Raw genomic sequence first — 144,179 nt, 5'->3', positions numbered from 1 at the left:
TATATATGTAGTTATGTCCCATTATATTATACCTTTTTAATTAATTCTTCACATTTTGCTAATTAATTGCCCAATTGGAAGCATATGGTCCATACTATACCTATATAAAAAATGGCCAATTGGGTTTGTTGAAAAGGAAATGGTGGTGACCACAATCGGGGAACTCCTTGCTTTTTTTTTTTCTCCATGGGGAAGCTAGCTCTTGTCTAATTTACACTTGTCTTATGAGCAACAAAGACATAGTGGTGACTAATCAATATAGAGTGTAGATATAAAATTATATTATATTCTTGGTCAAATAGAATTATAACTTTGCATAATTTTGCACCGGGGATAGTTATTATTGTTAAATTCATACACAACCAATTCTAGTCCAAATACTGAATCTCCTTTTGTTTTTGCTCAGTTGGTGCAATCTTGTCCCCATGTCATTATATATCCTTCAATTTTCCAATCATCACATGATATAAATTACACCACTGTCAACCAATAACAATGTATTATTCCCATAAGAAATGGTACACTTGCTAACCAATAACAACGCATTATTCGCATAAGAAATGGTACACTTGTCTAAACCTCACACAAGTTGGATCAACAAACAAAGGTTTTGTCCTCCAATTTCATGTAGAATCCCCTCCACAAACCTTTGAGGCAATCGAAATATGTTAAATTTCATTTTAAAATTATTTAATATTAAGTGAAATTGTTTAATAGATATATTAGAAGTTTTAAAAACAATCCGTGACCATAATTTTAAACTTGATATCAAAGTTTTAATAATTTTTTTTCTTTCATATATCAAATCATGACTACAATCAAGATCACATCAACTATATTTATTTGAAACTTTTCACAATATACAAGATAACGAAAAAATTATTGATAATGACCACAACAATAATATAAAATTTTATAATAGTATGTTTAAATAACTTCTAAAATTAATTTTGACCTCTCAAATTTATAATGAAAAATTGAATAAGGTTAAACAAATATTTGTTACTTTCACTTCAACTTATTTTTTAAATTAATTAATTTTGATACAATTGAAAACTAATCCAAACAGATACTAAATATATAAATTATACCGGAGTAATTGAAAGTCCCATTAAAGCTTAAAGCTATCTAATTGGATCCATCAAGTTTATATAATTGGATCATGAAATTGGAAGCATTAATTAATTGAACGATATGCAGTTGAAGGTCCCATCAGGCTTTAAAGGCCAGAATTTTGGGTTTAGGAAGAATTTGCATAGGGATTATGAAAAGGTACGGACAGACTCCAACGACTATTCTCTTTAGCTAAACGTAGTAGTATCTTCTTTGTGTTAATGATGAAAACGAGGTTCTGATCACATTGGACCAACCTATATATGCATATGCAATCCACCCCACCACTTTAATCTTATATTCCCCTGGGTTTTAAAATATAAGTCGTTTAAAATTGTTGTACAGTTAATAAGAAAAATAATTAATTTATTAAATTTTATACAAAATATCAGTGATTTTTTCAATATATAATTTTATTTCTAATCAAATAGTGATCCTATTCATTTACTTCTATTATATAGAATTTTCATTAATAATAATAAATTATTATACAAACTTGATGAATTAAGATTTTTTCATGTGTTACTTGTGGAAAAATAAGTAATTTTTGGAATTAATCAATTGCACGAATGCATGAATAAATACTAATAGTTTAGGGAAAAAGAGTTCAAGAGAATTGAAAAGACTATCGTATTAATGCATGAAACATTGATTGATGATAATTTTGAAGAAAAAAAATTTAATGTAATATTGATTTTATAAAACGATTTATATTTTAGAATAATTTTTTTCTCTGATGTATATTTTGAAATGGAGAGAGTATGATATAGTATTTTGTAAAAGACACTTGTCTTTAGGATATTGATTAAGAAATGAAAATGATAAAATATTCATTGTGCTAATTGTAGGTAGGAGAACATAAAAAAAAGATAAACAATATAATTTTATATATTTTAATAAAAATATTTTCTTAATTATTTAATCAATATCGTAAGTACCCTAATTATTATTTTTTTTATGAAATATTACATTGTTAGTTAGTTCATGTGACTCGAAATGACCACATATCTCTTGGCATAAATTCGAATTCAAGAAGGCGCTGGCTTCAATCATGGTAGTACTTGTTTTGAATTAAAGTTGAAAGATCAACGAAGGGATTCAAATTCTGTACTTGGTATGGCAGTGTGTGCATACAGAATCCTCACTTCTGAGTGAAAGAGTTGAACTGAAACTTTAATAAGGATTTTTTTGTTGCAGGCTTTAGTTAGCTGCTTACTAATGTTCATAGGATATAGAATTTTTCCGTCTCAAAAAAAGGACATAGAATTTTTCAATGAGTGAAAATTCACATTGACTTAGTGGTTATTATGATGATGATTTTTATATTTAATCATGATGACATCAATCATAAAGACATTGCAATGTTAGAGGCCACACTTTCCTTGAATGCCTTTGTGGTATCTAGCATAGCAGGGCAGAGTAATTGTATTTCTCTTTTCACGGTTCAAATTTAGATATAGTATTTATTAACAAACACCTGATAGATAATAAACATATTTTCAAATACATGTACAATATGAAATAAATAAATATTATATATATAACCTTTAAAAATGTTATAATGATAATAAAAATGTAAATTAAAATATACAAAATTAGTTGTTAATTTGATATTTTATTTTTATAAAACAATTGATGACCTTCATTTAATTGATAAAATGCACTTTTAATATTGAGCAGCAATTATTAAAAAATATTAATTTGATTTGATTTTGAAGTTCATTAAACATGTATTACAAAATGAAGACAACAGCCAACATGCATGTAAGGTATATGAAGAGTGAGTATGTAAGATATTGGGCAATTTGTTATAGATTAAAAATAATAATTCTAATGTAATACAATGCAGTGATTATTTCTAAAACTTTAAAAAATAAATTTATTAATGTTTTTTACAATTATAAAAAATTATTTAAAAAAACAATTAATTTTATAGAAGTTATTCAAAATAACGTTTGATTTTAATTAGATTTACATTCTCTTCAGCTTCTTATTATTTTGAAAACTTAAATAAACGTATGAAAAAAATAAAAAAGTGTTTTTTATTTTTTAAAAAGTTATTCTTTTACAAAAAAAAAATATTGTAACAAATGAAACATTATCTTGTTTGAAAAATGATTTTTTTTTCTTTCAATATGCATATAAATTGTAAGGAATGTGCTAGTTGTTTACCGAGCGGATTGTAAACTGAAGGCACTCAAAGGTGAATATTTGCTCTTTTCTAATCAGATTTTCTTAATATGCAAGAGTCGGGATTTGAGCAACTTACTCTAAGACAAACTATGTCAAATATGTATACTTTATATGAATTTAAAATATGGATTAAATTACTTTGTTAAAAACATGATATGATGTATTAGAATTGCGTGCATTGTAGTGAAAGTCTTTTTTGTCTATCTCATGCTTCATATACTAAGATTTCAATGGGACAAATTCTGGTGAATAATGAATAACAAGATGACAAAAAATACCTTAGTTTTATTATTTAATAACCCTAGACACACTAGTCATAATTAAGTGTCCAAAACCTGTTATGAATTAATCACATTATTAATAAATTTAAAAATCATTAAATTAATTATGATATTAACTCATTTTTAACAAAACAAAATATTATAATTAATTACCACCCACATAAATTCATAACAAAATTCTAACACTTATAACTTATTTATGAAACTTTAGCCTATTGCCCCTCAGACACGGGCCAATCACTTGTTGTTGAGAATGAAAACTCATCTGTATAAATGAAAATAACATTATAAAATCATGTCAAACGTCATATTTGATAAAAAAAAAAAGTTGATAAGTAAAAAATTACTATTAAACTAACTTATTGAATTAAAAGCATTTGGTAAATTTAGTTATTAAACTAATTGATATGTGGAAAATGATATAAAAATATGTATTTATATGATTTGTACTCAATATTTTAAATTTTAAAGACATTAATATATATTTTTTTATAATTGATTTTATATATTTTATTTAATTTTGAACTATTATCTTTTTTTTAAATATTATTTTGCAAATATAAATATAAACTATTAAATAAATTATAAATTAACTAAAATGAGTTCAAATAACACACATTTCTAACTTGCTTTGGACTAAACATGGGTTCTGAATCCAAAATTAGTGTATGTCCATCAAAATGAACAAGCATAATGTACAAAGAATATCTATTTGTATATCTATATAGATAGATATAATTTATTAATAATTAGACCAAACTGAAAAGTGTATTATCGATAAAGAATTTTTCAATTCAGAAAATCTATTGACTTGAAAAGCACACACAAATGAATGCACAATAAATTAACAAAAATAGCAAAATAATTGATGATGCATGTTCAACATCCTGCTTAATTATCTTAATGAAGTTCACCTCTAGAACTATTTATTAAAGGGAATTTTCAGTTTATAAGGCTTTAAAGCTCCTCTATTTTTTCTAAAAAAATTATAATTAAAGAAGAGTTAACCCTTTTAAAAATTAAATAATTATTGCATTAAAAGTATCGATTTCTCGTGAGATTCAGCCTCACATAAAGGTGGATTACTCTAGAACACAAAGCGGAAAGTTGCACCAAAACAAAGATTTTGCTCCCCTAATTATGCCCAAAATTCAATGAAATACTAGTTGACTAGGAAGAGCAATGTTTATGTCATGTGGGCATAAGTGCCAAAAATGTTGGCATTAAAAGAAACAAAAAGTACAAACATTATCCAATTATTTCACCATTGTGCCCAACCAATTAACCCATTTACAGCCCCACATATTTGACCACGGAAATATTCCTTGCTGTTTGTATAGTTTTCATTGCCCTCCACAACATTAACATTCAAAGGGACAAAGGATGATGAATGAGGCTAAAAGAGACAAGTACTAGTAGCATTGAAGCAACATGGGAAATCCAAAATGGCAGAGCTTCAATTTACGTATAGAAGAAACAAAACAAAACAAAAAAGATTTTCACAAAAGGAGAAAATGGATAGAGAACAAAAAAAAAAAAAAAGAGTGTTGGTATGTGAAGCTTTTAGGGGAGAAAAAAGTGAAAGGGGGGGAATGTTAAGATCAAATAAAAATAAAGGGCAACGCATTAAGGGGCACATTGAAATTGAATGCAATGCAGTGATTCAGTGAGTGGCTGAAGATTTTGTTACGGTAAAACGTATCTGTCAGGGACTCTCTTGTAATAACACAAACACAAAGACCTGAGTGAGAGGGACACAATCACAACACGCTTAGATGACACACTGGACCCACCTTACCCAGCCAGGGTCTGTTTCATACATTCTTCCTCATTTATTTTCCATATTTGAGGGTGACATTCAAATATTCAATAATGTTTGCATAATATATATTGAACAAAGGTTTTAATCTTAGTCCATTTAATATTCAGCCATATCTTTTTCTCAATGTATTGGATTATTGATTTTGCTTACTCCATCTCCTTTTCTATTTCCTTTTCCAAATTTTCAAGTCATTTTTCTTGTAGTTTTACCCTATTAGAAAATATTCTTAAACAATAATATTTTACTACTTGATTATTACATTAAACTAATAGTTCACATGGAAAGTAATCTTTACTAACTATAATATCATTACTTAATAATTATACTTAATAAAAGATACTAAAATAATGACGAACAATTGTTAAGGGACTAAAATGAATTTTCTAAAAAAATTATAAACTAAAAACATAATATATCAAAACATTTTCATGTGATTATTATGTGGGACTTTGATATGATAGTCCACGTAATTACTAATGTGATTATCACACCACCATTTAATAGTGATGCTTGATAGCAAAAGGCCAAAAATTATCAATGGAAGAAAATTATAGAAACTAAGATTAGTCATTTTTTTTAGAAACTACAAGTAAAATTTGAAGAAATAAAATTAGAGATAAAAAATTAAACCATATTTTAAAATAAATAATATCATATTATACAAAATATTATTTATTAAATAAAAACTATTATTATCCAACTCAGGGCCAATCTTAACATTTTAGGGGGCATGCTGGACAAAATAATAATATATATATATATATATATATATATATATATACCCTTTCTTCCTTCTCTATTTCTTTCGCTTATTCTGCTAGTCCTCTTCGTGTATGTGTGCTCTTTTGCAGAGGATATCCTATACTATAAATACGTGTACAAAACTAATAACAAGTTATAAAGTTAATAGTCATAAAATCAAATAAGTAATTGATTTTAATTCACTTAAATAAGATCTCAAATTTAAGTTTTATAGATAAAAAAATAAGGTTGAAAGAAGATAATTTCACTAAATAGGGGCAAATCCGGAAAAAAAATTAAGAGAAACCATATATATCCTAGATAATTTTATAATAAAAATCTAGATTAACTATTTATTTCTACCTTTTTTTAAAAAAACTACTTATTTGTAAGAAAAAAATCTAAAATATATTAAAATAAATTTCAACAAAGGTCTTGTATAACTTAATATTTCTTTTTATTTTAACATCTTATTGGTAAATTATTAGGTGGTCTAAGACTACCACACCATTTATGGTCCTGATCAATAATTATATAATACATAGATCACTTAATATTTTAAATGATTAAAATCTCTTAAATTAAGAAATAACACAATTAATTCTTATTAGGTAGTTACTTAGTATATCTTTAATTTAGTGAATATATTTAATTATCCATGTGTCACATGATTATTGATCGAAATCATAAATGACGTGGTGATCTTGAATCTCTTACTAATTTCTTTTCATAATCACATTTTTTATATTCACAAGGCTCAAACTCAAAATCTTATTTGACGCCACGATTATGACTGGACCAATAATTTATTAGTGTACAACTTAATATTTGACTTATTTTTCTACAATCAAAGTCTTCAAATAAAAACAATTAATTTAATATTATAATATATATATATATATATATATATATATATATATATATATATATATATATATAATAAAAATTCAAAAAACCAGCCCCCTCCCTATACTTCGGTCTACTCCTGCCACTAAAATGATCAGTTACATTTTTCAACAAATATTAATCATTGATACTAATGATGGATACTCTATATCAATAAGATGGTAAAAAAAAGTCATAAAAGAAAAAGGAGGATAATATAACATGTTAAGATTAATAACATGCATGTGCTGGCATGGCCTTTGGTTGTTAAATTGTATCTATCTCTCCTTCATATACGTGCTTAACCCAAACCAGCTAGCAGATATGAGAAATGAAGACACAAATGATTCTTTCCAGCATACTTGATAGTAACAATGACTCGTTATTATTGTCCATCACTATTAATGTTTCTTACTATATATTCTATGGATTTGGTTTGGTCACAATCTGATTCTGTGCATTATGGTTACTTGTCTCGTGTCTATTGATATTTGATAGTGTCTTTGTCCGTGCACGAACAATTCGTGTAGGTACACATAGGTGTGTAGTTTTAGCTAAGAAATGACAAAAAATACTCATAGTCTCATACAGTTAAACTCGGCAGTTGACAACCGTCCAAATTTAACTTATAATTATACTAATTTGATTTTAATCTAAAAACATGTATAATTGTAAAATGCCACGTGTTATAATTTTTTAATGAATTACTATAATATTTTTAGAATACAGAAAATTTTGAAAATTAACTATTAATCCAATCATAAATTCACATGTTTGTAGTATATTATGAATCACAACGTGTTTTAGATGTAATATCACATGCACAAATCAGTAACACTAGGGAAAAAAATAGATGAAGTGTCGCAAGATTGCCAGTATAAATAAAGTGACCTCCGGCTATAAATTAATAGAGAAACCTTTAGGTGTGAGACATTCCTAAAAGTCATTTTAATCAACTAATAATTTATTATTTAATTAACAAAAAATTATTTTATTAATATAAAGATGTTTAAAAAATAATTTTATTTCACTAATTTATAGGATTTTTTTTCCCGATATATATACCTGATGTAATATTTGACTATTTGTGCTTACAGTTTTTTTTTATCCTCAATATTCTACTAAAATTCTTCATTAACTCTCTCCTTTAATTAATATTCAATATTTATTCAATAAAAATATTTACAATTACATAAAATATATTTTTTCTATAAAATAAAAACCATATAAACCTATATGTTTATGTTATGTTACGTTTACTTGTACTTTAATTGTATTTTTATTGAATACCTTTAATTCAATAAATTAACTTAATTTCCCATTAAGCTAAAAATTATTTATTTATTTATTATTTATTTTTATGCTAAATATAATAGTTACACTTCAACCAACATTAGTTAGTTCTGGAGAAGCTGAGCTCAAATACCATAAGCAATATCTTGGATTCAAGTTAGATTTCTTAATGAAAATTAATCATTTGATAAAATCAATTAATATCAAATGATTATATAATAACAAGTTTGCATCTAAAATAAAAATATCTTTGATTTTTTTTAACAGAATCAAAATAATTAATGCTGCATTAAACATTTTTTATTTGCTCACAGTAAATATCAATTTTTAGCGAATTTCTTTTTGGCCATTTTCTGTTTTTTATTTTATTTTAAGCAATTTTCTCAAGATCAATTGTAAGATTTATTTAGATAAGACGATAAAACACTTTACCAATTTTCTTGTTAGACCATCAATGATCAATCTATGTAGTCTCCTTTTCAAAACATTGATGTAAAGAGTGTAACCCTAACCCTCTCATAACGTGAGATATAGTTCTATTTAAAGGTGAAAACATACATTTTAATATATAATGTGTATATCATATAATTTAATGAGAGTTTGACAGTTGTAGTTATTAATGCAAACAAAATTCATCAAATGAAGTGTACTTTACACGTACGTATTGATGATAATGAAAAAAATATATATACTACCAAGCATGCATCAAAATCAACACTATTCCAATTTTCTGTTTCCACTCGTGTGGCAGGTGGACATTAAAGGCAATGTAAGCAGAAATATATTCAGCATTATTATAACTGTGTATCTATATATCTTCTCCTTTTCAATATTTATTGTAATAAAGAAATTAAGAATGAAAAAGAAAGGCTCACTTTGCATGCATGGCATGATCACGAAGACAATATTATTCATCTATCTATCTAGGTATCACCCCAGAGAGAGGAATATTTCATTAATGGACAAGCTAGCCGGATGAACAGTTTTATACTTTTATTGATCGATGTTTCTAATCAGAACTCTGTCATGCTTACAACCTAATATGTCATCAGACACTTCTTCTTCATAGAACTGTAACATCATTGTCCCCTACTCTTTCCTTGCTAGGAACTCGTGACCAAGATAGATATATAATGAAGGATTTCATCAATGTAGTAGTAAATGCTATAATATTGATATGTCCTATGTAACTTCATACATTACATTTTTAATAGTGTCATATTCCTCGTGCAGAGGATTGATCATGTCTATAGTAATTAAAAACTGTGTCTTGCACCAAACTGAGATCAGTCATATATATAATCAGAGATCAGTAGTGAAGACCCTGTCAGAGGATTAAATTTACATATATGTGTGGTATTTTGTTTTCGGGATATGATTCACTTATTTGTTATATTAGGGCTGTAGAGTGAAATTTTGACCCTTTATAGATAAATTTTATATTTAAATCATAATTAATAACTTATCAAATTTAACTATATTTTTTTAACTTTCTAAGTAATAAGTTATCCTTACTTCATTTTTATATATAAGATTGAATTATCTAATTTATTAAGATTAAAAAATATTAATTTAATTGATAATAATAAATTTATCTTAAATTTATAATATTTTTTAAAATTATCCTTGTTATTAAAATTTTATTCTTTTCTAATAATTTGTCAATACATTCTCTTTATTTTTTAGTGAGAGATATTTCTAGTATAAAAATAATTAATATAATGAATATTATAGATTGAGTTTTAGAAAAAAGAATAAATATCATTTTAAATTTGAGTCTTATAAATAAGAATGGAAGAAGTATTATTTAAGGTTTTACAATTGATTAATTTCAACATCTACTTTATATATGATAGTATATTCAATTACTATTTTGAGGAGTGGTTTGCCCATTTTAGCCTAAATAAAAAGAACTACAAATTTTACTTAGAAAGAAATGTGTTTGAACTTTAGTGAAATTAATTTTGGGGGGATTAAATACTCATTTTAGTTTCTAGAAGTATGATGTGCTAACATATTGATTTTTAAAAGATTAAAAATTTAAATTTAATTTTTGAATGTGAAAAGTGCAATAATTGTCTTCCTTGTTAACTTTCTTCCATTATCGCTAACATGCATGTCTATATGAAATCTCAGGTAATGACGTGGTAATCGATATATTGTCATTCATGTACATGCTTGTCACATATTATTTATGTGACCAATGTGTGTCTAAAGATTGATTTTTTAATTTAATCTTTGAACTTAATAATTTGTTGTCATTTTAGTCTCTAATTAAATTTAATCATTTACAAACATTTTGCTCCTTGAACTCAACAACGTACTATTATTTTGGTTCCTAAAAGCACTTTCAAATTTTCTATTAAGTCTCATGTTTCATATAAATTATTGGCATAGACATTATAATATTCTCACTTCTATTTTTATTCCTCATTTTTTCATTTTCATTTTACCAATTATGTCATTTAAATTATACTATATAAATATGAAACTAATTTATAAGCGATTACATAACAATAGTTAGCGATTAAATCCAAGACATTGCTAACAAGATCCTATAAGGTTCCACACTAGACCTTCTACCAAAATCACATATTAATATTATCTTATATGCCATTAATATGTGTAGAATGTTAGATTAATTAATGAATCTATTTTATGGAATAACATTAATCACAAAAAGACAATTAAAAAAACTTGAGAATCACAAAAAGAGAGAAAATGAAATTGTTAGATCTATTTTCTTATGTACCCTTTTCATTGGGGAAAATGTAATACATCTTGTCTCTATTTTTTTTTTCAATCTTTGCATTTTTTAGATCATTGTTCACAGGTTGGGTATTAGAGGACATGACTCTCAGGTGACACATGAAACACGTGTCAATTATTCATTCTTTTGATCACGTTTGGAGTGTAGAGAATGAAAAAATTTAAAGATGAAGGAGGTGTGAGTGAGAAAGGTGACATAGGATCCATGTGATGTGATCGATTAAAACATTAATTATCGATGATCAAAGTGAAAAAGGGTCAAGCATATCACAAAAATATAAACAATGAATGTTATTTTCACGAATTACGCACTACCCCAAGGTATATAGAGACATCATAGGATTTTAAATGTAATGGTTACTTGAGAGTGTTGAAGAAACTCTTTGAAATTTTTTAATTGAATAAAATGTAACTGCTTATAGATACTAGTCGTTATACAATGTTTATTAAGAGAAAAAATAGTTTTCAAAGATGTTTTGTGTTATTTTTCTATTAGAATTGATGTTTCACTTGAATAAATAATAAACTTTGCATGCAAATGATGGATGTGAAAATCAAGATGAACTACAAAGTATGAAAGAAGTAAAAAATATAAGGGATATGAAATGTAGGAGTGTTATGGGTCAACCCATGACCCAACCCAATGGGTTGGGTTTTAAATGTCCGGATTGAACACGACCCAACCCAATTAAACATTAATTTTTAGTTCACATAGTTTATTAAATTATTAAATTAAACCACCCATGACATTTTTTTCTTTTTTAAGTTGTTGTTTTTATCTTTGTTTTTTTTTATGTTTTCTCATGCTAATATGATATTTTGTTTTTATATAGAATAAAAATATTTTACTAGTATTAAAATCATTAATTCTTTAGTCAAATATTGTCAAAATTTGATATTTTTAGTGCATTTAGACATTATATACTTTCAAAATTTAAGGAAAAAATAAATTATATCCTAAAAAAATTTAAATTTTACAAAGTATATTTTTTTAAAATATTGAGACACAATTAAACGAACCCGATCAAACACGTTCATGATCGGATTGAGTTGGATTGGATATGTAAAAAAAATTCACAAACCCAACCCGAAATTTTTTTATTGGGTTTGATGAAGGGTTTAGTCAAATTTGACCCAACTTAATCCATGAACACCCTTAATGGAATGGAAGTAAGCAAATATGGTGATGATTTACTAATAATTTACATACAACATACACATTGTGAGACTTAATTAAAAACTAAAAAATACTTCTGGAGACCAAAATGATCATTTGTGATTAAGTTCAAGAACCAAAATGTTAATAAGTGATTAAACTAAAAAATTAAAGTAACAACTAATTATTAAAATCAAATGATAAATTGAAAAGTCAATTGTCATGTTATCATCATTATCATTAGAAATGTCACATAAGGACGCATGTTAAAAATAAGAGAGAAGAGTTAACAACAAAATTAATATGTTAAGCTTTTTACACGGATAAAAACTAAATTGAAAATTTTGATTTTTGAGAAATTAATTTATCCGTACCTCAAATTTTCATGAGGAGCAAAATGGATATTTACTCATAATTTTGGCAATAACCAATCGGGTACTAAATAAACACGTTTTGTGTCGCCACTATTTTTGTTTTTGTCTGAGTTGGCATCAATAACAGAAGGAAGCAGGGAAGCAGAGTACCACAAGTCTGAGTGAGTGAATAATGTCCTACATCCAGCCTGGGACCCACCTCTTCACATTAACCATTCCTCTTTCATTCTTCACTTTCTCATTTGCAAAAGACAAATATATCTTCTTTACTTAGCCCACATCACACATTTTTCACCTATCTCACTTTTTCCTTTCTTTTCCTTTTTAGTTTCAAATAGAAAAACAGGGTCCGAAGAAAGAAATATATATTAAATTTTTTATTTTTGGCAGAATATATTAAACTTATTTATTAATTATACACAAAATGTTTATTAAATTTTTGAATTATTCAAATAAATTTTATAATATTGGACAATTATCTTCCAGCAAACATCCTAAAGAGGTGCGGTGATTTGTTTTCTTTATGTGATTTAAGGAAATACAAACAAACTAGAAGAGAAACGCTTTCTCACTTTAACTCAGAAAAGGGTTCAAACCAAAGATGCTTTAGCCTTGTCCTGAACTGTTTGATTTTATTTACTCGGCCATAAAGTAGTTCGACTCATCTATAATGTTTTTTTTTTTTCCTTTTCAGAACTTGGAAGGAGAAAAAAAGGATCCATTTTTTACCAATCAGCTATGTAAGTATTCACAATTGCGAGCAAAACACCAAATATTATTATGTTGTATTGCCATTTATTGATTATTATATAATTATATAAATAGAATATTAAATCAATTATGATTTCAATTACTCTACTTATATAATCAACATGCTTTTTCCTCTCTTTTTTTTTTCTTTTGCCTTTATCAAAATTTCCCGTTTCTTTATATCTTTTAGTTTTTATTTACCTTTATTATATTAAAAGATACAAACCATAATGAGGAAAGCGTAGAGGCATTTAACATACTCCAAAGCCCCTTTGGAATGCCCATGCTACATACTTATAATTACTGGTGACGAGAGGTTAAAGAACTCTCAGTTTTTTTTTTTCTTTTAAAAAATGCATACTCAAGACCGGGGTTTAAAATATATAATTTTTCCCTTCTATTGACTATTGTGGTCATTTTGTTGATAAAGCCCAATTCTCATTTTATTTCGTTTGGGATTGGATGTAAAAGATTCAAATAAAGGCACTATTTCACAAAACATAAATATGATTAATGATAACATAAAAAAAAAAAATCTAAATTGTACTCGATGGCATAATCGCCCAAGCATTAGATTATGGTTAAATTCGTTTTTTTATAATTTATTTATTTTATAGTCTTCTAATTTTTAAAGTCAATTCAATTTAGTGTTTTTGTCTAAATTACATTGACGGTAACAGGAAATATATATTTTGTAACAGTTTAAAAATAATTAATGACAATTTTAAACTGCTACAAAGTGTAACTTTTTAATACGGTTGACTAAATTTAGATGATAAAATCAAAATGAATCAGATTTTAAAAATTAAAAAATTAAATTAAATTTAAAAAAAATTAGAGAACCAAATCAAACCTAAAACAAAAACCTTATATTTTGAAATGTTATAAAAAAAGTTAGCACCGATTTTTTAGAATTGATTTTATTAGATTTTAAGTATCTAAAAATAGTAAATTTTGTAGAGAAGAAAACCTTTGTTATACATATATTATTATGTAATAAATATGCAATTTATAATGAAAACTTCCCATTTTCAAAGGCTTAAAATCAGTTTTGAGTATCTCTACTAATAAATTTTTTAACTAAACAAATTAATTTAAAAAAAAAATATTCTAAAATTCGTCAAACTTATTCCCATAAAATTTAATTTGTACAAATATTTTTCTTTTAACAATCAAGATAACATATAACATTTTTTTACCAACATATGCAAAAGTAAAAAAATAAATATATATGCAAGTATTGTTAATTTAAATGCTTATAAAAGTTACACTGCAACTTAATAAATACTAGCTGGAAACAGAAACTATGTGGCTCAACTGTCAATTTCTTTTATTTTCTAGTTTTAAATTAAAAATTAAAAATAATTAAAAGATGTAAATAACTATCACATTGAATGATTTTATTTTTTCTGATAACGGTATTTTGGGAATTATTTTTTTTTTCTAATAAGCGTTTGATTTAAATGTATTTTTAAAAATAATCAAAGGGCAAAATGGTTTAAATAAATGTTTACATCAAATATAAATAATTTTTTTATTAATAATTGTAGATTACGTTACTACTTTGTTTCTCATCTCAAAAGAGATAGATGCATTTATTTACTTGACTTTTCTTAAGTTTTTGTCATTTTAAAATAAAAAAACAGAGTTACTTTTTTTAGAGGAAAAAACAGAGTCACTTTTATTATAATAAATTTTTTGATTTTTTTATTATATCATTAATTTTATTGTACCCTATGAATTTAATTATAATGATTTTGACAAAAGTTTTTTACACTATTACTTACCTCTATATTGTCATATCTACCAAATTTATTATCAATAAATCACTTGTTGAGTGAAATTAAATTCTCATATTTGAGCTTTATTGATAAAAAAAATGTTTAAAAAATCACTATATATAAGATTATTAGACGAGTTTCTTAATAAATATTAATCATATTGATGAATATTTTACATGATTGACAAAAAAGCATATACTAAATTTGTTTATTGGCTACTTTAAAAATCAATATTTTAAAAAATATCTGATTAGTCGAGAATGGAAAAATATATAAAAAAATATTTTTAACTCGTTTGTTTTTGTTTTTGTTAAATTATAAGCATTCTTGTGGGAAAAAAAGGAAATTACTAAATGCACTAGTATTTGTAAACAAAGCATGAAGGTCCAAACTTGTAATTTATGAAGAAAGTGTGGTAGGGAATAGTACTTGATAGGGAGGAATGGCATCGAGCAACAAGAGCCGTGGATGAAATCCCGACAAAGATCGACGGTGCTAAAATCTCTCCATGTTCTTTTAATAGAACTCCCTCTCACACATTCATTCAATAAAATCAAAACCTCTTCAATTTCATCTTTCTTCACCCGAAAATGGAAAAGGAGCGACCCGCATCATGGAGACCCGACCCGTTTCACGCACGGCCGCCGCCGCGCGACCCCATGGAGTTCCTGTCCCGGTCATGGAGCGCCTCCGCCCTCGAAGTTTCCAAGGCACTGTCGTCTCAACAGCTTCCACCTTCATCCAACAACAACGTTGTTTGTTATGTTAATAATTCTAATGCGTCTATAATACTCGAAGACATAGCTGGTGAAGTGGAAGAGTCTGCTGCAACTGTTTCTGGCAACCCTTTCTCCTTCGCTTCCTCTGAAACCTCTCAGATGATCATGGACCGCATCATGTCCCACTCCGTATGTTCCCTTACCCTCTCTTCTTCTCTTCCATTACTCACTTATTTTGTTATCTTCTGTATTTTGTTTATATACAAATAAATTAAGGGCAATCAAATTTAGTGACGGAAATTGTTCTTTTCTCACTAATTTTGGAATTACATGTTTTTTTTTTTAAAGAAATAGTTATAGAATTTTTTGTTATTAATTTTAGTTGGCCAAACTTAGTGACAAAGATATTTTTTCTTCACTAATTCTAAAACTACAAAAACTTTAATGACAAATATTTTTAAAATTACCTATAAATTATTTTTTTACCTAGTTTAAAAAAATGTTTTATTTTTTTCTTTTAGATTCATGAACTTATAAACTTTATTTTATAAACTCTTGTTGAACTTATTTATTTGTAAAATTTTCTTAAATCAACCATATTCATATATTGTGAATGAGATTAATTTGTGATCCGATATATTAGAAGATATTCATATCTTAGTAATGACAAAAAATAAACTTAATTTTAATGGAAACCCTTTCCTCTGATCTATATAAGTCCATTTTAGCTTTAAAGAAAAATTAAGACATAAGCTTAATTTGCATCACAATCAAGAAGCCTTCATTTTTGTTTGTGTGTGTTATGGACTTATGTTATGGTCAGAAACTGAAGCGAAATGGGTGGTTTTACTTTTGAGTTTGGTCAGCAGGAGGTATCACCACGCACCTCAGGAAGACTCTCTCACAGCAGTGGTCCTCTTAATGGCTCCCTAACAGATAGCCCTCCGGTTTCTCCTTCTGAAATTGACGATTTCAAGGTACTAGCTATGTCTCTCTCTATAAACCGACAACCATGTTGTTGCATGGGTTTTATTTTTATTTTTTAATAATAGAGTTAAACTTTTTTTTGGTTGGGTACAAAGCACGAACACTGGTATCACTGCACACTTGGAACCAACCATGATGCAGTTTCAGTTTCAGCTTTCTCTGTTACCAACAAAACAAATAACAAACTTGGATGACACCCGGAGAGACTCCCCCAGCTTTTTTCTCTTTTCAGTTTTCAATACAAACAAATAAACAAATACTTGTTTTATTTTGCTACTACCCATTAAAAAATCACTAAATTACAATAAAAGAGGCTAAAATTAGCCCTCCAAAAATACCATATTTTCTTTTCAGGCCCTCATGTCTGGGGTATTTCAATTATTTCTGTTCAGTTAAGAGTAACAAAAGCTTCACTTGTTTGTTTCCATTACAATTTTGGTTACAAGGTTATCCACAACCTGTTATTATTTCTGGTCCCCCCTATTTGTCAAATTTGTTAACAAATAACAACACCAATCAAAACCATTCTTCTGATTCCTGAATATGCCTTAAAAAAATTTCCCTCTTGGGTTGCATTAATTGCTCATGGACCCCCTATGAAGGAAATTGGGAAAAGGGGTTGAACATAACCATAGCCATATGCCAAAATATTAATAAAAGATAAGTACTAGTACAGTTTTTTGGCACTGCCACATCAAGGTTGCTACTTACAGAACCGCAGAGCCTAAACGATCTTGGCATCTAAATTAAAAAAATTGTTTGTATCATTAATTTAGTTCTAAAATTTACCTATTTTTATTAATGTTTTAGTGATTTGTAAATAGACACAGAATTTTCACTTACACTACAAGATCGATATCCATTGTGGAACACAAAGTTTATGTTGCAATACAAATTGTTGGTTACTTATTTCTGTTGTTGTCGCTAAGAATGGCCCACCACATGCAATTTTCTGTGCAGTATAACCGTTCCAACAACAACCACAACACTGTCAACATGATTACCGGCTTGAATGGTCAATACTGGGGTGCCGGCGGCGCAGCTGCGGCCGCCGCCGCCGGAGGTGGCAAGACGGTGGGGAGGTGGCTGAAGGATAGGAAGGAAAAGAAGAAGGAGGAAACCAGGGCCCACAATGCTCAGCTTCACGCGGCGGTTTCCGTTGCCGGTGTTGCCGCCGCGGTGGCCGCCATCGCCGCCGCCACGGCCGCCTCGTCGGGCTCCAGGAAGGACGCGCAGATGGCGAAGACCGACATGGCGGTGGCGTCGGCGGCGACGCTGGTGGCGGCCCAGTGTGTGGAGGCTGCCGAGGCCATGGGAGCCGAGCGCGACCACCTGGCCTCGGTGGTAAGCTCCGCCGTGAACGTGAGGTCTGCCGGCGACATCACGACGTTGACGGCAGCTGCCGCCACAGGTATGTGCATGACAACTGAAACAAATGACATTTACTTTGATCAGTTGAATATGAAAATTTTGATATTATATCATCTATATTTATTTTGAATTTAACTTGAATGTACATAAATTTAAAGGGGCTTGGTTTAAAAAAATAAAATTTAAAGGGTCTATTTACGTGTAGGAGATTATTGATTTTATAATATTTTTTAATAAGGATAATAATTATTTAATATATATATATATATATATATATATATATATATATATATATATATATATGTGGTAATTTTTAATTAGTTATATTATATTGGATTAAACAATTTATTTTAATAAGGAATCTTGATCTTGATAAAAACTAAACTGTCGATACTGAGAACACATACCTAAGAATGCATTGAAATACTAATATTAATTGTTAATTTTCTCATTAATCACTTGAATGACTTATTTACTTACTTCACAATTAATCAAATTTAGAAGAACTAAATTCAAGTTCTTTAAATTGTTAGTCTATCAAAATTAAAGCCAATTAATTTTCTCCCTATTGTTCTTTTTTATTCCTTGTTTTATACTAGCATTTTGGTAATATATCCTGAAATAGAACAACTTTTTATTATTTTATTCTGATGTACATGCAATATTTTCAGGTAGCATTAGTTATTGTTTGTGAAAATGCATCAGTTTGTCTCTACGTGGGATTCTTTTTGTGGGTTTTTGGTGCTTTTACTGAGTATGTTGCTTGTGACTTGAATTTGCAGCTTTACGTGGGGCTGCCACGTTGAAAGCAAGGGTGCTTAAGGAGGTTTGGAACATAGCAGCTGTGATTCCCGTGGAGAAGAATTTGGGTGCTGGCGGTGGCAGCAATGCTAATGGTAATAGAAATGGTAGCAATGATAGTTCTAATAGTAGCTTCAGTGGTGAAATTGTACCAGAAGAAAATTTCTTGGGGATTTGTAGCAGAGAATTGCTAGCCAGAGGTTGTGAACTTCTCAAGCGCACTCGCACCGGTATACTTCCTGAAATTTACATTTCTAGCGTTTCTGAATCACAATATTTGTTACAATTTGTTTTAGTTTTGTTCTCTGCTAACATAATTTGGCATGGTTTGTGTTTTGTGTCTGCGGAGTAAAAGACATTAGTATAGGAAATGATTTGATCTAGTTTCTTTGTTGGTTTTGATTTTTCTTTTTTTTGTGTTTCTTCCAAATGTTGTGTATATGATGATGATGATTAGGAAATGATTTGATTTGAGAATTGCCTGCACTTGCAGGTGAACTGCATTGGAAAATTGTATCCGTTTACATAAACAGGATGAATCAGGTGACTTTTTCTTTTCTTAGTTCCAAATTATGATAGTATAATGTTAATATACTTTTGGTTCTAGACTAGAGTGTAGATAACAATTATTTGGTCATCAATTAAGAGTTTTGATGATGAGTATGAACCTGGCTATGGAAAAAGTAATAAAGTGAGGGCGCGCGTAGTATGTATGATGTGATGTCAAAGGGATCAGAACAAGTTGTTTTAGTTTTCCAAGAAATTGTAAATTGTAATATAACCCTTTGGAGTCTCTTTTTGTGCTCAGGTTATGGTGAAGATGAAGAGCAGGCACGTTGCTGGGACCATCACAAAAAAGAAAAAGAGTGAGTGAGTTTTTGATTTAATTTTACTTTTTTTATTTTTTTGTCCCCAAATAATTTAACTGATTTGGAGGTGGGTCTTGTTCCATTTGGGGATTTGTGAAAGTCATGGTCTTTAATTTTAAAGTTGGCAAAAAGAATCAAAAGGGTTCTTCTTTAAGTTTAATTCAAAACCCCCTTTATTTTGGCACAGATGTGGTGCTTGGAGTGATCAAAGATATGCCTGCTTGGCCTGGACGCCACTTGCTTGAAGGTGGTGAGAACCGTCGCTACTTTGGTTTGAAAACAGTGATGCGTGGTGTTGTGGAATTTGAGTGCAGAAATCAAAGAGAGTATGATGTATGGACTCAAGGTGTGTCAAGGCTTCTATCTATTGCTGCCGAGAGGAGCAACAGAAACCGAATATAGTGAAAAATTATTGAGGAGATGGTAGTAGTTAAGTATGATATGATATAATTAATCAATGAACATGGTAGTAGATCTTTTGATACATGGTGGGGTGGGGTTTTAATCCAAATGTAAAAAAGGGTAAATTAAATTGAAGTTCTTCTAGTTGTGCCATATGGGGGTTTTCTTTTCTTTCTTTTTAATCTTGGGGGACACACATGGATATTTTTATGTATTTTTTGGAATGTGAAAGTAAAGTCATTTGAGCCAAAGTGAGTGAAAAATCATGTGAACCTTGGTGTTGTTCTTTCTTTTGCTGATTTGGAAAGGAAAAGTAGTATGTGTGTTGGACCGGGGCAGTCAAAAGAGAAAAAAGAATGAGTGAAGTGTAGTATTGAAGATAAAGACAAAGAAAGGGTAGTGATCTATGTGCTTTTGTTTATACATGTTGATTTAGGCTTTCCCTGATTGGATCCCAAGAAGTAGTTTAAGGTTTATGAGCTAGAGCCATCATTGTTTTGGATTATATTCTTTCACTTTGCGTATTTTGTTTGTTTAAAGTAAAGTGCTGAACAAATATATAATATGCCTCGGCAAATATAGCCGAGAGCGACGTAACATGTAAATAATTAGTAACTTTAAGATGTGGCAAATTAAAAATTTAAAAGGTCTTTCATAAAGTTATAGTTACCTTACCTAGTCTGTAAATGAAGGCAGGGAAAACAAATACTTGTTTGCCTCATTGCAAATCATGACCATAAATCAAGAAGCCAAATGGAGGATTACCGGAATTTTTTTTGAATGAGACTCAAAGACCAAGTTGCATTACGAGCTTTCTATATTGTCCAACAAGTAACTAAGTTGCACCATCCAAGTTGTAGAAATCATGAGAACCACAAACTCTACTTGGAGTTAGTGGTATTACAGCCATAACATTACATGTCTATCCTAGTCAGAGTTAAACTACACTAACTCTAAAGTAAACATTAGTCTAATTAACGAACTCAGCCATAACCAATTTCCCAATAAAAACACTTATGGATGATTATTTGGACAATATTCATGAAATAAGAGAAAATTGTCAATAAAAACACATATTATTCGAAATAAGCTATTTTTTAAATTGTTTTATCGCCCGTCTGTTTAACTCTTAATCAACTCGGGTGCTTCAATTTTTGGACAGTCATGAATTTTCTGCTCAGCCCTACCCATTACAACCTAACCACTCTTACTCTTACATTACTCCTCACTGCCAACTCAGTTGTTACTTGCATAGTGGATAATAACCTTCCATTATTTCTCTTGGTCCTCTCTCCATTCTCATATACTCTGTAGGTATTTTAGGGATCCTATCAACATTTTTCTCCTCAAGACACACATTGTCCTCAAGTTGGATGCCAGGAAACTGGTAGTCATGGGTAGAAAATATCTCTAGAGAAACTGATCCTTAACCTCCAAAGTTTTTTCTACTTTATCTATTGTTTTCTAATGCATTTATTGTCGCATGTTCTTTTTATGTTGATTAAATTTTCAAACTTCGAGAGTGATATAACCCTTGAACATGTTCCTTGTTGGAAGATAAATTGCTAAACTTTCATGCATGATGAATATTGATGAATATTGATAAAATTGATTTTAAAATAATATGATTTATGTTTGAAAGCTTTTATTATAAAATTAAGTTAAAAATACAATTCAATATAATTTTTTTATCTAAAGCAAAAAATTACTTAAAGTTGATTTAACTTGGAATCAATTTTAAACTCATATTTTTTTTAATTCTTCTCATACTAAAATCAGACACTTGAAATTTTATCTAAAATCAATTGTAGATTTTGGAGCGTGAAATCAAACATGTACTCCATATGTTAGAGTGTTATCAAATAGTGGTTATTAACTTATGGTAATGCCATAAGTAGTTTATGACGACAATGGCAAGAAATAGATAGGTTTTTGGGTTATCTATTGACCCTTTTTTTTTATTATTTAAAAAAAACATTTAGACCCTTTGGTCCAACGTTCTTTTCCTCATTCCTAGAAGACGAATGCCACATGTCTCCGCAATGGGAAATTCATTTTATGCCATTAGATTAATATATTTAAAAGTTAATGGCTGAAAGTTTTTTTATATTAAGAAAATATAGTTAAGCTGATCCAGAAAATACATAAATTATTAAAGATTTCTTAATATTGTGTTTGATTTCTATCTATTTTCTCTTTTTTTCTTCTAAACTTTCCCAAATTGTCCCTTACATTGGGTTTATGTAAATGAATTTTTGAAGTGTGGGTGGAGAACAAAATGAGGATGCCTGATTGGTGAAGAAAATTTTGTGTAGATATGCATGGTTTCTACACACAATAACTTTTGATGTGATTATTGATTATACATTAATGTCTTTTTATTTTTCTTTTATTTTGTCAAAAAAATAATAAATTAATGAATAAATAAGAATATAATAATATTTTAAACACATTACTATTTTATTTTTACTTTATTTTCCTCATACCAAACAATACACCATTTAGGCATTTAAGACAGTATTATAAGGTCCGTTTGTTAAAGGAGATAAAAATAGTAAAGGTGTAAATGAAAAGGAGATTTTTTAATTAAAAGATATACATCCCAAACAGCATATATCTGAGCATGTTCTTCGTGGTCACCCTTCTCCTCACCGCCGCCATCATCCACTACTCCGCCAAACGGAGGATGGCCTTCGTAAAGAAAGAAAAATGTGGAAAAAGTTAACTTTTAAATGTATTAATCTAATGGCTATAAGGGAGACCGGCACCATAGCAATAGGGTTCTGACTTCCGGATGTCACCGTGCGAAGCATTCACGCTCCGACGAGTGGCGTTTTCCGGTGACCCATAAATACAAGGTTCTTTTTCTCGTTTTTTTTTTCCCGCTATTGATAACATTGTATGTTACTGTGTTTCAGTTAAGCATAGTTGGAGATCGGGAATTGATTTATTCCTATTCTTTGCAAAGGCTCTGTCTTTTTTTTTTTTTTAACTTGTTATTATTATTTCGGAAAGCGGTTATGAAATTAATCTTACATCATAAATTCATTATATTTTTTATGCGAATTGAGCTTGGATGCAGTATTAACTGAACTTTAGGAAATATCAGTTCAGAAATCTTGCATTATATTTTTGTTTTTCATTTAGACTCAGCTGCAACAAACGCCACTTGTTCCCCAAGTTATGGATTTGTGATCAGATATACTTGTTTCAGCATTATAGAGTTTTTCAATATTCATTTTTCTGCATATATTGTTTCCTTGGTATAGTTTAAATCATATTTTCTTTTTGGTATTGGTTGTAAAGTTTGATACTTTTAAATCTCTTTTCTTGTAATTAGTGGTGTGTCCAATTTTTATGCAATTTCTCCCCATTAATGTGATGGAGTGAAGCATTAGAAATGGACCTTGTAGCTTGTAGCAGTAACGATGATAAATAAGAACAGATGAACTCAACATCAACAGTTGATAATGCTAAGACCAATATATTTGGTATGACACCTTGATACGTTGATTCCCTAATCCATGCTAAGAAAGTTAACCCTTATTTCTTTGGCAAAGTAGATGAATTTATAATTTATACTATGCACTGCATATTTATCTGTACTTTCTAATTTTATGCAGTAAAAATAATTAGTCTAAATAAATCTCCCATGATCCTATCAGAACTCTCCCAGCTCTTATAGTTCCATCTACTTTTGGAATAGTGATGACTAAACTCTCAACAGATGATATCATTTGTTGACGGTGATGCTGTCAATAAAAAAAATATTGTTGACAGTGATGCATTATTGTTGATTTGCTGAATATAAGTAGTAGCAGTGAAGCACCATTTTTATTTGGTGCCTGAACTATGCCATTTATGATACCCTTTTTTTTATAGTTTTGTTTAGTCTGTTTTTAACAATTCATGAATTGAATCAATGTGATCATAATTTCTCATTACAAATAGACCAGACATGAGACAACTAATCATATAAGCTTAACTTGTTGCTGTTCTGTCTACTGTACTGTTTGATGTCCTTCTTTAACTATGCAGATTTGATACTTCAGAGGTTTCTGTTGAACATGTTTATTGATGTTCAACTGTTGTTGCTTTTACTCTTCTTAGTGCTAGCAAACTTATAATGTAAATTTCTTCTTAAACAGGTTTATCTTTAGACTCTTCAAGTCTCATAGTTGAACAGTTCAATCCAGAAAAGTACTGAAAATATTTTAGGCCATTTTCTTGGAGGTTTATATTGTTATCTAAGAAGATGCATGTTTGCCATTTTATCTATGGGTCCTGTGCCAAGTCATATTGCTTTCATCATGGATGGGAATCGAAGGTATGCAAAGAAGAGAAACATGGAAGAAGGTGATGGCCATAAGGCTGGATTTACTGCTCTCATGTCCATACTTAGATACTGTTATGAATTGGGAGTGAAGTATGTAACTGTCTAGGCATTCAGCATTGCTAACTTCAAAAGGAGGCCTAAAGAGGTTCAGTCCTTGATGGAATTGATGCGAGAAAAGATTGAGGAGTTGCTTAAACAAGAAAGCCTTATTAATGAATATGGTGTTAGATTACATTTCATTGGAGACATGCAACTATTGACTGAGCCTGTCCGGGTTGCTTTGGAAAAAGCAATGAGAGTTACTGCCCACAACAACCAGAGAGTTCTTTTGATTTGTGTAGCCTATACTTCTCGTCATGAGATTGTGCATGCTGTTCAAGAATTCTGTAAGGAAAAAACGGAATGAAGTTCAAGTGTCAAAAGAAGCAAAGCTTACAAATGATGCATTTGCAAGAATTGATCTGGGCCTGAAAGGAAACGGTTTTGATTTGCTTTTCCAAGATTCATGTAAAGACTATCTAAATGCAACCAAAGCTTGTAGTAGTGTACCTAACAGAGTGGAAGGTGCCGGAGAGAAAGATGGCATGTTGGAGCATACTGTTGAAAAACATAGCGGTAACAATAGTGAAGCTGAAATCACATCATGCAATGAGATGGTTGAAATGACTGAAGAGGGTGAGGTTCCTTTTGTAAAACTGGTTGATATTGAGAAGAACATGTACATGGCAGTGGCACCTGACCCAGACATCTTGATCCGAACTTCTGGAGAGGCTCAGACTCAGCAATTTTCTTCTATGGCAGACTAGTACCTGTCCTTTGTTTGCACCATCTGCACTTTGGCCTGAAATAGGTCTATGACACTTGGTCTGGGCAGTATTGAACTTTGAGAGACATCATTTTTATTTGGAAAGAAAAAGAAACAGTTTTAAATGTATCCTTATTTGACCAAAATTCAGAGTGTAGTTCCCAGTTTCCTTTACCTTTTTTGAAAGAATAGTTTTTGCTTTTATTGTTTTTTATTTGTTGAAAATGTAAGAGTTTAAGTAGCAGAAAGGGATAAGAAAAAGAAAATTTTCGAGTGATATGTGATGTGCAATAATGTCTCATAAAATACAATGCACCGGAACTTATTTATACGGTAATAAATCATGACTTTTTAAAATATTTTATAAAGATTCTTACACGTTTTATAATTAATAAGTGGTTAACGTTCATGCAAATGAAGTAAATGTCAACTAAAATGCGTGGTTAAAAATTTGTCATTTTGGATTTTTTTTAGGCAAGGCATTTTGGATATAGTCTATAGCAAGAAAATGAAAAATGAAGTTTTAGTGGGACTACTTGGAATCCAACATTATGTAAGAGTGTACAGATAATTAAGAACTTTTTTTAAGCTTAATTAAGAACTTAATACGATAGCAAGTTATGGAAAAAATATCAATAAGATTAAATGGTCCTAGATATTTAATTGTATTAAAAAAAATTAATAATGCATCATTGACAAAACTTATTAACTAACTTTAAAATAAATTACTTTAAATTTGTAATAAGTAATTGTTATAGATAAACACTAAAAGAATAATAATTTATTGCTGAAGAAAATATACGTTTATCATTATAGATATTTTTAAAAAAAGTTAATCACTGAAATAGTAGCAAATATACGTTAAGTGACTTATGACTTATGGTTTATAAAACAAAATTTAAAATAGAAAAACATAAATATGTATTAATATAATAATACATAAATTTATATATAATAATAATAACAATAATAAATCATCTCTTAGAATATATATATATAATCTTAACTATAACTTGAAATAAATTATTGTGAATTCTTTTAAATTTAATTAAATATCTAAAAAACTGTTTTTTAATTATTATTGTTTATAAACATATTATATAAAGTTTGGTAAGAAAATCATATTATGAAGTAATCATCAATTATATAATAAAATAGACTTGGACTCAAACATTAATATGATATTTAATGCTATTAATGCTATTAATGCTTTATTTATATATTTTAAAAATTATTATTTAAGAAAAGTAATTATTCTAACATTTAACGAGTGTATATATATATATATATATATATACTTAAAAAATGAATTTATAAAATATCAATTGAAATATAAAAATGTAAGTGTATTTTTTTTTCTTTAGCTTCAAACATCTGTTTGGGCCTTTGCTCCACTAAAAGTCAACAGTAAATATGTGCTATATATCCATAAGATCTTTGCTTTTTTGAAAAAGATATTCATAGCATCTTAAACCAAACCAAAATATCCAAAATCTAAAGGGTGACAAGGCTATATAAAAGCCACAAGTTTGTCATCTAATTCTGCAGCATAAAGTAGCAAAGTCTTGCAGGCCACAATGCAAAACTTTGCAGAATCTCATCAACTTTCAGTTATGTGTTCTTCTTATTCATCTAATGTTGATGTCTTTGACACTGGCAAGTACACCGCCAAGCTGCTAAGGGTTGAATCTGAATCAGAATCATATACACACAACAACAATTGTATACTTTTGGTTCCCTCTAACTTAATTTTTTTTACAGTTAAGATTTTGCATTTTTTGGTTACACAAATTAAGCTCAGTTCACTGTGTAACTTTTGTTCTGTTTAAATTCTATGTTCAGTTCCACCACCACCAAAGTCTCTCTTGATTGCCACTCCTCTTGAAGGTGGAGATTTCCCTCTTCTGCTGTTTCTGCATGGCTATCTTCTTTACAATTCATTTTACTCCCAGCTAATACAACATGTTGCTTCTCATGGTTTCATTGTCATTGCCCCTCAGGTCAGTGCCCATTTTACACCTTAATTAATGTAATAGCTGTTTGGTTCAGCATGTAGCAATTCTGAGAAAATCACTCTCGCAAGCAGATTAGTGTTATTTCAATAAGTTGTTTTAATTACTTTTTCTTTTCTTTCCCCTTGGCTTGGCCATTGATTGATAAGTGTTTTTCTTTTGTTAATTGTCAAAAGCATTAGAAATAGGCAAAATACAGATTCGCAAGGAAGTGAATAATGTTTTACTGTATTTTTCTACTGTTATTTTACACTAAAAGGATTGAAGTGAATAATGTTTTGTGAAGTTAGACTCTTACACTTTCAATTTTCAAGGACTTGAATGGGGGTTTAATCGAATTGAGTGTATGCATTTCAGTAAGTTCATCCCTGGCTTGGTCTCTTGTGATACCTTATCTTTTGAATTCCCTACTGGACAAAAGATTTTGGATTGTTACTTCTTAAAAAAACATGATGATAGTGAGTAGGTTGGTTTATCTTGTCATTACTTAATTAATGGAGCATAAACGCAGGCCTAAGAGAGATTAATCCCTTTTATCAGTACCATCATCAATTATTTGTTTACCGCATGAGTATAATTTAAGTTTCTTTTTCTTTTAGACACAAGGATGAATATCCAAAGCATCATAACAGCACTATAGCCCTGGAACTTTGAACACATAATTATGGGAAATCATTAGAAAGTAGGCCTGATTGTGATGTTGAGGAAGATTCATTGCTAAGATCTTGGTCTTTGCAAATAAATTGGTTTTTTCTTTCCCTTGATCCTTTCATACGTTACACAACTTTCTTCACAGAGATTAAATATATGTGGCTAACCCTTTTTGGTGCAACTAACCCTTATGTATAGACTAATTTGAACACAGTTTTTTCACATGCTCAAAAGCATATCAACCATCGTCAAAACTAAAAACCCAAGACCAATAAAATTTAAGTGGCACAAGCAGGAGATGACTTACCGTATTTTGTCATATATTGTTTTTGCAATATTAATCACAGCTGATAATGATCCAAAAATATTACAATTAAACATAATAGTAATAGCACATATATTAGGCCATTGTCTAACATATAGTTCTGTTGATCTTTTGCATTGAACAGATTAGGTCGTTTCCATTAGCTAGCTTAGTTCTCTGTTGACACTCAATTTTACTTTCTTCACTGACGGACAAGCCCTTATTTTCTTGTTCTTCTTCATTTGCTTCACTTATATTTCTAAGGTCAATTCACAGCACTTGAATTTGGCCTAGTTAAATTGGCATTCACTGTTATCTAATAGATTTTATATATTTGCACAATGTAATTGTGTTCTTGCTCAATACCAAAAATGTTGAACACCTTAAATATGCACAATAAGCCAGTGCGTACCTTTGAATTACATGGTTCCTTGTTCAGAATTCCATTTAATGCGTACACAGAAATGATGAGTTCTCTCACAATTCTAATATTTTATTCCCACTACTGTTTTTTATAGTGTATAATGATGACTATAAGATTTGAACAAAGGACCTCATGTAAATTACTCAAATTCTATTACCTGAAACAATAAATTGAAAAGGAGCCTTTGATCCTTTCCGTGTAAGCATTATGTGGAATTTCAAATCTAGAGGACATACTTCAAAGGCACATTTTTTTTTTTTTCTGAATCTGAAACACACTAAAATGTTGTCCTCATGTGAGTTCTTGTTCAAAACCAAACTAAATGTAGAAAGCATACAATCTAAACAAGTGAATACCTTTAATGGACATGTCTCTGGATTCAGAATTACACGCCAAATGTGTACCTGATAAGGGTTACTATTGTTTCAAGAAAACTCATCTAGAGGGAATACTCTCACAATTGTGAGTGGATTGGAGGACTCAAATTCACTTTACTTGGTTAATTGTTAACCCAACCTACTTATTACAGATTGCTTAACAGCCCCTACGCTGTAAAACAAAATCAATTCCAATCAATGGCACCTTGATAAACAAAATTTTAACAATGTAATATGGAATTTATTGTATCAAGAAACATTGAGCTTTGGTATGGCATGCTATTGATTTGATTGTTGCTATATAATTACTTGTTGTCTTCCTTTTGGTAAAATACAAGGCCAAATTAAATCTTGTTTGCACTTGACAGTTGTACACAGTGGCTGGACCTGATACAAGTGATGAGATTCATTCTGCAGCTGCAATAACAAACTGGCTCTCTGAAGGACTCTGCAAGTTTCTTCCACCAAATGTAAGACCAAATTTGAGCAAGTTAGCACTTGCTGGCCATAGTCGCGGAGGAAAAACAGCGTTTGCTCTTGCTCTAAGAAAACTAAACATCACAACTAATCTCAAGTTTTCAGCCTTAATAGGAGTGGATCCAGTTGATGGAATGGACAAAGGAAAGCAAACCCCCCCACCTGTTCTCACCTATGTTCCTAACTCATTTGATTTTGATATGGCAGTGATGGTCATAGGTTCAGGTCTAGGTGAAGTGAAAAGGAATCCTTTGTTTCCTCCTTGTGCACCTAAGGGTGTCAACCATGAAAACTTCTTCAATGAGTGTAAGAAACCTGCTTGGTATTTTGTGGCAAAGGATTATGGCCACTCTGACATGCTAGATGATGACACCAAGGGAATTAGGGGGAAAGCTACCAACTGTCTATGCAAAAATGGAGAGTCAAGGAAACCTATGAGAAGGTTTGTTGGAGGAGTCATTGTTGCATTCTTGAAAGCTTACTTGCATGATGATAATGAGGACTTGTTGACCATAAGAGACAGGCATGTGAGTCTACCAGTGGAGATCAAATTTGATTCTTTTCTGTGAAAATCAGAGAAGATGGTGGGGAGCATATATTTCTGTTATTATCATGACACATATGACTGAACTTTTCAGTTACACATACACATGCATTAGATTAAAGTTACAGGTGAAGTGCATCATGTGCAAGATATTAATAAAGTGTCCCTTTTTTGTTGTTGCATGTAGGCTATTTCTGGAAGACATTAAAACCATTGACCATAGATGATTGTACTTGAAGTAATATCGCAACTCTTTTACTTTAAATAAAAGTTTGAAGAGGTGCCAGAGGTCATCAGCATAGTAAATGAATACTTTTTTTAAAATCTTTTCTGCTGCATAGAGCTATATAATCTTTTGTGAATGCACACACAAAAGATCATTCAGCAAAAAAAACTTGAAAAACAAGACATTCAATCTAAACAGATCCCCTTTTTCGTTGCAGCATTAGTCAATCTAATTGGTTGATTTTAACCCAACAACAGTCATATTAAATTGTCCTTGTTTCTCTCAATTTTCAATTATGATAATTTTAAGTTATTGTCTCTATATTGAAAACTCAAAATGGATTAAAAATCTTAATTTGTATCCAGGAACAACAATTATTCAATATTCCGAATTTGTGTAGTATTTTGCAACATCATGCTTGACATGTCAAATCATAATAAATTATTATACTTTTAAATTTAGTATCTATTAACATTGATATTATATTATATTATATTCTTTAATATGATAATAAATTACAGTTCACATGCTAATGCATTATATAAATTGCTTAGTTTATTATTAACAAACTTCTCACTGCTTAATTATATTTATTTTAAATATGGTGTTATTTATTAAATCTAGAATTAAATAAAATAAAATAAATATTGCTTGAAATTTTATGTCTAGTCAAATTTGTAATTAAGTACATGAATTCTCTATAATAAAGTGATAAATAAAATATTAATTTTACAAAAAAATATTTATTTATCGTCTTATGATGATTTTATTATTTAGATTAACAAAATAGTATATTTGAGGGAAAAATGAAATGAAATAAATAAAAGCAATCAAAATACAAGGGTGAGGTCAGGTCTAACAGTTTACTAACGAATGGAGTGAAGGGTTTGAGCTTTCGGGGAGAAAACAAATACTATTAAATTTCTTTTAGTAATATTAAATTTGCCACTTAGGAGAAGAGAACTGTGCATGATATTGATTCGTGATACTAAATTTGCCACATCTAGAAATGCTACGTGTTAATTTGTTAGCCGATTATTATAAGAAAATTCTAGGCCAATTCATCTAACAAGTTGGCACTTGGCAGAACCAATAATTAACCCTTTTATAGGCAACCATATATGTCTATATACAATAAAATAATAAAAAATTAAAATATGTGTACACGATCTATTCGTATAAGAGCACCTATTCTCCATAATTATTTAAATGAGTTATTTAATTATCATAATTTTATGAGGTCTTATAATTTTACATAGATTTAAATATTTTACATAAAATTCATTCAAATACTAAAGATATTAAAGTGAGTGATTAACTTAATTCTATAATGATTAAAAAATATTCTGACATAAATTTGTTAAATAATGGTGTTATATAAGCAACGCATGCCATATGTTTCAGTTAGAAAAAAAGTTAAACAATGTTGCTTAAAATTAAAAAATTCATCTAAGCACTCCGACTACAAATGCTGAATTTTAATCATGATTCAAGTAGTTGTGTTGTGAGAGGAGTTATAAGTTTTTTTTTTATGATGTTATTAATACAAGGAGTTATAAGTCATTGATGTCACCAGTTTTAAAAAAAAAATAAAGAAGTTTATTATCTTTCTTATTTTTAATTTTAGTTTTAACTTTTGTATTACTTTTAGTTTCTGACTTTCTTTCATTTTTATGTTTAGTCTCATTTAAAAAATAAAATAAAAAAATTCAAAAACTAAAAATAAAAGTCATAAAAAATTAATGATAAAATAAAAGTTTACGCTTTACACACAAAGAAAACAAAAGGCTGCTCTAAACCTACCTTTTCTGTCTGCTATCCAAGTTCTAACATTCTTTTATTCAAGAATAATAAAACATGTACATCTTTATATACTGAGTATATAAAGATTATACTGAATATTTCATTAATATCTATAATTTATATTATTGCATCATTATCAGTCTGCTATATTTACATTTCCGTCAATTTTTCTCAAAAATAACATTAGGCTTTCCGTTCATAATGTTTCCCTTCATATGACACCTTCACTAGTCCCTCATTTTCATCAGAATTATGAACAACTGAAAAGGGCAAACGAAATCAGATGGACACAATGATTACAGAATAAACCAGATAAGAAATATTCTAAAATTGTATAGAAACTTCTCTCTAATAAATATCTACCTCTCTGTGGATGATATTTTCCTTTACCATAAGCACGAGCTAGATTTCTCTTATCCTAAACTTAAAAAGTTTTATAATGATACATCATTTTTTTTTCCTTTATCTTCTTTTCACGCTATTTTTTTTCCACCACATTATTTATTATGTTAATACTTTTTTTAATTTTTTCTATCTTTTTCTTTCTTCTTTCCCATGCACCAAAATACCTTGTATGTTTTAAACTTATTAATACGTAGTTGACAAAAACAGAAAAAAAAACATTATTTATAATAACATTCTTTTATGATAAAAATGATAAACAGGGTTGTAAAATAACATTTTTGAAAAGAAAAGTTATCAAGTTACACCTCATTTTTACGGGCAGGAGTGTATTTTTTTTTATCATGACATATTTGAAATTTCTTATATGACACCTGAATTTTTTTCAGATCAGATTAATCTATTTTAAGGTAAAATAGTATTTCAAGTTACAATTCTATGTTGAAAGTGAGAAATCAAACTCTAAATCTTATTAAAGAGAGTTAAGTATTAAATCTCTCGTGTCAACAAATTATTTTTAGTGGTACAAGTGTATTAATTTGGTAAGGTGTTGGAAGAGTTTATAAGTGGTCTTTGAGACTTTGACTAGCTTATAAGCTAGTTGATCAAATATGAAAGGTGAAAAAAAGAAAAGAAAGAAAAACAAGGGGGTGAAGAGGGAGAAGATAATATCGTATATGTTAATAACATCTCTTTCTGAGATAGAGAAACATATCTGATTGCTCTTGGTTTCCTATTCCTTCCAACAGTGATGTGAGCTTTAAAAGGAAAGGACTGGGAAAAAGGGAAAGAATAAAAAGCAACAGGAACTACTTACATTGATTAAACAACGAACTTTCTTGTGTTCCAAATCCATATATAATTAAGATCACAAACACTTGCACTCATTACTCACCACAACACACACCATATATAGCTCTCTTTCTTTCTCTTGTATATACCCTTGTATCTGACCTTCCTTTGAGTACGTTTCACTTACAAAATAGCTTCATTTTTAGATAACTAAATAGTTGGCACCAATCAAGGGTTGTTTTGTTTGTTTATTCCAAATATGAATCCTAACAATGATGGTCCTATGATTCTTGTGAAGGAAGAGTTTCCCGAAGGTGTGGCTATTGCTCCACAACCATTGGAGGGGCTTCATGAGATTGGTCCTCCACCATTCCTCACAAAGACTTATGACATCGTCGATGATGTTTCCACTGATGAGATAGTTTCGTGGAGCAGAGGAAACAACAGCTTCGTTGTGTGGGATCCTCAGGCTTTTTCCATCACTCTTCTCCCCAGATACTTCAAGCACAACAACTTCTCCAGCTTTGTCAGACAACTCAACACCTATGTATGTATATTGATCTTTGCATGTTTATAGTATGTACATAATATGCTTATAAAAAATATGGTATATACATATAGTATGATCCACATGACATCATCATATTGTTATTAATTGCTCCTCTCTCTCATGTAGTAGTTTTAATTCTTAAGAATGGCCAACAAGAATGATATGTATATACACAACAGTTTTTTTTAGAACCTGTGTTGTTTCCATCAATGAAAATAGTATAATATTAACTTCATTCATGTTACAATGATGAATCAGTGCTGTTTTAATTAAACTCTGAGTTGCCTGCATTGTAATTTGTAAAATTGTAGAATATTGCATTTACAAGTACCTGCTATTAATATTGTTTTCAACATTGGGGTTGTGAACTGCTATTGAAAACCATGATTGTATATATGAATGTGTTAGTAATAATTTGTCAATCTTCATTTCCAGATTGCTTATATGTGATAGTTTGTAATTAAATTTGATTTGTTTTCGGTATACTTTTATTTCCTGACCTCCGATCCTGTTCTTCTTCTCGTTTGGTTTGTTAATTTAATGTCTTGAAAAGGGACCATAGCTTCGATCATTTGTTTAATCTAATTGACCTCACATAGTTAGGATAAGACATTTGTTGATTCTGTAATGCCTTGAAAAGGGAGAGGTACAAATTAAGATTGTAGAGTGTGTGTAAAAGTTTTATATGAAATTGATGTGTAACTTTTATATTTATTATCTTCTTTGAATGAAGGGGTTCTTAAGATATGCCTCTCTCAATTCTTTTTTGCCATAGTGATGATAAGATGTTATGGATTTGAAAAGAAGGAATAACTTGGTGTTGTACTTGTAGGGGTTTAGAAAGGTAGATCCGGATAAGTGGGAGTTTGCTAATGAAGGGTTTCTTAGAGGACAGAAGCATCTATTGAAGAACATAAGGAGAAAGAAGACATTAACTAATCAACAACAAGCTCTTCCAATAGACCATTGTGTTGAAGTGGGGAGGTTTGGATCATTAGATGGTGAAGTTGATGCATTGAGACGTGACAAGCAAGTTCTCATGGTGGAGCTAGTGAAGCTCAGACAACAACAGCAGAACACAAGAAACAACCTTCAATCAATGGAAAATAGGCTTAAAAGGACTCAGAAGCAGCAGCAACAAATGATGAAGTTCTTGACAAGGGCAATGCAGAACCCCAACTTCTTGCAACAATTGGTTCAACAAAGGGAATGGAGAAAGGATCTTGAGGAGGCAGCTACTTTTTCCAACAAGAGAATAAGAAGTGATGTTGAAGAATGCTCAAGTTTTGTTAAACTTGAACATGAGGAGGAGCACAATAATGACATAATATCATCAGAGCTTGAGGTTTCTGACATGGACCTTATTATTATGAACACTGAGGAGGAGGAAGAGAAATTATTAGGAGCTGAAATTGAAAGCATTAATGAGGAAGTACTCTGGGAAGAGCTTTTGAATGAGGGTACTGAAGGAGATGTACTAATAGGATTGGAAGAAGATGATGAAGATATAGTTGTGTTGGCTGAGGAACTTGGTTATTTGGCCTCAACTCCCAAATAAGGCATATTTATAATTTCTCCTGTTAGTTTTGTTTTAAGCTCCGTTTGTTTGCAGATAAATAAAGCAAAAAAAAGAGAAAAGAAATAAACTGTAAAATGAAATGAGACTCTACTTTTACATTCTATTTTAATTCAAAATTTTCATCTTATTTCACTTTCTTTTCATTTTTTTTTTCACTCGATCAAACAGTACCTTAATGAGCTAGCTAACAATTTGATTAATTTTTTTAGATAATATTAAAAATAACTTTAATATGAATTTCATTAGAGATTTTTAAATTAATTTAATACATTTGGAATTTTTTACTGGCTGTGCACATTATCTGAAATTTTTAATTACAGATTACTATAATTTTTTATTAGTTACAGTGTGTGTTTTATGTTGTTAGGATGATAAATGTGAAGGGTGGGAAGTAAAAGTTTGGTATTTATGACTGGGTGGCTAAATTTTAAAAAGAAAAGTCAGTGATAGAACTCTGATCCTTTCTTGTTTGCTAGATATTTATATAGTCATATAAATATTGTGTAACCTTGAAGAATGCATTATGTTGAGTAATATTTTGTGTATAGGATTTTGTGCTCTACACATATCAATGTATATCTTATTTTACTGATAAAAAAAAACTATAATTTCAAATACTGTATATGGAAAAAACGAAGGAAAACATTTTGAGATCCTGTAAATCTCGAGACTTCACAATCAACCAAGAAAATAAAGTTTGAACTTTTTAAGTATACCTGAAAATTTAATAATTATTCTTAGAAGATATTTTACTGTTTAGTCCTATATGATTTAAGCAGAAATATTTTTGTATTAAAATAAAAATAATCATTAAAAATATTAAATATTGAATAAAATATAACATGTACTATTAGTTTGTTAATTTTAATTTCTTGACCGGTGCTCAAAGAAAAATCCATTAAAATAATTAATATATATTTATTTGACTTTTATATTCTAGATGGAGTATCTGGCTTAATTTTAATCATTTGGTCTTGAGATTTTTTTTTTTTTTGAATTGCAATAAGAAGAGAAACTAAAAAATTATAGGGAAATAAATTTGAATTATATCAGCTCTTACGGCTCAAGAATAAATTTGGTCTTGAGATATGATGGCAGACTTAAGTCTACAGTTACAAACACATCCAGAAGTAGCTAGCAACAAAATGACTTTTACATGTTATATAAAATAAAAACTTAAATATGTTATTCATTTCTCATAAATATTTAATTTTTATATTTTTTTAATAAATTTTTGTTTTACATTGAGTCTTTAATAAAATAATAATTTTATTTTTTATTTTTGATATTTTTTTAGTCTCTGATAAATTAATAATTTTTTATTTATTCTTTAATAAAAAAATCATTTATTAATAGAAATTGAAACAAAATTTACTAATTTATATAAAAAAAAATTGTTAATTTATCATGCATTAAAACAAAATATCAAAGACTAAAAATAAAATTATTATTGTATTAAGAGTTTCTAAAAATATATTTAAATCATAAAATAATAATTATTCTTGAAATCCCAGTTTTATCCTTCCAAAATCCAAACTATTGTTCTTTTACCTTCTACCATGTCCCTCTATCCTTCGTGGCTTCGTCTCTTTCTATCACTCTAGGAGTTTCCGGCGAAATTAGGAAGTAAAAAAAAAAAAAAAAGACCATTAATCAGCATGACATTAACTTTAACGAGAGCCAATCATAAATGCTTTGTTAGAATTTTCAAAGTGGCACTTATTCCTTTAATTAATACCTTTTTTTGAGGTAAACTTTAGTATATATATAACATCTTGATAGGCTACTTACTCATTGGGATACTATCAATCTTCTATAGAATTAGACTGTTGATGAATTTCCATTTGTTTCATAGTTTGGTAGAACAAATTTTATATTTTCAACCGATAGTATGATTGAGTTCATATTAAAATATGTTACACAAAAAAAGAAATATTCTTATGGTTTTCAAAGGGGTACAAAGTATATACAAAAAGCAAGAAAAAGTGAAAAATTAGCTAGCATATGCATCCCTTTATCATCATGTATTAACTGGGGACAAATGCATGCATGCATGTGCAATACCTTAACTAGCAGAAGTTTTGATTATGTGATAGGGTTGCACATGCTGTGCATGCATGAATCTGTATATCTTGAAGAATTCTCTTTCATGAGCATTTCTCCCCCTTAGCATTTAATTTTTCAATGGAACATTATTGATTGTGTTGTATGGACAATGGAGTCAACAGATCTCACAACACCCAATCAACAAACAAACCAAAGCGCGCCACATCATTCTCTCTTCCACATTTCCTAGTTAATTCGAATCCTGCTATCCAATTTTAAAAAACACTATTTATTTTTTATTTTTTTTAAAAGCTTATTGCATCTTTTTCTATTAACGGTTCTTTTCCTAGGGAGAACAGAATGGAAATATTTGATCATGGAGAGTGCCATATATTCACTATAAAATTGTAATATTAACTCATTTGCAATATATGAGAGAATTTGCTAATAATAAAAGCAAAACCTAAATTAAACGTGTGAATTCAAGGAGGTTGAATGGTGGTTTACGATCAAAATGTTAGGTAAAATTAATTAAAAATTAATAATTGATAGTTAAAAAATTAATTAACTTATTAAATTATAAGTGTTCAGTCAAATTATTTTTTAAAATAATTAAAAACTATAAAATGACGAAAAAATAATAAAATCATGATTTATTTAAAAAAATAACAAAAAATGAATAAATATATCAAAAATAAAAGTTAAAGAAAATATAAAAAAATTAAAAACTAGTATTTTAAAAAAATGTTAAAAGCTACTATTGAATAATCAAATAAACTTTTTAGTTAGTAAAAAAATTAGAAACTAATTAAAATATTTTGTCAAACATAATTAGTCTATGAAAATATAGTATTTATAGATTAGAATAATTCGAAAAAATTTAAATACATGAAAGAATAACATAAAATACATGTAGTCTAAACAAAAAATAAAATAAACAAATACTCACATTTTGTCTCCTAATTCCATTTCAACACCCTAGTGATATATCATTGAACTATGTTAGTATCACATGTATTGTTACATCAATTGTTATGGCAGCTACCAATATTGTTGTCTTAGTTATCAATCTAATGGAAGGAATGATCAACTAATAAAAAGACAAAAAATAACAAAAATTTAAAATATAGGAGCATTGTGCAAAAAAAATAGGGTAAAATTTATAAGTTTGAGAAAGAATGTGAGGAAAATGTATAATTAAGTCTTTTCATTTTCATGGTCTCTTATATTTATTATAGACTATAATTTGGTTTCTTATTTATTAAAAGTTACAAAATGATCTCTTAAGTAACACAAGTCTTTTTTTTACACGATTTTGAATTATTTTTTTTCTTAATTTAAGATGTGAAACTTATCTTATTATATTTATTTACATAAAAACTATGAAACAAAATTAGTGTTCAAATAAAAAATGGACATGAATGAAATACATGAAAACTATGTCACACAAACAATCAGAAAATTGTTCATGATACTTAATTTTTGCATAATTTTCATGATGTTTATGTTCATTTTTGGTCTAAATATTAGTTGAGTTTCATGATTTTTATATAGGAAAATATAATGAAATAAATTAATAAAAAATTCAAAATTATGCCCTAAAACAAACCCAATTTTCTTAAAATATTTTAGAGAATATAAAAAAAAAATTCAGTCAATTTTATTAGTTAAACAAACCTAATTTTCTTTAAATAACCATAGATATCATTCATTTCTAATATTCCTAGGAATAACATTCTTGAAAATCCTACAAGATTCGTGAAATAAATGCTCCCAAAAAATTAACTAATAGTTTTTAATTTATATTTTTTTTCAATTACATTTTTTAATCACAAAACTCTAGAAAATAATCATTTTGTTACTAATTTGATTATCATGGTGGTTATAAATTCAATATATAATTTAAAAAAATTAGAAAAATAATGAACCAACACAATTAATGATAAAGTTTTCATAATTAAAGTGACATATTGAACGATTAACATGTTTAAGCAGACTAATTAATAGTAGAAATTATTATTCGATAACGTGTAATCTTGACTTACAAATACTACTCCTAGTTTCATTTTTTTTTACTAGGAGATAAAATAAAGTTTAAAAAGAAGATAGATAGCCTAACCTTCTGCTTAGTCCTTATCACCACAAGCCATGAAGTCAACCTCATTCATTAAAATTTAAAAAATAATATCTTGCAATACTTATTCAAGCATAACCTACACAATATCTTGTAAGGGGTGATTCATGCAAGGCCAGTAAGGGGTATAAATAGGTTGAAACTATGTTTTGCTTTTTTTTTTTTTGTATTTGGCACTGCTTGTGCTTTTTATTTTATATAATTTGATTGCTTATAAAAAACCTACACAATATCAGTAATAGTGCTTGATTATGTTTGGTATGTGATTTTAGTTATTTTTTAATATTTTTTTTATCATCCGAAAAACTTGTAATTTATTTTATACACTTAAAATTTATTTTTAATTTAACTATCACCATTAGTCACCGTAAAGAAAAACACTATCACCGTTTATGGTTGGAATTATAACATAATGAAATATAAAACTAAATATTATATATGCAAATAAAAGTAAACTACATTCCATTATTTTTAAATAATACTACATGGACCCGTCTTTAAATATAACACTTTTTAAACTAATTTACACAATATAATAAAGTTAGTTAATTTAGTTAATACCAATAAAAATTTTAATAATTTGTATTATTTTTTCAGTTATTCTTAAAATCATGGATACTCATAATCTTACTCTTTCCACTTAATTAGTTAATATGTGTTAATTATATTATCCAATTCTCATCATAGAGAGGGAGAGAGAATTATTTTTTTTTAATTTTTATTATTTATTGTAAAGAGAATTAGTGAATAATAATTAATGCAAAAGTAACATAAAAAAATTGTCTAAAAAAATCTAATAAACAGAAGACAATTAATTTTTTTTAAAAAAATTAGTCTTCTATTTGGGAATGGAGGTAGTATATTTTCTTAATTAATTCCTCTATATTTTTAATATGATTTTTGTATACAAATTATATATATAAACTCCTACGGTATTATATGGAGGATAACAAATGACTGAAGCAAGAAGACATAAATAATATTGAATGTGGGGGTAAAAAATATAGATAATTCAAGTATTTAAAATGCAAGAACTAAATTTACATCAAGTATATATTTCGGGCTGTGTTTGTTTCTGACGAAAAAAATAATTCACCGCAGACAAAATTAAGGGTCGCTTGTTTTGGTACGAATGATTTAGAAGAGAGTTAATTTTTCAAGTTATGGACCCGCAAAGTAAATTTTGACTTCACAAAAATCATCTTAAAGTAAAAATCAATTTTCTTTGATTATCAGGTTATATTTATGAAAAAAATCAATTTTTTTAAAGCAAATAATCTACATTTTTGTCTCCATTTAAAACTCGACTCCCTGTCTTATTTATAACAAACAATTTTTTAATATTGTTTCTATTTTATTTTTCATCTATTCTACTTAAAATAAATAATATAACATATCATTTTATTTATATTTTATTTCTCATTTTTAAATTATCTATTTTTTTTAAATGTCAAACACAAACACAGCTCAAGAACTAAATTGGATATGTATAAAAAAAAAATATAGTAATCTTTTGTCTCTTAGCCTGACATACTAATATTTGATACAAAACATTGAATAAACAAGTAGTTTGTTTGGGAAGGAAACAAAAACCTTGGTTTTGAAGTCATTGCTCCTTCCTCCTCTAGTGGTGTCTGTGCTGCATCAACTCCCCTCATTTTCAAAACCCACCTCACTTTTCATCTCCCAATCCAACCCTTTTCGTATTCCACCGTGATTCCGCAATGCCGTTTCCCTGAAACCGCCACACACAAAAAAAAGAAACATTTTTTTTGATTCAGTACAAGTCAATGGGTTCGGCGCTGTCAACGCCGGACACGGCGGAGCATCTCGTCGGAAGCTTCGTCGGCGACGTGTCCATCCCTCTCTCCTCTGACTTCTGGCAGAAGCTTCTCGAGCTTCCTTTCGATGCCGAATTGCCCTCCCAGCGCCTTCACCAAGCTTGCCAGTTATTGGGTTTGTGATGATACACTTTCATTCTCTCATCATTCTTTTTGTTTTGTTTAAGAGAAAGCTTCACTGAGGAACTATAAAAGTGAAATTTTTATGATATTAGAATTTTATCCTTATCTCTAACACCCCTTCGAGCCGAGGAATTGATACTACTAGCGTGAATTTTGCTAGACTGGACATTAATAATAACCGCTACGATAGACTCTCATTCCATTTTAAAATTTGGATTTGAGCCTAACTCAATCCCAAAAGTTAGCTCCATGAGGCGAGGTTGGTCTCCTACTTCTGTACAATATTTTGGCCGTATCACTAGTTAGTGTGGAATCACTAACATATGAATTAATAAGTAATTTGAGTTCTACGTGTGTTCCCCTGAAGTACTTACTAATTAATTACCTTTTTGTTTTTCAATTTTTGGTATTTCAACACGAAAACCTTGAATACAAGTTTGTATGCTAGTTATGGTATTGAGAAGGCTAAAGTTGGTTCCCTCATTCAAAATCTTGCTATTTTAATGTGCTTGTTTGTGAATAGGTGTTGTTTTGTTTGCTAATTATTATTGGTTTTCATTTTGCAGTGCAAAACAACCGTAATACGAGGCATCTTGCCAAGATTTTGTTCCATCTAGCATGCTACTTGCAGGAGTCCATTTCTACTTCTGGTGTGCTGCAGCTGGTTTATGAAAAGGCTGTTAATGCAGTTTACTTGACTTCAGTGTTCCTAAAACACTTGATTGAAAGTGCTCAAGATGGTGATGTCGAGTTATACCTGTCTCTCCATGATAGTGAATCAATACCAAAAAATATTTTGAGAGGTATGTAGTAGCATAGCACTCGTAAGAGTTTAGCATGTTGTCTTTGCTCTTGGTCTGTACCTTAGGATGCTCTTTTATTATTTATTTATTTGAGTTTAATTTGATGCACTGTCTGTAATTTTTATACTGTCAAAACTAATTAGAAATTATGACTTTTAAAGTAGTTATTATAAAATTAGACAAGGTTATTAAACATGGCAACTACTAATTGGATGATAGTGTAAAAGTCCTTTGCACTATCGACACATTTAAATTAAATTCTTTATTTATTTGGTTTCATGGGAGGTTGGTAAATTTTCAGATATCCACCCCTGAATCTTTCTCTTCTAGTTATCAAAATTTATCCAGATGCTCTATTCTAATGCAGATCAGACCATTGAAAATCTTGTCATGCGGAATGTGCTCAACTTTATTGCATCTGTAGATGTGAGGTATATCATGGATAACAAACTGGTTAATTGTCGTGGTTATTGTCTGCAAGCTTTTTTTGCCCTGATGATATATGTTGTTTTATTATAGCCCCAACACATATTTCCTACATCTGGAGCTGCTTAATTTTATGATTATTGCAATCTCAACTCAGCTTCTTTGTGGGCCATCTCCTGGACCGAATGATGTGAACCCATTTCTTGATGCAGCGATGGCTCAGGTAAGAAGTTGAAACTTAAACATCGAACTTCGGTTATTTAGTTGAGCTGTACTCCAGCGAGCAAATTTCAAGTTAGTTCATTGTAATCTTTTGCAGGATAGCCATCTGGTTACTTCAGTTGTGTGCAACCTGCTTCTAAATTACATTACCCGTCCTCGTGTTCCATTTAATAGAGCATCTTATTCCATCTTTTATGATCGAAGTCAGAATAGTGTGCTAAAGAGAGTCGGTTCTGCAGCTGGTATGGTGACAAACTATAGTATTCTATTTATGAACTTTTGGGGTCAAACATACTTTGTCATTTATAAAGTATTGTGATAAGTGTCTTATTGTTCAAAATTAGAGACTTACTGATGGTTACATCTTTTGGTGTTTCCTTTTCTCCATTCAGCAAATATTGTGTTATTGCCATTCAGTTATTTGATCAGTTCAAGCAGTGAAGGTTCAAGAAATCCAATAGCAGATAGCAGTCTTCAAGTGCTTCTTGTTCTCATTCATTATCATAAATGTCTTGTGAGTGAGGGCTACTCTGTCCTAAAGAATCAAGTATCTGCCTCTTCAGATTCTTCACCAAAAGATAATACATATTTTTCTGACAACCCTTACTGCAGGGCCTTAGAGCGTGCAATTGATTGTGAATGTAATATATCTTTTATCTTTTATATCCGTGTTCTTTTAACTGATTGGAAATGCCAACAGTTTTTTAATCAATGCTTTAAATGCAGTGGATTGTGTAGATAAAGAGGGTAATGCACACAGTGACCAGCATGTAAAATTGCCTTTTGCACCGTTGTTTGATACCCTTGGCATGTGAGTATCAGGCTACCTGTATGTGTGGTTGACAATTGACTTACTGGATCTGTAGCAAACTTACTTTTGGTTATAGTTGAGTTATGCTATTCAAAATAGAATATACATGTTTTGCATATTATCATGATAAGATGGTAACTTCTGTTTTTAAAAAAATGAGATGATCAGAATATGTATCAATAATCAGTTGTAGGTGAATGAGTGAATCTTATAATGTCCGAGTGTTTGTTTCTTATATTTTTCTGTTCACCCACTTGATAAGTGTCCTTCCTCTTTCTCTCTCTTCCCACCGCATGTATATCAAGCAAGAATTCTTGGACTTGTTTCCATGTTCGACTTTTATATACATATGAAGTTATGGGTATTCATGTGGTATCCTAATTTTGAATTTTTATTTTTTTTAAATAACAAGTGTCTCTGTGTGTGTGTGTAGAAATGCACACTTCATTGGATTTATATGATAGTATTTTAAACATTATATTTTTCCCCCTCTCTAGGTGCTTAGCTGATGAGACAGCTGTCCTACTTCTTTACTCATTTTTGCAAGGGAATTCCACCTTTCTGGAGTATGTCTTAGTCCGGACTGATTTGGATACATTGGTATGAGGAAATTAACTTAAATTCCTCCCAAGGAAAAAATGGAATGAATTAATTTATTATAAATGTGTATGGGTTAAAGATGCATGTATAAATTTTAGGGGAATTCCTTGACTATGATTTAATATATGTAACTGGTTGATTTGAAAATCAGACTACTCATTCTTATATCTTAATCATACAGGTCTTACTAGTGCATCTACAATGACTGAGGATTGTATCATGTTTTGATCCTTGTTTATTTTGTGAAATTAACAGTTAATGCCAATTCTAGAAGCATTATATGATGCTCGAAGGATGACAGCTTATCAAATTTACATGTTGTTAATTATACTTCTCATACTTAGTCAAGATACTTCTTTCAATGCAGGAATTCATAAGCTGGTAACACTTTTTTTTGGCATTAGACAGTCTTAAACTGTAATGATTGTGCTAAATACTAATCTAGTATATGTATGGACAGATATTGCCAACTGTTCCATGGTACAAAGAACGTCTCCTCTATCAGTCTTCTCTTGGTTCCCTCATGGTCATCATTCTTATCAGAACTATACAGTATAATTTGTCTAAACTTCGGGTATGAATCTTAATGCAAGTGGGATCATCAATTTAACTACTCCATATATTTAAGCTGCCATTTTCTGTTGACTGACTATTTGATAAGAAGTTTCATATCATTAGTACATTGGCTAATTAAGATGGCCATTATGAGAGATGTATTTTTTTTTTTTGAAAGGCACATTTTGAGAGATGTGTTGACTGTTCTTATGAGTGCATTAAAGGAATATATAAATTGATTGATGCTGTGGGTTGTATTTTTTCAATGTTTATTATTTTTTATGCAAATTATTTTGTCCCATTCGCAGTTTGATGGTACTTGAACTCAAGAAGCTCAAAATTGGATTGGCTTCTGCTAGGACTTTAAGGAAGGGGGAGTTACGATAGTTAGAATAATAGTTAGTTATATTGAGTTATTGGCATAAATAAATAGTAGGACTCAAAGGGAGGGAATTCATTCTAATCTGTATCATTTGTAAATTGAGCATTAGCTCTTTGTGAAAGGAGAAATCCTGTGTGAAAGAGAAACCCTTTAAGGAGAGTTATCTCTCCTATTCCTTTTTCCTTTGCAATCAAGAAATACAATCTTTCTCTTCTATTTCTAATCTGGGTTCCTAACAGCTTCTGATTCTAAACTGCACATGCTTTTTGTCCTTACTCTGATCCTCTCATAAACAATTGCTTGCCTTAAAAATTTAATCTATATTTCAGAAGGTTATGGATTGATATGTTCCTGAGCAGCACATGCATATATTTCAATTCATTTTACATTTTGATTGTTGAACTTGATAGCATAATTTCCAGTATTGTGTTTGTAAGCTTCAAGTTTGTATTAATTACTTAATGTTTCCATTGATATGTTTATATGGTGTGCTAAAATAGGATATTATGTTGAATTGTGATAGGATGTATATCTTCATACAACATGTCTGGCAACATTGGCAAACATGGCACCTCATGTCCACCGTTTGAGTGCATATGCATCTCAGAGACTAGTCAGCCTCTTTGACATGCTATCACGAAAGTATGTTGCCAGTCTTTCTGGGCTTTCATAAAAAAACTATATTCATTATTCACCAAAAAAAAAAAACTATACATTTCATATTTACATCTTGAAATGAGTGATTTCTTGTATAATGTTGATTCTAATGTTGATTATGGTTAGGTATAACAAATTAGCTGATCTCAGAGATGGTAAGCTCAATATTGCAGAAAACAACTCAATTGAAAGAAGTAGCCTTGTAGAAGATATGGTTTGTGATAAGGGTTTTGCGCTTGTGTGATTCTATTGATTACAGACTTCTGACTATTCCTTTTTCTAAATGTATATTCTTTTGATACAGTCAGCAGAGTTGCAGATATATACTGACTTCTTGAGGCTTGTACTAGAAATTATAAATGCAATTCTGACTTATGTACTGCCTCAAAATCCTGAGGTACAATTTAATGTTCCTCTTGATTAATTGAAAATTAAAATATGCGCACCTATTTTTATGCGGTTCCCAACAGTCAAAAACTACATTTGCATTCTGATCTTTTACATCAAACGTCTTGCTTGTGACTGAGACAGGTGGTGTATGCAATAATGCACAAGCAGGAAGTCTTTCAGCCTTTCAAGAATCACCCCCGTTTCGATGAGCTTGTTGAAAACATCTACACTGTATGTTTCATGTATTTCATTCTAATCATATTACAATATACATTTGCCCTTTAAAATCTTGCAACTTTAAATAGCACATTTCATGGTGTCTATGATACACTTGTGAACCTTGTCTTTATAGAAAACATTATGTTTCGAGTGTGTTCAAGCAATGTGGTCTATTTGGTATTTTGCAGGTGTTAGATTTTTTTAATAGTCGCATGGATGCCCAAAGAATGAATGGTGATTGGTCTGTCAATTTAGTGCTCCAAGTGATAATTATGAACTGTCGGTCTTGGCATGCTGATGGGATGAAGGTAAAATGAAAATTTGTGTTATTCGTGCTTTACACCCAATAGGTAATAACATTAGGAGGATTACCTGTCTCACTTCTACAAGACTATATCTTGTTTGGCAGATGTTTACTCAACTTCATTTCACATATGAACAAGAGAGTCACCCAGAGGAGTTTTTTATCCCATATGTCTGGCAGCTAGTACTATCCAGATGGTATGGTTCTAGAGATTCTTATTTATTCACTTACTTCGTGGCTATTTGTAACTGTTTTTCACTTGTAGTATGAACTTTGTTGTTCTTAATGCATGTGGTTTCCACTTCTAAACTGAATGAGATTGTTACTGAGGTAGATACACTCACGGGAGTTTATTAATTTTATCAACTAATATCTATCTTATTACTTTTTTTTTTGTTGATTTCCTTTTAATATGGTTTTCTCATTCTGTGCATGTTACTAATTCGAAAGTTCTTTCATCTTCAGTGGATTTGAATTCAATGCAGGAGCTATACATTTGTTTCCTGCTGATCTACCTACCAAAGTATGTATCTGAACCTCCATTATATATCACACGTCCCTTGTACTCAACTTATACAACTTCCTTCTTAGTTTTTTGTTTTTCAATCCTTCCTTGTAGACATGTTTGTTGTTGATGCCGCTTATATTACTGTTACTATGATGGAATGGATAAAGGACTACTACGTTAGGATTTTTTTTTCCTTATAAAAGAGCTAGTAGGATCTTAATTTAAGTTCAACCATTCTTGATTATTCATTTATTATCATATAAGTCAGTATTATCAAAGGAAATCTTTTCTTGCTACATCAAACAGTTTTTATCACAACTTGACCTTCTACCTAAGTAGTGGCTTTTGGAAGTCTTCTTGAGCAGCAGCATCCCATTCCTTAGAGTTTGAAAGGAAATTGAGATGCTGTAGTCTCTTGATCAAGCTTTCTTGGCCATTTCAAGTGATACGCAGAACGTTTCATTTGTGTAATGCCATAATGTCACATTGATCTTTTAACTCCTAAGCAACTTAATTCTTACTTGTCAGTTTAGCCAAATTGCACCAGCCATTCTTTTTGACTTATAAAGAAAACAAGTAATTAAAGGATGGAAGAAATGGTTGTGTTAATGGTATGATTTGCTTTAGTTTCTTTTGCATTAGGTGTGACATACTTCTACATTAACTTGGATCATTGACTTCAAATTACAAAATTCATTGTGTCGCAGAAACTTGACAATGGGGTGGTGAGAAATACATTCCAAAATGATGACTTTGACTAGCCTGAGTATCAGCTTGATCCGTTGCTGTGTGATTGCAGAACGCGGCTGTCAAGTACTCCAGTTCTGTTGGTGAATATATTTGTACAGATGAAATAGTGGCAAAATATAATGTTTTCATTCTTTTATGTCCATAAATTTTGAGTGTTATGGTTCATTCCTGAAGATGAAAAATGAGTTGAGATATCCATGTAATGAATAAATGATGATGCTGCATGTCACCCATGTTATGTCATAGTTTCACATGCGTGCCATCACTTGCGCCTCTCATTAATTGCTGTTCATTACTACCCGTCAAATTTATGGTTTTGTGGTTGCTTTATAATAAAGGCAAATCTTCATGGTGGATCAAGATTGACTTTATAGAAAATAATACATATATTGGTGATACAATTCCAATGATGATATATTTATCTGTTATATTTTTTTGTTGTTGAAATATTTATCTGTTATGTATTTAAAATAATTAAATATACCAATGATTCAAGGACCATGATTTACTCATATCAGAATAAATATATGAGAAGAAATTAAATTATATTAGTGTGACTTTGATAATTATTATATTATTTTATAACTTTCAACTAGCTAATATTTTCTTAAAATTTATTGTTGGATTAAAAGTTTTTTTTTATATGTAAAATTTTATATTAATTCAAAATTATTTCTCTTTTATATAAATTAAAATCAACATAATATAAATATATTAAAATAATGATCATTTGATAATTTTTTTATTTTTGTTTAATTTTGACAAAATTTGATACATAATCTTAATAATATGTAGATATAATTTAATAGTTGAATTAATAAAAATTATATTTTATATCAAGTTATAAAAATGGTATAATATATATTACATATCACATGAGAATGATCATCTTATATGAAAATAAAAATATTAATATCAACCGTTAGATTAAAATAAAAAGTCAAGATTAATATATATATATATATGATTAATTTAATTATTAGATTTTAAGAAAATAAATAATGAAATGTTGATGCCAGCTTTGAGCATTTCTATGTGCCACATGTTTATATGCAAATTTGATATGCTTTTAAGACTATCTAAACCAACAAGGTAAGTTGGCAGAATCGTAGCTTTGTGATACATGGGAACTTTTGCCACACCTTTACAGTTCTGTTGATGCAATGGTAATGTACCAAAATAGTGTATAACAATGTGTTCAAAAAAGAAATCTTATAATACATCAAAAGCTGTTGCAAAGTAGCTGATATCAAAATGAAATCATACACTCTTGAGGCAGTGCCAATGGCTGCAAACGATGAAGGAAGCGTGGCGGTGGAAAAGATCCGGATCCTTTATTTCACATATCCAGATTCATGTTTGACCCTATATTTAAAAAAAAAGGACTAACTTGTAATTTCTTACAAATTCAGTTACATTACAAAAAATTAAAATTAATTAATAAGCTACGGTAACTCCTTAGTCCTTAGCCACCCTGAACCACCTAGGCGCAAGAATCATTATTGTGTAGGCGCATACTTAACAATCACTCTTACACACAACTAATAAAAAATTGACAAGAAATAAAATATAAAGAAGAAATATTTATTCCTTTCTAGAGATTCTCACCCTAGGACTTAAGTCCCAGATTCCTTCCGCCTTGTATGGAGATGGAGAGGCCCTCAAAGAGGTGGGATGTTTCTTTGGAAGACCCTTCATGGGAGGCTGTTAACTAATGTGGAGCGCAGTTAAGTGGTGCCTTTCCATTTCTGATAACTGTTCTAAGTGTAATAATGCTCCTGAAACTATTATGCATGCATGCGCTGAGGGACTATGACGAGGCAACAACTTTTGGGTCTGACCATATTCACCAGGGTGATGTTTGATATGGACTCCCTAACAGCAGTGAATATCATTATATTTTCTGTTCTGTCCCTTTCGTATCTTTTGCAAGCATGGGGAAACTACTAAAGATGCATATCCATCTACCCATCTTTTTCATTGTAAATTGGTCAGGAGTTCAAAAGTATCCTGTATGTCATTCAGAACCAATTCCCAGTAGGCACTATGTCTTTCTTTCCTTGTCTCTATCTACTCCCTGCTTGATAACAAATCAAATCAATAACATTTGATGTTATACCCAGAAAATGTTACCATGTATTAGTTTCTTTGTATATCTACAAACTATTAATTAAGACATATTATAATGGAACTTACATAGTAAAATTTGCTAGAAAATAGGTGCCAACTCTCAATTAATTCCGTCACATCATCAACAGTCACACCAAGTTCCTCGAATAGCTTACTAAGAAGTTCATTATAAGCTAAATCAGGAAAAAGTGGCATCAATATCTGGATTCAATAACATAAGCACCTTCTCTGCTTCTTGGTAATACTGACATAGATTCTGAGTTCAATTTTCCAGAAAATGATAAATGAAAAAATGTGTATGCCATTAAGAAGCACTTTAGTCCTTTTCTTTCTTTTCTTTTTTTAATTAGAATTCTCTTAAACAAAGACCATGAATAAGAAGGAAAGAGGATAAAAAAGACAATCGGCAGGAACTTATGATCAACACCAAGCTGCCAAAGATGTATCTGCAAATAGATGTAAAAAATCAAATTCCACTCAATTAATGACTTAAAACTTCTGACCATGCACAACAACAATAGCATCATACCATTATGGTAAGGTCAGCTACATAGATTACAAGATGCTACTGGGCTTGATAAAAACTTCGTACCCCATTGCCCAGAGGCTCTTCACTATGCGAAGGTATGGGGGAAGGATGTTATACGCAGCCTTACCCTTGCATATGCAAAGAGGCTGTTTCCGGATTCGAACCCATGACCAACAAGTCACCAAGGCACAACTTTACCGCTGCACCAGGGCTCGCATGACCAACAAGTCACCAAGCTACTGGGCTTGATAAAAAAACCAAATTCTTAGGGATATTATTAACCATGAGATCCCTGTTAATAATTTCCTCCAATGTCTTTTTTTGCTATTCCTTTACTCTTTTTTGGTAGGGTGAAAAATCATGACTCACCATGCACATCAAAGAAAAAATCTTTTTCTTCAGCACCACCATGAAAACGCTTGAAGGAGCAGTGAATAATAAAGCAGCACCAACAGCAACTTCTCTAGCTATTGCCTGCAATTGAATATAAATGAAGGTTGAAATATAAAGTAGTCTTTTATATTCACGTTAACTGGAATATACATATACATAAAATGCAAATGTATAACATGTACAACAAACAGATTCTTGAACCTATTATAATATGTAACAAACAAATGAGTTCTCGTTCCAATTCCGAAAGGGTCAATGAAGAATTTAATCTTCAAAGCTTAACAAAACAATCAACTGGCTAGCAAAGATCCATACACCTAACCCAACATTTTGAGTGAACAGCACCACATTCAGGCCTGACCCATAACTAAAGCCAATTGACAATAATTATAATAATAAAGGGAAATTATGATGCCAGCCAATATAAGCCACATTCATTATTATTCAAAAAAATTGAAAGGCCACTACCATAGGTATAAAATGAGCTTTAGGTTCAAATTCAGGTTCAGAAAAATAATCTTGATAACAAAGCAATTTCAGATTTTCCTTAGAAAACATGTGAAATTTATAAATAACATTCATATATACTTAAAGCTCCAAATCAGCAATAAATATTACCTGGAGTTGAAATTGAAGATAGTGGGCAAAAAAGGGGGAGCAGGAGAAAATGGATGAGACTCTGGGCAAGGTGCCTAGTGCTGGCTGATGCAGATTCTGGTGTTTGCAAAACTGCAAGAAGGGATTCCATTCAGTTAACTTTTACAAATCAGAATCAGTGAATGCAAGGAGATGTATATTGCAAAGGGGGAAGGTCTAGCAATAGTAAAAAAAGTATACATCAAAGAATCTTTTTCCTTTGCCATGTTACCCAAAAGTTGTTCTTTCAATGAATTTAGCAAAAGAGCAGAGTTATTATGTATTTGAAAAGGAAAATAGAATTGGGATTTGAGATAATAGAATACAGAGCATTATCTAGTCCAACATATGTGACCCAAACGTAACAAGCATTCGAGAACCATAAAAGTTAATTAAATTGAAACTAAAACTTCTGACCTTGTTTTCTGCACATCTAGTGATCATTTCTCAAAAAAGCTTCTCAGCTTCATCATTCTAACTTTGTTTCTCCAGAGATGAATGAATAACTGACTCAAAATTTATGGAAGGGAGGCGATAATTGACTTCCATTTATTTTAATAGCATGGCCCTTCTTTATTCTCACAATCCACCTTTACAAAGCTCATTGATTATATATGTTTTGACATCTGGATGGTAACCTCTAATGGAAAGATACAGGGAAATCTTCTGTGCAGTCTTTGGCCTCCCCCCTTTGTGCAACCCATTAATAAGTATATTGTATGTTCGCAAATTTGGACTAATACCTTGATCAACAATTTGGACTAATAATGCAATTGCCTTGTCAAGTTGCTGCCCATTGAATAAAGCATCTAACAAGATATTGTAGGTTACAATATCTGGAACCAAATTCTTGAAACACATATGATTAAAAAGATTAATGGCTTCATCCAATCTTCTATTCTTGCAACAACCACTAATCAAGATGTTGTAACTCCAAACATTAGGTGCAAAACTTCTTTCAAAGATGAGGTGTTTAAAAAATGCAATTGCCTTTTCAACACACTCAATTCTACATAGAGACTCTAACAAGATATTGTAAGTGGTTACATCTGGAGGTGGTTGACAACAGTAATGCATTTCATCAACAAGCTTCCATGCATCCAAGATTCCTCCAGATTTGCATAAACCGTCAACTACAGAATTGTAAGTTATAATGTTTGGAACTAAATTCTTAAGAAACATATCTTCAAGTAAATTCATAGCTTCACCCACTCTTTCAAACTTGCAATAACCTTTAATCAAGATGTTATAGCTCCAAACATCAGGCACCAAACCCCTTTCAATCATCCCATGAAATAAATTTCTTGCCTCGTCCACTTTATCAATTAAACAATATCCATGCATCAAAATAGTGTAAGTAATAGTGTCAGGTTGTTCACCTCTTTCAACCATCATATGAAATAATTTTCTTGCCTCACCCACTTTATTGTTTAAACAATATCCATTCATCAAAATATTGTAATTAATGATGTCATGCTGTTCACCTCTTTCAATCATCACATTAAATAATTCTCTTGCCTCATCCACTTTATTGTTTAAACAAAACCCATTCAGCAATGATGTAACTTCTTTCCGTTGGCCTGCACGACACAAACCATAAATTAATGAACTATAAGTGAAAATGTCAGGGAAAATTCCCTGAACAATCATTTTAGAACACAAAACACGTGCCTCATTTATATTTCCATCTTTGCACAAACCATGGACAACTGTATTGTACATTATAAGATTGGGCTTAACCAACTGTCTCTCCTCCATTTTTTGAAGCAGTTGAACGGCAGCTCTTGGTTTTCCTATCTTACTCTTACACAGCCCATTGATTAAGGTTCCATACAGAACATCGTCAAACCGAATCCTTCGTGCAACCATTTCATCATATATGTATAGTGCATCCAGCATTTTATCATTAACACAGAACCCCTTCATCAGCGTAGTAAAAGTCACAACATTTGGTCGACAACCCCACTTAAGAATCTTACCCATTACAGAGAAAGCAAAATCCATCTGACCCATGTGGCAGAAACAGTTGATCAAGATGTTAAAAGTAACTGTAAACGGCACAACACCCTTATATTCCATTAGGGTATAAAGATCAATAGCTGTGGCATAGTATCTCATCTTCGCAATCGTTCCCAAGATTTTGGTGAATTCTACAATCGATGGCAGGGGATGCATATCGACCATGCGGTGAAACAAAGCCACAGCATCATCAATACTGTCAAATTTGCAGGTGCTTTGTGACGGCAATGGCTGCGAATGAAGATGTATCCTCCTCACGTATGGCATAAGAAGGCGAGGAAGTTTCAGGAATTGCATACCTTGTCGTATACCATATGTGCTCTACTCCTAACACAACACAATACGCTCACTCAATATGTCTCTGTCCTTCCTTGTGTCCTTCCACTAGGTTTATGAACAACAAAGCAGTAGAATTACAAGGGAGAATGAAAGCCGCTCCTTTTTTCATAAATTCTTTCTTTTCTGCATTAAAACACTAAAAAATTGAAGTTAACACTTAACACAAGCAATGGGTATTTTGCCAAATTTTTTTTAAAAAAGATAATAAGTACGATAAAACGAAAGAATATAGAGGTATAAAGAACGAGAAACATTTTGACGAACAGATAGAGTGCAGAATTGATAGGTAGGGAAGTTAGTAACGTAGAGGGGATTGTATGTTGGTGAAAAACATGGACAGGCACATATATATTGATTAAACATTGTTATTTGAATAAAGAGGGAGTGTGTTTGATTATATACCATAGCTACGAATTGAAGCAAGTTGAGCGAACATAAAAAAAGAAGAAGAAGTATGCAGAGGTGATAAGAGAGATGGTGGAAACATAGTTGGAAGGCTGACCTTAAAGAGAATGAATGAGCGGCGCGTGACTTGTTTGTTTGCTGAAACAGTGGGGTGGGAAGAACACAGCATCATTTCCCGTTAGGTATTCTTCTTTTTAAATTTTCCTTCCACCATTACTTCAAATTTAATTTAATATATGTCTCTCTTTCTATTAGTTTTTATATCTCGGGTTATTGTAATATCTCAAGATAAAACCATTATGAAAATTTGAGATCATTTTTGTTAGCAATCCAATCCACTCATGACTGTTGTATTTGTTTTATATATTTTAAAATATTTTTTCTTTTATTTTAAAAACAGTTAATTTGAATCTCATGAATATATTAGCAACTTAAACGTGTTATATTATCATGCTCATTAATTAATATAATCAAATTTAATTAAGGAATTAAATACATACTTTTTATGTGTTTGATGAGTAATTAAAGGATATATAAAACATTCAAAAAAATATATAAAATAAGTTTTTTCTTAAGAATATTTTAAAATCTACAATTATATGTGATAATAAATAAGCACTAAAAAATGTCATAATTATCTTTTTACTTTACAAGAAGTAAATAGCATAATTAATATTAATAATTTTTTATTAAAAAAGTATAGACATATTAAATTAATTAACGAAACAAAATACCACGGCTTAATAGAAATACGGATACATTAGCACGACAGCGCATATGATTCCTCTAGTTATAATCAAGTCAATTGAAAAAAAGCAATAAAAAAACTAATGAAATTTTATTTTTCAATATGTTTAATTATTCATACTTTAAAAAAATTGTATTGCAAATTATTTTTAAAGTTTGATGGTTATGTAAATTCTGAAATGAATTTAAAACACTTAAATTTCATTACGCTTTCATTTTGAGATTTAAGTTATTTTAATAATTTATTATCCATAATTTTTTTTAAAAAAACTTATATTGCATTAAGTGAGATTCCTATTTAGAATGTCATGTGAATAAAAAATAATCCTTTTTCTTAGTATAAATGATATAAATAAAATTGAAATATATCATTATTAAAACAAAAATAAATTAAGATAAATGAATATCTAAATACTTTTATTCAAAGTTTTAAGCAAAAGATAGGAGGTTGTCACACTAAAGGTTATTAACCAAATTCTTCAACAAATATTAGTCTTCCACAAAATTGGTGGAAACTTTGTCTTTATAATATGGCAAAAAAAAAATGAACCCATCTTATGCTAATATTTTTTTACATAAAATTTAGGCATTATTAATAAATATATAAAAATTAAATTAAATAAATACTATTCAAAAAAATATTAGAACTTATAAAAAAATACATGTTCAATTAAGTAGAAAAATAGTAAAATCTACATATACATGGAATTGCGTTGGTTAACTGATTTTCAATGTCATTCTAAAAAATCTAACATGAATCAAATACGTACTATTCAACCTGGATTATCCATAGTCATCTTGATACATTTGTTAATGTGATTTTATTTATGTTTGCTTTCAAATTGAAGAATTGATTCGGAGTAGAATTTATTATAATTTTATGTAATTCTAAATAATTTGTGCCAGATGAAAAAAATATTTTGAGTTTTAATATTAACTTATTTTTAAAATAAAACCATTCAAACATAAATGTGAACATCTCATTAAAATCATTTTAATTTGAAATGAATTTTAAAAACAGTCAGCGAAACATACCCTAGCAAATGGAATTTCAACATGAACGGTCATGTGTAAATGAACACAAGAATATGTACGATGCTACACGTCTAGTAGATTGCTAGATGGGGATCAGTAATGCATGCCTATGTATGCAGCCAAGCCATGCATATATGTTCCCCTCTTCTTCTTCTTGTTGCTCATGTCTCATTGCTTTCCTTCAATACAGGAAGAAAACACTCACTATCCTGTCCACAAAATGCATGGTGTATTGTTGGGGTGACAGTATTCAATTTGCAAAGCTCTTCAAGTTTGTTTTCGTTTCAGTAAATTTTTTTTCCAATTGGGTCACTAAATGTACCAAAGAGATCGTGAAGTCTCCTGATATTCCAAAGTAACATATATACTAAAGGAAAAGTGAGAAAAACACCTCAGCTCCAATTTTCAAAGAGTTGCTGTATATAATAGTGGTCACTTCTGGTCTCCTTTCATCCATCCAAACTATATCAATTAAACTTCTTCACTTCCCTGCCCATAATATTGTTTGCACTAGTTCGATCATACTCCTTGGTTATCATGAACCACTACTAGTTGAAGCTGTCAGCGTGATCAAACTTTTCTCTTTTATGAGGAAAAGATCAGATCATGTGGTAACTTTCACCTAGTTGTTGGCTGCATGAAAAAAAATAAATCTTAATCCTTTTTATTAAACTCTAGTGGTGTTAATTTATGTATTTTTTTGTATTTTTTTATATGTATCAAGATATTTTCAGTTGACAGTTAAAAACAAATTCCTTTCACAATATAAAGACAAACATTGTGGGCTTTACCTCTCCCACAATAAAGCATTTTTTTTACACGTGATCAAGAACCCAATCTTGATTAATATGCTTAAGAGACCCATATGTCTACTATGTATATCAGATTTTGTTGATGTTTAAGTTTAGTTTTTAATCACTGGGATTTTCTTTGCTTGTTGTATAATCCCTAAAAGTTGGTATAGCTAATTAATGAGTAATTCTTATCTCCTTTGTTTTCTTTAAATCTAAGTTTGCATAGCTATCTAGATGTTCATCATATTTGTTTTCCCTTGATTAATTTTTAGTATAAAACATGGATGTATGTACTATTTTTATGCTTGCTTTTTTCTTCTGGTTAATGTTAAAGTGGATAGGACTAAGGCACAATATTGTTAAGGATTCTGACACTCAATGTATTTAATTCATTCTTGATTTCTAGATCCATTGTGCTTCATATTTGAGCCTAATCTTAATTAAGCATTGGAATTTCCATACATATTTTCTTAATTTATTGAGTATGGGTTCTTTACTAATGTTCTTTTCTATTTTTTTGTTGGTGATGTAGAATGAGAAAAAGTCTTAACTGCAAGCAGTTTTACTCAATCATGGCCACTCAATCAAAGCTACTCCAATAATCTCTTAAGCATCATGGGATATTCCAGAGGAGTATTGCTCACCAAATGAGATTTCAATAACGCAAGAGAAAATTGAACCTACATTCATGAAAAGATGAGAGTTAATTTTGGATTCTTAATCACTGTCTCTACTTGCATTGATACTTTTTTTCTTTCTTTTTTTTTTATACTCATAATATTAGTACAAAGTATCCACATATAGTGAGTTTTTATTTATTTATTTAGAGTTTATGACGATGGTATTGGTTAGTATTTTCCAGGTAAGATATTCCCAATGAATCTCCTTAGCTATACACTATTTGAATTTCATCTTTGGATTCAATTCTGTTTTCTTTCCTCTTTGCAAAAAGGTTAATTTGCTGCCTATTATTTTTTTTACTGCAATTTTGTTGCCTATTATATAAACGCCAAAGAGAGACAACATTTTTGGGGTGATAAAGAGAGAGCTTGAAGTTCAGTCATTTTCCCCCATGTTTACTCTTGGTCTTTTATTAATGAGAGGATAAGGTCGGGTATTCTTATACATAAAAAAGATAAAGCAAAAATTTATTCTTTGGCTTAGTTGACTTGTGATATATGTATAAAAAAAGTTGACTTGTGATGTTTATTTATTAATATTTAATTAGCATTGAGCATTATACAACACTACTAAGGTTTTTTTTTTTTTTTGGTTTATCACTGGAAAAAGAAAAGAACACCTAAAGCATATGCAAAAAATAAAAGAGAACTGCGATGGATTGTGAGTCACGAGTGCATGTTGAGTGGCACCAGTTTTTGCAACCATTATATTTATGTATTAAAGATATGCTCAAATGGGACAAAGTAACTATCTCATTAATGAAGCCATATTAAATTCTCCGTATCTCAAATGCTTTTCCTGTATTGCAGGTAAATATTTTTCCCAAGAGGTTCCAGGATTTGGAAATTTGTAGGTGATATATATAATATAAGATTATCATGCTCTTTGAAAGCTTGATCATCTTAACTTTTCACATACTTTTTTTTTTAATATTTTGTATAATGTATAGATATGCATGTGTATAAAATTTAGATCCTTCGTAATATACCCAAATTATTTTGCAAGTATTTTTTTTCCCTTATTGGCATCCATAAAGAAAAATTCCCAAACTCAAGGCCCAAATAATAAGGCATTCTCCAAAGGGTTCCCTAGATAACGGGAAAAATTGTCATCCCTCCCTCCAAGTGAAAGTAATAAGGGACAAAATTTCATACTTTACTTGTGTTTCGCTACATGTACTAGATGGATCTATATTGAAAACTTATGTAAATTGTTTTGCTAATTGCTATATAAATGTCCAAAGGATTTTTTAATCAGAGTACTTAATTAGCATTAGATCTTGAAAATTTATTATCTTTAAAAAAAAATATGGACTATTCTTGGATGACTTCTTGACCGTCATTTGGTAAACAATCTTGTCTTTATTAATGTCATATTGTTATCAATAAGCATTTGACTCTTTATTTCATTTTTTTTTATAAAAAAGAACAGCAGAGGTAAAATATATTAAATAAAGGGTACAGGGAATATCCAACTAACATATACATCCTTTTTACAAGGTATGTAGACAATTCATCAAATGAGAAAGAAAAACAACCCTTCATTCTTGGCATTTAACCATGCCCTAGATATGAATTTTATTAGGTCCAACGTCTTCTGCATTTTACTACTGTTAGTTTTGTATGATTATAAAGTCCATACTCACCAGGCATTTTTCAGTGTTTTCCTTGTAGATGTTTGCATATTTGATCTTTCCTCTTTCTTTGTCCATTTTGGTTCCCATGGGTTTTTCTTTGGAATTTAGTCTCTCGTTTTTGTATTGAAAAATCAAATGTGGCAATTCAACACGAAAATCATGAATTTAAAAAAATAAAAGACCAAATGTGCAATTTAATCTTTTATGTTTTATTTTGCCTAGGCACTTTAGTTTGGAACATCTTAATTCTATTTATATTCTGGGCCTTTTTTAATACTCTTTGGAATTAATAAGCTATACTTCAGAAATGTAAGACAATTTGAACTTTCTATTTTCATTGTCTTATTTACTGATATTTATGCAACAAAAAGTAAAATTAAAATTAAAATGGAAAAATAAAACACTTTTACTATTTTCTATACATTTTTAAAATAAGTAAAAAAAAAAAACTTATAAGACTACCATAAAATACCAAGGTATCTATCTATAAGTTGCTTAAACAAAATGCGTGAATTGTTATAAATATTTAAAACATGTCTTCTTCAATTCTTATAGATAAAAAAAGACTAATCAGACTATCATTTAAGTAATAAAAACATATTTAAGCCGACTACAAATGATAACATCACCTAATATTTTGCAAGACTAATCAGACTATCATACATCCTTGCACATGGGGATTGGAAATTTTCTACTATTTCAATTCAACATCAACAATGGCCTTCAGGCAAAAATTTCTACAATTAAGATTGATCCGTAAACTTTGTTTCCGATGCCTAATTTAATCTTAAATTCAATCATTTTTGTGATGACTTGACCACAAAGAGTTAGCAACACTAAACCCGTGATGTGCCTCTCATGTCCCTCCAGCCAAAATACTTGCAGGAATCCTGAACTAAGCCTTTAGAACTATAATCATGGATCTACTATGGGAAATATTGCTGCAATGCTTAGGAGTCACTATTGTACATTTGAAGCCATGATTGTGTTTGCTGAATGTACCATTTGATGATGCCTATGCCAAGCCACTACTACACAATCTAACAATAAAACATAACTCTCTTCACATTTTCTTTCAAGGCTGGCAATGGCTTGACTCCACCTGCTCTTGTTGCCCTGGAGCCACCACCTGAGGAGCCATTCTCCTGCTGCAGGTCTGGCTCCATATAGAAACGTGCTCGAAAAGCTGCTAAATGTGCGTAATACGCTGGAGGAACTGCACATGAATGAAGTCCATTAAGATTTATATTTTGCAAAACAAGCTGAAACCCCAATCATGACAATATGATATAAAGATATAAATATAAAATATAGAATACTACATTAAAATATTTTCCCTTTGTCCCCTTTGAGTTCAATTTCTATAACAAAAGAATTTGATACTGTCAACTAATTAGAAATCATCCTAGATATGACTTGTGAATATTATTACATAAATCAACAATCATACATGACAAATTAAAAACCTTTACATTGTTAATGTATTCTAATTGAATTCTTTTCATTTTAACGAATTCTAATAATTTGCTTAGTAATAACTACAGATGTTCCCTTAGTATTCATGCCTCTGCTTCATCTAGGCTAAAGTATAATCATTAATCATGCTGTAAAACCATTCTAGTTTCTTTTACTAGTGGCAAGGGTAAAAAATAAATACCACACATTAATCAAATGGGCTTACCAACAGATACAGAGCGTGTACACCTGGCATATGTATAACAGAGATTGTTTGTCAAAGACTGAATTCCATCTGCTGTGAAGTTGTTTTCATCCCACAGAACATGATAATGAGCTGGACGACTCGTACCCTGCATGATAATAGAAACAAAAACCACAATTGAATCATAAAGGTTTAGATTTATATGCTCATAAAAAACAAACAAGTCCATATAATAGGACATACTTATAAGCCAAGCATTAGACCCAAACTTCAGAGGAATAATAATACAGATCGACGTTTATCTTTTCTTAGGCCAACAAAGAGAGATTAAAGGTTCGGTACTTCTAACAAATCTCTTTTAATCATCATATATCATGATTTGAGAAACCAAAACAACAGGATTAAAAAAAATTAAGATCCCTCTATACTAATCCCTCCCTAGTGATTTTCAAATCTAAGTTATTCTAAACTACACCTAGCTTTGAGAGCAATCCCTGAAAAATGAACCTATAACAAGACCAGGTGGATGACAAAAAGTTTCTCCATAACATCCAACATACAAATAAGAAAAACCAATACATAATCTCTCAAAAACCCTTTAAATATCTGACAGGTACCATCTTTGCTAAAATGTCTTGTTTCATGACCAATCATCGTTAATCATAAAGATCAGTATAGAAAAGAGAAAAAATAAAACTATCTTCTACCTGGATGCCAGCATGACTACAGAGATAAAAATCAAATTCTGTTGGATGACAGATTTTGGAATCAACTACAGTCCCTGAAAACAGATGAAAATTATTTAAAAAGTTAGTCCAATTAGACAATCAGTTTTAAACAAAAAAAATGACACATTTATTTGTGTACACGAGCAATTCAGGAACACTCATTGTACCAGGCAATATATTTCCACTCTTATCTGTACTGTTCCTGTCCCTGTGGTTATTTGCAAACAACCGAGTATGGTGTCTTTTTTGTACAACTATGAAAGTTACTGGAGGTTGATAGTTTGGTTCTAAAGAAGCGCATGCCTGCAAATATATATTCTTGTGGGCACGTGTTATAAAATGACCTATTAGAACATTTGATGGAAGAAAGTAATCAATTCTGACCTTCCGAATTGCATCCAACTCATAAAGTAGAACTTGGTAAAATTGCCCTTCACTTACACCATCCCTGTTCAAATTTCTCGTTAACACAAACTAGAATGTTTCGGAAATTAGCAGATATTGATTTGAACAAAATACATCCCCACATATCTGGATAAATTTATACTATATGTCTAGCAAGTAGCAACCTCCCAAAAAATACAAAACAAAATGGCTTAAATGCTTTCCAATCCTTGTGATTTGACAGGCTACAATATGACACCATCCCTCAGATAGACATGAAATAGTGCTTTACCTATAATGACTGTTGAAACTAAGCTTAACAAACAACTTTCAGATGTAGGAGTAAAGTAAATTTTTCCGACATTTATTCTAAAAGCACAGACACAGTGTAGCATATTCCATGATAGAATCTATCAAAAAGCTTTAGAAAGAACAATTTTATTCTAGACCTTTATTTTTAATCGGCATGTTGCCACTGGCCACTCAAAACAGAAGTTCAAACCACATATTTTTCTTATGCAAGTTACAACATGCTTTGACCTTGCATCATAATTACACATACATACCTATAAAATATAATCCTTAGAGGCTTCTGACCGGTTGCCTTTCTAAAGGAAATCAACAAATCTCTGCAAAAAAGGACAAAAAACAATATTTAGATACAGGAGGAAAATGAAAATTATATTGTGAAAATCCCATCATCTCACAACCAAAAACAACATTAAGAATTAGAAAATAGGAGTTCATATTTCTTGTATTACCGGATCATACCACCACTGACTAAGCCGCGAACAGGGTCGTGCCACATTTTGTACAAATCTTGTATGAGTTCCTGTCTATGAGCTTGAGCACACACTAAACCAGCATATTTTGTCAGTTCAGGCCAGTCTTGAGATGCTACTACCTACGTATTGAGCGATAGATATCAGCTCAAGAACCACTGCAAAATTAAAAAATCAAGACAAATGGATCATAAGCGTACAGCTGCTATTGAAGGGCTGGAGTCTTCTCCATTTTCAGGATGGGTAACATCCGCTCCAAATATTATAGTTGGTATGTCACTAACCAATGGTATTCTACAGCTTACAGCATCAACCAGAACGGTGTTTCTACCTCCCATCTGCATCAAGAAGAGGTCAAATCATCATTAATTAGTTGTTGGAAACATACCAAAGAAGTCAAATAATTCCAACAATATCCATAGAGCAGAGATGACTACATTGGCCAACATGACAGTGTACTTTAGTAACAGGATAAACTACCAGGAATTTGTCATCATTTTTGTAGGTCAAAACACTCCCGGTTATTCTAAAAGCTTAAGCTACTATTGAAGTACAAATATATATATATATATTTTATTACTTGTCATATCTGCATCAACTACTGAGATGTGGAACCCATTACTAGGTCCACAAGGTTGGGAGTTTAATCCAACCAATACAAAAGGTAGGAAAGACTTGACTTGCCAACAACTTATAACCAGTACACATGATTTTTATGCACAAAAATGTATCCATGCAATAATGGTGAAGAAAACCAAAAAGGATGGAGAATTGTCAGTCAATTGGAAGAAATTGATAAAAAAAAAAATTGGAAGAAATTGATAGTAGATTTAAAGGAAATAGCTATTTCATGTCACTGAGATTTGTGAGAAAACAAACCTTGACATTGATTTTCAAAGACACATTAGCCAAATACTGCTTAGTGATCTTAAAGACATGCTTAGTCAAACAACATTGAGAAATTAAACCAAGGTCCGTTTCACAAATACGCTTGAGATCACCTGAAAACAAAATATAATTATATGAAATTATGAATATTTAGAATTTAAACTCAGAACATAGCTTATATGTCCCGACAATTGAAGAAAATAACAATCACCAATTTATATATCATGTACTTTTATTATAATTGAAGGGGGCATACCATAGAGAGAACCATTGTTGTCAGGCAATATTGCTAACAAAAGCTCCAATTCCTTTCCTTTTGTTTTGTTTGTTGACACATGGTAAACATACTTCAAAGCTTTCTCCACATGTTCTGATTTGGCATTGTAGATGGGGATAACAGGCTCTGGATTAAATTCCTACAACAAAAAAAACAATATGAATTTTCATTTGTCCACACTTCAAACACTAAAAAACAGAATAGGTGGAAATCTACCATGCCAGATACTTGGCACATTTGGACTAATTCATTACAAAAAGTGCGAGCAACACTGTCTTGTACGCTTCGTGAAAAATTTATGCATGCCCACTGGCTGACAGTCATCCCATTTATCATTTTCTGTATCATTCAAGTATTAGCCGACAAAGTGACCAGTATTAATAACTATTGCATGAAAACTCCGCACTAAACAGGAATAGCACATACCTAGGAATTTCATAATTTAAATTAAATTGGACCAAAGAGTTGAGAAAAATTAATATTGTTAAAAATCACTATTAAAAATATCAGCATTTCCCTTTATTTTTTCAAAAACAAGGAAAAATAGTTGCATTTCACAACTATTTGAAAACAGATCATTGTAATATCAATGTACAATACCTTGTTCATCATATTCCACTGGCCAACTTGGGGTAAACAATTCTTTTCTTTCCCACTTTCGTTATATTTAAGCTGCAGACAAGTACTACGTATCAATGTATAGAGACAGAAAAAGTAATCATACTTTAAGTATCTTAAATCCTTTGGTTGAGAAGCATATTACCCATGGGGCAGGGAGAATTCGTGCTTCTACAGAAGCTAGCTTTTCACTTATTTTAATTCCAAATTCCTTTGCATAAGGATCTTGGTCATAAGCATTTTGCTGAATGGTCTGCATGAAGCACAATTGAAATGTTCATTTGATGGCCCAACTTTATTGTTTAACTTCCAGAATATCATGGATATATATTGTTTGTTTGTGAAGACATAAATGATTTAGTAGGTTTTACTATTTAAGAGATCTTCCCCACATGCTTCGAAGTTTGAAACATGATTTGCAAGTTCCAATTTCTACATAGTTTGAATCATTTTATAGTCATATAAGTTTTACACTATTCTGACTTTCAAGGTGTAAGTGATGTTAGATTTCATCTTAAAACCAATTGGCACTAGGTAAAGTTGTCCAATAGATATATAAGCTGCATCCCGAGAATCAAGGCAAGCGATGTGGAACTTCCTAACAAGTGACACACATAAGGGCTAGTACATAAATTTGCAAATTAATTTTGGAAGGAATACTGAAAAATTAACAACATAAAGGTCCTGCAATTCATAATGGCTCTGCAACCAAATATAAGCAAATAGCATGGGTACAATTTTTCCATCTTTTTTATTAATTATGAGGGCAACAATGAATGCAAGCTTATTTTACATTCAGAAAAGCAAATAGTCATAAATTTAGTGTTGCAGAGAGAACTTTTAACTGTAAAGCTGTTTCGAATAAATATTAATCAGTTAAAAACCAGCAAAATACCTGCAAAATGTCATTTTCTCGATCGCGAGGTCTTTGACAAGTAACTTTCAAGAGAGCAGTGATTTGCTTCTCATTCAACCTTTTTGTATATCGTTGTCCCTCAACAATTTTGCAGGCCTGAGGAACCAAAAGCATGTAAGAAAAATCAAATAATTACAAGAAAGAAAAGCACCTATGTCAATTACCAGGAATTTTCCGTACCTCCATAGGTAAATAATTTGCTTTCTTTTGATTTCCTACTTGAAGGCAAGGAAGGTGAGAATATTTAATTGTGAAACCATACATCTCTTGGAAGTATTCAACTACGGACTTCATAGTTGAATTCTCATCAACGGGAAACCTAAAGAGATACCATCCTTGTCATCAAGAAAACTTGTGGAAAATAATTGGAATTTCTTTGAACTTAGTGTAGAACAAGAGTTACTATATATATTAAGATTAAAATATTATAAAATCAGAATTATTACTTACACAAGTTCTCTGGTTGGTTGAGAAGTCAAACCAGAAACTCGATACTTTCTTCTAACACTCCCTCTGTGGGTTACTTCAACTTTAACACCTCTAAGGACTTTCTTAATCTGTTAGTCATCTTAAAGTAGCTCTGTAAGTTTTACTGTATTAAGACCATACAAAAATTGAACTTAGCAAGCTTTGTTAATATAAGTACTTTAATGCGATCAGCGTCGGACAATTGCCTCGACAGGATATCTTTTCCTAATAGCTGGTCAACATATTCCACAACTGGAAGAGGTTCAATGAACGCAGCAGAAGCCATATCTATGAAATGCAAGAAGAGTAAAAAGAGAAATTAAAGTTAAAAACTGTACTCCTATCAGCAAATGATATCTATGGTGAGTAATATACCAATATTGAGGGAAAGACCCATCTGAGTAGGCCTTATGCTTTGGTAAAATCCACACCATGATTCCAAACCCTCTCCAAGCCGTTGTGGTGTTCTAATATCAGGTGAAAAGAAGGACCTCCCAATTGGGCAAAACCTTTAGAAAATGAAGCTGTAAGAAGAAAATAAAACTTCAAGTTTCACATTTTCTTTCAATTATTTTGCAAAACTACCTCTTAGATGATAGCTCTCTTAATACAATGTCAAGAATTTGGAGTGTCTCTTGTGGAGCATCAGCACATTTACCAGCCAGAAACTGGCCCAAGTGATGCAAATTTGCCCTGGCAACAAACTTGATCACCACTCTATATTCTCTTTCCCTTCTGAAAATGGTGCAAGTGTCAGTTGGAAATTGAGCTTAATTAAAATGCTTATAGATACACACACACACACACACACATACATACAGTCCATCATGTTTATGTTTTGAAGCCAAATAGAAGTATGGAATTACTATGCAATACTAAATCTTACTTGGAGCCATTAACTCCATCCTCATCATCCACAACCTTTATCTTAAACTCTCTCCATGAAAAGGGAAGTGGCCCTGCAGTGTACAGACTTTTTCTGCCATCATATGCTGGAAGCCTCATCCCAAGGTCAGACTCTTTATACAGCCTCACAAGTTCTGCTATAATGGACCTGTTCACTGCTTTGGAAGACACTTCAGGGGTAATACTGACCTACAAAACACGGCAAAGGCAACAAACAATAAGAACAAAACTTCAGGCCAAAATTTTAAGGAGTCATAAATGTTACTACTAGGAAAAAAGGACAGCAAAAACAGATCCTTCTGCAATTGAACAGCACATAAAAGAACTTAAAAACTTCCTTAAAGGGCTACAGTAGTTGTGTGAGTCACTCACAATAAGTCACATAACCACAACTTAATTTTTCCTTGCACAAGGCTACAGTAGTGTGATAAAGACCAAGCAAGCAAAACGAGCCTTACATCATACTGGTTCAAGTCCTTGTCTGGTAACTCTGCAAAGAAGTGGTTAGCCTTCACAATGCACTTTGTTCCAACTTGTCCATAGCCAGGTCTAGGAGCAAAGCTCAACGACTTGCTTGAAGTAGGGTAACTCATCTCTTTTTCACCACACATGGTGCTTCCATTTTCAACACCACTAGTCACAATAGGTCTCATCAAAACATCTCCTTGATCACATTTTCTTCCTCCACCTCGGCTCCTTCTTCTCCCCTTGTTCCTTGCATGAGGTGAAGTTTGGTTGTGGGGTAGTTCCTGTTGTGACAGTGGTGGCGGTGGTGAACCTTTGCCATTTTGAACAGCTCTAGGAACCTTCTTAGCTCCATTCATGGGGTTCTGCAAATGGGGTTTGATCACAATGTGCTGTTCTGAGCCCTCCCTCATCTGTCTCACTGGCATGTTCACCTTTTGTGATGAGTGCTGGCCAATGAATACACACAGAAGAATAAGCACACTTTGTCAAAGAGAGGACCAGTTTTTGACGTTTAGTTTTTGCTTATAACAGCAAAACAGTGCCAATTGCTTCAGCCAGGAACAAACAAACCAAGATGGAAATCTAATGAGTAGTAATTGCTGTAAAGTAAGAACCCAAAAAGTAAGACTTAATTGTTATGGGTTGTGTTCTCAATGGACTAATGCATAAAGTAACATATTGGTAATGGTATGATGTGAAAACTATATGGTACAGGCATTGTTAAAGGATACAAACATTATTACTATTCCTATGCAAAACTTAAGAATCCAACAAGACACCCTTGTTTCAGCAAGCAAACCCAAAAATGGTGAGGTGGTAGTGGTAGAGCCATAGGGCAAAAGTAAGACAAAAAAAAGGGGAAAAAAAAAATTTGACAACATTTTCCTCCGCCCTTTTGCTTCACACGAAATATCACAAACACAAAAGTAGCAAAAAAAAAAAAAAAACATTAGTATTGTGCGGTGAACAGACTAATTACTGTGTAAGGAAAAGAAAAACTGTTAATAAAATGCAATTAGTCATATAAATTAAAATCCCAGAAAATGGAAATACCCAAAAGACAAAACCAACTCCTTAGGCCTGTCTCCTCCCTACCAAAACCTGAAAATCTCACCTAAAAAACCAACAAATACAACACAATTGAATATAAAAAATAAAAATAAAAACATTAAAATAAAAAAATTGACTGTGAAGCCAAGCCAGGTGTGAAGCAAACCTGTGAGTACTGCCTTAGAGAAGAGAATAAAACAACCAGAAGAAAACAAAACTCAAGAACATTTCATCCTAAGTGAAGGGGAATAAACATTGAAAAGGGTAGAGAATCACTGTCTAGAAGATTTGTAGACAGAGAAGAAAAAGAAAACATAAAAAATAAATGCAATGCAAAGGCTACATAGCAAAAATGCTGCTTTCTCTAATAAACAAAGTCAAAAACAGAAAATGAAAACCCACCGACCGACCAAACCATGAGAATGGAAAATGAAGAAAAGAACAAAACTTGAACTAACTAACTAACTCACTCACTCACTCGCCCTCTTTCTCTTGGTTAACAAACAAGTGAGGAGAAGTGAAAGACTTGGGTTTTGGAGGATTCAGAATTTGGAAAGAGGAAGAAGAGAAGAGAAGATAAAGGGGAGAAGAAGATGATGATGAGGGTGGTGGTGAGGAGATGAATCTTATAGACGCATGCAAAATAGCTTTTGGTGTTTTTCTTTATCACGTGTAAAACAGCTTGTTTTTGTTTTCTCTCTCTCTTACATTACACACCCCTATGTTCTAGTTGTAGCAGCAGCTTGGAGAGAGAGAGTAATAAAAAAAATGGTGAAAGTTGGAGAGAGAGAGAAGGGTAATGAATGAGTCCAAAAGAGGTACGGAGGGTTATAAAAGCAATCAAACAAGGAAGAAGAATAATTCGAACTTGCAGTCCTCTCTCTTGCAGGCTTCTGCTATGTTATGTGTTTTATGCTCCCTCTCTTACAACAAGACTATGCTTCTTCTTTTTATGCTAACAAGTGTTGTTAGGAATTTAGGATGAAATAAAACAATAAAAAGTTTTTATTAAAAGTGTAATAACTCATTTTATGATATTCAATGCAACTCTAATAATAAAAAAATTATATTTATCAATACTTAGTAGGATCCTATATTTTATGAGAAACATTGTTCGGATAAAACTATTGTGAAAAGTAAAATTTATTTTCTACAATTTTGTTGGAAACATAACTAATACTCTTTTTTTTCATATATATATAATCTAATTCATCAAATTTAAAATAAATAGTTAATTTAATTATTTAATAACAATAAATTTATCCTAAATTTATAATTTTTCTATTATTATTTCTTTCATTAATATTTTTTTCTTTTCTAATTGTTTATTAATATATTATATTTATTTATTTAGTAACCAGTGTTTATAATTTTAAAATAATTAATATGAGAAATATTATAAATTGAGTCGGGTAAAAAGGAATTGTTAATTTGTTATGATTTTAAACTTGAGTCTACATAATAAATTAATTAATCTTGGATATATTTTTTATATGGGTAATTAATAATCTCACATTTCGTTAATATTTAATCCAAGTAAAGAAGGTATGAAATATTATTCTCATGGGATAAAAATTTCCTTTGTGAGTAAAGATATATGTATACTTTCTTCCTACTCATTATTATACTCACTTATTAATGATTTATTCATTTATGTTCTCTTATTTTTGTCATTTTAAAAAATTTTGTCGATTTTTATTTACAGTAAATTTCATGAATTTTAAAAGAATAGCAGGAGGGATTTTGTTATAGGAGTATGAGATATATATCATCTTTTGTTGCCATTTTGAGTATAATTTGTTTGATATTTGTTTGATCTTATACTAAGTTATCTGTTTTATGAAAAAATAACATCTTTAACCTAATGATAAGAGTATTTTAATAATTATAATATATATTCTGAGGAAAAATAACTTAATCAAACATATATATTATCTTTTGATTTTTTTAAAATTAAATATATATCTTAATTATTTCCAGAAATATAAAAGATATTTTCAATTAATTTTATAACTAACCAAACATATTTTTTATTAAATATCCAAGAATAACATTCTCTTATTTTATTTTCACAAATAATATTTCTCAAACTAAAAAATTATCCGTAAAACAAATTTCCCATAAAGGAAATTAACTCCTTATGTTAGATCAATTCCTATTAATTTTCTAAAAGTATAAAACTTGATGTGTGTTTGAATGCAAATGAGATCGATTCATGACCTTACAATCATAGTATCACCGTGAAAAAAAGTATAAAAAAAAACTATTCGTTGTTGTAGTTTTTGAATGGAGTGGAATACAATTTTTTTAACATGTCGCCACCCAAAACCTGTCAGATACATATTTATAGGTATTGTTTATGTTATTTTCTGATCAAAACTAAAATTTTATCTCAATAATATATTTACATAATTCTTTACTATGCAAATTATTGAATTAAAACTCCAAATTCATATAAAAAATAAATCGGACAATGCTTAAGAAATTGGATTTAAATTAGAAGTGTAGAACATTGAACAATTTCATAATAATTGGTTGAAGCGGTGGGTGATTTTCTCTCTCTTGCTCTCACAATTTTCTTAGTGAAAATTTCCCTCCTCCCAATAATCTTTACTTTGTGAAGTGTTCACTGCCCATAATCCATTTACTTACGGTTTGCTTGGGTAAGTCTCGGAACGATCGATTCAATGGTTTTGGGCATTTGGGGGATGCCACTTTCCAAGTGTTACGTATTTGGAGGGGTGCATTGTGGCTTTGGCTAATGCTAATCATTGGATTATGGGTGTGAGTGGGATATGATGATATCATGCATATGGACTTGGACCATAGTGGGGTTGTGGTTTTGATCAAGGTTCACTCGATTGTAATTTGGAAAACTGGTTCTAGTTCATCATGCCTATCATTTGTCACTTCATTGCCCTCTTGGCTTGAAGGGCTCATAAGAAGCGCACATGGCATTGTGGCGGTGGATGATATAGTTTTTTAGTTTCAGCAAACATAGGACTTGCATGTGCTCATTCAATAGTTCCTCCACATGGATTTCCAATATCCCCATATTCACCTTGAGCTACTACACCATATACCTCCTTCCTCATTTCCACTTTCGATCAGCAAAAACACAATGTTTTACCATATTTACTAACTAGTACTCAACCTTGGTTGGCCTTCCAAACTCACATTTTGTCTAATAAGCACCCAAATTGGGTGAGCTAGCAAGACATATATGCTTTGTTAAATGAAAATAGCTTTTCTTTTTAAAAAACTAAGAAATATGTTTTTTTTTTGTAGTGAATGTTATTTTTATAGCTTCAAACTTATTTTAGCTTGTACATTTTAGATTTATGGGTGAGTTAAAGTGAATAATAAAGAATATCATAATGGAAGGATCAATATATGCATCATATTTGCATTGTGCAACACAGAGAGATAGGATTTGGCATGGTATGCAAAGATTCTGAAGGAAGAACCATCCAGTGTGCCTCTGAGCTGAGACTCTAGAATTTTGTCATGGAAACGGATTGCATTCAGCTGGCTCAAGCGTGGAAAGCTCTTAGGAAAGCTACAATGATATTCTTGTGGAATGTAAATCCATGTGCAGGGAAGTACATAACTTGGATCTTTTATTTGTTAAGAGGCATGGTAACCTGGTTGCAGATGCCTTAGCCAAGTTAGCTTTTGTTTTCCCTAACAGCTTATGGTTGGAGAACCCCATCAGGTGGCTTGTCTCATTCGATCTGGCTGATGTAAATATCTTCTTTATTAGCAATTGAATGGTTTTCTACCTCTTCAAAATATATATATATATATATGATCTACTAAGAATAGGATCAAAGTTGTTAATTTTGAAATAGGGTTAACAATTAACCCAAATCAAGTTGAACATAGTTTACTATTTGTTTTGATAAATGATTCTTTGAACTTATTCATGGATTAAATAAGAGAAATTTGAGTTAAAAACTAAACTCGTTACATACATAAATTGAACTTGAATCATATATAATTCAACCGGATTGGTTGATGGACATATTAATGAATGTACACATTCTCTCTCTTAGAGAGATAATGAAGTTTTATGTATTTAAACTCATCATTATTTTTTAATTGGTTCCATATAATTTTTAATTTAAAAATAAGTGAGTTAATAAGTTAAATTAAGTTGTTTGTGAATTTAAATTAAATTTGAGCTAAGAAAAAAAATTATATCAAATATTAAATTTAACTTCATTAATTCTCATCAAGGCGAATCGAATATTATTTTATTCAACTCGACTCATTTTTAGTCTTATTTTGAAGGGGAAAAAATAGTAAACTAAATGTCTAAATTTTGAAATAAAAACTCAAATTACATATTAAATATTATAAAAAGATAAAAATTGCATTTTAGCGGAAGTCATATAAGCTTAACAAAGGCAAATGACTAATTGACATTTTATGGGTCAAATATTGTTTGTCTCGGCTGCAGCTGCACAATATAATCATTTGAAAGTGAGATATTCTAATTATTTAATTATAAGCTTTTTTTTCAGTGAGAATGATAAGTAAGGTATTTGGCTTCTGGTAAGATCTCGAAGTATTTTCATAAATTTTAGTTCTTAAAGACGACTATATGATTATTTCTCGATTCAAGATTTAATTATATTTAAATTTAATTATAAAATATAATTTGATTAATAAGAAAATAAAACAAGAATCAATAATTTACAGTACCAAAATTAGGCACCATATGTCCTTTTATGAGAGTTTCAGAATTTATGTGGACACGGCCTTCACCGAATATAGTCATATACACTTTCTTTGAAATATGCAGCATCTCTGCTGGTAAATTATTTATAAAGAAAAAAACTGTGGATTTGATTATTTCTCAATTAGTCATCCCCGCTCATCTTGAAATCACCAATTAATTTACTTATCTTTACCTTTTTTTTAATGATAATTATTTTTACCTTATGCCACTAAATTTTTGTTATCATCAAATGTTTGAAAACCCGAAAGAGAGTGGAAGAAAAAGGCAAATAAATAAATAAATATTTATTTTAGAGAAATCGATTGTCGAATATATTTTTTTTCACGGTCATGAGCAATTAAGTTCACAAGATCAAGCTTAAGTACACCAGATTGTATCTTCGACCAGTGTGACTTGGGTTCTTGAGGCCACTAAACATAAGTGAGGGACCACTCATTACAATTTACAATCCCATAACTCCAATATGCATGGTTCTTCAGAGGAAAAAAAAAGCAAAAGAAAGAAAGTAAGAACCGATATAATAATAGATATTAACTACAAGATTTTGAAAAGTGTTTGTGAGGACCATAATTGTCCTATAACCCAACATAATGAATGATGTCATAATGGTCTTTTTAGATGGTTTCGGTTGCATGCTCATCAAATGATTCCCCAATACATTTAATTCACCAAATCATTACTTTCCACAGAAGGGGAGCCAGAGAGAGAAGTTTGATTTTCTTAGCAGGCATGGCCTTGTTTTGTTCTGGCATAGAGATATCTGGTTATATATTATTAATTTGCCCATTTTTCATGTCACATTAAAATTGTAGTTGATTAAGTCATTAGGGATAAATATGAAGATGATGGGTGATTTGCCAGGCTTGTTGGTTACTTGGACCTTGTTTTTGTAAATCATGAAACAAAATAATGTATGTGAGTTTTTTGTATGGTGAGTACGTGAACAAAATAATGTAGGTGAATATTTTTTTTTATGAGCAAATATACGTGAGTATGAGTGTTTATAATGCATAAATACTTTAAAATTAATGATATAGTCATATCATATCCATTAATATGGTATAATAGAATTAATAAATATTCTTATTTTTTAAATAGATAATTATGAATTTGATGTTTAACTCTTGTATATAATCATATGCAATAATATGATGATATCCATGTCAAATATCGATACACATACTGTATACATGATGTGTTCGTATTATTAGTGGTCCGTGCAACATGGATGGGTTTGGACAAAACTGGGGCATGTATGAGAGCGATGATACTTGGCATAGTGGTGGGAATTCCCAAGCAATGCAAAGCAAAGTGCTTTGTGGTGGGCTCCTACTCCTACTACACTTCCCAATCCCCAATCCCAATGTATAAAAATTGTACTACATTTTGTACTGTTCCATTCCATTATATGATTTCACCCATTTAACTGTTGGGTTCTTTTAGGGTTCTGTGCCCCATAAAAGGATATACTAGTGGGCACTATGCTATGTGTGTATTGTGTACACTTACCATGACCCACTCACTCAGCCCTTAAACTTTCATATAAATATATGGACCTAACCTATGAGTTTCTATACATTTTTCGCCTCATGCCATTGGCAAACACATCGCTTGCTTCTTATGGCAAAACCACAACCTATACTCCTCATTTACTTCCCCTAGGGTGACAGCAAGTGATAATAATTCTTAAACTACGTTTAGTATGAAAGTTCAGTGCAGGTTTAAAGGCATCATTTGGTATGCCAAAAGGTATCTTCAAAGCAAGCTTAAAGGGATTGTTTAGATGGAAATATTTTAATATAACTTTATTCAATGATGCCCACACTCATATCCATATGATCTATTTTTGAAAAAACAAATCTAGTATTTAATAATGTGTGATCCTGTCCCAGCAATGAATACAAGTATATATATATATATATATTACACCCACACAAAGTGTCATTCACCAAAACAAGTGTGAAATTATCCTAAAAAACAGCAGCCAGATTAGTTCAACATAGAATTGTGATGATCTTATTTTATTGAAGGGGACATGAGAGGGAATTTCACTACACTCAAATGGTAAAAAATGAAAACAAATAATAACAACTCTTTAGATCAAAATCAAATTTAAATAATAGATAGTTACAGATTAAAACTCAATTATAAATCTCTTCCATGAGATCATCAGTGTTGTTACCTACCATTGTTGCTATCATGCATCATCGGCAATGGGGTTGGCAACGGTGGCTGATTTTTAGTTTTGATAAATAAATAAAAAATTATTATGGTTTATTCTCATTTTTCGTAATAACCACTTAACTACAAATACAAGTCATGTTATATTTTATTAAGTTTTCAAATCATTTTATTTCAAGAAACAAAGGACGTTTTAACATGTATATATGTATATATATATATATATATCCAATTTGTTTATTGGGTTTGGTTTTAATATATTATTAATATAAATATTTTCATACTGTCAATTAATTAAAAATACTTTATATATTTTAAATATAATTATTATAAATGATAATATTTTAATTATATAATTAAACTTAAAATAATTTTTTATTTATAACTTTCATGACAGGTTAAACCTGACACATGACCTCATTCGCCTATTTTCCACGTTGGGTATCTGAGGACTTACGGTACTTTGTTTTGTCTTCATTATTGAAGACTAACAACTGCGACTTAATGGAAACTGCATGATGCACCTTTAGCATTTCTACTATAATTTCTCAAAGACAAATACCAACAAATTTATAAACTGCTAATCCTTTTTCTAAGACGGTTACATGCATTTTCTCGCTAAATTATAAATTATGAACCAAAAAGTTATAAACTATTTTTAGCCGGGTTAAGATTTTCTTCATTCCTTTCATTACTATAGTTTTGAAAAATTAAATTAAATAAAAATGTGTCACACATAATAGAAAGTATCATTTTCTTTTTTAAAAACATGATAATAGAAGAAATAGAGAAAAAATATGAAAAAGATTTTTCTTCATGGTTTCATAGTCACATTCTCCCATTTCAAATATCATGACTATAATTATAGATCATATGCATATTGTATTCTCTATTAAAGTCAATCTTAATCGAATAAAATAAAATAATTATAACGAATTTTTTTTCTTGAATATTTAAAATAACTATATGTCTAAGATTTAAACTCGAAATAAAATATCTATTTAAGTTATAACACCCTCACATGATAAGTACATTCATCTTCTATAAACCCATTCTAGGTGGTGGCATGTGGCCTGCTGTAACCAGTTAACTACTGTTTTTAGCATCTAATGCTATATGTCGCATTACATCATTTACATGCCCACAACTCTACGAGTACATTTTCTAAGTCTCGTTTTTATACATTTTCTACACTCAATGGACGTTGTTATCCCTAGTTAGAGTAGTCTTTGTCACCTGAATCTTCCATCACGTACGTTTGAGGTTTCTAAATTACACAAAAATGTCCAATAAATATGCGTTGGATAAATTATTATTTGTAATTTTAGAAGTTGATGCTAGTAAGAAAACACATTAGTATTTGAAGAATTTTTTAAAATTATTTTCACCATTATTTTATCGAATTAAATAGTACATAGAGCTAAACAAACACAATTAGAATTATACCCTCACCACTATGCTGTGTCTGCAAATTAAAATTGATAAAATGAGTATTTTAGTACTCATCTACTTCATATTCCACTTACTCATAGACACATATAAAGTGAGAATCAAGTTACTCAAAAGAGTAACTCTTAACTCTTCATAGAGTTATTCCACTCAATAACTTGTGGTATATTTTAAATTTCAATGATCCTTCCATTGAATATTTTGATATTATCTTAACATACTTTCACCAAATTTTAGATAAGTTGAATATTTGTTAGGCATCATAGATGTATTAACCTTAATCATGTTTTATGTTCAATTTTTTTTTTTTATTCTGATCAATTTTGTTTTATAACACGTTCAGAAAATGAGAAGTGTATTAATCTGGTCGAGTGGAATAGAAGTGTATTAATCTGGTCGAGTGGAATAGAAGAATCATTTTAATGTCCTGCGATATTAACTTTCGTTTTCATGAGGGGTTATGGTTAAAGGAATAATATAATACTAATGCTTATGAAATTCTCCCCATGATGAAGCATGCTTGCCATCATAGTGATACTCCTATCTCCTAAATAACCACATATGCACATCATTTATGTTCTTCCATGTTAGTAGTTAATTAAGATCTTCTTTATTCTAAAATTATTACATTACTATAAAAGAAGCTAATTATTTTAATGTCTTTCAGTTTGTGTTGTGTCGGGAAATTAAATGCACGCGTCGATAGCGTTCCATGATGGGTCTTTGATACAGTATTTGTTTTGCTTCTTACCTTCTCCCCACCTCTATTGACTATAATTGCGTTAATAATTATTGTACAACATTTTGTGGCCTTATGCAGTTTAATTTTGGTTTGTAATTGAACCTTGATGCCATTGCCACGTTATTACTATTAACAATGTGAAATGTGACCTACGCAAAAATAGTCATCACGGAAGAGTTGGGTTAATGATTTCTTAATGAAACTTGAAAAATGATACTTTTACAAATTTCCCAAACATTTCGGTTCTTCTATATGCTGTATTGGACGACATTTGAGTTCGTTTCATCGTACATTTAGGCATGTATTTTTCGAAATTGAGGAATTTTAAAAAAAATCATATTAATTTCGGGGTGAGTGAGATGTTTATTTTATTTTGTGTGAAGATAAACTATTTTTTTTTTTTAAAAATGAGAGACTAAAAAAAAGTAAATTTGGAGAAAAAAACAAAAATAACCTAAATTTGTAAGTTAAAAACATATTTAAGTTAAATTTTATTTATATAAATACATTTGTAATACGTTTTCAAATACACTATTAATCTTTGTCAACATCCTTATCTAAGAAATGAGTAATGATTAAATATAAAATAATAACATGAAAGAAAATTAAGAAAATAAAAATGGAGTCAAATCATAAGTTCAGAAAGAAAATTTAGGACTATGTTCAACTTTTTTACTGCTTCTTGCAATTATGTTGAGTACAACATAAATTACAATAACATACAGTCTAAGCCTTGATATATCAACTTTGTCATTAGCAATTAACTGTGACTTTTTTTTTTCTTTCTTTTTGTCTATAAACTTTTCACCTTGAGTCAATTCAAAATAATCATATTAATTTATACTTTGTTTAGAAAAAGAAAATTGTAGAGAAATAGTATATGGAATAATATAAAAGTTATATTTGGCCAAATTCATATCCTTTTCCTTATTAAAAATAAGCTTTATTTTTCTAAGAGCTTTATATATATATATATATATATATATATAAAAGATGTATTTGGCCAAATTTCTACTTTTATATATATAGAATGTAAATTTTCTGCATTTGCCTTCCAAATTTGAGCCAACTACAGACTTTGCAGCTTAGATACCAGCCATCATCCATTCAAACAACAAAATGGCCAGGAATCTCAAAACTAACAAATATTTTCACTCAAAATGCACATTTAGTTTATCCCAAAATATACTATATTACCAAATTCCAGGATTAAGTAACACATAGGTAACTTAACTAATAGTTTTGAGTTTGAGCTTTAAATATACTACTTCATTAAATATTCAGTAAAATTTTGTTACTCATAATGTTTTTATTTGGCTTAAGCAGTGTTATATCCTGTAGAGGATACCTGTGATCCTATACCAAAAAAATCGAACATGCTATAACTTTTTTTTTTCTTTCTATTATCTAGGTTACTTGATTTATTATTTATGTGGTTATCATCTACTAATCCCCGAGCCCAAGCCCCACCTATTCACTTTTTTTTCTAGAAAAAAAAGGACATAAAGTGAGTACTGAGTAAAATATATAAATTTGTCTTTTAGGTGTTTTATTTGAACCCCCACAACTGTCCTAAAGTCCACGGGCCTATTAATCTTTTTGCATGGGCCATACAATCCATGTTCCGTACAGTAATTTGGGCTACTGAGTACTGAGTGCCCCCAGACCGAAATACAGAGTTTACTGCAATCGTTGCCAAACACAGACAAAAAAATAAAAGAAGAAAAGGAATTATAGCCAATGTGGGTGCTGCATATAACAAATTATAAACAGTACACTAAAAACAATTGAATCTTCAAACAAAAGAATTGATGAGAGCATGCATATATTAAGAATAAAAGAATGAGAACATCACAAAGTGAATTTCCCATATATGTTGTTAATAACGTTACTTTAAATTTACTAGTTTGGTCACAAAACAATCATGAAGATGAGGTTTATGATTTAATAAAAGTAAAAAAATAAATATTGTGACATCATTTTCATTGAAAGTGCACCAAACTTTTGCAATTGCTTTTGTTTCCACTTTATTGTGCCTTAATTGGAGCTGACAAAAGGCTTGAGGTGGTCATGGGCCTATGAGCTGCAAAGCTGGGGCTGCTGGTTTCCATGTGTGTCTACGAGAAAAGATAGATTTTAAATCCAATATGATTCCTTTTGGTTTTTTATGCCTGGAACTGTGCTTTTCACATATGCAAGCCCAACATTATACGCTGAATCAAGACTTTCATGTATTTTTTTTTTAAAAATTTGATGTAGAATTTTCTATATTCATGGTTCCTGTGATATGATTATATTCAAAGTGTATTATCATGGGATTTCTTAGTTTATCTTGCAAGAACCCAAAGTGAAAATAAGCGATTACTTTAGGGACAATTACATGTATCGACAATGAAATAAACAATGGGTACTAGATCCCCAAATCAGCCGGCATTATAGGGGACAAATTATTGTTAACTTTAAAGAATAATAATAAGTGGAAATCATACACCATTTTATACACTTCATTAGCACATTATTTTTTTTTATATGTACTTTCTTTATCATATCAATATTATCTATTATATTTATATTTCTCTCGTTCTCCAAAGTGTTAAATAGATGTCATGATCGTCTATGAATATTTTTATAATTTGATTTAGAGGTATAAATATTAAATAAGATATTCAACTCTCATAAAGTAAGTAATTCAATTTAGAGTATAAAGTAAGTTTTTTTTAAATCAACAAATAAAATTTTCATTAAAATAGAAGTTATGAGTACAAGGGGTACGCACCCTTACAACATATACAAACTCCTATCCTCTACCCCAACAAAGAAACGACACAGTTCTCCAATGCCATGCTATATGTGTAGCAATGGGATTTGACCAAAAGGATATCTTCATTTGAAATTTATTAAATGAGAGTCTTAAATAAGAGTGAATGTTAAATAAGAGTAAGTTGTAAGAATTTTTATTACTTGATGAAGTTGTAAAATTTTTTATAACTTTGACCTTTTTATTTATTTTTTATTTTTGTAATATTGAAGTAGTAAGAACTTCAATAATTTCAAAGTCACATTTTAGTTTTTTTTAATTATTTATATAAAGTCATAAAATTTTTAATGATTTCAAAGTTGTGCTAAATTGTTTTTTTAATTATTTATTTAATTTTAATGACTTCAAAGTCATGTTGATTTTTAAAAAAATTTAAATTAGTTTTCAACTCTAAAGTAGGTTTAATTTATACTTTTGTATATTATTTTATTTAATATTTTCTATATTTTTGTTATTAGTGTTAAGGATTATTATTTGTTTTGTAAATTAGAAAAAATGATATAAACAAAAGACTTAAATTTAAACAAAAAAGTACACATATAGATTTATTTAAGAAAAAATATTAATAGTGGGATAATGCCTGGAGTTCACCTTGAATATGTATTTGTTGTTGTTGTTGGCGATTAATATTGTTTTTACTTTTTAATAATTTTATATTTATGTTTAATTTGTATTGTTCAGCTTATACTAATGTATTATGTTGCTCTCATGTTAACTGTTACTTTTGTTACTAAATTATTTTTTATTGTTAGTATTCAAATATTTTTATCAAATAAAATTATTTAATAATATTGTATAAAATTATTAATTTACTTAATGATAAATGTAAAAATTAATTAAAAAATATTAAAAAAGACTTTAATATTATTTGATAAATTTCATTAATGTTAAGTTAATATTATTTGTTAATTTTAGTAAAAAAATATAAAAATATTGAAACAAAAACTATTTAAAAAATAGAGAAACCGTATAAATTAAAAAAAACTTGTTCAAAAATAATTTTAAAATAAAAACATTATGAAAACTTTGAAGTCGCGAAAGATTTATGACTTTATATAAAATAATTTTAAAAAAATAAAAGCTGAACCGTTGGAGTTTTTATGACTTCACCTATTAAAATAAATAAATAAATAAAAGATCGAAGACATAAAAATTCCAATAACTTATTCTTATTTAAGAATTAATTAAAAAAAATACTTCTATTTGATAATTTCCATTTCCAAATGAATTTATCCATTTGGTCAAAACCCTGTGTAGCAATGGGCAACATACAACCATCAACAAAAGTATGCACCCAAAGATTATAAAGTAAGTAATCTTAGTCGTCAATTAAAAAATCAATGAGTTATATTATATGTACATAACATAGCAAATCATACGTATGTTCTAATATTCATTGTATTCATCAACGACTAATATTACTTACTTAACTTTTACTTATTTTATAAGAGCCAAATCCCAATGTTGAGTACTGCTAGGCAGCTAGAAGAAGTTGCACAAATAATGAGGTGACCAAAGACCAATAACTTAAATGGGATGATCAATCTCTGTGTAAATGCGTTTTTCTTCTTGTATATGAAATGTTGCGTTTTTTGCTTTTGGCTTTCTAGTGATTTTGTGGAGAAGAGCCTCCTGATTTTGTCATTCTCTTCAAAGTTCAAAATCATTTCGAACTTAACAAACAATGATGAGATTTGGGATATGCAATATGCAAGGAAAAAAGTGTTCTGTAATGAGCAATAAGGTTCTCATGTGGTCATGACAAAAGCAAAAGGTTCTAGGGTGGTCTGATCTACGAAAAAAGTTTGCATTTTGCAAGTACTGCGATTGATGAGTTCATTGATTGGTGTATACTTACACCAACTAAGAAAAATAAGGGATAAAGTATATTTTTAATTTTTATATTTTTGTTAAATCTTATTTTTAGTTCTTATAATTTTATATTGTGTAATTTAGTCTTGAATTTTATATTAAAAAAACTTTTTTTTCTTTCCTCAACATATGTAGTAAAAAAATTACAGAAATTGGGATGTAAACCAAGGGACTAAAAACACTTTTTACTCCCTATAATTTGTTATTGTGTAATTTAGTCCTGAATTTTATAAAAAAAAACATTTTTTTTTGTCATTCTTAACAATATGTAGTAAAAAAAATACAGAAATTGGGATGTAAACCAAGGGACCAAAAACACTTTTCTGTTCAACATAAGCAAACACACCAGAATGAGTTGCCATTTTATGTTACAGTTGGTAAAGTTTTTAATTTTAATAAATAATTATTTTCATAATATCAATTTCAAATAATTTTAAACACAATTTTTTTATATACAAAGCCTTGAAGACATCAACAAATGTTTTCCGGATCAATTCTTTCCGACATATTTTCATGCTATGTTTCAGGATGGCAATCTCATATGAAACAAGGAAGCCTGAAGCAAATCTCATATTTTGGCTTTATTCCAAGTTTCTTTTGCTGTTCTTAAAGCAGCGAAGCCTGAGGGAAATATCTTCAAATTACAAAGGAACCAATAGCAAGAAACAATGATGTTAGATGATAAAAGATATGACTTAGGACTTTCAATTTCGAGATAAGAAATACAAATACAATTTGAGTTGTATCTAATTGTAAATGGCGAATGCTGTAAATGTAATATCACTTTTCTATTTATATTAAATAAAATGAGTATGGAAAGGGATGGGTAATAAAATAACTGCACTTGCACCGATTCTCATAATTTTTTATAAGCAAATATACCATACTCAAATCCAAACTCACTCAACAGTTGATTCTCCTTCCTATCATCAATAATTTTTTGTTATTACCATAGAGTCTGAATCGAATTGTCATATTTATATTTTACAAGACATTGTCCTTTTTCCATTTTTTGTGAATACCATGAAGTTTGATTCCAATTGTCGTCGCAATTTTTTACTAGGTATTCATGTTTTCTGAAATTATTCTCATTATATTTATTTCATTACTGCAAACCTGTCAAATGACATTGTCAGACAATGTAAAACTAGGAAATTGGAATAAACCAACATCTATAACCAAAGTGTTATAGAAAAGCTTCTTTCAATGATATAACAATTGAAATTGGAAAAGCTACATACCAAGATGTTATAAGGGAAAACTCAACGATTCCAATAACTAAAGCCAAAGATGCTCAGGAGAAAACAAACCTGCTAGAAGATTATTGGTAGGAGATACTCATGCAAATGAAGTAAATATAGAAAATCAAATGCATCATTCAGAAAACAAATCTGCTAGAAGATGTTACTCTATATGAAGATCCAACAACTGAATTTTGAAAAGCTACCCTATATGAAGACAGTCATTCAGATGATGATCACAAGATCCCCTCCCCCCCTTCTCCCCCAGAAAAGGACAAAGTGATTTTGAATCTAACCACCTAATATGTACTATAATTTCTAATTCTCTTATAAATCTTTATTCTTTCTTTTCCCAGCTAAAAGAATTGCAAAACTAATAATAATTTCCAAACCCAAAATTTTCTACTTTCTATATATGACACTAATCATCTATGTAACAACTCTATAGTTTTGACAGGTACGAAGAGGATAAATGTAATTACCTTTCACAGTAAAGCCCAATTATTCTCTTAATTGTATGGGGAATTGTCATACGAATGGCAAAAGAGAATGACTCTGGCAACAGCTATTGTGGCTGTGGTGACTACAATTCAAAATACATCATAATACCAATTTTGTAGGATAATTCAAGTTGACGAAGCTACTAAGGATCCTATGATATCCATGGCCATTATTATAAGCACCACGATCAGGGGGTTGTCAAAAGAGATTTCCATTAGCGAGACTCATGGCCTAGTAAGCTCATGACCTTGCCATATTTTGTTTCTCTACAAACATCAACACAACTTGCTTTTGAAAATAATATACGCAAAAGAAAATTCTACAATTAACACCAAGGAACATGAATGTATTCTTCCACTCTGATACAAATTACAATAATTATTAGATAGGCTTATTTCTTCCTGAGATCAATTCCAGCCTTCTTTGCAACTGCATCAAGTCCATTCTTCTCTATCGTCTTCAATGCCTTAGTTGACAAACGAAGCTTTACGTAGCGCTTCCCTGCTTCCCACCAAATTCTCTTGTACTGAAGGTTCACAAACTGCAGTTTCTTTGTCTTGTGGTTTGAAAATGATACTTTGTTGGCCCTGTTTGATTTCTTTCCAGTGAAGGGACACACTCTCTCTGAAAAAAAAAACAATAAAATCACAGCACTAGAAGAATCAATAACCAACCTACTAGTTAATCTGCTTCAAAATAATGTCCTGGATTGCAGTTAGATGCCTCACACAATAATGATAGTGAAGATTCACATCGACAAGCAATAATATTAACATATTGTTAGTTATTCATGTTCTCTTATTAAGAAAATAGGAGGTGGAATGGTTTGAGAAAATCAGTGTTTTAAAACCCAGAGATAGCAAGGCGACCCCAAAACTGTTATCACAGGATAGCTGCTACTTTGAATTTTTTTTATATAGTTTTTACTACATATACTATATATCCATATAAATTATCAAATTACTCAAAATTCATGACATTCATAAACAACAACGAAAAGTTGTAGGTGCCTTAAGCAAAACACAGAAGTAGATACCAAAAAAGTCAAATACAAGTTTTCAAGATTAGAATTATCAATCAACAATCATCATTTTCTAAATTGGAGTCTTGTTATTTATCATTTTCACTACTACAGGTAGATTTGGTTTCACTTTAGAAATTGAAACCCCAAAAATAGCCCCCCAGAAAAAGCCTAACCTCTCTGTTTAGAGGGCTTTTCTAGAATCAACTACATAGAGCTGTTATCCTGTCAACTAGCATCCCCTGTAGCAGCCAAGGTCTGCTTCTATAGTGATATTTAAAACCCTGGAGAAAAAATATATATTTTTTTCAATTTTATTTAAAAAAAAATCATGTTATCTTTACTTCATTTTCTATTTTCAAAAGTTTGTATAGAAAATAGTGGAAACAGGAACAAATGAAAGTCAGAAAATGTTGCTTTGCCACTGTTAATTATACATGTAGAAAGCAGGGAGAGAGAAAAAGTAGTTACTGGCAACGATAGGGAGGGGTGTGGGGAAGGGAGAAGCAGTGAGGGGTGTGGGTGGCAATTTGGGGAAGCAGATTCTGAGGCCGTTCAGACGAGAGCTCAAGAACCCAAGATCCGCTGCAAATAAAAAAAATATATATATGAATTGATTTGAAAGATGATGATGATAAGATGAAAATGAAGTGAATAGAATACATTACTTACAGGGTTTACTCACACCGAAGCTGTTTCTAAATGATACCGCACAACTTGCACTCGCCGTTGCCATAGCTATGATTATCAATGCCTTCCTTATCTCTTCCCACTTCACACGCTCAACCCGGATAATATACATATTCACCCTCAATAAAATTCCTTTTTTTATTATTATTAATAAAAATAAATATATGAACAAAGAAACCAATAATTAACTCTAGAGGAATTAGGTTAACTAAATTACTTGAAAAATAATAGTTTATATATTTATTAAAATAGTGTTTTATTTTTATTTTTCTTTAAAAAATGTATCTTTTCACTCTCATACACTTATATAGTAACTTAAATAATTTAAGTTGTAGAGGTATCCCACAAGTTTTTTTTTTCTTCTTTGAGCGGGCTATAAAACTAAATACTTTTTATTGGTCGGGCTTAGCCCCTTTATCTCGTGACTAACATTCATTTATTCAAATCATTGTGCATATATTCAGTTTATTTAGAGGTAAAAATAGGTTAGGTCAAACTAAACTTTATTATGTCCTAATCTTGTCTTGATTAAAAATATATAATTTAAACTTGACCTTTTTAATTAAACAAGTTTTAATAAAAACCTTAGTTTGATTTATTTTTTCTGAAAAAGCTTGAACAAGCCTTTGAATCTTATGTAGACTAGACCATTCAAATAATCGTATTAATATTAGAGTTCAGGCAATTGATAAGTAACTATACATAAATAAGATTAGTTGATAACATGATTATTATATGAGTGTTACATTATATGTTAAATAATATGTAATATACCGAGTATCACATCATTATTGAACGAATTTTAATTGATGAAATAAATAAAAAAAGCAATTCAGGTAATAAAATAAAAAATTAAGTTTAGGTAATAAAATCAAAATGGGTTGTATTGATGTTTTTTCCATCCACAGTAATGAAAGATGGTATTAGAGAATTTAGAATAACTTAGACATACATCTGCTATACCAATTTGGCTACGTCCCTTGACAAAAAAAATGTTCTTGAAAATTAACACCACTCTCTTTTAAACTTGAGTTTGTCTATTGTTGTAAAATTGTAAAATTCTTAGCCACAAACATTTCAAGTGGACCAAAATTATGCTGACTTTTTTCTTGAAAATTAAATGTTCTTACAAATGATTTCGCAACAAGCATGTAGTAACAAGTTTGAGGTATATATTTGTGTTAACAATCAAGTGTAACCAATATTTTTTAAGTTAAGTCCTTCACTTGCTCTCTTTGAACATAGATAGCATTAACACCACTCTCAGAGCCTACGGCACAGTGTAACTTGTTTCTTTCATTAGAGCTATTAAGTGATTAAAATGAAGCAAACTGTTGATAAATATTTGTGTTTTAATTTAAAATTTATAAATATATATTAATTCTATTTTATAAAATAAAATATTTATTTTAGATTTTTTTAAGATTTTGTTTTAATGAGTCAAACTAGTTTGTTAGATTTGTTTTGACAACTGTAGGTTGGTTTTCCAACGGTCATATTTCTAACGGTCATATTTTGTTGTTGCAAAATGCCTATATATATATATATCTTTCCTCTTTTCTAGAGACATAGACTGAGAGCTCTGGTTTCTTTCTGCCAACAATTTATCTCTTTCTTTTCCTATACAAAACTTAATTTTTGTGAGAGCAAGAGCATTGGTGTTCATAAGGTTCGGGGATCCTTTCGCTGCACACGATCGGAACCAACGGGTTGTCGTATCTTGGGAGAGGAGCGCAATCAGAATTTCTTACCCGTGCAGTGGGGGCGTTTTCTCTCTAAGGATAACGTTTACGCGCTTCAACCCAGGCTATATCTTTCTTCCCTTAATTTTTCTTTCTTGTGCTTATTGTATGTTATAATGAATTATTCGTGCGTTGTCAATTAAATTTAATTTGCTACTGCTATTTCGTTATTTAATTCAAGACTGTGCATCTTCTTCATATTAATTTTTTTTTTCATTTTTTGTTTTATTTTTCCAACAGTCTTAGAGAGAAAAAGGTTTTATTTTTTCACTTTCTTCTTGCATAGTCTTGAATTAAAGTAGCATTCTATTTTACCAAAATATCTGTCATGAATATGATTGACTCCCTTTTAGTAAGTCTCGAAAATTAATGGATGAAGACACAATGTATTATGTTTTATTAAAAATGTTTTATTATATTATTTCATTTCCTTAAATTTTTACATTAGTGAGAAATTGTTGAAAAATATTTTCTTATAATTTGAGATTTACAATATATTTTCTTCACTAATGGTGGTTTTGAAGAGAAAATGCTTTTAGAATTAGTTTATGTGAAAAACTAAAAGCATACTTCTAATTTCATTCCTATATGATTAGAAAACTATCTTTTACTTGGTTAAATGATCCTGTGAACACAAGTCTTTAAAATTAGGACATTTGTTGTTTGGTTTTTAATTTTTATTGTTTACCGTTATTATTAATGCTGCAAGTATTTTGTTGTTACATGTTGACTGATTGTCTCTTTATTTATAACTCATTGATAAAAGATAAGCCTGTGAAAATATAACACACAAAAATAATAAAATAAATACTTTGGTGAAACTTTATATTTTGCATGTCGTATTCTTAAAAGAGTACCTTATAAACAAAAAAAAAATTATGAGCTATGGAAAAAAAAAAAAGAGAACCAAATTTGAAATATCTTAAAGTGTGGGGGTGTCTAGTAAAGGTTAATATCCCTATTAATAAGAAAAGGAAAATTGAAAAAAAAATATTAATTATATTTTGTTGGATACTCTATGCATAGTACTACTTATAGATTTTTGGTAGTTAATTCAGAAGTGTCTGAAATTTCTAATGGTACTATTATGGAATCTAGAGATGCTACTTTCTTTGAAAATATTTTTCCTTTGAAAAATAAATTGTCTAAATCTGTTTGTGATACTTCTTGTTCTAATTTGTCTACTTGTAGTAATACTAATAAGGACATTGTGTTTGAACCTAGGAGGAGTAAAAGATCTAAAAAAGTTAAGGATTTTGGTTCTGAATTTTGCTCTTTTTTGCTTGAAGATGATCCTAAAACTTATGGTGAGGCCATGAGGTCTATTGATGCACCTTTTTGGAAAGAAGCTATTATTGATGAAATGAGTTCTCTTAAAAATAATAAAACTTGGTTTCTTACTGATCTTCCCCCTGGTTGTAAAAGTATAGGTTGTAAGTGGGTTTTTCGAAAGAAATTAAGAACTGATGGATCTATAGAAAAATTTAAGGCAAGACTTGTTGTGATTGGGTGTAAACAAATAGAAGGTGTAGATTTCTTTGATACATATTCTCCTGTTTCTAAAGTTACTACCATTAGGGTCTTAATTGCACTTGCTTGTGTTTTTAATTTAGAAATTCATCAAATGGATGTAAAAACTGCCTTTTTAAATGGTGAATTAGAAGAAGAAATTTATATGAACCAACCTGAAGGCTTTGTAGAACAGGGGAAGGAAAAGAAAGTTTGCAAACTTGTTAAATCTTTATATGGTTTGAAACAAGCTCCAAAACAATGGCACGAAAAATTTGATCAAGTTGTTCTTTCGTATGGTTTTCAAATCAATAATACTGATAAATGTGTGTATGTGAAACAATTTGATGATAATGGATGTGTCATTTTATGTTTGTATGTGGATGACATATTGATATTTGGTAGTAATATGCAATTCATAAATGATGTGAAGTCTTTCTTGTCTAGAAATTTTGATATGAAGGACCTTGGTCCTGTAGATGTGATTTTGGGTATTAAGCTTATAAAGAAAAATGATGGCATGATTTTAACCCAATCACACTATGTTGAAAAGCTGTTGAAGAAGTTTAATTATTTTGATGTGAAACCTGTTTCTACTCCTTATGACTCATCCATCAAGCTAAAGAAAAATTTGGGTAAAGGAATTTCTTCACATAAATATTCTCAAATTATCGGTTCTTTGTTGCATTTGACAAACTTCTCTAGGCCTGACATTGCATATGCAGTTGGTAGATTAGGAAGGTATACTAATAATCCTGATCATTCTCATTGGATTGCATTAGAAAGAGTTTTTAGATACTTAAAAGGAACCATCAATTATGGCATTCATTATACATGTTTTCCTGCAGTAATTGAGGGGTTTAGTGATGCAAATTGGATTTCTGATTCTGATGAAACAAAATCAACAAGTGGTTATGTTTTTACTTTAGCTGGTGGTGCAGTATCATGGAAATCTGCTAAACAAACTATTATTTCACGTTCTACTATGGAAGCAGAAATTATTGCTTTAGATACTGCTACTAGTGAGGCTGAGTTTCTTAAAAATTTGTTATGTGATCTACCATTGTTGAATAAGCCTATACCTCCAATTCCAATGCATTGTGATAGTCAAGTTGCTATATCTAAAGTTACTAGCAAAAATTTTAATGAAAAAAGAAGACACTTAAGAGTGAGACATAAGTCTATCAGAAATTTGATTTCTCATGGTGTCATTTCTCTTGACTTTGTCAGGTCAGAAAATAATATTGCGGATCCGCTTACAAAAGGGTTGACGCGTCAACAAGTACTTGAGTCGTCGAGGGGAATGGGATTAAAGCCCATTATTTAGTTACAACAATGGACACCCGTCTCCGTGTGATTGGTGATCCCATGAATGGAGTTCAACGGGTAACAACGAAATTGTTTGTTGACTAAAGTACACCAAAATGAAATTTGACGGAGTTGTTCCGTTTCTCATTCCTATGACGAGGTGTATTATAAATTGTGGCAATATTAAGGTTGAGGTATTTATATATGTGTATTTTTGATGAAAAAAAAAAAAATACCTCTTAATGAATCCGATGACAATTATTGTAGGGGTGAGGGTCACAACTCACTCTTTGAGGATTCACCTAGTGAGTGTGGTGGTGGGGCCGCCACTGTGAGATATGAGCTAATCTCTAAGTGACACTCACGAAACAAGATACAAGCGCAAGGCCGTGTAACGCGCTACCACTGATTAGAACCTAATTGAAAACCAATATTGTAGGAGTTGTGTACTAAAGTCCGGTTAAAGAATATGTAGTTCAAGACAATCAAGTCACTACATTTTTCTCGGATGGAAGTTCATAAACACTAGGTATAAGGCTCAAACCCGGAAGGTTCCTTATACCGAAATACAATATCACATGCTCTTTCTCTTATATTTTTATCTTTCAAAAAATATATTTTAAAATTTTAAATTATGTGGGGGAATGTTGATAAATATTTGTGTTTTAATTTAAAATTTATAAATATATATTAATTCTATTTTATAAAATAAAATATTTATTTTAGATTTTTTTAAGATTTTATTTTAATGAGTCAAACTAGTTTGTTAGATTTGTTTTGACAACTGTAGGTTGGTTTTCCAACGGTCATATTTCTAACGGTCATATTTTGTTGTTGCAAAATGCCTATATATATATATCTTTCCTCTTTTCTAGAGACATAGACTGAGAGCTCTGGTTTCTTTCTGCCAACAATTTATCTCTTTCTTTTCCTATACAAAACTTAATTTTTGTGAGAGCAAGAGCATTGGTGTTCATAAGGTTCGGGGATCCTTTCGCTGCACACGATCGGAACCAACGGGTTGTCGTATCTTGGGAGAGGAGCGCAATCAGAATTTCTTACCCGTGCAGTGGGGGCGTTTTCTCTCTAAGGATAGCGTTTACGCGCTTCAACCCAGGCTATATCTTTCTTCCCTTAATTTTTCTTTCTTGTGCTTATTGTATGTTATAATGAATTATTCGTGCGTTGTCAATTAAATTTAATTTGCTACTGCTATTTCGTTATTTAATTCAAGACTGTGCATCTTCTTCATATTAATTTTTTTTTTTCATTTTTTGTTTTATTTTTCCAACACAAACAACATCTAAAATGAGGCTATGCTGAAATAGTAGAGAATGAAAAGAAAGGGATTTCATAATTAAGATGGCACATGACCTATGGGGTAATATAAGAATACGATATATGAGCTACAATTGGAACCTGCTAGAACAACAAATGATAGGGGAGAGCTGAATCAGTAAAGGACTAAAGAGGATCATAACAGCAGTAGAACAACTCCAGGTTCTCTGCAGTCTGTACACAGCCAATAGCGTGTCTATTTCTTTCTTTGTAAAGTCCTTTTTCAACCAAATATCAATGCACCTCTCTTACTTTTCTGTGAAGAATCGAAATAAAATCTCACGGGTAATATTTTCTAGCTCTCCCTATGATCTAGGTTATGTAATTAACATTACTAACTTTATTTAATTACAGTCAACAGGTGGTCATATTTGGCTAACAGAGCGCGACTTCATTATCAATTAAATATACGCTGATCTGGCCTTCCCCTGCCATAACCCTTTATGCTACTTAATCGAACAACAGATTCAGTAAAAGTATTACAAGCCCTTGAAAAATCTTGTTCAGTTATTAGTGGAATGGTGATTAATTTATTGAACTCATTTTATTTCTTTTTTTTTAAGAAATTTTTTTATACAAGTAAGTGCCTACAGAATAGACCACACACTAACCTGGACACCTTAATTTCTTTTTCTCAGTAATTATTGAAAAAGTAAGAAATAAAAAGTAGGAGGGAGAGGAGCAACTTCTTTCATTTCAATCTAGTATTCTCGGTGTCTGTTTCTATATTTAAGTCTGATCATATGAAAGGAAATGTAATTGTGAAAACCTTCATAACCGCAAAGATACCCAATCTATAATAGGACTTTAATGGTTGTGATCAATCGTTTACCTGTTTTTCTTGTAGTTTAGTTGATAGAATGGTTATGAAATACCTTTTTTCTGATCATAAGTTGTACTATATAAAGCTTAATATAGTTATGTCTGTTACTGTGTTACATTGATTAAGGGTGGATTTGGGTAAATAACTCAATTAAGCATTTATTGAGTTAGTACTCGTTGTATAAGCACTTAGATATCATGTAAATCATTTTTATAATTGAAGAAATTAGTTTAAACAATTTTCACACACAGAGGGGATTGAACTCAAGTTCCTCTTTACAAACTCAATGTGTGTTCTCAACTGAGATACGTCAATTGGGTTCCATGTAATTTGATTTATATTGCTAAATTTGAATTATGAGAAGGATAGGTGGTTCAGTGTAGGGGTGAGAAATGAATTTATTTACCCACCATTCATCCCATCAATCAATTACAAAAAAAAAAAAAAAAACGGATAGATCCAATCCACTAATTTTAAAAGTCTAATGGAACCTCTACTCAATCCTTAATGATCAAAATTAATCCAACTTTTTATTGTGATAAACTCATGTCATTTCAATTCCAATAATGTTTGCAACACTAATAGGAAGAGAATGATAAATAGATGGATTAGCATTTTGCACAGTCACCCTCACAAGAGAATGAGATAACATTTGTTTGTCTCCTAACAAACTACACTTTAAAGTCGGGATAGACAAAAAGGATAATTGTATGGTCCCTTATTATATCCCTTACTTTAGATATATCAGCATCCTGGCTGTAGATCTTGTCTACAACCCCCTTATAATTTGTTCCATAATAACATGGAATATTTCTAGCTCAATCATCCCATTCATAGTTGACTTCACCTTTAGTAACTGCTACACATGGTCTCATAGTAGCTATTTTGCCCATCATAAATCTTCCTTCGTTGTCTCAGATACATAAGCCTCAACTAGCGATTTGGTCTTGTGAATGAAACATTGCATCCATGTTACATTTTAGATAATCATGAGTTCATGGAGACCAAATACCATAAGTAGACAAAAATGCATATCATGAGAATTAGAATTCATATTTTTTGTTGTCATCCACTCATGCACCACTTGTTTAGCACGCAAGACCAATTATTTACAGACCAATTTATGATTATTCCAGAGTCTGTCATTTCTTGCATTCCACAAATTCCACTGAGTCGTAGCAAAAATGTTATGAATTGCTAAACACCTTAGTGGTTTCCTACCACTGAAGAACGAAGTTTATCTCTCTCTTGTGACTTGTGAGCAATTCAAATTGCGGAGGTATAAGATTATGTTTGAACTCATAATACAACTAAATTGGGTGGATTTTTTTACGTTTGAAATGAATTATGTTTGAGCTCATAATACTATGTATAAGTTTGTTTGAGCTGCAACAAAAATTAAGAATCTTCCACTTTACTAGTTGGAAGAAAATTGACCATACTGGAATAAAAGAAACAGTTGGCATAATTTTTGGTGGGTTATGTGTTTATTTTTAACTGTGGTTCTTTGGTAGAAGATGAAAACTACTGTGTGGGGGTAGGCTGGGTGTGGGTTTTTGTCCCAAACCAAAGGGTAGGTTGGGACAAGTTGGAAGTTCATTTGAGGGGTGTGCGGTTGCGAAGACCAGTGTCTCTGATTCTTTCCTTACTCCTTAGTTGAAACATATCATCATTCCATTCCAGTTTTCATTCTCTGGCATTCTGTGTGCATAACAGAACCTACACACTGCATTGGAAGATACAAGAATATCATCAGTTTCTCCTATTCATTAACTCCAGTTACTCACTGAAGATAACATTGGAAGCATTGGGCAATAAAAATGAGCAATTCCTCTGCTGGAACCTCATCAAAACCAAGAACAGCTTCCTCACAACCATCAGAAACTTCGTCCAAGCGCAAAAGAGGAGTTTTCCAAAAAGAATGTAAGAGTTTTTGTTCTGAATTTTTAACATTTTAGTCTAGTTTTTTCTAATCCTAATAATATTCTTTTTTGGTTCCTGTAGTGCAGCACATGATGTATGGCTTTGAAGATGATCCTAATGTGAGTGTGAAATCCTCCCCCATGCTTGTGTTCCAATGTACACATAATTTGTGTTGTATTGTCTTGGTTATGCAACATTTAACTACATTCTTTTCATGTAAATTTTAAAGAATAATGTCTTTTAACTTGAACTTTTTTTTTTGCTGCTTTGATTAGCCACTTCCTGAAAGTGTGGCTCTTATGGAGGACATTGTTGTGGAGTATGTCACAGAACTGGTAAGACTCTTTAACTTTTTAGTTGTTCAACTCTGTCTGAGTGGCCTGGACTCCTGGAGTAGTTATAGCTTGGTTGTCCTTATGCTAAACTTGTCTGCCAAGGTACATAAAGCCCAAGATATTGGATCTCAGAGGGGGAAGCTATCAGTTGAGGATTTCCTCTATTTGATTCGCAAGGTACTCTTGTTAAAAAATTGCAAATAATTATTATGAAGGTTAAAAGTTATTGGGGAACCTTGAAATATTTTAGCAAATTTTTATCTTAGTCTCCCTAAATCCTTTTGTTAATTGTTTAAATCTATTAGAAGAGAAATGCAAAACTGAACAAATGAATTCAACAGGAATCCAGCAGAAACTAAAGGAAAAATCCTCTATAACACCCTTCTATATATTGAGAATACCCTATTTAATTGACCCATCTCTTTATAAGTTTTTGTTTCCTAATTTATTCGGAATCAAAACTTCACAACACCATTGGAATTAGTAATCTAACACTAATACTAGCCAGAAATTGCTCTTTCCAATCTGCCTTTGTCTTCATGCTAACAATGGATATTAGCACTATTAACATGACAAGCCAAGGAATCTGACATTTTCATGACTATATACTCCTAACACCCTCATTTTGAGACTAGGGACTGACGTACTATTATTTTACCAAATGAGTCTGCAGAGAACCACTAATGCATACTGTATAATTATGTATACCAATGTTTTTTTATTCCACTCCTGTCTAGACTTGAACCCACTTTGGTTTTGTAGCAATGGGACCATTAATTATTAGCATTAGATCTATATGAGGCATATTTTAGGTTGATTTAACAGTGTCTTAAGGATCATTAAGCATTTCCAGCAAATATAAATGTCAGTACCATAGATTGTCGAAGTTGCACCCTACTGATATTTGCAGAGGTTAATTTTCTGGTTCGTCAAAGGTTTAAACATGCATTGGCAAAAACCCTTCCTGCATGAACGTTACGTCATCATTTTTCATTTAGGTGAGCAAATGTACCATGATATTATAAAAAACTAGTGAAGACTGTTTTGTTCTAAAATGAAGAAAAAATTGAACTCACTCCGTTGGTGGTTGGTATTGACAATTGATTACGCAACAACCTTCTTGACGATCTTATTACGGAGAGGCAGCAGTTAAGAAATTTGAAATTGGCATACAAGCCTAGACGCCGTTCACACTACAAAAAAAACCTGGAATGTTGCAGCCTTCATAGAGAAGACGATGAGCTAACATACCATTAGTCATAAGTCAATATGCTCTATATTATAAACAGCAGAATTACACTACAATCATATTTGTTTGCCGTTTCATGATAATCTGTCTAAGATCCATAATATACTGCAGGATTCGCCAAAACTTAACCGCTGTACAGAACTACTTCTATGAATGAAGAGCTGAAACAAGCAAGAAAGGTTTTCGAATCAGACGAAGAGAAACTAAGGAAGGTTTTTGAGGTGGATGACTCACTTGAAGGATGAGTAATGAAGTTACTGAAATGCACTAATGACTCAGCTAACCTGTTCTTTGTTGGTTATGATGTGTTTCGCTTTCTGGAGGATGCTCTAGATATGAACTTAATCCCTAAACGTCCATGATCGAATTGAAAATTTGTTTTATCTTCGTACTCAAATGTAATGTGTACATAATCTTAAAATCAATTTGTGCCTTATAAGCATGTTTTTGTTTATATTTAAGAATATATATATATATATATATTATTTGTAAAATAATCCTAAGCCTTAATTAGTCAAGAAACCATAAATCCTACTTTGTCAAATAACCTTAAATCATAATAGGTCAAGTAACACTAACCCCTAATTAGTCTAATACTCATAATCCTTAATTAGTCAAATACTCCTAAACCCCAATTTGTCAAGTAATCATAAACCCTAATTTGTCAAGTAACCCGTAAATCTTAATTAGTTACATAACCCCAAACCTTAATTTGTCAAATAACCCTAAATCCTAATTGGTCAAGTAATACTAAACACTAGTTGGTCAAGTAACCATAAACCATAAGTAGTCAAATACCCCTAAACTTTTATTTGTCAAGTAATCCTACACCCTAACTTGTCAAATACACCTAAACCTTAGTTAGTCAAGTAACCGTAAATCCTAATTTGTAAAATAACCCTAAACACTAATCAATCAAGTAAAAAATCCTAACTAGTCAAGTACACATAAATCCTAATTTGTCAACATACTCGTAAACCCTAATATGTTAAGTAACCTTAAACCCTAATTCGTCAAATACCTAAAAACCTTAGTTAGTCAAGTAACTGTAAACCCTAATTGATCAAGTAACACTAAACCCTAATTTGTCAAATATTCATAAACTCTAATTAGTCAACTAAAGATAAATCCTAATTCGTCACGTAACCCTAAACCCTAATTGGTTAGGTAACACTAAACAATAATTCGTCAAGTACATATAAATCCTAATTAGTCAAATACCCCTAAACCCTAATTTGTCAAGTAACCCTAAACCCGAATTTGTCAAATACCCATAATCTGTAATTAGTCAAGTAACCCAAAACCCTAATTTGTCAAATAACCATAAACAGTAATTGGTCAACTAACACAAAACACTAATTAGTAAAGTACCCATAAACCCTAATTGGTCCAATACCCATAAACCCTAATTTGTCAACTAACCCTAAACCCTAATTAGTCAAATACCCCTAAACCTTACTTAGTCAAGTAACCATAAACCCTAATTTGTCAAATAACCCTAAACCTTAATTTGTCAAATAATCATAATCAGTAATTGGTCAAGTGACACAAAACACTAATTAGTGAAGTACCCAAAAATTCTAATTGGTCTAATACCCCTAAACCCTAATTTGTCAACTAACCCTAAATCCAAATTTTTCAAATACCCCTAAACTGTAATTAGTAAAGTAACCATAAACCCTAATTTGTCAAATAACCAAAAACCTTAATTGGTCAAGTAACACAAAACACTAATTAGTCAAGTACCAATAAACCCCAATTAGTCCAACCTAAACTCTAATTCGTCAAGTAACCTAAACCCTAGTTGGTTAAGTAACACTAAACACTAATTCGTCAAGTACATATAAACCCTAATTTGTATTAAAGTTGATTTTGCGGTGCATTGTTGGTCTTGATAGTTGGATATAAAAGTATATTTTGTCTATGTAGAAGCTACACTACACTGATAGTATTAGTTATCAGTTTTTCAGTTTACTTTTAGACACCAAACTTCATTCATGAAAAATCGATCCAATAGCATGTTATGTCAGAGAACACTTGCATCCCTATATGGAGTAGCTTCAGATTTTCATATCCCTTATTGTATATTTTGTTGAGTTTTCACATAGTAATACAAAAGAAAATCAAATAACATAATTTGTGTACCTAATGCAAAGATCGAGCCATTATTTTTTTTTATAGATGGGATGAATGACTTTGTCAATCACTAGAAAGAGCAAATTATATCCTCAGTTATGACTTATTCTGTCAAAGCTCAATCTATAGAAAAATAACAACCTATATAGACACCAACAACTATTCTTTTCGTTAGTCATTCATTCACAATTCACACTATTCAAAGAAGAAAACATAATTATTCCAATTAAGTCTCTAGAATGAGCAGTCTCTTAAACAGTGAAATATATCCTCCAACTAGGGACAAAAAATGATGTAACTACACTGCATGGCACCATGTTTTGTTCGTACAAATATAAATATCCCAATTCAGTATTATGTCATTCACGTATTCTTAAGATGTTGCAAACTCATTGGTATTGGCTTGGCTTATTTTTGCTTTGGGAGGTTTCAGATGTGTCAGCTTGTCAAGAAAATGGACAAGATCAATTGAGTTTCAGTTCTTGTACTTGTGTGTGTTGGCAAATGGCAATTTTGATTTGATTGTTGCTGGTTACAGCAAGGTTGCATTTTTTGTTGCTTATAGTTTTTTCCTCTCCCCTATTTGATACAATTACATCAAGTCTAAGAGTGGTTGCTTGATGCTTCTAATTGGCCAGTGATATCGATTTTGAGTTGATAGAGATCTTGTAGTAACTTATATGCTGCTGTTTAACAGTCAGTTATTCACTTAATTCTTTACTCCTGTTTCAAGAACAAAAGGATCTTGTAGTAAACTTACATGTATACATCAATGTATCTAGAAAAAATAATTTTGTACATGTCATTGGTAGATTTGGAAATTGAAATTGGGAAATACATCAGAGCAGCTTCAGCAAAATGAAAAAATAACTGTTTGGTTATGAATGTTTTAACTGTTGAACATGACAAATCTTTTTATGTACTGAAAACTAATTATGTGTCAAGAGAATATAATTTTTGAGTTTACTATGCCAGCATCTGTTATTTGCTACTACATTACCTTGGCTCGCTTTCTATCTATACTTTCTTTCATGTAAATTTAATTTTCCTTACATTTTTTAGCAAACCATCTATACTTTCTTTTCATCTGTACTTTCTTTGAAGGTTGGGTGCTCAAATCCATATTGAAGAAAAGGTGTACGATATACTGTCATACCATTTTTGGTTATTCTCTTTATAAGTTTATATCAGAAGTGAAGAGACTTGCTCATGACCCGAGCAAATATTCTTTGTTTTCGAGAAAAAAGTTTAGAGACACGTGCTCATATGACTGGCGAAAATATCATTTTTTTTCCTGACTGGAGAATACGACTTTCTTTTTGTTGCTAAGTTTAATTTTCAAATAGAAAGGGAAGAATCTCCTTCCAGGTACGATTTTTCCATTTGAATCAAGATACATGGGTGACAGTCTTGTTTCGAATTAATTGATAGTATCACTTGCCGCCTAGAGGCTTTCCAGAATATAAAAAATTTCCACCCATTTAAAGTTCTTAGTTATGGGGTTTTACCATGCAAATTCAATGTCAACGACTATTTGCAAGCGAAAGTGGATAACACGGGCATTAACAGCAAGCGCGATCAAACTATAATTATATCATCTCTATAGAAATTGGCATAATGAAACATCATGAAAAAATTTGCAAGGTAAAAAACATTTGATGCTCAGCTAGAATACCCAAAATCCATGCACCTTACACCAAAGTGTACAACTTAAATCAGATATTCTTTCAACAATGTCTTGAATCAACTAAAAACAGAAAATATCAAGCAAGGAACTTCAAATAATACTTTACTGTTCGCCAGGTAGTGTCTTGATGATATCAGAATCACCTAAAAAAACAAATAGAAAAAACAGCATTAGAAAAACAAATGCAAAAAAACTAGTTTCTAATAAATATTGAAATAGGAAAGGAGGCATCAGATACCAGGATCAATAATGCTAAGGCAGCACACTCTGTAATATTTTCCACATGCAGTGCCCAAATCCACATTGTCTATAAACAACAAATATTTTTTTAATGAGACATAAATATACCAAAAATCCAAAAATTGAAAGTGTCAAATGACAATTTCTACCAGATATCATAGCATACAACAATGATCATCAATAGGTAAAATTACAATCCATTTGTTAGCGCAATAATTTACACAAGGTCAGCAACCAATATCATGTGTGTTGTAACTATCAAAATACCAATAACTATAAACTTCCATCAGCTACTATAAAATATAAACGCAGGTCATATAAATTCATCGACAAAGGAAATTAATCACCAAATGCTTAAAATCCTAGTCCAACGAAACCAGTTTTCAGGTTTTAATCCAGGACATTCAAATCATATAACCGACTCAAGCATTTATGATGCTTTCTCTGAAACCGAGTTAAAAATCCATGCGTGGCAGATTACTTAAACTATAAAATAAATCAGAAACTGAAGATTTTTCCAACTCTCATTTTAATTCATATTAACATTAAAAATAAAAAGAATGAGAAGGAAAGAAAAGCATTAGATTAAGAACTCACTCCCATTGTAATGATGAACTCCAACCTTGGCCAACATAGCATAGTATTCAATCTCTGACTTCCTCAAAGGGGGGCAGTTGTTAGCAATGATAATCAATTTCCCTGCAACGAAAATCAACAATATTTTTCTCATAACCGCATTAATTAAAAACAAATTACACAACATTCATAGAGATCAAGCTAATAAATTGGATTCACAAACAACATAAAAAAAAATAGATGATACCTTTGGAGCTCCTAAGTGATTTGAGAACCGTCTTGTAACCGAGGGTGAATTTTCCACTCTTCATGACAAGAGCGAGCCTGTTGTTGATGCTCTCATGGGTCTTCTTCTGCATTTGTTCAAATAAAAAATAAATAAATAACAGAACAGAAACCCATTCAAATTATAAAAAAAAAAAAAAAAAAAAACTAAATCTAAAAGCAATTGGAACCATTGAACAGAAGAACAAGGTTGTTGCAGAGAGAACTTACGGTTTTCTTGGCTGCAACCATTGTTGTTGTTGCTAAACGAAAGGAGAAACCCTACGACGGCGAGTGAGAGGTTTGGTTTAGTCACTGCGTCTGGCACTACACGTTATTAGGGTTTTGCTTTGCTTTTCTATACTTACATTTTCTCTCATTGGGCTGGGCCTCAAGAATATGTCAACAAGGCCCAGCTGTTATGCAATTTCATATCCTGATGAGAAAAAAGATTTATTTATTCTTTCTTTGACACAAAAATTCACGTTCTTTTTGTTGCTGAGATTTTTTTAAAAAAAGAAAAGGAAAGCTATCTATGATGGTTCTGTATTCTGTGTTCAAAATTTAGAGGAGGATAGAGAGTGTTTTTAGTGAAGAAACTAGCAAAAAAAATAAAAAAATCTATTATAATATATATATATATATATATATATATATATATATATATATATATATATATATATATATATATTATTTTATGCAATCGGGGTTTACTAAGTTGTGGCATGTATAGAGAGAGTTTGCTATGACTCCCTGACGATTACTTTGAGAAATTAACCAACTGAAAGACGATCAACAACAATGATAGACATGAAGATTATTTACTTTATGTAATATTTCCCAGTCCGTGTAACTTATTTACTACTATTTAACATGCATGAATAATGGAAGATGTGAAGTCATGCATGCGCATGATACATGATTTGAATGTGCTTGAGCCCAATACACTTGTGCTTCAATGCATTGCAATGCTGATCCAGAAACCGTTCTACACAAATTTGAAATCCTCTCATGTTAGTAGCCTGCCCAGGTTATGACAAATTACAAAAGAAAAAGTTAATGAAACTTAAAATAGTGAGTCCTATTAAAAGCTCTTGTGGCAACATCTTTTGCATCTTTTCTCTTTAAATGATGCACTTGAATTCCCAGATAGAGCATCAGCTTCACTTTAAAAGCCCTAATTTTTAAGAATTCAGACTTAGATGCTACAAAACCAGCAACTTGGGCATCCAATTGAGTGAAAGTGTCAAAACATAGAAACTAAGGATATGCAAGTTTAACTTTTTATACTATTATAGATCCAACAGTTACAATTTCGATCAACTTCATCAAATATTATATATATCAAGATTCATGCAGTGGTGTTTTTGAAAGAGAAAAGTTTAAAACTCCTCAGCTCTAAAACTCCTCCTCAGTTCTAGTCTAGATCTTTCCTTTCCCTTGATCTGAGATCCGAGCCTTTTACGAATCCCAAATCAAGTACGGCTAAATTTCTAAAATAACCCAACAATTAACAGGTGTAAGAAAAATAGAGGTTATTGAGGTAATTTCAATTGTACATCATGTTATTTAGATAATAGATTTGGCAGTACATAATACCCGAACCATAAAAAAAATACAGCTACTCAAAATGCTGTGTCTTGTAAATAAATTACATAAATTTATGAGACTTGTTTGTCTTAACTCTTGTTGTACAATAGTTATCTTAAATGTTAAGTGCTAGATCAGATAATTGCATTGACTATCCAAACAAGAAAACAAAAATGCTTCACTATTTTCTCAGACAATCTTCTCTCTGGTACCAACAAAGTTTGTAAGATTTTCCCTTGAAGATTGGGGTTGAAGACCACAAAAATCATAGGAGAGGGACTTGACCACTGCCTTTGAAATCAAGCTGGAACCCTGATGGTTGCTATGACCTTAAACAAGCAAAACAGCATTTATACAACCATCATTTTCTGGGTTATTTGTGACCTGAGCGTATTTACCTGCATCCACGGCAAACAAAATTCCAACACATCAATTTCAGTTAAAATTTCAGTCAATGGTAAGCAAAACACAAGGAAAAAATAATCTTACCCCACACAACTTTCCCAGCAGGTGTGACAAGACCAAGTTCACTGACATTCACCTGAAATTGCAGTATGCAAAGAAATAAGCAACACATTTTGATAATATTACAGCTACATTATACATCAGTGCATATCAGCAAATAGAAAGGGCAAGTTAGGATCAACTCAAATGCCTTCAATTGTGAGTGTGGAAATAACCATCAATTAGAATTTAGAAGAGGAAACAGCATAAATACCTCAATTATAGTTCCCCTGGTAATGACACCAAGAGAGGTGTACATAGGGCCATTGGGGTTTTTCTTCACTCCAATTAATTCTAGATTGAATGTGCATTTAAGTTCTGGGTGAGTGACATGAGCTTTAGTGAACCGCAATCCTGTAGGACGAATGAATCGCTCGTACTTTGGAGGCTTTCTGGTAAAACCAGGCCCAACAAATGTAGCTTTTGTAACCATCCTCTTCCATTGCTTGGCTGAAAAATGATTAGCCACATACTATTAAAAAATTCAGATAATAATGTAATAAAATCATTTTTTATAACCATCTTCTCCCATTGCTTGGGTGTGATGCAGCTACTACTTGAAAATAACATTTTTTATACCATTTTGATCATGTAGCACCAATTAACATCACTTACCATAAGTTTAAAAATTGAAGTCAATAATTAACATTGGACAGATAAATCTATGAATAACCAAGGAAGATGAAATATAGTACTCAGTTACTTACTCTTTCTTTTACCAGTACGGACCACTTTGAACATTTCATCTTCAGCCACCGGACGTACCTGAAGAAATGAGAAAGCATACATTCATTTAATTACCAAGTTCACTCCCTTCCATTCACAGGGAAACATAAAACACACATGACATAGCAATAAGATACAAATTGCAAGACATATCATTTAACATAATCAATGCACAAAGTATTGAACGCAATTTCACCTTAGGTAGAGGAACATCCCATTTTCCCGCCTTCTCCTTCCTCTTTTGCTTAATGGTGTTGCTAAGAACCTAAAAATAGAAAACCATCAGATTACTTACAAGTCTGCAAACACACACACAACCATCTTTCAAGACATGAACATGCCTTTGCTCTGGTCGTGTTATCACGATCAAGGAGATAAGCAGGAACAGCTCCATCCTGAACATTATCATCAGTCTTGCGCCTAGAAGTTGATTCTTCATGCATAGCCAAACTGTTGACACAGAACAGTGTTATAACTTGTAACTATCTCAAATTTCATATCGCATAGATAATACAAATCTATAGAGAAGAAAAGCTACTAGCTGATTACCAATAATTTAAACAAACACATCATTAAAAAAACTATCCAGATTCAAGAAATCAACCAAAAAATCACAAATACTTTTTGACATCAAAACAAATGCAAAATATCAACAATGAAAAAAGGATGCCCTCTGCATCAGCAGTTCAGCACCCATAAACTAAGCTATATAATAACATCATAAATAAATACAGAAAAAAGATTAACACACAACATATAAGGAGCAAAAAAAGAGCTAAAAATTAAAAATAAATTTGGAAAATAAAATAAAATAACTCACGTCTTCTTCATCTGTGCCTTTTCAGCATAATTTTTCTTGGCAATCATTTTGCCCTTAATACCCAGAGCCTGTTCAATTCAAATTAACAAAAATCGAATAATTAGAATTAAGACAATAGAACTAGGTTAAACAAAAACCAATTAAAAACAAAATTTTTGATTTAAACCTTCTGGGCAATTGCAGAGCGTTTGTGAACTTGACGCGCCTCTTTCTTGCGCTTCCGCTCGAAGTGATCGAGACGGTAGCCATAGTCTCTTCTGTGACGCTCTATGTAATCCCCTTGCGGCTGCAATTACACAACACACGACAACAACATAAGAATAATAATAATAAAAAAGAACAAATGCCAAGAAGGTTGACCAAAGGAGTGCGAAATCGAAGTTGAAGAGCGAACCATGGTGACGACGAGGCGGGAGTGGTTTCAGAACAGAGAAAGAGGAAGAGAATCGTTTAACGGTAAAACCCTAAGCTGAGACGATGAAGGTTTACGAATAAGCAGTGAGCCCAATGGGTTTGAGTTGGGCTATTTCGCTTATTGGGCCACACTTCCACATGTGCAAGAGTCGAGCTGGAATGCTTTTCTCCCCTTTTCTGGAAATGTGAGAGGGAGAGGAGGGGGGTGTGTTTACTCTGGGGTAGTTTGGGGATAAAAAGTGATAAGGGGAAGTGCATTAGTATAAAACGTGAGTGGAAATAGCAATGGTCTAAAATTAGCATGTATAAGCCCATTTTTTCTACTGAAATTTAGCTCCTAAAATGTAAAATATTTAAAACTTTGTAATCATATGTGAATAAGTTGTTGGGCGGAATGATGATAAATTCAATCTCTCCTTGAATTCAAATTTTATGGATATAAAATGTGTTTAGAAAAGGAGACCTAAAAGAAATTTAACAATATGCTACAATCATATTTTTAAATAAAACAAAATTTAATGAAAATACAAAACAATATTATACACCCATGAATTGAACCAAGGATCTAAAAAATGTTTAATGAATCAATTCATTATCAAACTATCATAATTAACAATTAAACTTATGACACAATTAATACATATACTTATATTTTATGTTAATGATACGATTGTTGTGATTTAACTACTAACTCACTAATTTAATCATTTACTCATCAATAGAGTCATGCCTCAACCAGATCTACAACCTGTGCTGTTTTCAAAACATTGAATTGAAGTATAGAGAATGTTGATGTTGATACTCCATGACTTGAGATTTTATATATTACTATTAATATTAATTTATTTGGTTAAAATATATTGATAATGTAAATGTTTTTTGGACTGACAGCCAATCATGATTTATCAGGTAGAAGTTTTTGTAATAATTACTTAGAAAAAAGCATATCTAAGACAATTAATTTCCTATTAGTTTTATACGTACAATGTATAAAGTTAAACCCTTTTATTTAAAAAGAGGGCAATTTTCTTTTTGTATTAAACTTGCGAAACTGAAAACGAAAGGCAAGGAGCAAAGCATAGAAGTTTCACCCGAGCAAAAATGTGTAGTTAAGCTAGGCTCCTAAGTATTCTGCTCTCTCGTTAAATCATGCATCTTTTCATAGATAATTCAGATGTGTTCATTTGTGAAATAAATATTTTTATTGAGAAACAGAAAATTTTGTTATTAATGATTTTTTAATGCTTTTTATAAAATAAATACTTTTTATTTTAACTTTTTAATCAATATCCTAAAGATATTTATTAATAAAACCCTAAAAATAATAATAATATTTTCCGATCCCCAAAATAAGGGTTTCAGAGATCATCAAAGCCACACGCTTACACAAGTTAATTAGTGAATTAATGGAGTTCAATTGTCAGTCACATGATTGCGCTGCTTCTACTAGTCCAACATACTTTTCTTTATTCATAATGGTTGATATCTAAATTCATAAACTTTTTTATTTATAAGAAAGCAGGGTTCCATATCCATATGGCCGGTTGAATTGAGAATAATTAAATAAAAATAAAAAAGTGTAGCCAAAAGAGAACTAAAAAATCAGCTGTTAATGACACATGAGAGCACTATAAACATAAGAAACATTTTAACAATGTTCAGGTCTCACCGGCTTCATATTTGCATGCCATCAAGACAGCTAATTGCAAGCTCTCTATAGTCTTTAGTTCAACTGGGTTTTTTTTTCTTTTTTAAAGGCATCACTATATATAACCACCTATTGTGACTTGTACGCATTATTTTTGGGGAAAGAGTGTAAACATAAAGTCAGTGTAACAACTAATATGAAGGGACACTTGTTTAGTTGTTTATATATCCTACACCATAAAGATGAGTCCAGTGTTGTTAGAATCAAGAAAATGACAAAATCCCGACCATAAAATTTCTGATAACAAATCACATGTGTCCAACTCCAACCCAACCATTGATTTTCAGGTCAAAGTCCAAGAACATGTGCTGAAAGGGTAGCCATTCAAAAATAAGGCATGGCCCCTCTGAATGTGAGATATGCTAATTAAAACCCCCCACAGTTGATTTTCATAACTATAATGCATCATGTAATTAGGCTATATTTAGTAACTTTAAAAAAATGATTTTAAAACTAAAGTCCAATAATACAAGAGTTTTAAAAGTAAAATATTTTCTTTTTTTTAGTTTTAACTTAAAAGAGATGACTTTAGAGAGATCGAGGAAAGAGAGGGAGAAATATGGAAGAGAGAAAGAAGGGAGTAGACAAGGGTTAGGGAGAGAGAGAAGAGAAATTACATTTTGTTGAAAGCTTGCTTTTTTGCTCTCTTTTTTTTATATAGAAAAACTACTCCCCTTTTCTTTTATAAAAGGAGTTTATTAAAAAAAAAAGCTAGGATATAACTTTACAAATCATTTATGGTGTGTTTGAATCGAGTATTTTTTAGAGAAGAACTCAATTTTTAAGTGAATTTAAAATATTATATATCAAAATGACTTGTTTGAATATCAAATCCAACGAATTTTTAAAAAGGTGAGAATTTTATAGGGGATGAAAATGAAGGAAATTCAAATAACACCTAAAATGAAAGAATTTGAAAATTTGTTTTCTTTTCCATGATCTCACTATGAATATTCTTGTCTTGAAAGTTAGATGCGTTATCTTTTTTTCTTTTCTCTCTATTCCTTACTCTCCCTTTCAAATTGTGTTTCTAGGATAATAAAATCTATAATTTTTTAAAATAAATATTTAAAATAAAAATTATATATGAGGAAAATCAAAATTCTAAACATAAGAAATTTATTGAGAAATTATGTAATGATAATAACTTACTCTACCATAAAAAGAGCACCAACTCATGTAACTTGTATGGCAAAGTAATGCAACATCCTATATTTTTTTAATTGGAAAGCTAGGAATTCTAAAAAAATTATGATGGAGTTTTGTTTAGCCGGTATGTTGTGAATCAAATTACAATTATGCATGATATGTTAAGACTGCAGATAGAAGTGATGTGCCATCAAAGCCTCAAAGACTTGTTACTTTGGTCTCCTGGCATCCTTGTGAAGATGTTGTCAAACTCAAGACTGATGGAAGCTCGTTTAGGAATCCTGATCCTTCGGGGTAGGGTGACATTTTGCATGCGTGATTCTCTTGGGAAATGGTTGGTTGGCTTTTTCTGGTTTGTGTAGCTTTACAAACATTCATGCTGAACTGTTTGTCATCTTTCATGGTCTCAATGTAGCTTGGAACTCAAGTTATAGGCATCGGCATTGCATACTTATATATGCAACCATCATAAATCATATTTACTCATGCATTCATTAGCAAGCCTTGGACACTTTCCTTCATTCATCTGTATAGTGAAGGTAATCAATGCGCAAACAAATTGGCCAGGAATCCGATGATGGATTGATTCTTCTTTGGGTGCTTATTTGTTAAATTTTCTTTTGTTATTTAAATTTTCTTTCTCTTACTTTTAATTGAAGACTAAGATTTCACATGACAAAAATGTGATATGACAATATCATCTTCATGATGCAATAGACATCTCTTTTGTTAGAGTTTAGTTCCTGTGCTATTTTTATTTTTCTGAATGATAAAAAAGAATAAATTGTAGCAATAACATGGTAAAAAAATAAAATAAAATTGTAGCATACATTAATGTTTCAAGAAAGAAAGAGTCTAATTTCAACGGTTCTTGAATAAATTTACTCTAATTAATTGTAAAACATAAGGAATACTAAACTAAAACTGAAAGAATAATTATGGGTTGAAGTTTGAACATGAAATGGGTGGCTGAGATGTCACTCTAATACATTGGTCATTCACATCATGTGTACAAGTTAAATACAACAAACATTAATTGGAAGACTTATTAATTTCTTGGGAGTAAATGAGAGTGGGGCACAAAAACGAATTCGAACAATAAATTTGTTGGTTTAAATTTTCATCCAATAATCATCATCATCTTGACAAATTCATCATAGTCAACTTGACCATCACCATCCAAATCAGCTTCTTTAATCATCTGCTCCACCTCTTCATCAGTTAGTTTTTCACCCAGATTGATCATAACGTGCCTCAACTGCATAACACGGAAGGATTTTAATATATGAGCACATGTGTATGTCTTTGAGCATACATGTAGTTATTAGTTAATACTAATAAATTCTATATAAAAAAAAGTTAATACTGATAAATTAAGAGAGAGTGAAAACTGAAACGCAAGATTTTCTTCCTCTTATTTTCAAATGTCAAACCCCAAGGCATTTTTTTAAAACCAAACAGGCAAACAAACAACTATTATTCAGAGGATGCGGAAAGGTACAAAGTACTGTCCTGAATGTGCATGTGATATTAATGCACCTTTTCTTTTTTTTGCCTTTTTCTTTGACATATATGAATTTATGTACATGATATCCTCTCCTCTCACCATACAATTTCATTCCATTTTTAATATACAATTATGGAAAAGGTTGTATTATTAAAAATAGTGCACGGGTAATTTTATATATTTCTATTATTTTGTTCTAAAATTATTGATTTTTTTAAATTATTAATATTCTGTAAATTTCTAGTTTTTTTTTTCATTTAGTCTTTATTTAAAATATCTAGATTTGATCTTTACAAAGAATACTACACTTCTAACCTATTTAAAAAGCGCTTTAACAATATCTTATATTAAATAAGGTTACTTTAAACTAAATATATGAATATTATATACCTATTAAATACTCTTTAATTTTAGAAGGGCGGTAGCAATTTATAAAATAAATTTTAATTTGTAATTCTATGAAAAGGACAATATATATATATATATATATATATATATATATATATATATATATATATATTTATGAATTCAAGAAAAAGTTATACAAATATTTTTCATGAATTATTCTGTTCTTGATTCAGTCATGCATATAAAAAAAAATAGTTCTGATATATGCTTAAATTTCGTCTATATGAATTATCTCAATCCTAAAGCAAAGAAACCGTTATATAAATTAATTCCAAATAAAAAAGCGACAACACATACACATCAATAATTCAAGGAAGAAATTTGAGTAAGATTGGCTGAAACTTGAAGTAGGAATTTTATAAGAAAAATTGCATATGCAGCCTCTATTACGTAGGCAGAAAAGTAAACGCACCATTTATAGAAAAAGTATTAAAAAAATACAAAAGGGAAGATTCAAGAGTTGTAATCTAGTTTGCACTCTGCAACATCTTGACCCTACTTGCTTTTTGTTCAAGTTTGAAGGAACCTTACTTTGTCAGAAATCTCATGAATACTTTGATTGGTCATTGCCGTCAGAGAAAGAAAGTTACAATAAAAAGTGAATAGAAAGAATAAAAGTTTATACATATACCTCACTTGCTGAAATGTAGCCATTTTGATCCTTGTCAAACACCTTGAAAGCCTCTTTGAGATCTTCCTCTGCATCAGTTTCCTAAACGAGAGAGAAAACAGAACTGAACTTAGTCTCTGGCAGTTGTATATATAATAGTAATTATGAGAAGGATATTAATCTTTGCAAAAATGCAATATTAATGCCTTTGGAACTTTATTAAATAAATATATAATGAGAGAAATTAATTAATAGCATAATTTACCTTCATTTTCTTGGCCATTAAGTTCAAAAACTCAACAAATTCAATGGTTCCATTGCCATCTGTATCGACCTCGTTTATCATGTCTTGGAGCTCTTCTTCTGTGGGGTTCTGATCCAATGACCGAATAACAGTGGCCAATTCTTCCACAGTAATGCACCCTATTAATCATACACAAATGTTATACATAATAGCATAACCATTATGTGTGTGAAAACATATCAAATATGATTTAAAATCATAGATAGATAGTGCATAAATTAATTAGAAAGAAATTGCTCACCATCTCCATCTTTGTCAAACAAGCCAAAGGCTTCTTTGATCTCACCAATCTGTTCTTCACTCAGGACATCTGCCATGGTGTTAATGTTTGTACAAAAACAATATTTTGTGACTCAGAAAAGAGAGAGAGAGAGAGAGAGAGAGAGGGAGAGAGAATTAAATGTGTAGAGAATAGCTAGCTCAATCTTAGCTGGGGGGGTATTTGTAGAGATTTATTTTTGAATTGTAATATGAAAATGTACGAGAGTCAAACCACGTTTTGGTGTGATAGTTGTGGGAAAAGAATCAGATTGCAACCCCCCCTTCATATCTATCCAAATACATGGGGTGAAGGTGAGGAGTGGGGCATGAGATTTAATATTCTTCGTATTATAATGGGGATGAAATTTTGACAGCTGGAAGGGTTTGATGTTTAGGGGACACAAAAAAGACATCAATTGAAAGGGTTTCTTTTTTTTTCCTCTTTATCTCTTTTATTTTTTCTCATGCTCCCTTAAATTTAAGTGTAGTTTTGGTATGTTTTATTTATTTATTTTAGGATTGAATAATGAATTTTAAAACTATCTTTTTAAACAATCCATCAACACCTCTCATTTCTTTATCTCTTTTCTCATTGAATTTCTCTTTTTTTCTCTCTCATTAGATGTTGAAAAATATTTAGGGTTTTAAAAATCTTTTTCGTTTAGAATTTTCCTTTAACACGCACAACCCAACCAAAGGACACGCACAACCCAACCAAAGGACACGCACGCTGGTTAGCATAAGACCCAGAGGAAAGAATTATTTGAATTCCGAAATTCAATTATTGAATATTTGTAAATATATCATCACAATTTTTTTATTAATCCGTTTATTTATTTTTAAAAATTAAATATGCTTTACATTTTTAAAACAATAAATTTATCTTTTTTATTTCATATTTTTTTTATAAAATGTTTTTGAAAAAATTAAAATAAAGATCTTACAAGATAATAAAATATTTTTCAGTTTAGCTTTCTTGATGCTCTCGTATGCATGTACTTTGGTATATATTGAATTGAGAGATCACTGTCAACGCGCTTTGAGAATTAGAAAAACACGCCTAATGTTGCAATTAATTTTCAAAGGAAAAAAAATGCCACGTACATGTCGAGAATGTACTTTCATTGGAAGGGGTCAAGAGTCGAGAAGGAGTACCTTAATTTTTTTTAACATGAGTACCTTAATTAATTTGGTTTGTTTGTCAAATATAATTTAATATAAATGGTATTCTTGATATGAAACATAAGGAGAAAGTGTTAAAGTAATTCCTTGATTTGATACTCAAGATTTTTTTTGTCATATATTTATCATGATTTATATTCAATATTATACATTAAATATATTTATTTTATTAAAAATAAAATAACTTTAATTAAAATAATAAAGATTTTTCTAATAAGTATATAGAGTAAAAAGTAAAAAAGTTAAATGGAAAATATTAAAAATTGTTAACTAATTCATGTCTTTCTAATAAAATTTCTTTATTATAGATTCTTTAATTTATCATTGGAGACCAAATGAAATATTTATTCATTATAAATTTTAATATAATTGAAAAAACCAAATCTTTATTATATGCAGCCTATGAGCTACAGTACTAGTTATGTTAATTTCATGAGAATTATTGTTGGTAATGAGTTATCCACTTTGTTAGTTTATTAATAATATCAACTGTGTGTAATGGATAAATATTTCATTTTTAAAACTCAAAACAATGAAAATCATAAAAATATCAAATATTTTAGTTCATATTTAATGTTATTTCTTTTCCTGGATTCAAACGTTATAAATTTGATGAACTTTGTTGAAAAAGTGGGAAAATTTCAATTAATATATAGAATGTTGACCTCAGCTTGACCACTAAATGCACCTTAGATGTGTGTGCAAATATGCACTCCTCAAAACTATTTAATCAGACTTCAAATACACTCACTCACGTGCATTCCCTCTGATTTCATAAGCAGTTAGGCACTGTTTATCTTTCTCAGTGGTTTTCCTTAGTTTTAGTACTCACGCTCGAACCTATTTCATGGAGTCCAAATATCAAGTTGACCTTCAGTAATGTAACACCCTCTTTCCAACGTTGCCAACATGAATTCAGATATCTTTAGACGCTTCACGTTCGATGCTTTCAAGGGATATACCCATTTGTTTTAGTCTTTAAAAAAAAACAACTTTTTTCACGAGTTCATTTCTACATTGTGAGTTTGTGTCAGGTGGTTTTCTTGACAATATGCTCCGAGGCCTTCGGAATTGCCAATGCCACTCAAGTGTTGTGTTCTGGCGAGAGTTGGAGAAGGAAGTCACAGGGAAAATGGAGTTGGAAAGAGCATTGGAAATCCCAATGCAAAGACCATAGAGGATCTTGGTTCCAGAAAGATTTTCCAAATCTTTTAATCCAACAACGAAAATAGGTAAAAACATCAACTTGTCTGGTGGGTCACAATCCTTGTAGTCCATTAAGGATCAAGTGACCGGTTAGTGTATAGTGTTTTGTTTAATTTTCTCTTTTTTTCTTGCTTCTTCTTTAGTAGCGATTTGATTGTGAAAATATTTTCTCTTTTCATTTTAATTTTTTAAGCTTCACCCCTTTCTTAAATCCTTAAATATTTTTTACAAATTCATAAAATATAACAAAAAAATATGAATGATCCAAGCAATCCATGTCCAAAGTCGATAATGAGTTCAAATATATAATAAGTGATGTTGAAAGAGCAGTGTAATATGAACATATCGCAAGGGAGTGAAGTGTAAGGACTTTGCTTGATTGTGTTTTTTGATTATTTCATTTTAAAATATTTTATAAAATAACATTGAAAAAATGTTTTTATGATAAAATGAGGAAAGAAAAAGACCTGTTTGATAAGTATTAATTTGAAAACAATTTTGGAGATGAGAAATAGAAAAACTTATTTGGTAAATTTATTTTTAGAAACTATTTTCTTATTTCCTAGTTTGCATGTTTTCCTTGTTTTCAGAATTAAAAAAGCAAAAGTGAAAACAGAAGCAGCCATGTGCGTTTAGATAAACTTGTTAATAAATATTTATAAGAAAACAAATAGGAAAGAAAAATAAGTTATTCTTCATCCTATTTTTTTGGTTAACAAAATTCAACAATACATTTTCTTCATGCCGTAGTTGCATTATTATAACTTTACTACATGTATATTATAACTTTAAAAAAATATTTATAAGAAAACAAATAAGAAAGTAAAACACATCGATCTGATAATGTTGAGGAGACGACAAAGTCGTAATATCCCTTTCCAGAATATAATTTTATAATTTTATATTCCGGAATAGGTACAGAAAGCAAATGGGAGGTGCAGGAAGTAGTTGACCAGTATGACTCTTATAGACATGTACCTGTGGCTCTTTTCTAGATTGGCTTCTAGTCCATAATAGTCATTACCTCGAGTGGCCCATTCTTTTTTTACTGTAAAATCCATGTGGTATTGAACTTCATATTTTTTTCTAGCTGATATATGGAGAAAATCTTAGTGGTTTGTGAAATAGAAAGGATAACATATTAACATGGGAGCAGTTTTGGAAATTTTCTAAATTGTAGTGTTTACTTTTTAACTTACACATGCTGTTGTACTCTATGATTATTAGTCTATGACCCTTTAATAGAAGGGAAAAACTATTCACAGAGACTTTTTTCTAGACAAGCATTACATACACACGCACAGAAGGACGAGAGGGAAAACAAGGTGAAATGATCGTTTATGTAATTTGTGTATATAGGAAGAGTCTGTTATGCGACTCAAGTCCATGTAATTTCTGCTTGTGATATGTATGTACAGGTAACTTAATTTTTTATTTTTTTATACCAAAGGTAACATAATTCTTAATTAATTGAATGCATGCATTCTATCTAATGGTTTATTTTTCCTTTCCCTTAAATATGTTCTGGTAATCATAATGTTTTATTACATGAAATTCGCACACACAATATATCACAACTGGCATTTTAATTTGATAATATGAACATTTGAGGTGTCAGTTGTGGATGTATTCACAATTGTTCATGAGACCTCACTTAGGAAGCAATTTTCAGTACATTAATGTGTCAATTATCATTGTAATGTTAGGAGCTTCATGATGTTTTCAAATTTCAAATATCTCAAGCATTGTACTCAGATGTTTTCAAGCTCAAGACTGTCACCATTAATTTTCAGTAAACAAGAAATAACTGAGAAAAATGTAGCAAATAAGTTTCAACTTTTACTTATAGTTTGATATATACGTTTCACTTATCTACTTTTAAAATTTGATAGTCCTTTAGTACACTGAAGAAGAAATTACAGTTTTCTAATTCTTCCTGTTATAAGATTTACTTTCGGTTGCTGACCTGCTGGACTGCATTTTTGTATGACCAACCATAGTATCACTAATATTTACATGGGTAAATAGAATTCGGACATTTTAGTTGATGTCAAAATCTAGAACTTTGTTGTATTAGTATGCGGTGTAGCTATACGCTGTTCATCACTTCTATTATTCGGACACAACTAAATCAAACCGTGAGGCACATTTGGTGCTTCTTGGTTAAATGACTCGCATGACTACAATAGCTTAGTTGCTATATATGTTGCTACAATATATAGATGTACTAAACATATGGATTGATTCTGTTTGTAGAGTGTTACATACATTGTTATATGTTTCATGTTTCAGAATGATGCAAGCACTTGGCCCCTCAAAAAGAAATCAAACAAGGACATTGTTGTAACACTTGAAAAACAAAGAATGGCCCAGCCAAAAGAGTCTAAAAGGCTTCATCGCCATATATGAATTTAAATTATCTGACAAGTATGCCTAAAGCTCACACTGTATAGATGATTGATTGCACTGAAAATAAGCTACATATATTGAAACTTTGTCAGCGCACTCAACACTCAGGTACTATTAGTACTGCCTACTTTTCAAGGTGCAAAAGGAGAAATTCAAGGCTTTATGTGTGAATAAACAAGGCAAATTAAATTATTCTTGGTTTTCACTTTTCACTTTTCACTTAAAACCAACACTCAACCCATAACTTTTGAATGTTAGACAACAAACAGTTTTTAGTAAATAAGAGACTGAGCATCTGATTACAATGGAGATAATGAGGCATGTCAAAAACGATATGTTGAGTAAATTAGGAAGGATACAGAGAAAGGTATGTAGTAGTACAAGATAAATGAAGCAAAGAATAAGATAAGGGGAGGGTAATTAATGAGGCTACCATTCTTTGTAAAGTATCTTCAAAACTGCTTAGAGGTGGCTGGATTCCTATCAGAAATATTGCACCTCTTGTTTCACTTCCACATTGCAGATAAAATTGATCAAGGCATCTCTACCTTGGCACCTCAAGTCTAAATCTCCAGTGGGGCTTAAGACTTGTTCATTTTGGCTTCTTGGATGACATGGAGAGCAATCTCAAAAGAATTTGTTTTTCATTGCTCAAGGCCAGAAATTTGAATGTATAAGGGGGTATTATAATTATTGTCTCAGATATGTAGCAGTCAATACAAGTACGAATGTTTTTTATATTTTATTTTTTGAAGACAATGCAAGTATTTAAGTTGAGAGCATATTTCATTTCTCATCTATTTCTAGATTACATTATATCGTCCATGCTTCAAAATTTAGATGTTAGTATTTTTAATTAAAAGAATATATATATATATATATATATATATATATATATATATATATATATATATATATATATATATATATATACACGTGTGTGTGTGTGTGTTTCAAAGGGCTCACCGTTTGGTAATCTATGTTAATGCCAGTGAATTTCTTTATGGCTGTACACGTTGACATTATTACCATCGAGTTCTATAGATCATTGTCAAATATTTATGATATCATCCATAAAATTAGCCGAAAAATTAACTAGAAATTGAAAATTGAAAATTGAAAGTGGGTGATTGAAAGCTTAAAAATTAATTGGATTTTTTGGTTTAAGAATCTCTTATATCAAAAGTCTTTTTAATAGTAGGTCTAAGTGACATGTTCGGTGGATAGAGCAATGATATAAATATCTAAAACATGTAAGTTTTAAGAGTATCATTAAGTAAGTGTGAGATGGAGTTTGTAAGAATTAGAAAGTTAAATATTATATAATTGAAAGAAAGACTTAGAAACTTAAATATTAAGGTTTTAGGCTACCCGGTGTTTGATGTGTACTGTAATAACAGGGTTATACCGGTTTATATAACAATAATAAACCTAAACCTACGAGACATAATTATCAAATCACCCTTCTACCTTACCTGGGGGCTTCACCCCCATACTATGAAAAGAGTCTTTCTTGCTGCAGCAAATTTCAAATTCCTTAAACTGAAATGTAGTTCTTTAACCTTTATCCATTAAAATTTAAATAGACTGCAACTGCTCCTTTTGTTTTTTGTTCTTTTCTATTTAACTTCAACGTAGAAAGAATATAAACAAAAAAAAATGCATAGAAGAAAGTAGGAAGACAGAGAAAAGGAAAACTATACATGTATCAATAGCTAGGAATGAAAGTATCAAATAAACAATGAAAGGAAATAGATCTTATCATTTAAATAACCATAAACCCAAAAGAGAGGAGCTTCTTATTTGTATATTAATTTGATTGATTCATATGCACATTCAATACAATATCTGTCAGTGAAGTCGGAGGGTGCATTTTTATGTGCGTGCTTGGACTCGCGAATTATATATGTTTAATTTGACAAAATCCTAACTAATTAGTATTTAAGTAAACATATAAGAAAAAAAATACATTTATGTAATGAGCCTCATTGAATTTGACTGGACTTATAACATTTGAATTTAACTGTACCTATCATGATCCTATTTCTCCACCCCACATATCAAAAAATTATGAGAAGTGCTAGGACACATTTTCTAATTGAAATTATAGTGGTCATATTTTCTCTCTTTTTTAAAGACGCTGTCTCTTATTTGGAATTTACTAGTCTGAGAATGAGACCCATAAAAACAGAATTTAAAGTTTAAACCACATATTTATTACAACACATGTGAATTTCATCACAAAAAAAATGTTACTAATATATATATTTCACAAAATTTAATGGTTTTGGATAAAATAGAATTGAAACCGCAAAGTGAAGTGGCTCTCAGCTGGCCACGCATCGTCTCGAACTATCAAACTCCAAAATGTAGAGGCCCTACATCTGCAAATGCAAGTTGGGAAGAAGTTGAGAGGAAAAAAAAAAGTTGAATTGAAATCACCATAACACCTCCTATGCCAATTATTATGGTCACATTTAAATCTAAAATCTCTCATACTAACATCTAGACATCTCAAACATAATGATTACACTATCAAACATATGTAAATAATTCCATATTTGTCAAATAGTGAGTAACATAGGCCTAAACAACAACTATATTCTATATTAGAATAAGTTCTAATATTATTTTAAAATTTTGAATTTATACATAATTCAACAGCAAAAACTAAATTAAACATTAAAGATTATCTTTCATTTATATATATATATTATTTTGATCATGTCAGCAATTAATACGTAATTTCTAACAAAATTTTACACAAAGATCGTTAACTCAATATCTTATCATCACTCCTGGGAAAATATTTTATTTAGATAACGATGGAAAATTGTTGACTTTTTTTATATATATTACTATAGGAATTATATCTTATAATTAAAGTAGTATTTTACTAAAAAAATATTATGTATTTGATAGTTAATTAAAAAATGTCTTAAAAAATATATATTTTTTGTTTTAATCTTAATAAAATTTACTCATTTTTAATTTTTATATTTACTAAAATAATATGATTTTAATATTTTACTGTATATGTTTTGTCTTTAGTAAGGGATCAAAAATCCATTATTTTTAAAAATACAAAGAATAAGAATAAAATAGAATTTTATAAAAATTAAATTAAAATTGATAATATTTTTATAATTTTTCAAAATGAATCACTAAGTCGTTGATACTGCTGTAATATTTTTGTGGATGTTAATATCTAACTCTTTACTTGGATTTTGTATATAAATAAAGAAATATTTTTACATTTTCCATTCAAGAAACATATTTATTGAGATAAACCAAATTTCGATGTGTTGAGAAATCCGTTACATGAAACAAACTTCTCCGTTCTACAATGATATAGCTTCGTAACAAATGAGCCCAATTCATAAACCCATTAATTGGCCCACATATTCATGATCACACTTGACTCTTTCAACCCGTGTGTAACGGTTAAATTGTGCCATCACTTACCAACAATTTGTTGTTCCATCACTTGAGCACAAACTCCAAAATCTAAAATCAAATACAGGGAACAGCAACGTTAAGATGAAGCCTTGTTTTAGGCCTTTGACATGGGAAATTCAATTAAGTAAACCAAAACAGGAATGTCAAAATTGGTTTTTGGTGACGACAGGGTATCATGTCCTATATGGCCTTCCTTTTCAATAACCTTTATGTCCTCATGAGTCATTATCAGGTCTTCATTTTTTATATCAACGTAGAAAAATAAGGGTTTTTTATTTATACACCAAATTTTGTAGTAAATGATACAAACAAATACAAACCTTTTTTTTTTAATAATGAAATGAACTCACAATCTGCCATTCGTCATGGAGATAGCCCACACATATGAATGTGGTGTACAATCAATCTCCCAATAAATACATTTTCTTAAAAATATTAATAACAAATTGAGATTTATTTCTTGGACGATAATTGAGATTTTATTCGATAAAGTAAAACAGCCCATAAAATTGGGTCAAATGACATGCAAGATTAGAAGGATTGCTTTAAGAACCACCATATATAATTTACCCATATTCCTTGTTCAGTAGTAGTTTATATCTGCAAGGCACCCCAAGAGAATTTTTTATGCTTGTTGATAAGAAAGCAAGCTTAAATTAATAAATATAATCTTTGAACAACATATGGTTCCCTTATCATGTTGTGGAATTAACAAGGTCAAGCAAAGCATATCTTGGTTTTATATATATACCTCTTAGGTAAATCAGACATTGTCAATCATTTTACGTGCGTGGGTCCAATCCCATGTGGCATATAATTATATCAAATTGTATGAACATGATATTGCAAATATATCTATAAGTTGAGCAAGATATACACTTGCCTAGGTTTGTGAGTAACTACTAATGGGCTGGTAGGCCACCCATTTAGGTGCTTTTGGGAAATATATGAACAACAAATATGTCTGACAATGGCCTATCTAATATGGCTATGTGGTCAAATAGTGAATGACTTTTTCTTCAGTGTTGTGTTGGTTGCTTATATTATGCATTCTGAGATGGGAAATATGGACAGTGACTCATACTTTTGCTCCTTGTGACTATATATGCAGTTATTTTGTGATGTATATTAATTTGATGGATTCATATTATATTCCTCATTGGTTGCTTGGTTGTATCAAAGAAGAGAGCTATAACTTAGTTCAGACGTTCCCCTTTGTATATCAAAATTCAGTTTAGAATTAAAGATTTATTAAAAGTGATTAGTCATGCTTTTTAATAGAAATTAGTGCAGGTTTAGTTTCCTGTTATATAATTACGTTTGCAAAGTAAACATTCTGTTAACGGATTAGAATCATTGCTTTTGTGTTTATTTTTGTTTTTATCATTTAGATTTACATTAAAATGTGTGTCACGGAATTTTTAACTGTAAAATAAGCATGTACTTAATCATTAAGAAAATTAATAAATACTTCACATTAGAAAGAAAAAAAAATGTATTTCATTTAACATACAGTAACATTATAAGCAAGGGCAATGGATGAAAGCTTACAATTTGGTACAATGATATTTTGCTGCCGAACATAAATTTTACTTGCACTTTTTGTTTTCTACACTAGCATTATTTAGGGTGATTTGTTCAAGGATCTGACCCCTCATCTGCATAAATATATAAATACAATACCCGCACTATCAACCATTCAATTATAGGCACCAGGCTTCAACTGTAACGACTAGACTAGATGGAAAATGACACTCAAGTACTGTATATTCTGTTTCCCTCACTATTTTTTCCTCTTATTTAATTAGCATTTTTCTTTATTATTTAGCAAATTGTATTTATCTTTATCCAATTGTAGGGTAGTCCTTTCAAATAATGAATTCAAAAAATATTATTTTTAAGAATTTGCTTTATCTATAAAATGAACTGAAGTGTTTGCAGTTGAGAAAACAAATAAAGAAACACAAAAGGTAAACATATTAAGAAGAGTTTATCTCCTAAGTCTCCTCTTCCTCCTCTCCTTTATCTTTTACAATTGGTATATGAGCGTATGGTTTAGGACATGCCTACTTGAGCTAGTGCATAATTCAAGTACTTCTTCAAGGACCATATTAAGAGTAGAGTTCACCAGTCTAAGACAGTGATGGTTGTTGGTATGAGGTTAGAGATTAAGTTAAATTGGTTTAGTGTTGATAGCAAATGAGAGAGACTATTATCATTTTATCATAAAGACACTAGTGTGAAAGAGGGATCAAAATATATAGCCTAAAATGTTATGTATTTATTTTCATCCGTTAAATAAATTGATATGCAAATTTTCATATTAAATAGAAAATACATTTGAAATGACTATATACTGCTTTGCAACTTGTTATTTCTAATTAGAGCTGAATACGTTAGGAAGTTATATTATTTATATACTTTAATTACAACTTGTTAATGTACTCAATTAAAAAAAATGAGTGAATGTACATTAGAAAAACTCAAAGATATTTGTTTATGTACACCTAATTTAACTATTTTTTTATAAAAATAAAATATGTAATCAAATTTCATTTATATATCAAAATTTTCTAAGGTACTCGGTACTTTTTAAAGTATGAATGTATTAAAAAGTTATATCATTTTGTATTTTAATATAATATATAATTATAATTTATTTAACATATTTGTACTTAAAAATAAATGTGTATATATTTAAAATATGAAGGTAATATGAATGCATTGATAATATAAAATAATTTTAAATTGTTATTCATTATTTAATCATAAATCATCATCTTTTAAATTATTTTAAGATAATTATTTTAAAAATAAATAAATTTATTATCTATTTATAATGAATTATAATTAGATAATAGTCTAAAACTGCATAAATTTTTGTCTCTAAAAATATATATTGGACACGATGTGACCGCTAAGGTCAACTTTGCACCATTTCTATATTAGCCTATCTCTTCCAAGATTTTAATTAATTTCCTATCGTTTTATAATAATAATTATTATTATTTTACATACACAAATAAATTTGATTTGTGGGAATGCATGAGTGAATTTACTAATTTGCTTATAGATTGGAACCAAATAAGCTTATCTTCCATCAGTTCCATGCCTACTTTTCCTGCTTTATTAGCATATATCCTCCTATACAAATTAGTTACTGCTAATGAAAAGAAAAAGTATGATCCTTAAACATATGTTTCTTGGGAAATAAAAGTATGTACAAGAAAAAAAAATGATCATTTTGATATTTGTAAATTTTGAAGGAATGTAGGACCTGCTTAATGCAATTTTTAAGACTTCTCACCTAACCAATTAATTAGTGCAACTTTTTCCTCAAGTCGCACAAAAGTAAAACCATGGTAAAATAAAAGCATTTAATTTGCATCTTTGAAGCTATAATAGCCAGCCCATGTTTCCAAAAGATTTAGAGCAAAAGATGGGATTTTTTTTCAAAAAGAAAATTCAATAATTTCAGTACACATCATCAAAAGATGTTCACTAAAGAGGTATCAGTAGTATTGCATCATGGAAAAATAAATCCAAGGGATTAGTGGCAATAACTTAATCCATTGCACATGATTATGCATCACTAATAGCCCACCCTTTCCCTTTTTAATATGTTAATCATGAAAAGATTATAAAAGTGCTTATTTTTAATATTAAACAATGCAAATGTTATAAGTTTGATGTTTGAAAAAATCCCAAATTAGTATGAAAAAAATTACATGTTATTTAATATATATATATATATATATATATATATATGCATATTACATGTTGATTGTAATTTCTAACACTTTGGTTTTTTTAATTATCTGTTTAGTCTCTAAAATTTGGAATGAATCCAATTTTTAAATTAAAAAATAAAATAATTCCTCAATTTATTTTTTTATTTAAACAAATATTTATCAGACAACTTTAACACAAGTGGTACAAGCCTTTTTGTTAATTATAAGATATAAGGGGCGTATATTTTTTGCACTCAACTAATATTTCTTCCACCAGTTGATCCATTTTAAAATAAAGTAATAGCTTCATTTACAATTTCATCTCAAACTGAAAATCAAACTCTAAATTTTAATTAAGAGACTCAAATACCAAATTGCATCTACCAATTATAATACTTTATTTTTACCGCATATATTATATTTTTACCTACAATGGACTTTAGCACATGGTGAAAGAATTGTGCTTCATAATAGAGAATCTGAAAATTGGATTTGGATTTCCTCATAATACTTATAAGAAAGAAGAATGAAAAGACAAAGTTAATCATCGTCTGTATAAATAATGGCCTTATGCTATTAATATGATTGGATGAATATAAATAATGAAATTTTTTTTTTTATTTTGTCGATTGCTATATTATAAGGAGGAAGAAAATGGGGACATAAGACCCACAATTTTTTATTAAAAAAAAAGGTATTATCTTTCTCTCTACTGAGTTAGAAACGGAGGGGAGCATGTCAAGGGAAAGAAATAGTTACATGATCCGAAAATATGTAGTTCCGGTCAATTTTTTTATGATACGTTCTTTTTTATAAATAAAAAAATTTAATTACTGGTTATGTTGAAATTGGTTGAAACTATGTAATAATTTCTTGTTAAGGAGTTTTACTTTCTTCTTTTTGTTTAAAAAAATATTTTTTTGTAACATATATAAAAATAAATATACAAAATAAGAAAATAATATAATGAAAATTTCAGATTTTTTTAGCTAAATTTGAATTTTTCAATTAGTATCAAAAGTTCTTTTATTACATCTATTTATTTCTTTTTACTTTTCTAATCATTTAAATAAGTAGAAAGAAACTTCTTCTCTACTTGTTTTTATTTTTATCCTTTAAATAAAATATTAATTTTATTCTATTTTTCTTTTATTTATATCCGTTCTATCTATTTTTCATATTTCTTTATTTTTTATTTCTCTCCTCAGTTAAATAGTGAATACCACTAAGAATTCAAATATCTTGAAAACATCATTTATGGGAAAACCATACATATAAGACATATTAAATAACAAAAGTTGGATAAATTATTATGATAATCTCTACTTATTCTTATCATTGACTAATATTATTTATTAGTTAATTACTAACTACTTTTAATATTTTTAAAAAATATTTTTCACAAAGTGAGGGCCTTATCCACTTTGAGTTTGGCCCACCCTGCATGTCATATGTACGATTATATGGCCTTTGTTTCATGTAAATATTAATTTCAATATACGTAAGGAACACATTGGTGAGCATGAAAACTCAACTTCAAGTTGGACTAGCATGGCAATGAGTTATAAAGATCAGGAAGGTGAAATGTTAACTTTCATTAAAAGGGGTGTTGTGATTGCATCTACAGACTATAGTAATCCAAAAACAAAACCAAAACATCCTATAGATGGTGCTGTATTAATGTCAAAATAAAAAAAATACCTACCACACGCCACAGAACTGAACTTAGCAGTTATATATATAGTTTAAAACTTTAAATATCGTTTCTTTGATATTATCGATGAATGCTGGGTCAGAGAAGTTCTTGTGATCAATTAAAGATGGGGTATATCATATCATTCATTACATTTACAAATTTGTGCTGCATTCAATTACATATGGATCGGAGCAGTCATATACACATATGAACAATTTCATTGAACAGAAATATATAAAGCTCTACAAGAAATTAACAAATTGAATTTTTGGTCATGGAAAACTTTCTCAATCTTTTAAATACATAAATAATCGAATCCCCTTTTCACATCAATTTTTATTTTTTTTAGTTGCTTGTCGAAATATATTGGTATCTTGCTAGCAAGACTTCATTTCAATTCCTTCACCTCCTAAATAATTCTTTCTTTCTTTCTGTCTTTTTTTTTTTTTCTCTTTTTCAAGACAAAAAGAGAAAGTGAGAGATTCAAATGTTGAAATCTATGAAGCTCAACTGCATCCCTTTAGCTTATCCTCTTGATTTTCCTTTTGCCACACCAAATGTAACACCACAGCGTTTGTAAGGTAAATGAAATATCCCTTTCATCTTTTTCTCCCTTTTCCTTTTTCTTTCTTTCTTTTGCTTGTTTGGGAAAAAAGATTTCATTCAGTTCTTGTTCCCTTATTCAATTTAAGTTAATTATATATATATTATTTATAAGAATACTATAGCAGTATTATTTTTCTTTGACATTCTTGCAAAAAATAATTATCTCTACTACTTGTCATATTTTATCCCAAGCTCCTTTTTCTTCTATTCCTACTTTTCCCCCATTGCAAAACTTATGATACAAATCTGAAATGAAAATAGCATCACTATGTTCGTAAACCATTATGTGAGTGTGGTAAAGAGGGGCACACAAATCGAAATATACCATTTTATATAAGGAATGTGATTATAAGATATGAACATTAAATGTATAAAAAAATAATATTAATGTTAACTTTGTCTCCTGTCTCCTCTAAATGAGACGAATTTTGTGGCTGGGAAATTTGTACTCAGATCGTACACAAAATTATAACAGGGATGTGTCTTTACTCTTTTACTGTAAATATGATGAGAAATTGACCCGACATGCGTACAATTGTGGAGTCCTCCTCAATCTAATAACCCTTGTTTTCACCATTTTAACTCTCATAAACGACAATTTGCTCCATCATTTCAATTACTTACATTCGGCCTAACTTTCCACGCTCATGAAAATTTGAGATGTCTGACTAGTAAAATGACCCATAAGCTACCTAGACTATCATTACAGTATGAATGCAGTCCATTAGGGCATCAATGATCTAAAATTTATCATCATTGTTACAAGAAAAATCATTATGGGTAAGTGCATGTAACTATTTTGATGAAATTCACAAATCGGAGAAAATTAACAAAGTAAGGGCAACGTTTAATTGCACATTAGAAATGGAAGGACAATGCGTGTAAAGTTACATTGATATGTAGAATATATAGAATGTAAATAAATAACATTTGAACTTACATTAATTATGAGTGCTCTCCCTCAAGGAAATGGAAGCACTAAATGTGTAACATGCATGAAACAAATCAATTAATGAAAACGAAACCAAAAATCAACATTTTCAAATTTATATTTGCAATTAGTTTTTTTGTTAATTAAATCCATAATCTTCTCTCTTATATCCCTATCCTTGGGGACTGGGAAATCAAAGAAGATTGGGTTGTGAATGGCTTTCTTAGGGTTCTGGAGGATGAGTCTCTCTTGGGTTTTGTTTTCGTGGATTATCAATGAGCCGTCCAGATCAAATTTACACATATAATGATCGATTTAATAAGTTTTATGTATAGAGATCAAATTTAAAATGTGCTACATATATAACGACCAACATATATGTTAAACATTATTATTATTATTATAGTTAAGATATTATTTTCTTATAACAATTTTATTCAAAGTTATATCTAAACAACTATATCCGGTTAACAATATAATTTATTTTTTTACAACAACAGTGTATTAAAATTAAACTTTAAAAAATTATATTTTAAGATGTTTTGAAAGACACGCGCACACACATAAAATTTAAAGTGAAATAAATCAGGTAATTAAATAATAACAAAAATTTAATACCACAAAGATTAAAAAATATGATTTTTAATTGAATTCTTTCGTTTTTCAATACATCATTCAAATTTAAGAGTCTTTAATATATATATATATATATATATATATATATATATATATATATATATATATATATATATATATATATATATATATTTCCATCACAATAATATAATATCAACTTTCTATTTTCTATTTTTATTTTACTTTTTATTTTAAAATATTTTTATAAAAAATGAATATTTCTTTAGTATTTTATACAAACATTTAAAAATAGAAAAGAAGTAATATACTTGTAACTAAAATAAAAATAAAACATTTTTTAAAAATGCAAATAACTTTTTACTTTTTTATATAAAATACAGTTTCCGCCCCCTGATATTTACCTTTATTAAATACATTTTGTCATTTTCTGCTGTGATTCAATTATAAGAATAAAAAATAAATATGATCACAAATAGTACTAGAACAGAATAACAAGAAGAAGAAAAAAAAGAGAGAGAGGAAAATTAAAAGCAGATCCATAAAATGGAGGCATCTCGAGGCCCCCCGCTGAGACTTTTTTATTTATTGGTATGTTTAGAATTTAGATAGTCTATGGTTATAATAAATCTTGATTCTTGAGTAACGGCATAGCTTAAACTTAAGAGTTAATAATAATACAAGCATTTGTTACAAGTATCAGCAATTTTGGGCTAAAGGACGCCCCACAGCTCCAAACTCCACCCTTTTTTTTAAAATAAAACTTGTTAATAACATATTAAATTGTTTTGTACTTAGAGGATGATGTAGAAAGTTTAGTAACTTAAAAAAGCATCATTTATTATGAATAAAATTATAAAAATATTAGTCTTCAAAATTAAATTAAACGCCTAGTATTGCATTGTAAATTTACACTAATAATATAATGTACTATACAAAATATTTGAAATATAATTGATATATATATAAAGTTTGTAATTTAACAAAAATGATTATCAATAATTCAGTTGGTTATATTCTAATTTAATCAAGGGATACATGGTTCCAATCTAATTAGTCTTTGGATATAGAATAAATCATAACTAAAGCATAATATTTATCTTGTAGAGTGTATTCAGTGCTCATAATTTTTAACAAAAATTAATCATTATATATAATAAAATTATTTTGTATCAATATCATGATAATAACAAAATATAGTCTGATATTAATAAAAACATATTAGGAGTATATTAGTATTTTAATTTCTGTTTTGTTAAAGGGTACGGTATTTCAATTTTTGTTAAACGTAAATTATCTTAATAAAAAATAGTTCAATTTTCCCCGTAAAAAAAATAGTTCAATATCAAATTATTAGTGTGTGGTGTTTTTATTATTTAATTACTCATACCATTTTATTTAATTTATTTATTCCATGAGTCTCACTCTTAATTAATTTAGATACTTTCTCTGTTGGTATACGTAAGAATTTTTTAAATTTTATTTGTCCTTTTTTAAAATACTCTTTTTAAATTATCCTCTGTGTTAATCATATTTTTACTAAAAATATTTTTAATTACTTTACAGTAAATATTATACATTAATATGATAAATTCATTTTTCCTTATAAGAGTTGGAGAAAGTAACCAACACACATTAATTTATTAATTAGGTAAAAAGTAATGAAATGAAAAGAGAGGTGAAAACCTTCAATAATTTTAATGACTTTTAAAAAAATGTTTTTCACATTATACTATGCACAACAGTGACATTTTTGTAATATAGAGAACAAGTCTAGAAAATATTTTTTACATTATACTAGTAACTGATCTACAAATGAGCGTGCCTTTTCGATTTTTTAAAAAATTTTAAACTAAGTTTTTAAGATTGTTTTTTAACCAATAGAGAAAGCATTTTATACATTGGTTCCTGTTATAACTGTTCTAAAATATTGACAAGTTTTATTTTTAAAAATTTATAGCTATAACTTTCTACATAGATTATACAAAACTCTCTAAAAAATAGGCTATACAAAAAATTAATATAAAAAGTGACCTTCTAGATCAATTCCTTGTATAATTGATATAGAGACTAAAGAGTGTTACAAAACCTCAAATTTATGATTTTTCTAAACCTTTTTCACTTTCACATAATACAACATTTTTGACTCGCACTCGCACCTTTGCTTCTTTCATTCCCACGCCCTTCCATTCTTGCCACATCCAAGTTTGTCGTTGTCGTTATCTTTATTCTTCTCATTACCATTCTTGAGCTTGAGCAAGTGTCTTCTTTTTGCCATTTACATGTTCTAGACTGATTCGAATAAAACTTAGCTCAAATATTATGCTCAAGATGATTGGTCAATTGCTATTAACATTTTTATGACTTCATTTTTTTATTGTTTAATTTCATACATTATCAATGGAATAAAAGTTATATAATTAATATGATTATTATGGATATAATATATATGAGGCGAGTCTCATGAATTGAATTTGTATACCTTCCAATCATTCAAACTATTTTTTTTTTTTTGACAAATCAATCATTCAAATTATCAAAATAGTATTTTATATATATATATATATATATATATATAATCTGATAGGTCGTAAGGTAAACCATTGGTTCGATGGACACGCGTCGAATACATTAGGCGCACACATCTATGACAGCATGGACTTCACATACACGCCATAAAGATCTCCATCTCTCCCTCCACTCTCACGCATCATTAGTTTTTGTTTCTTTTCCGATTTAAAACCTCAGGTAATTAATTAATTATTTTCTTTCGTTAGAAAAAAAAATAAAAAGAAAAAAGCAATATGATCAATCAATCACTGAATCGAACGAAGGGTGTTTATTTATTACAAGAAAAATATCTGATAAACACCTCCAAAATATTATAAATATATTCATATATAAGGACAATAAAATTTATGGTGTAATATATTAAAAAATTAATGAGATATTTAAAATTAAAGATAATTTATATATCATCTTCTTACAACAAAGGACACCACCGTAAATTCACCCGTGAAGAAACAAGGCAATCATTCTCGACACGCGTCGTTCAGTGGGAGAAGCTTTCGGTGCAAACAGGGTGCGGTTAGCAAACAACGTTGTCCAAATGACGGGTGCCACGTTGGACACACGTGGCGAGAGAGAGTCCAAGTCAGCAACCTTGACTCGTTATAAAACCCCGATCTCACCGTCACCTAATCCAGAACGCTTTTCATCACACAAAAGAAGAAAAAGAACAATAACTAAACAAAAACCATAATTTTTTTAAAACCTCTCTCTTCTTTCTTTTCCATCGCCGCCGGAGAATGAACATTCCGGCGACCCTAACTTCCCCGTCGATGAACAATGCTCGTCTCTCCGACCACCGTCGCCACGTGTTCCACGAAAACACTCACCTCCAAAAAACCTTCACTCCCTTAGCCTAGAAGAAAGAAAAAAAAAAACCCGTACATAACTACATATAATCCCTCTTTAATTATTTTTTCCTTTTTCTCTTTTTTTTTAACCTTTCCTCTCTTAAGAACACGCCGAATCCGTGAGTTATTATTGACTGGTGTAGGAAGTAGGAACGATGAATGTGTGTTGACTAGGGTTTTTCCCGTTTTTTGGACAAAAAGAATAGAAGCTCTGAGAAAAAAAAAGTAGAAGCATGGCTCCGATGAAGGTTCAACCAATTGCAATTGACATTGATTCCGAGATGGTGAAGGACACCGCGGCGGCGACGGCGGCGGCGGTGGTGGTTCGGAACGAGTCGGTGCTGAAGTCGCGCCTGAAAAGGTTGTTCGTCTTCGACCGCCAGTTACCGAAAAACAACAACAGAGATGTTGCAGAATTCGAACCGAGCTCGGTGTGCTTGGCGAAAATGGTGCAGAATTTCATGGAGGAGCAGCCACCGGCGCCACCGAAATGTGGTCGCAACCGCTGCAACTGCTTCAACGCCAATAGCTCCGACGAGGACGATTTCGACCTCTTCGGTGCTGCACCGGCACCGGAATCATCCAACGCCGACGCCACTGAATCACTCAAGGTATATTCAATTAAATAAACAAAAACTAACCAATTTTATTCCTAATCCAATTTTTTAATTTTTAATTTGCATAAAGCTATAATAATTCTGTGCTGTGCAGAGCTTGATCCCCTGCGCGAGTGTCGGCGAGAGGAACCTGCTAGCTGACGTGGCGAGGATTGTTGAGAAAAACGGCAAGTCGTTTAAGCGAAAAGACGATTTGAGGAAGGTCGTCGCAGAAGCACTTTCCTCTCTCGGTTACGATTCCTCTATCTGCAAATCGAAGTGGGAGAAAACTTCCTCTTGTCCTGCTGGTATATAATAATATATTCAACTAACTTTGTATTTGAGTTTGAATTTGGATTTGAGTTTGACTTGGTGTGTGTTGTGATTTAGGTGAGTATGAATTCATCGATGCGATTGTGGAAGGGGAAAGGTTGATTGTCGATGTTGATTTTAGATCTGAGTTTGAAGTAGCGCGATCGACGGGAACGTACAAGGCGATGCTGCAATCGCTGCCGTTCACCTACGTCGGAAAATCGGAGAGGCTGACGGAGATCGTGGCGATTGTTTCCGAAGCGGCGAAGCAGAGTCTGAAGAAGAAAGGGATGCACGTTCCGCCGTGGAGGAAACGCGATTACATGCTCGCGAAGTGGCTCTCTCCGTCTAGCATTAGGGAGAAGGAGAAGGAGAACAAGCAACCCCCGTCCTCCTCCGTGCAAGTCGCCGCTGCCGCCGCCGTGCCGGAAACGGTGTCCGATGGTGATGCGGCGTCGACTAGGGAGAGCGATTGCGGTGAGTTGGAGCTGATTTTCGGCGGGGAAATGTCGCCGGAGACTGAGTACGGCGAGGCTAAAGCGGAGTCGGCGGTGGCGACGAAGCCGGCGTGGCAACCGCCGGCGGTGAAGCCGAAGAGTGTTGAGAGAGGGACTAAGGTTGTGACCGGATTAGCCTCTCTTCTCAAGGACAAACCATAGAACAACAAAAAGTTTTGTTATTTTTTTTTTTAATTCTGGATTTTAAAAAATTAAAATATAAAGAGAAAATATCAGATGAGGCTATCCTCTTTTTTCTTTTTTCTTATTAAGTATTTTTGTTTTCCCTTCTTTTGTTTGTAAGGGGAAATTTGTAAGAAGTGACTTTTTTTTTTTTTTTAATTTTTGGTTCACACCAATGTAAGTGTAAGAAGCTGCTATATGTTTTGTAATAAAATAAAAATAGCTGAAATTAAGAAAATCTAAAGTTGAGAGAAAAACTGGAAAAAGAAAAAACACCTGAGGATGCATGCATGGCGCCGAGAGATTCTTTTGCTTCGATTTCCCAAATGTCAGTACAATGCGTCTGCTATGATCAGGATTCTTTTTTCCTATTTTTTAAAATTGTTTTGAATAGTAACTGCTTTTTAGTTTTCAATTTCGGTGAGTGTTGTGTTGGTTTGGTTCATGATTGAGAAAGTGCAGAGAGGAGTTACAACTTACACCCAGCAACTTTCAATTTTTTTATTTTTTATTTTGGCATTGAGTTACAGCTTACAACGTTATGGTCATGGTCCCTTGAGAGGAGACAACAAGGGAGGTTGAAACTTTTCTTTCTTAATTTTTCTCATCTTTTTATGAACACCAGATTTATTACTTAAACTAGTTCCCCCTTTTTAAAACCAATAAACTTTTTCTTTTTTGTATCGAGGGCATAAAGATCCAGGAGCATTTGAAAATGTAAACTACAAGTCAATCAAATTTATGTTGTGTAATGACATATGCTTGATTATACTAAAATAAAAATAAAAAATTGGACAAATTTTTATATAGTGAATGTGGGTTGGTGACTGTGAACTGATCAAAACGCAGGATGGAGCTGCAGAGGATGGAAGAAGCCTCGTGGCATCTCGAATTTCGTGAGTATTGAGGAACTTGGGAAGAAATCACTTGAAGGGGAAGAGATAGAAGAGATAAATTATTATTGAATTGGTATTAAAAATAAATTTCTTTGTTGTTATTTTTTTTTTTTATCTTAAAACTTTTGGATTACCACAAAAGCAAAAGAGGAAAAGTGAAAAGGTGAAAATCTCTGCTCCTTTTTCCCACCAAGCAAACCCTTTAAATGAAACCTGACATTATTTTCCAATAGTGTTAATACTTTATAAACAAATATTAAGTAAAAAATAAATATATTTAATTACTTAAAACATAAAATTATTTAATACTTTCTATACTTAACAAATAAGAAAATGAATAAAATTATTACAAGACAATTTAGAATTACTTTTCAATTCTGATAACATAAGTAAACATGAATCTACAGTTTCTCTAAAAAGAAAACTCAGATTAGGTGAGCAGTTAGTTTGACTAATAAAAATTGATAGGATCACTTGGGCTTGACAATGGGAAAGTGCCATGGATGGCACAAAATCAGATATGGTTGTAGCAGTACATTATATTTTTGTGACTTCCTTGGCTCCTGCTCTCTACTCAAGGTGATATGCCTTGTAATTTTTTTCATACCAAAACCTTTAGGTAATGGTGTGCTTGTGATATGTTTTTCTCAGTTATTATATTGTACAATTAGATTATATTTTTATATAATAAAGAGGAGAGACAAATTATATTATTATATATTATAATAGAGAAAAAAAATGTAAGATAAGACAACTAAGATACTGAAGAGAAATAGAGGCTAACATCATAAAAATATTATATAAAAATATAATTTTTCAAAAGTTATATCTTTTATGTGAAGATTTCATCTAACAATGACCTGAAAGGAAAATGAATTATAAAAAAAAAGTAATGAGTAGCGAATTTAATTAGATAAATTTTGTATTATTATTTAATTATACTATCATGTATAGTAAATTTTTTAATTTTTAGAAAATTAATTTAGAAAACATCTTTATTTTTTAAATTAATTGAAGTACAGAATCTTTATTCTAAAAATACATGAATTTTAAACTTATAGATTTTGATGAAGCTTAATATTTTTAGTTTCCATCCATGGATATATTATGAAAATTTTGTTAAGAGATTCATTCTCATAAGTTAGATAACTTGCCTCTTTCTTGATAGGATTTCGAATTTACCAAATTCTAATGAACTAACCAAAAAGGATTTTTTTTATTAAAAAAGATAAAATTTATTTTGATAATGTATATGTCTAAAGCGTTAATCTCATCATTTTGAGATGTAAAAACATGTTGCTTTCAAGAAAAAAAAAATATAAATAATTCACAATCATTGCAATGGGCCCCAGAGTAATCCATTGCGTTGCGCAACGTACAGTAGTATAATATATTATTACATGAAATAGGTATCTTTCTTACTGATTTTGCAAAACTCATTTATAAAGTGAGTAGGGTCCATCACATAGCTCTCCTGTCAGAACAACAAAAAATACGGGTCCTTTTCCTTCTGGGTTTAAAACTTTGAAGAAAATTTAAACAGTACTATTGAACAAAGGCAATATTTTAAAACTTTCTAGTAACAAATACTTATAAAATGATAAATAGCCTCATGAGAGCAACCCCACACCTAACCTCTAACATAACAATGCTTCTTCTTTTTTTTAGTTTGATGTTTGTTTATTGCCCATTTGATGGTGAGAGATTACTTAGGAAGTGCAAATTTGATTTTTACGGAGCTTGCCCAACCCACACGAAAAACCAAATCATCAGCTTGTGCCCGTGAGCACATCCCTGTGCTAAGGGGCTTTTCAATTTTCATGTAGGCCATTAGATGTTATTACCCTTTGTTCTTTTGATGAACATGATATATGATAGTGAATTTTATTTCTTTACAAAAAATTTGCATAAACTGGATTTGGCGTATTAGAGTTGAAACAAATTTCAAGACTCAATAAATACTTATAAAGATATTAATATATTATTCATCAATAAAATTCTTGCATAAAAAATAAAAAGAAAATCAAATTCACTTTCTTGTTATATGTTAGTTTGTTTTTATTTATTGGATCAATTTTGGTTGATATATGTGATGATAATTTATTAATTAATTAAGTTTGAAATGGGAAAAACAAAATTAGAAAAAGAATGATAATGAAGTGTGGAATGTACCTAAACGAGAGAGAAAGAAAAGGCTTTATCCAATCCAATGGTCTCGTTTGTTCGGAGGAGTGAGTCAGGACCGTAACTGAGGAGTGAGGAGGTTTTTCTTTGTTTACTGCACTGATATGATACTGACATGGCCCTATGTAAATTATGCATCACCTCATATGTGGTCCATTTACTGTGTTCTCAACCTTTTTTTTATTTAAAAAATTGAATTGCTACAAAAAAATTTGAATGGAAATTTTTAGGAAAATATCAACGTCTACTTTCTTTTGGCTCGACATGATTGGTAGAAATAAAATAGTAAATCATAACTTTATAAAAAAAATAGATAAATAGTAGTAAATAACTATTTTTGGTAAATGAAAGCATAATGCCTCATTTCATTAGTTTTTGAAATGAAAAAAAAAATGTTTTATCATTTTTTTAAACAAGTCTCTAAAAGACTAAAACTAAAAGTTTTCGGTCCTTAAATAGTATATGTTAATCTCATTACTTAAGTCATATATATTTTCAAATTTTGAACTAATTATAATATAGTTGATGAATTGCACTTTTAAAAACTTATTTAAAAATTTTCTTAATTTTAAAGACTCATAAAATGACAAATGATAAGAACATTTGTAAAAATAGGATATAAAAGAAAGTAAACTTATGTTTAAAAATTTATATTATAAATAGATAAAATTAATATGATGTGTTATAATTGATAAATAATCATACTCTATAATGATATGTTTGATTTGTTAAAATATAATACTAAATATGATAAAAAGAACACCGCAAGATAATAAGATAAATACTTATATGATAATTTTTTTTATCTTGTATGTAGTTGATGAATAATAGATAATAAGTTAAATTATTCATTTGGTCCCTATAGTTTTATGATTCTTATTTTTTAGTCTCTATCGTTTGAAAATAGTTTTTTAATCCCTATAATTTACATTTTAATTCTCTTTTAGTCATTGTAGTTTACAAGTGTTCTTTTTAGTCTTTATAGTTTGTATTTTAATTCTCTTTTAGTCTTTTAGTTTGAAAGTAATATTTTTAGTCCCTATAATTTGTATTTTAATTACCTTTTAGTCCTTATTATAAAAAATTATATAAAAATAATTAGTTACAAATTAATTATAAATTATCAATTGTTTTTTATTATAAACTATCTTACAATAAATTAGTTACAAATTATTTGTTAATTGTAATTGATAATATTACTCATATTTTGATGATAAGGACTAAAAGAGAATTAAAATATAAACTATAGGGACTAAAAAGATCATTTTTAAACCATATGAACTAAAAGAGAATTAAAATACAAATTATAATGACTAAAAAAATCACTTTCAAACTATAGGGACCAAAAAATTAAAAATTGTGAAACTATAGGGACCAAATGAATAATTTAACCTGAATAATATAAGTAAAATAATATAAAATTTACTAAAATATATAATATGATTATCCTAATACAGTTTATATCAAATTAATGTGTTTACCAAAATAACAAAAAAAAAGATATTAGAATTTAAAAGAATCTGTTGTTTCCTTTTTTAAAATAATTGTGTTAGTTAGTTACTATTTTTTTTAGTTATTAAAAAGATAAAAAAATACAAAAGTAGTTTGTATTTGGGACAAAAAGTGGTGTTACTATTTTTTTAGTAACAAAAATTAGAGATTACTTCATGTTTTAAATGCTTGATTTGTGTCGTTCCTTAATGATTTTTAAATTTAAACTTAGAAAATAAAAATATTTATCCTATTCAACACCATATTTTTTAGTGACTCAAATGAATCTTGAATATATGATATTTGATTATCCTTTGTGGGTGAAAGATCATTTGTTGAGAGAGATGGTATAAGTTTCTTAAATATATTTTAATATATACTTTGATAAATTAAATTTTGTACTCTCTATTAGGAGACACCCAAGTTCAATTCATTTCAAAAAGTAAGAGAAAGAATAAAATGGAAAAAATATAGAAAAATAAATAATATAATGGAGAGAAATGAAAAAAAATGTTATAAAATGTCATATAATTAATTTTACTATATGAATAAGTAATTTTTATTCTTTGAAAATATTACCATTAATTAATTAATTAAATTTCAATATTAGTCAATATCGATTATAAAACAATGAATCTTAATTAGTCATCTTATCAACTTGCTTTGTTTTTTTATATATAGAAAATGTAGAGTGAATCTTAATTAGCTTATCAACTTGCTTTTAATATTGGTTTAAATATATGTTAAACCGGAGAAAATACGCGTTAAGTGTGACATTGTTTTTGGTAATATATTATAGATATTCTTTGAAGGTGAATACCGCATTAAGTGGGGCAATGTTTTTGGGTCATAATAATGGCTTATACAAAGTATAAAGCAAAAGAAATGGTGGAAATGTTATTTTAAATTCCTCATTTACATTATGTGGAGCTGTAGAAAAGAATGTGTCCTTCATAATTCGATCGTCATCCAAAACTTAATTTTGGAGTTATCTTGCTTCTTCGTTGTTCTACAAATAATCCCACAAGACATGTTCCAAAAAATGACTTGTAAGAAGAGAATTCTTCAACATTTATTGCGTCAAGCAAACACATTATTATATCAATTTACGCAGTACAATCTAAGCTTATTAAAATTGAGATGATTATTAATATGTCAATACATTGCTTGCATCAAAGATAGTACAGCTTAATTGGTGGTTACGTACTCGTTTATATATATATATATTCTTATGATCCTTTTATGATCTAGGTTCCAAACTTGATGATCACTCATCTTAGTATTTCGTACTTGATATAATAATCTTAGCGAAAAAATGTTGTTTTCGTAGAAGGATTTTTTTTGCGTGCAGTTCTTGGAAGGAATTTCTAAATTACAGATGAAAAATAACGTTATCACTTTTCATCTCTACCAACAAATCATTAGGTTGTTGAATTTTACAGCAATCAAGATGAATATCTTATTGATAACAAGTCGAATAGAGAGAGACTTCAATTCATATGCAGTTTTTCCAAACTGTAAAAGGATCTTTACCATTGTGATATAGTAAAAGAAATCTCATGCAAGTGGGCAAAATTTCATTTTAATTAAACATTTATTAAGAGATTCATGCTTATGTAATTTATGATTAACTAATTGTGTAATTTTTTTTACATTGTTAGTACATTGTAATTCAATTTCTACTTGCTTAAAAATATTATATTTTTTACCTTTAAAATATAATCTGTATACTTTTTTAAACTAGATCTTCTTCTTTTTTTTTACCAATTTTAAATTACATCTTTAAGATTGTAATAAGAAGAAGGTACATTTTTCTTTTATGCGAGCTTCACGACTTACTGAAGAGAATACAAGTAGTAAAATAATAGACAGCATTGCATTAATTAAATCCCAAAATCAAATAATAATCCAATTAAAAGAACTTGATTATACTTAAATTAAGCTACCAGAAAAACCTTTTTTCATAAGATACGGCTAGAAATCGTTTAAACATTAAGAAAAACAAGTTATGATTAAATATGTACTTATAGAGAATATTTATATTCAAAATAATTTATAATAAAAATATTATTTAAAAATCCCTTTAAAATAATTTCTTTAATGATTAAAGAAATCTAAATACGCGTTTATGTAATTTGAAATCTAATGATTATTTCTCTGTTTTTTGTTGTGTAAACTCTTCTACGTGGTTTAATTTGTAGTCAGAGTGCTATCCTTGCATTTAATTCTAAAATTTACACACATGTAATTTAGTGCAAAAAATTCATATAGTTCATTTTACTAATATATGATATATTAAAATATTTAACTAATATGTAATATATTTTAAATAATAATAAAATTTATAACGATAATACATTAAAGTTTCTCTTAATTATATTATATTTAGCTTGAGATATTTTGTTCATGATCTCATTGACATAATTAATTGACCAAATAAACTATACACCAATCAAATCAAAACCATATCTAAATTATTGAGGGGACGAAAGTGTTAGTTGACTTAATAAAATTATGAACTTGTAATGAATGTAACTAGGTTAGGATTTAATTCTTGCTTTAATCATATCATACGGGAAAGACCCCCAAGAAAATTAGAGAATCATTTATCTTTTACTACTATGACTTGTTACATTAGTGAAAAAATATTGCGTTTAGAGTTGTCTTAATATATACAATTTACCAAGAAAAAAAGTTACATTTATGTGATATTTTTTGGTTTGCTATAATATAAAAAATTCGGTTCTTCTACTTATGTTATACTATTTGATAAAGGTTAAAAATGGAAGTAGAGCACATATGTTTTATTTTTATTTCTGAAATAATATTAAAAACAACTGATCTTTTCACCCCGCATTTATATCAAAGTGCCCCTTGGTGTATAGTTTAGTTTTCATAAAACTGTTTAATAATTGCTTTGTTTTACCGTAACTGAAGGAATAAGTTTAAAACTAGAAATTAACTAAATAAATCCACCATTTTTACTAACTTCTATTTCAAGGAAGTCTTTAATTTTTATTTTTTTTAATGAAAATAAACACAGCTTAAAGTCACTTATATTTATTTCCATATTTGAAAACTGTTATATTATAAAATAAATTGAGCATTTTATCATTGGAGTTGGAGGCGCCTATAGTCAATTAATAGAGAAACAAATTTAACATCATATTATCTTGTTCTGAGTATGTCATGTAATGTCTATGAAGCATATGCAACCTTAGAAACAAACGTGCCCGAAAAAGAACTCAATGATACATCACACCACAATTTCATAAATCAAGTTAAAAAACCAACGTTTAATGAATACGAATATACATGTTGATTTTTGTGGGGGTGAATATGAATATACTAAATAATTTATGATTGGTCCTCTCTTGTGCAATTTAGACCACAAGCTGCAACCCATTTGGCCAATTAATAATGTTACTGGGGAGCCACGACTGAGTACTCATTGAGTCATATGCGACAAAATTGATGCCATAGGGGAGAAAGAGACAGCTTCCTCCAATTCAATATCAATAATCAAATTAATGTGATTCCATGCCACCCCAAACGTAAATAAAGACTTGGGTTATTTTCAAACTGTTTAAATTATTTATTTACTTAAATAGATAAGTTTATATTTATACTTAAATTTAGTTTTATCTCACAAATGTGTTATTAAGTTTAACTTATATAAGCTTAACATTAATAACTTTCAAATAACTTATATATATATATATTATCACTTAAATAATTACGTACAATTTTATTTATGATATTTAACTAAAAAATTATAACTGTATGTATAATAATCTTTATATATATACACACGTTATTGGAATTTTTTAATAGAAATCCGGCTGTTATATTTATTTCAAAAACTTCATTTTCGATCTTAAATCATCTTTATAAATACAAAATTATAGTATTTTATTATGATTAATTATACTTTTTTTAGCGCGCGCGCATATATATATATATATATATGCTGAGCACTAAATTGATAAACAAAATTTTATTTTGAAGGATTTAATTAAAAAATTAAGTTACAAATAAACTAACTAGTCAAACTCAAACTAAAGTTAAATTATATCCAAAAAATGTTTTACATGTAACTTGATCAAATAAATGACTCAAGCGTGTAACTATTTTTTAATAAGCCTAATTTTTAATGTTGAGTTTGACCTGACTTAATTACACTCTTAATTGATGTACGTAACCTCTCATTTTACTTCTTTTCTACAAAACATTTTATCTCTTTTCTGGATAGGCTGTTCTTCCATTATTAGTCAAGCTAAAATCACCATTCCGAACGGCAAGAGGAGAAACAATTTTATGCGGAAAACCACCATTGATAAAATCAAAACCAATGAGCAGCACCCCGTAATAAAAATGTTGCTTTCTAAATGGATACAATGAACTAGCAAAAAAAAAAAAAAAAGTGTGAAAAACAAAAGTAAGGTGTTGCTTTCATTTAAATTACTTAAATTAGTTGGAATAGGGGGATTTAGATTTTACTAATGGTTACCCTATGGGGTATGTTTATCTTTCTTCTAGCATTGTGCCATAAGTTATTTCTAGATGAAGTTAGCGTGGTGTGAAGCATTACTAATCAACATCAATAAGAAAATAGCATAAGATTCATTAACTTATTGAGCCGAGGACAGCTTGCATCACTTCTTTAGTAAAGTGTATATATCACAGGAATCAGAAACATCCACCGAAGAAGATATAATATATATAATGAAATTAGCCTTAGGAATTAGGATCACTTGGATCTTGAGATTCTGCATATATGCTTTCCATTTTATGTTCTGCTGCTCCACTGAAGGAATCCTAGAAACCTGTGGTATAATCCCCATACAGTAAATGACATTTTGAGATGAGAAGCAGAGAGAGACAGAGAGAAAAATAAAATAAATAAAGGGTGTTAGAAAATGAAAAAGGCTTCCACTTCTTTTAATTCTTTACTTTATACATATCTGTACCAGAAACTGTGTGTGACATAGTGCTAGTGCATCTGTTTTGGTTGTCTGTTTGTACTGCCTTTGCTCTTTACCATGTTTGCCATAATGAAATGACCATTATCTTCTTTCTTTTTATGAGATTATGAATAACTTTTGTTAGAGGTAATGTTATTTGAATTAAATAAGATTATTATTTGTTATAAAAATATTTCTTTAAACACAATTACATATTTCAAATAAAAATAATCTCAAATCATCTGACCTATATGTTTTCGATGGTAAATGACCAGAGATAATTCTATTTAAATTGGATAAAATTATTATAAATAACATAACTATTTCTTTAAATATTTAAAATTTACATAATATTAAAGACTTTAACTAAAGATATTATCTTGTTATCACTTTCATGATTTAGGCCCGTTGCATATGGTTGATGAAGAATCTGTTTTCTGCTACTGCGAATATGCCAAAGCAGCAAGTCGTGTCACATTGACATGGACCAGAATTACTCTACAGCTCCTATTATGTTATGCTTTATGGTTTCGGGTACTGCCACTGCTCAGTGCTCTACATACTGAGATATTGATAAGATAACAAAGTTTGAGTGCCCCCACATTATCATACACTATTAAACCATATCTATTCCACAATTGGCTACCTAGGTTTCTAATTTGTCACTAGTGTTGGACATCATCATCTTATATAGTGGTGGTTCTTTATATTTCTATTAATTAACATTATTATACTCCCCCTTGAATTAAATAAAGAAATTTAAAAGGTGTAAGGGAATTTGTTACCATGAAATGTTTTGAGTCCGAGAAATTGTGCTTGAAGCTCTGCTTGGCTGATGTTGAAGTCGTATTGGTTCGCTTATCTCTATCAGATAATGTGAGTTGGTTTGGCCAATTATTCAACATTAAACTGACATTGAAGAAAACTTCTAGATGTGTTGAATTTCCTTAGAAAGACAAGTAGCTGAGAGATTCAATTTCAAACTTGAAAATCAATGCTATTATTTTATTTTTTTTGTAACTGAAAGCGATGTAACAAACGTGGAATCAACCTTACATACCATGTTTTCGACGTTGTTGAGCTTTAAGGTTTTTTTCTTCCTGCTTTTTTTTATTTAATGAATAAAGAAAATGCGTTCACCCGAAAATTAAATTATTTCATCCTTCTATAAATTTGTGGTTGGTCCTTCAACCTCTTCATTTTTATCTACTAGCTAAGATAAACAAGGGGATACACCACCAAAATGCCTTTTCATGCATCAATAATTTGTTGGAGAATGGAATTTGGAAATAAGGAAAGATTCCCATGTTCTGATTCCATTTCATCTAATTCAAGATGGATTTTCTTGTTGATTATCTCTTACAAAAGAATTTCTGTCTTCCTGTTGGGAGGGAGAAAACAAAACTAAAGGCTTTATAGTAAATTCCCATGTCAAAATTCAAATCAAATCAAGAGGCTAATAGATCAAAATTGAGAATAAATTAGTATATGACAGTATGAGCCAATTAAAAGCAAGTGACTAAGTGAATATAAATGTTGGATAGCATCTTAAATTTGAGTTATCCAATATACACCGGAAATTATATCTATTATTGAGCAGCGAAACCTTAAATTAGCCCCCAACTAGTTCCTGTGATTTGAAAATCAGAACACCTTTAATTTATTATTAAAAATTATTATTTATTACAAGGATACCCCTCCCATCATACTAAAAACCTAAAACAGATATAGATAAGAACAACGCAGATGTGAACTACCCTTTTAATATTAAGTTCATTATTTTGAATTATATTAACAGCAAAAGTATAGGGATATGTATGAAATAACATTATTATTGGAACAGCTAATGCTACAAGACATGCAGGGTCAAGGAAACTGCCTTTTGCAAAAAATAGTAATCAACATTAGATGCTACGAAAAGCAATAGTTATACATGTATATCAGCTGGCCCATCTACCAGCTGGTAGAGGGAACTATATGTTTTGCATAATTTGGCTATTTCATGATTAGCAACGTAGCAAAGCAATAATGTGTCAATTACATTGCATTTAGCTCTTTCTTGATAAACAAAAATATAAGTGGTCCTCATTATTGCTAAAAAAAGAGGCTCATCCATCTTTTATATATTTTCCTCATCTTCTCCCGGAGTTATAGCTGACTAGGCAGTGCTGCAAAGGAAAAGATTGGAAAGAAACTGAAAAATGTACATCATGTACACTTTCTCAATCAGTTTCAGCCTTTCAGGTCCCACTAGTCCATTAGACTGTATTAAACACTAATATTCTTCTTCATTCATGAATTTTGGAATCCCAGATGATGAATTAAAATAAGCATTAACAACTTTTGAAAATTGGAGGAATGATAATTATATGGAGTCTATAACTTTATAGCCATAAGTAGAAGCCCACATATATGAAGCCGGAGTGCTATAATGATCTTGTACTAATAATATAAAATAGTTTTGTATTGTTATCTAATTATGATTCATTTTTTTATGACTTTTAAAATAATTGTTATAGAAATCAACAACTTATCATACATGATGATTTTATAATTAAAAATTGTATAAAATTATTTTATAGTT

At 30.1% G+C, this 144,179-nt stretch overlaps 13 protein-coding genes across 41 annotated transcripts; 7 read left to right on the top strand and 6 right to left on the bottom strand.

Annotated features, from left to right (window-relative positions):
* Window positions 1-15,694: 15,694 nt before the first annotated feature.
* LOC114372476 (VAN3-binding protein-like) lies at window positions 15,695-20,812 on the top strand. 4 transcript variants are annotated; one of them, XM_028330046.1, is made up of 7 exons: window positions 15,695-16,066; window positions 16,735-16,854; window positions 17,825-18,275; window positions 19,018-19,266; window positions 19,530-19,579; window positions 19,845-19,906; window positions 20,093-20,286. In XM_028330046.1, the coding sequence occupies exons 1-7, from the start codon at window positions 15,749-15,751 to the stop codon at window positions 20,148-20,150; spliced, it is 1,308 nt and encodes a 435-aa protein (XP_028185847.1). In that variant the 5' UTR covers window positions 15,695-15,748; the 3' UTR covers window positions 20,151-20,286. The 4 variants fall into 4 exon arrangements, with proteins under 4 accessions (XP_028185847.1, XP_028185846.1, XP_028185845.1 ...); XM_028330045.1 differs by having other exon boundaries at window positions 15,696-16,066; window positions 16,747-16,854; window positions 19,845-19,902; window positions 20,093-20,812; XM_028330044.1 differs by having other exon boundaries at window positions 15,696-16,066; window positions 16,744-16,854; window positions 19,845-19,902; window positions 20,093-20,812.
* A 2,073-nt stretch (window positions 20,813-22,885) lies between these two features.
* Window positions 22,886-25,725, top strand: LOC114369942. The gene is made up of 2 exons (XM_028327223.1): window positions 22,886-23,165; window positions 24,456-25,725. Exon 2 carries the CDS (start codon window positions 25,000-25,002, stop codon window positions 25,447-25,449), a length of 450 nt encoding a protein of 149 aa, XP_028183024.1. The 5' UTR covers window positions 22,886-23,165; window positions 24,456-24,999; the 3' UTR covers window positions 25,450-25,725.
* Window positions 25,726-26,971: 1,246 nt separating this feature from the next.
* Window positions 26,972-30,561, top strand: LOC114372586 (chlorophyllase-2, chloroplastic). The gene is made up of 3 exons (XM_028330229.1): window positions 26,972-27,170; window positions 27,291-27,448; window positions 29,585-30,561. The coding sequence occupies exons 1-3, from the start codon at window positions 27,026-27,028 to the stop codon at window positions 30,260-30,262; spliced, it is 981 nt and encodes a 326-aa protein (XP_028186030.1). The 5' UTR covers window positions 26,972-27,025; the 3' UTR covers window positions 30,263-30,561.
* A 2,809-nt stretch (window positions 30,562-33,370) lies between these two features.
* LOC114372585 (heat stress transcription factor A-6b-like) lies at window positions 33,371-35,704 on the top strand. Its single transcript, XM_028330228.1, has 2 exons — window positions 33,371-34,007; window positions 34,843-35,704. The coding sequence occupies exons 1-2, from the start codon at window positions 33,720-33,722 to the stop codon at window positions 35,566-35,568; spliced, it is 1,014 nt and encodes a 337-aa protein (XP_028186029.1). The 5' UTR covers window positions 33,371-33,719; the 3' UTR covers window positions 35,569-35,704.
* Window positions 35,705-41,315: 5,611 nt separating this feature from the next.
* Window positions 41,316-48,775, top strand: LOC114372560 (dymeclin-like). Of its 5 annotated transcripts, none has more exons than XM_028330186.1 (18): window positions 41,316-41,725; window positions 42,300-42,536; window positions 42,904-42,967; window positions 43,056-43,185; window positions 43,282-43,426; window positions 43,577-43,825; window positions 43,911-43,995; window positions 44,493-44,595; window positions 44,851-44,976; window positions 45,056-45,169; window positions 46,056-46,174; window positions 46,316-46,403; window positions 46,494-46,586; window positions 46,721-46,810; window positions 46,987-47,106; window positions 47,208-47,299; window positions 47,588-47,625; window positions 48,318-48,775. In XM_028330186.1, the coding sequence occupies exons 1-17, from the start codon at window positions 41,560-41,562 to the stop codon at window positions 47,610-47,612; spliced, it is 2,046 nt and encodes a 681-aa protein (XP_028185987.1). In that variant the 5' UTR covers window positions 41,316-41,559; the 3' UTR covers window positions 47,613-47,625; window positions 48,318-48,775. The 5 variants fall into 5 exon arrangements, with proteins under 5 accessions (XP_028185987.1, XP_028185986.1, XP_028185988.1 ...); XM_028330185.1 differs by having other exon boundaries at window positions 41,317-41,725; window positions 47,568-47,625; XM_028330187.1 differs by lacking the exon at window positions 44,851-44,976 and having other exon boundaries at window positions 41,317-41,725; window positions 47,568-47,625.
* Window positions 48,776-49,590: 815 nt separating this feature from the next.
* LOC114369328 (pentatricopeptide repeat-containing protein At5g16640, mitochondrial-like) lies at window positions 49,591-55,013 on the bottom strand. 16 transcript variants are annotated; one of them, XR_003657601.1, is made up of 6 exons: window positions 54,909-55,013; window positions 52,466-54,542; window positions 52,031-52,141; window positions 50,557-51,493; window positions 49,969-50,437; window positions 49,591-49,725 (listed from the first exon to the last, which is right to left on the bottom strand). XR_003657601.1 is itself a non-coding variant. In XM_028326539.1 (4 exons), exons 1-4 carry the CDS (start codon window positions 52,490-52,492, stop codon window positions 50,405-50,407), a joined length of 276 nt encoding a protein of 91 aa, XP_028182340.1. In that variant the 5' UTR covers window positions 52,493-52,632; the 3' UTR covers window positions 49,676-50,404. The 16 variants fall into 16 exon arrangements, 2 of the variants coding, with proteins under 2 accessions (XP_028182340.1, XP_028182339.1); XR_003657599.1 differs by having other exon boundaries at window positions 49,676-50,437; window positions 50,557-50,936; window positions 51,020-51,493; XR_003657600.1 differs by having other exon boundaries at window positions 49,676-50,437; window positions 50,557-50,936; window positions 51,389-51,493.
* Window positions 55,014-60,378: 5,365 nt separating this feature from the next.
* LOC114369775 (protein argonaute 10-like) lies at window positions 60,379-69,734 on the bottom strand. Of its 6 annotated transcripts, XM_028327030.1 has the most exons (23): window positions 69,016-69,245; window positions 68,853-68,913; window positions 67,790-68,245; window positions 67,312-67,520; window positions 67,011-67,160; window positions 66,801-66,934; window positions 66,604-66,713; window positions 66,408-66,514; window positions 66,138-66,276; window positions 65,937-66,053; window positions 65,187-65,294; window positions 65,024-65,095; window positions 64,640-64,762; window positions 64,403-64,562; window positions 64,138-64,259; window positions 63,459-63,596; window positions 63,238-63,380; window positions 63,043-63,105; window positions 62,477-62,540; window positions 62,260-62,395; window positions 62,072-62,145; window positions 61,386-61,512; window positions 60,379-60,920 (listed from the first exon to the last, which is right to left on the bottom strand). In XM_028327030.1, exons 3-23 carry the CDS (start codon window positions 68,222-68,224, stop codon window positions 60,745-60,747), a joined length of 2,907 nt encoding a protein of 968 aa, XP_028182831.1. In that variant the 5' UTR covers window positions 68,225-68,245; window positions 68,853-68,913; window positions 69,016-69,245; the 3' UTR covers window positions 60,379-60,744. The 6 variants fall into 6 exon arrangements, with proteins under 6 accessions (XP_028182831.1, XP_028182829.1, XP_028182828.1 ...); XM_028327028.1 differs by lacking the exons at window positions 68,853-68,913; window positions 69,016-69,245 and adding an exon at window positions 69,252-69,734; XM_028327027.1 differs by lacking the exons at window positions 68,853-68,913; window positions 69,016-69,245 and adding an exon at window positions 69,320-69,734.
* A 14,806-nt stretch (window positions 69,735-84,540) lies between these two features.
* LOC114372659 (50S ribosomal protein L28, chloroplastic) lies at window positions 84,541-86,237 on the bottom strand. The gene is made up of 3 exons (XM_028330337.1): window positions 86,091-86,237; window positions 85,890-86,003; window positions 84,541-85,021 (listed from the first exon to the last, which is right to left on the bottom strand). The coding sequence occupies exons 1-3, from the start codon at window positions 86,218-86,220 to the stop codon at window positions 84,789-84,791; spliced, it is 477 nt and encodes a 158-aa protein (XP_028186138.1). The 5' UTR covers window positions 86,221-86,237; the 3' UTR covers window positions 84,541-84,788.
* Window positions 86,238-92,091: 5,854 nt separating this feature from the next.
* Window positions 92,092-96,774, top strand: LOC114370431 (transcription initiation factor TFIID subunit 13-like). 2 transcript variants are annotated; one of them, XM_028327781.1, is made up of 6 exons: window positions 92,092-92,290; window positions 94,545-94,751; window positions 94,833-94,870; window positions 95,027-95,086; window positions 95,189-95,263; window positions 96,447-96,774. In XM_028327781.1, exons 2-6 carry the CDS (start codon window positions 94,649-94,651, stop codon window positions 96,486-96,488), a joined length of 318 nt encoding a protein of 105 aa, XP_028183582.1. In that variant the 5' UTR covers window positions 92,092-92,290; window positions 94,545-94,648; the 3' UTR covers window positions 96,489-96,774. The 2 variants fall into 2 exon arrangements, with proteins under 2 accessions (XP_028183582.1, XP_028183581.1); XM_028327780.1 differs by lacking the exon at window positions 92,092-92,290 and adding an exon at window positions 94,027-94,107 and having other exon boundaries at window positions 94,540-94,751; window positions 96,447-96,760.
* Window positions 96,775-100,051: 3,277 nt separating this feature from the next.
* Window positions 100,052-101,622, bottom strand: LOC114370190 (60S ribosomal protein L30-like). The gene is made up of 5 exons (XM_028327474.1): window positions 101,470-101,622; window positions 101,222-101,327; window positions 100,996-101,097; window positions 100,397-100,465; window positions 100,052-100,301 (listed from the first exon to the last, which is right to left on the bottom strand). Exons 1-5 carry the CDS (start codon window positions 101,488-101,490, stop codon window positions 100,261-100,263), a joined length of 339 nt encoding a protein of 112 aa, XP_028183275.1. The 5' UTR covers window positions 101,491-101,622; the 3' UTR covers window positions 100,052-100,260.
* Window positions 101,623-102,776: 1,154 nt separating this feature from the next.
* Window positions 102,777-105,421, bottom strand: LOC114369437 (ribosome biogenesis protein NSA2 homolog). Its single transcript, XM_028326670.1, has 9 exons — window positions 105,273-105,421; window positions 105,045-105,164; window positions 104,879-104,946; window positions 104,400-104,508; window positions 104,255-104,323; window positions 104,040-104,097; window positions 103,547-103,782; window positions 103,318-103,369; window positions 102,777-103,226 (listed from the first exon to the last, which is right to left on the bottom strand). Exons 1-9 carry the CDS (start codon window positions 105,273-105,275, stop codon window positions 103,159-103,161), a joined length of 783 nt encoding a protein of 260 aa, XP_028182471.1. The 5' UTR covers window positions 105,276-105,421; the 3' UTR covers window positions 102,777-103,158.
* A 3,534-nt stretch (window positions 105,422-108,955) lies between these two features.
* LOC114369593 (calmodulin-like protein 11) lies at window positions 108,956-111,412 on the bottom strand. The gene is made up of 4 exons (XM_028326824.1): window positions 111,220-111,412; window positions 110,940-111,097; window positions 110,696-110,776; window positions 108,956-109,407 (listed from the first exon to the last, which is right to left on the bottom strand). Exons 1-4 carry the CDS (start codon window positions 111,293-111,295, stop codon window positions 109,270-109,272), a joined length of 453 nt encoding a protein of 150 aa, XP_028182625.1. The 5' UTR covers window positions 111,296-111,412; the 3' UTR covers window positions 108,956-109,269.
* Window positions 111,413-130,263: 18,851 nt separating this feature from the next.
* Window positions 130,264-132,298, top strand: LOC114372282. The gene is made up of 3 exons (XM_028329769.1): window positions 130,264-131,083; window positions 131,184-131,376; window positions 131,459-132,298. Exons 1-3 carry the CDS (start codon window positions 130,706-130,708, stop codon window positions 132,037-132,039), a joined length of 1,152 nt encoding a protein of 383 aa, XP_028185570.1. The 5' UTR covers window positions 130,264-130,705; the 3' UTR covers window positions 132,040-132,298.
* The last annotated feature ends 11,881 nt before the right edge of the window (window positions 132,299-144,179 follow it).

The sequence above is a fragment of the Glycine soja genome, chromosome 10 (assembly GCF_004193775.1).
Source record: "Glycine soja cultivar W05 chromosome 10, ASM419377v2, whole genome shotgun sequence".
Taxonomy (NCBI): domain Eukaryota; kingdom Viridiplantae; phylum Streptophyta; class Magnoliopsida; order Fabales; family Fabaceae; genus Glycine; species Glycine soja.
Note: the sequence above shows the minus strand (reverse complement) of the source record. Positions and strands in the feature narration are given on the sequence as shown.

What these genes read in the sequence shown, in the direction of transcription:
- LOC114372476 (XM_028330043.1), top strand. Translation starts at nt 15,749, where the DNA reads ATGGAAAAGGAGCGACCCGCATCATGGAGACCCGACCCGTTTCACGCA. An exon ending in CTGAAATTGACGATTTCAAG is followed by an intron (nt 16,855 to 17,824) that starts GTACTAGCTATG and finishes TTTTCTGTGCAG; the next exon opens with TATAACCGTTCCAACAACAA. An exon ending in TCTCAAGCGCACTCGCACCG is followed by an intron (nt 19,267 to 19,529) that starts GTATACTTCCTG and finishes CTGCACTTGCAG; the next exon opens with GTGAACTGCATTGGAAAATT.
- LOC114369942 (XM_028327223.1), top strand. Translation starts at nt 25,000, where the DNA reads ATGAGATTGTGCATGCTGTTCAAGAATTCTGTAAGGAAAAAACGGAAT.
- LOC114372586 (XM_028330229.1), top strand. Translation starts at nt 27,026, where the DNA reads ATGCAAAACTTTGCAGAATCTCATCAACTTTCAGTTATGTGTTCTTCT. An exon ending in ATATACACACAACAACAATT is followed by an intron (nt 27,171 to 27,290) that starts GTATACTTTTGG and finishes TTCTATGTTCAG; the next exon opens with TTCCACCACCACCAAAGTCT. An exon ending in TCATTGTCATTGCCCCTCAG is followed by an intron (nt 27,449 to 29,584) that starts GTCAGTGCCCAT and finishes TGCACTTGACAG; the next exon opens with TTGTACACAGTGGCTGGACC.
- LOC114372585 (XM_028330228.1), top strand. Translation starts at nt 33,720, where the DNA reads ATGAATCCTAACAATGATGGTCCTATGATTCTTGTGAAGGAAGAGTTT. An exon ending in TCAGACAACTCAACACCTAT is followed by an intron (nt 34,008 to 34,842) that starts GTATGTATATTG and finishes TTGTACTTGTAG; the next exon opens with GGGTTTAGAAAGGTAGATCC.
- LOC114372560 (XM_028330185.1), top strand. Translation starts at nt 41,560, where the DNA reads ATGGGTTCGGCGCTGTCAACGCCGGACACGGCGGAGCATCTCGTCGGA. An exon ending in ACCAAAAAATATTTTGAGAG is followed by an intron (nt 42,537 to 42,903) that starts GTATGTAGTAGC and finishes ATTCTAATGCAG; the next exon opens with ATCAGACCATTGAAAATCTT. An exon ending in CTGCTGATCTACCTACCAAA is followed by an intron (nt 47,626 to 48,317) that starts GTATGTATCTGA and finishes ATTGTGTCGCAG; the next exon opens with AAACTTGACAATGGGGTGGT.
- LOC114369328 (XM_028326538.1), bottom strand. Translation starts at nt 54,364, where the DNA reads ATGCAATTCCTGAAACTTCCTCGCCTTCTTATGCCATACGTGAGGAGG. An exon ending in AAGATGGAAATATAAATGAG is followed by an intron (nt 53,629 to 53,719) that starts GCACGTGTTTTG and finishes TGTGTCGTGCAG; the next exon opens with GCCAACGGAAAGAAGTTACA.
- LOC114369775 (XM_028327028.1), bottom strand. Translation starts at nt 68,224, where the DNA reads ATGCCAGTGAGACAGATGAGGGAGGGCTCAGAACAGCACATTGTGATC. An exon ending in GATGGAGTTAATGGCTCCAA is followed by an intron (nt 67,161 to 67,311) that starts GTAAGATTTAGT and finishes CACCATTTTCAG; the next exon opens with AAGGGAAAGAGAATATAGAG. An exon ending in GAGAAAATGACATTTTGCAG is followed by an intron (nt 65,295 to 65,936) that starts GTATTTTGCTGG and finishes TGCTTCATGCAG; the next exon opens with ACCATTCAGCAAAATGCTTA.
- LOC114372659 (XM_028330337.1), bottom strand. Translation starts at nt 86,220, where the DNA reads ATGTATATTATCCGGGTTGAGCGTGTGAAGTGGGAAGAGATAAGGAAG. An exon ending in CTTCGGTGTGAGTAAACCCT is followed by an intron (nt 86,004 to 86,090) that starts GTAAGTAATGTA and finishes TTTTATTTGCAG; the next exon opens with CGGATCTTGGGTTCTTGAGC. An exon ending in ACCCCTCCCTATCGTTGCCA is followed by an intron (nt 85,022 to 85,889) that starts GTAACTACTTTT and finishes TTTTTTTTTCAG; the next exon opens with AGAGAGTGTGTCCCTTCACT.
- LOC114370431 (XM_028327781.1), top strand. Translation starts at nt 94,649, where the DNA reads ATGAGCAATTCCTCTGCTGGAACCTCATCAAAACCAAGAACAGCTTCC. An exon ending in AGGAGTTTTCCAAAAAGAAT is followed by an intron (nt 94,752 to 94,832) that starts GTAAGAGTTTTT and finishes TGGTTCCTGTAG; the next exon opens with TGCAGCACATGATGTATGGC. An exon ending in GCTTTGAAGATGATCCTAAT is followed by an intron (nt 94,871 to 95,026) that starts GTGAGTGTGAAA and finishes TGCTTTGATTAG; the next exon opens with CCACTTCCTGAAAGTGTGGC.
- LOC114370190 (XM_028327474.1), bottom strand. Translation starts at nt 101,490, where the DNA reads ATGGTTGCAGCCAAGAAAACC. An exon ending in TGGTTGCAGCCAAGAAAACC is followed by an intron (nt 101,328 to 101,469) that starts GTAAGTTCTCTC and finishes GAACAAATGCAG; the next exon opens with AAGAAGACCCATGAGAGCAT. An exon ending in ATCACTTAGGAGCTCCAAAG is followed by an intron (nt 101,098 to 101,221) that starts GTATCATCTATT and finishes TTTTCGTTGCAG; the next exon opens with GGAAATTGATTATCATTGCT.
- LOC114369437 (XM_028326670.1), bottom strand. An exon ending in AAGGCACAGATGAAGAAGAC is followed by an intron (nt 104,509 to 104,878) that starts GTGAGTTATTTT and finishes CTGTGTCAACAG; the next exon opens with TTTGGCTATGCATGAAGAAT. An exon ending in CCAGGGGAACTATAATTGAG is followed by an intron (nt 103,370 to 103,546) that starts GTATTTATGCTG and finishes CTGCAATTTCAG; the next exon opens with GTGAATGTCAGTGAACTTGG.
- LOC114369593 (XM_028326824.1), bottom strand. Translation starts at nt 111,295, where the DNA reads ATGGCAGATGTCCTGAGTGAAGAACAGATTGGTGAGATCAAAGAAGCC. An exon ending in TAATGGCCAAGAAAATGAAG is followed by an intron (nt 110,777 to 110,939) that starts GTAAATTATGCT and finishes TCTCTCGTTTAG; the next exon opens with GAAACTGATGCAGAGGAAGA. An exon ending in GCTACATTTCAGCAAGTGAG is followed by an intron (nt 109,408 to 110,695) that starts GTATATGTATAA and finishes CGTGTTATGCAG; the next exon opens with TTGAGGCACGTTATGATCAA.
- LOC114372282 (XM_028329769.1), top strand. Translation starts at nt 130,706, where the DNA reads ATGGCTCCGATGAAGGTTCAACCAATTGCAATTGACATTGATTCCGAG. An exon ending in ACGCCACTGAATCACTCAAG is followed by an intron (nt 131,084 to 131,183) that starts GTATATTCAATT and finishes TGTGCTGTGCAG; the next exon opens with AGCTTGATCCCCTGCGCGAG. An exon ending in AACTTCCTCTTGTCCTGCTG is followed by an intron (nt 131,377 to 131,458) that starts GTATATAATAAT and finishes GTTGTGATTTAG; the next exon opens with GTGAGTATGAATTCATCGAT.